At 45.9% G+C, this 144,179-nt stretch overlaps 1 protein-coding gene and 2 pseudogenes across 1 annotated transcript; 2 read left to right on the forward strand and 1 right to left on the reverse strand.

Annotated features, from left to right (window-relative positions):
• The first annotated feature begins 34,760 nt into the window (after positions 1 to 34,760).
• LOC140651435 (granzyme A-like) lies at positions 34,761 to 98,292 on the forward strand (annotated as a pseudogene).
• Positions 98,293 to 103,755: 5,463 nt separating this feature from the next.
• On the reverse strand, positions 103,756 to 126,149 carry LOC140651436 (cell division cycle protein 20 homolog B-like; annotated as a pseudogene).
• A 762-nt stretch (positions 126,150 to 126,911) lies between these two features.
• LOC140651437 (probable glutathione peroxidase 8) lies at positions 126,912 to 132,339 on the forward strand. The gene is made up of 4 exons (XM_072860910.1): positions 126,912 to 126,941; positions 128,313 to 128,480; positions 129,101 to 129,362; positions 132,050 to 132,339. The coding sequence occupies exons 1-4, from the start codon at positions 126,912 to 126,914 to the stop codon at positions 132,217 to 132,219; spliced, it is 630 nt and encodes a 209-aa protein (XP_072717011.1). The 3' UTR covers positions 132,220 to 132,339.
• Positions 132,340 to 144,179: the final 11,840 nt, after the last annotated feature.

A 144,179-nucleotide genomic window follows, 5' to 3' on the forward strand; every position in this document is an offset into this window, starting at 1 on the left:
TCAACAATTTTTAAAAGGTCTTTTTAGAAATAATTTTGAAGCAGAAAGAGTCCACATGAGATTAATCCAAGTTTCTGGTGAAAAAGCCCTTTCAGGAATAAGGAACATTGCTGAGATTGGCTCAGCAGGAAGCGATGTGCTGGCTCTGACTCTCCCAGGCTGCTCAGACACTGTGTGCCACCTCCATGGTCATGGTAGAGCCCTGCAACTGCCCCCTGAGAGAGCAGGTGAGCAGGAAAGAAATGTGTGATCACCTGCAGGAGTGTCTGGGGCTGTGAAGTCCGGAAAATTTCCATGTAATGCCCCAGGGACCTGACGTGATCTCCATCCTCCTTCAGACTTCTTCTTTACATCCACATAGTCCATGCAACATACTGCAAAGTGAGGACATGACTGCGAGCATTTACACTGCAGGAAATGTAGAGGACACAGATGGGCAAGAGGGGATGTGTACTTCGTGTGATTGGTGCTGCGTACCTCTCCTGGGAAGGTTGTTCCCCCACCCACTTGGTGCAGGGTAGGCTCTCCATCAATCAGATGTTCCTATGAAGAAGCCAACACCAATATCTATAGGTGATTTAGCCACATAGTGCTGGGCAAAAGGCTAACGTCTGTCTCCATTTGCATACAGCTCTGCGTATCTTGATGGTTTGTTAATAAAAAACAATAAAAGGAGCTCTGCCATGTGTATGTACTTTCATGTCTCAGGTAGCCTGAGTGTGACTGCCTAATCCCTGCCTGATTATTATTCGCTTGATATTCAATAATCTGAAAAAATAAAAAGTCCTATAGTTAGAGAGTGAGATAAGCCTGTTTAATTTCAGGCCATTATCTCCTGGTAATTGCTGGAAGAATTTCATTCCGTGCCAGTGCAATGGAAAAAAATAAGATTTTTTTCCCCATTTATAAAAAAAAGAAGAGTCTGCTTTTCTCCAAGGAGTTCAGGGCTTTCAGGCCATGCCTGGGAGCGAGAGCTGTGGTTGCTTTATAAAAATCACATTTCATTTCCAGCATGCATGAATGAAATTATAATTAAACCAAATGAACTCAGGGCCTTTGAAGACTAACAGAGCCACAGACAGTTATGTATACATGTGCTGCTTTTGGCTGGGATAGAGTTAATTTTCTTCATAGTATCTAGTATGACTCTATGTTTTGGATTTGTGCTGGAAACAGTGTTGATAGTACAGGGATGTTTTAGTTACTGCTGAGCAGTGCTTACACACAGTCAAGGCCTTTTCTGCTTCTCACCCTACCCCATCCGTGAGTAGGCTGGGGGTGCACAAGATGTTGGGAGGGAACACAGGCAGGACAGCTGACCCCAATTGACCAAAGGAATATTCCATTCCATATGTCGTCATGCTCAGCAATAAAATGGGGGGGGGTGAGGTTGTTCTGGGGGATGCTGCCTGGGGACTAGCTGGGCATTGGTTGGTTGGTGGTGAGCAATTGTTTTCATTTGCATCACTTTTCTTTCTTGGGATTTATTTAACTCTGTTATTATCCTTTTCATTACAAGTTATTATTACTAGTAGTATTTTATATTATTTCAATTAGTAAAATGTTTTTATGTCAACCCATTAGTTTTCTCACTTTTACCCTTCCAATTCTCTTCCGCCCATCCCACTGGAGGGGGTAGTGAGCAATCGGCTGTGTGGTGTAAACCACGACAATATAGTCACAAAGGTTGAGACAAGCAAGGGATGCATGAGGAAACAGCCACAGAAGCAGGCAGATGGAGAGAGATGAAAAGGGAGATTCACACTTCACAACGTGCACAAGGACACAACATGTGAATAAGCCTGGAGGGATCCCTGCTTCATACAAAGCCCTCAAGCCATGCATCTGGGGTGTGCATCTGCATCTCCCAGTCCTGCCATGCTGCTTCAGAAGTTCCAAGAGTGTGTGATGAAACATGGCAGCATTTTCCCTATTAGAAAGGATCCCTTCCAATCTATAACCTTGCATCTCCATCCTTCCCAATTGACGCAGGAGAAGAGTTAGAGATCGCTCAAACACATCTGATCTAGTAGTTAGTTTATTGAGTTCTAATCAGTAAATTAGGTATGTAAAATATTTAATAAGTACAGATGGATTGGCTGTCAATACTCTACTATGTACTACTCTTAAAGTTAGTATGGTATAAAAAGGTTATCATGTAAGATTACTATAGGTATCTTGAATATTACATGCATGCAAAAAATGTCATTTACCAACCCATTGATGTCTGGTGTCAGGTAAGGGGTGTCTCAGACTCGAGTGGTAATCTTGAGATCCGTCCCTAGTAAAGGGGAGGTCACCACACAGCCAGATGTTATGGCGGAAGTGTGTGACCACTGCTTGAGCTGATTAGGGGGCCAGTCACTCTGGGAAAGAAGAAGGGGGAAAGGTCCCAGTAAACTCTGCTGCTTCCCAGTCACCTGCTTGAAGGCAAAAGTGTTCAGCACTCCACTGAGGTTAATACTGAGCCTGGGACACAAAAGGCAACCAACCCCAGAGACCCCAACTGCCTGGCTGGGAATCTGGACCTGGGGTTGGGGAACAGGAGCTGTTCGACTGCTGGGTGTAAGATAAACCTTGAGACAACCTTTCACTTCTGCTGGATGCTGAGATTTAAGTCACGTCTTGTTAATGAGAGCTCTGGCAGGTGCTTAAGAGAGCTCCAGTGGTGGTGGGGCAGGAAAAGACTTGCGACTCTGGCTATCACTGTTCAGCTTCCCCTCCAAAACCTGTATTGTTTGGGATGGCCAAGATGCAAGCACAGAGCTGGGCCCTGGTCATTCTTTCAAACCCAGCTGTCCAGTGGTACATTAAAGAGCAGATAGGACCCCAGCACCCTGAGCAAAATTTGGAGACCTTGCTCCAATATCTCCCACATAGCAAAGGAGTGAGCCAGGCCCTTGCTCTCTGTGAGTCATATCTGCACAACACAGGGCCAGATTCTGTATCCCAGGAGGGTCAACGCTGGCTACCCTCTGTAACCCGATCCACCAGGGCCAGCAAGACTCTCTGAGGTCAATTTTCTTTAGCTTTAGGCTGCTTCGATTCATGGGCTACCTCCCAGGTCAGTTACTCAGTAGTTTATTCCAGTCATTTGTGGAAACCCATGCTTTGTTTCTAGGTACAAAGGGAAACAGAAAGAAGAAAAGAGAAAACTGAGCCTTCAAACAGTCCTACTACCTAAACCAAAATATCTTTAGAGTAGCCAGGCAAATGCCAGCACAATGGCATCCAAGTCCTGGTGCCGTGAGCAAGGTAATTTCCTAGATACCTGTGAAAAGCACCTGTGCTTGCTTGAATAACTTTTGAATCACTCATAATGAATCACAACACATTATAAATTGTTAAGGATTAATTTAGTCATAGATAATTATTGTCATTATGATTACAGGAATGGCTAAAAACCACTGTCATTGGACAAAGAGTGAGGTGCTGGGAGCGTACGGGACTCAAAACTTCTCCAAAAGATGCTGCCATGGGTGTGAGGTGGGTGGCAGAGCCCTGCCAGAGGTATGGAAGACCTCTACCAACTCCTCTCACAGAAGACTGAAGAAGCATCATGTCAGTATCAGAGAGTGGGCTGAGATGCATAGCACTGCTCAGTGTGGCAATAAGAGGCAGGCAGGGAGTGAGTGGAGATGACCTCTCCTTCTGCCTCCCAGTGCAGGAGATCAGGATGCCAGCAGTGACTTCTCTCTGTCCTTGCTGGGTTCTGCCCAGCAGCGGATCTCCAAGGCTGGTCAGCTCCAGTAGAGCAATGGGGGATTCCCTGGGGGAGGAAGGTAAGAAACCTTCTCCTTGGGATGCTGGAAGTGGTGTGGGAGGTCAGGATGCCAGCTGCTAGGGGCTTGAGAGCAGCGCACAGGCAAGAAGGCAGTCAAGCGGTCTGCATGCCCTGTCTGCTAAAATGAGGATGAGCTAGAAAGAAGACTTTTGTATATTCCAGCAAAACTCCACCCACACAAAGAGAGCTGCCCCGCTGGGACCCAGGAGTCTGAAACCTGGAGACCACACAGCACTGCAAATCAAATGCAAAATCTGCACTTTGGCACGAATAGCTTTGGGCCAATGGGAAATTAAGTGTGCGGCAGTTTTCTGGAATGTGCTACCAACATCCCAGGATAGAGCAGATTGTGTCTTTCATCAGGCCTCTTGGTGCTCTGCGGATCCCGTGTGCAGCAGACTGGCACCAACAGGGTCTAAATTTGCACAAGAATAATTTGAAAATCATTTAGTACTTGTTAAATTCTCTTGGCCCTAACAAAACCAATGCAGGAAAAGCAGGAAAAAAAATAAAGAAAAAAGGAAGAAGAAGCCAGAGACTGATTCTTACCTCATATCATTAAAAATTAAATTGCTGTGGTGCTAAAACATAAAGTAAGAAACAATCTTATTTTTTAACACCAGAAATAACGTAATAAACTACAAGATTGATTCTGAATATGGGCTTCTTTGTGGAGCCCTTGTGGGAATTGATTACAAAATTGAATGTCTCAGAGCTGATAACATTAATTTGGAATAAATCTTACTTTTAAATACTCCCTTTTTATGCTCATTAAAAAAATGATTGATTCCAATGAAAACTTCTTCTAAAAAGTGAGACAGTTTCAATTTGTCAAGGTAGTTTTTCAGCAGAACAGCAGTGAACTTCAGAGCTAATCTCACCCCTAGTTATGCATTTCCCATGGAGGAAAGATGCAAGGAAAAATATTTCTGATTTACAGCTCATAATGGGAAAGTAATGATTATAATAATCAGGACAAGAAGGAGGAGAGAGCATCAAGTGGATGGCAGCTCTCTCAACTGATGATGCCAAGGGAGGCAGTGATATAGAAAGCAAAGGTGGAGGACCGGCTCCCCCTCTTCCGTGCCATGGGGGACTGCTGAGGACACCTCTTTTGCTGCAAACTCCATGTTCTAGAGACTCCTCCTAGGAGTCCCGCCTGCTTTCCAGAGCTACACCTCCATCCCTACCAGCATCTCCTGCCTGGCCTGCAGTGGCAGCAGCCCCTCATAGCCTTCTGCACTCATGGATAGGAAACGGCTTTACGTTTTCATCCTCAGCTCAGTTATAGCCAGTTTAATCCCATCACACCACACCATGCCCTGGGAGATGTTTCAAATCCCGCTAGCCAGCCTGACGGTTCCCTGGGATTGATGTTGCCTAGTCCCACCAAGCTCAAAGCGCTGGGCTCGTCAAGGACAGGGCAGAGCAGCTGCTTCTCTTGGCTCCCTCCTCTCCCTCCATCCAGGCATAAAAGAGGAGTGTTTTGCTGTGCTCTTCTCCAGCACAGTCCCTATCGCTCCATGTCTCACATAGACATTCAGGTGCGAATATCATCCCAAAGATTTCAGGGGACCACATTTTGCTACTCAGTCACCCTGCTCTCTCCATGCAGCAGCAAGGATGTGGAGACCACGCTAATGGACAGGTATTTAGCCTTCCAAGTACAACATGCCTCATGCTACTTCCCAAAAGCACTGACTGTTATTGATCTCATGCCTGACATCTTCCCATTCCCAGTACTTGCTGGGCAAAGAGTTTAAACAGGGTTTAAAAGTTTCTAGGTTGACATCCCTAGTTTCTGAGTTGGCATCTCTAATAATGTACTTCAGCTAAAGTAAGACTTTTGGAATACAATAAAGCGCTAAAAATAAATACTCTTTAATAAAGTCTTTAAAAAATAATATAACCCTCAAATACAGACACCCCCACCACAGTCTGCCTCTCAGACTCAAGTGGGCTTAATTTGCTGAGCAGTGATAGGTTTCAGAAGGTCTTTGCCAGGACGCCACTGTTACCAGCATTACTGGGTTAGCACTCTCAGGGCTCCAAACCTTGCTCCATACATCACACACTGCCTAACCCAAGAGCACAGAGAGCCCGAGAGAAGAAAATGCAGCTTGATTTCCCATCTATCAACTCTCTGATGCCTCTCTTAAAGCTACAATTTGCCCTTTCCCACTAAACAGAAAAAACTGTGAATGTAATGGGTAACTTCTTTCCCCATCCAGCTGCTTGGGAGCTCGTAATGACATTGTGAATCATCTCTTTCTCTGCAAATTCTCCTTTCAAGATACATTAGGGCCATTCCTTTTTATGGGAAGGAGCATAGAGGGGAGCAGGGAATGATCAAAGACAACAATTATATCGTTACAAAGAGAAAAATTAACAATCAATTGCAGTGCCGCTGTAGAGCAGAGATAGACACATATTTCTGTATTTTATTTCTGATTAATGAGAGAAAGACCTGGCATCCCCTCTCCCCAGGCCTGAGAAAGTGGTCTGATTATGTCTCAACTAATCTGCAATTGTTCTCTCTGAAGATTATTTATCTCTTTTCTTCATGATTGCCTGCTCTGAGACCTTAATAAATTGGATCCAGCCAGCAGCAGTGCTTCCTAATTGCCCCCTGAAAGAATTTGAGTTTTTGTCAAGCTCTTACCGCATCCATTTTCTCTGCCTCTGTTACTTTTAAAGGTTTGTGTTTAAAACATCATTTTTCATCACTGTAGCATCAAGGTTGCTGGTAGTTATGTGTTTGCATGGGATTAAATCAGCAGCCTGGCCCAGCGTTGATGTTAGTTGTTCTGTCCTAGGTGCTCTCAGAGATGACCTTGGCAAATCATTTTTGTGGGGTCCTGTTATTATATGCTATGAAGAAAACCTTGCTCTTGTCCCCACCTGTCAGCAAAGAGTGAGATTTCCAGCAGCTTGGAAAAGCTCTAGGGTGAGGCACCTGTAGTCTAAACAAAGCTGCAGGATTAGTGTAAATCAATGGACTTTGGGGTGGTAAAGGAAGGCATCAACTGATGCAGAAGAGATGCTCAGAGCCAAACTCGTGGCACAGCTAAATGCTCTTTTCCAGCAGACTGTGGGTCCTGCTTCAGGGATGTCTGAGTGCGGACAGAGCCACTCCACCCACTCGGGTTTGCAGCCCTGCATTTTGAAGGAGGGTGCCTCTGGCTTCTTGGGAGTTGCTGTGCTCGTAACATCCCTGCAGGCTCTCCTAGGACGTGAGGCAAACTGAGAGCCAGTTCTGCAAGAGGATTCTCTTGCCACCACCTTGCAAGGTACTTTCCCTATCCAAACCCTGCTGAATACAAGCTGTCATACGGATATGCAGTGAGGCAGCCCTTCCCTCCCAGAGCCACTCTCTTACAGGGGAGGAGCAGGGAAATGGGTGATGTCTGTTTTTGTGAGCAACACAGAGGTGTCAACACACTTGTTTATTGCTCTGCAAGAGTAGATTAAAGATTTCTCGCCTGGTTCCCTTCAGATTCTCAAGGCAATCCTTCGTGTGTGTCTTTGTGAGTGTCTCTGTTAGTGCCTGCAAGCACACGAGGGTCTATCTTGCATTAATACAGTCAGATAAGGGGGACTTCTTGGGGAAAAATTCCCCAGTGTTTTTATTTTAATATGACAAACATTGTGTGCTTGAGTGGTAAATGACATGGTGTTATTTCTCCGACTTGCTTTATATTCTTGTCCTAATCTTCACTGTTATTTCAAGCTGTTGCTACAAACGCTCTCCCTCTACTCCCTTTTCTCTGCGACTCATCCTTCAGATGTTTAGTCTAGGTGTCTCTGTGGGGGCTGATGGGATCAGCTTCATAAACCTCTTATGCTTCCTAGGAGTAAGGCCATGGGAAGGAGTGTTACCAAAGGCCATGCTATCCCCAGGGCCATATACTATAGACTACTTTGTGATCTGACCATTTCCTCTTGATTGGAGTGATGAAAGCTACACCCCTAAAAACCTACATAAATATTTCATAATGAGAATAGAGAGCCGAATGCAATACCAGCAAACTGCAAACTGGGATGTGGGCGCTCTAAAGGTCACACTGAGCCAGAGAAAGCCTCAACTGAATTCAAAATATTTCCCCTCCTTATTGGCAGCAGCACATGCATTTACAGGTAGGCTCTAGATTTCACTCTTATTATACTGTTTCCCCTTTGCATGTGCCAGGGTCAGTCCCGAGCATGCACAAGGATGGCAGCTCTCCCTGTTTTTAGGTTGCCACAGCACAGTGTGGCTGGATGGAAAGAAAGTTGTACTTTCTCGGATCCGTGCAGCTAGACCTAGTAGCAGGATCCCAGCCGCCCTCATCGTCTCTAACATTGACCATGCTATCAATCACGTGGGGAAGCTGTTGTGGACATCCCCTTTTAGAAATTCAGCATTTACTACATAAAGTCCCCCCATGGCCCTGCTTGGATTAGGAGATGTCCTCCTATCGGCTCACTACAATATGCTGCATGGGTGCCAAAGCTATGCAGCCCCTTTGGGTACCTGTGTGATCCCATGGCTATGAAGAATATGTGGCTGCCTCCCACTTCCCAGCATTAAGAGGATAGACTTGGGCAGAGGGCACCTGATGGAAAAAGCATCCAGCTCTGACTTGAAATAAGCCATCTTTTTAGGGTTGAGACTGAAAACGTAAGACTGGGGCATGGTGCCACACCTGCCAGCTTATAGCTTTCTCCTCCTGGCTCTAAAAGACCTCGTACCAACCTCTATTAGGCATAGGCCCAGTTGGCTGGAGAGACACCCTGGTTTTGGCAATGCCCCCTACTCTAGGCACCAATGCTGCAGTTCCAGCTTGTAAGTGTTGAACTTGATCTGTCATCACAGGTTCCCTTTCTCATCCGTGCATAGAAATAAACTTCTTATGTCTTGAGATCAACCTCACCCTACAGCAGGGAGTTCAAGAAAGACATGCCCTCCATGCCTAGGAAAGGGAGGCGGGGTTGCCACGTCTGTCCTAAATGCCTCATTTTTCAGTGTCCGACTCTAGGGAGGTGGGACATTCCCCAGTATTGCTGACCCCTGGCCCCTCCTGGCTGCCTGGATGGCATGTGAAGACACTCCTGCTGTGATGCTGTTCTGGAGTTGCCCCTCTGACGGCCACCACTATGGCCAGCCAAGTGATTCAAATATTAAAAACTCTCATCAGCTTTCCACCAAAGGACAGTGATAGGCAGCAGGGAATCAATCCTCTGGGGAGAAGAGTTCTCAAATATTCACAGCTGCCCCAGGATATCTGTGAGCGGCTTATCCAGCCCAATGCGTTTGCCTCGGGGGGACTTTTGAGGACAAGCGTTGCTCAGGAGGGAGATGGTGTCTTGCACCAACTCCGTCCCGCTGCACGTCTCTGTTGGACAGGGTGATCTCCCCACAGATAGCAGAGGGATGGAGAACAGTTCGCCCCACAGCAGGTGGCAGTCATTACATGGAGCAAGTGCCTGAGAACACCGGGATTGTACAACCTCACTCACTAATGGGGAGGTCTGGCCTGAACACTGCAAAACATGTCATTTTTGCAGCTTCCATCCCTGCAAATACATGGAGTATAACACGGAAGATTATCTTGACAGCTCTCTGTCGTGGTTTATCCCCAGCCAGCAACTAAGCACCACACAGCCACTCGCTCACTCCCCCACAGTGGGATGGGGGAGAGAATCGGAAGAGTAAAAGGGAGAAAACTCATGGATTGAGATAAAGGTAGTTTAAAAGGTAAAGCAAAAGCTGCGCATGCAAGCAAAGCAAAACAAGGAATTCATTCACTCCTTCCCATCAGCAGGCAGGTGTTCAGCCATCTCCAGGAAAGCAGGGCTCTATCATGCGTAACGGTTACTTGGGAACACAAACGCCATCACTCCAAACGTCCCCCCCTTCCTTCTTCTTCCCCCAGCTTTATATGCTGAGCATGACGCCATATGGTATGGAATAGCCCTTTGGTCAGTTGCGGTCAGCTGTCCCAGCTCTGTCCCCTTCCAACTTCTTGTGCACCCCCAGCCTACTCGCTGGTGGGGTGGTGTGAGAAGCAGAAAAGGCCTTGACTCTGTGTAAGCACTGCTCAGCAATAATGAAAACATCCCTGAATTATCAACATAGTTTTCAGCACAAATCCAAAACATAAACCCACACTAGGTACTATGTAGAAAATTAACTCAATCCTAGCCAAAACCAGCACGCTCTGTTACCTTATTCTCTCACTACAGCTCATCCAGCAAGGATGGGGGTAGTAAAGCAATTTTAGGTGTCTGCGCATTTTTTATGGTTATATCTTATGATGTGTTAATTTGCCAAATCAAATATATGTCTCAGCACTTCCACCTTTACATCCTGCATGCCTGCAAAGTAAATAGTCATATTAATCATACTTTGCCATTCTCTTTTGGTGTGCCCAGCCTTGACGGCTTGTTGCGAGGGTGTGCTGCTACCACCGTGCAGCTGGAGAAGCTGAGGCACAGGGAAAACAGAGCAGCTCTCTCAGAGATGGGTGAGAAGTGAATGGTTTAGTTCATGTCCCCCAGCTCCCTGTCACCTACGGGGACGGAAAGTGGCCAAGGGCAGTGCGGAGAGGACCCACCAAGGACTTTAAGTTGGGTCTTTTCTTTCTGTGAGTGCTAGCTAGCGTAGCCCAGAATATGGTGGTGGAGGGAAAGTGGAAAAGGAACACTAGAGAAGTGAAAGGGAACAATGAGGGAAAAACCAACCCCCTGTATATCCAAACGGGAACTGCAAAGTAGGTAATTGTTCAGCTGCAAGCAGCTGAGGCTGAAGCCAAGTGGCAGCTGGGTATTGAGGAAAGTAGCTCTAATGGACTCTGTCCTGCTCCCGCCCCTTCCCTCCCCTCCAACCTGCCTGCTAAAATAATGTTTCCTTCCCTTGCAGCCCTGACTATGCCTGCTTTTCCTCTTTCTTAATCTTTGATGACTTCATTTACACCGGTTCCCTGTCTTTTGATGCCTGCCATCAGGTCTGAGCCTCTCTCTGCTGGAGCAGGCTGTGGTCCGTGGGCTCCAGCTTGCTAGAATATGTTATTAATAAAAATAATGTTATCCAGCAGCATTGCAAGCCAGGAAAAATAAAATTTGCTGTCAACTACTCCCATTAGTGGAGTTGTTCCTGGGCATTTGCAATGAGAGGAGCCATCCATGCTGATCTCAGTTGGCCGTATTCCTGGACAGACTTCCCAGTAAGAAATCAGTGTTGCCAACTGCAGCCCACGTGCTATGTGCTAGAAGGAGGCTAGGAGAGGTTTGGATGGTGTCACATACCTCATTCCCTCTGCTACAAAGGACCACGTCCATCCATGACCTTGGCCCCTCTGCAGACATCGTAGGTGCATCCATCCCTGGAGGCACCACGGTGGGTTGTCTGGTGGAGGAAGACTGCGCCAGGGTGCAGCTGGGAGGGGATATTTTTTTGCAGGACACCTCACACCTACTCCAGGATCCTGCCACGTATAATTGACTGTAAATCAGAAATCAGTCCTCTCAGTAGCATTGGTATGGAAAGTGCCAAAGCTGTGCTGCCAGGGAGTAGATCCAGGGTAGATTTGGCTGAGTGGGAGAGGATGTTATAATGAAAAAAGTGACCCTCTCTGCATGGGGGACCTAACTTGCTTGTCTTGAGGTCAAGAGACACAAAGTGTGCCAAGCATGAAGCTGATCTCCTCAGTTACAGCTGAAATGCCACAACACTAGCTCTCATTCAGGCATCCAAGGGCACTGGCTGCTTTCCAGACTCCCAGCTCTGGCCACACCAACACACTTTTGCAGCCTTTGGGGCGGTGTCTACGGATTTATGCTGAGGAGCCCCTGACCTGCTGCTTTTCTGAGACAATGCTTTAAGTTTCCATAATGAACACAGGTTGATGGATTACTACCAGTAAAATCTGCCAAAAAAACATTCTTCATATTGCAGAGGAGACCTAGCACGGTGAGTGTGGTGTTCCTCCTTGCTTCTGATGTCTGGGCCAAGAACTGAAACCACACAGCATGGCGTTTATGTTCTTTATTTGTCTTTTGATGCACAAACCTTCCCAGGGCTGGTAGCTCTGTGAGAGAGGTCATGTTTGTTCTAGGCGACCTATTGTGTCCTCCGTCTTGAATTACACCTTCTCTTGCCCTCTGGCCAGGGTGTTGGCAGCCCACCCTGTTCCCAGCATCTCTGCAGTGTCCCTGCCATGCACACGCTGGCAGCCCTGTCTGAGTCTGCTAAAGCTGTTCCCTGTGTAAAGGACAAGATATAACTGCAATAACCTGACAAATCACTTTTACCCTTACAGCATGGCTCAGTTCCCAGCTTCTTTCCTATTGTGTCCTTAGTCTCAAACAATTTGCATTAAGGTCATGGGTTGAGACCAGAAAGGATTGGAGGCTCCCACTTCTTCCAGTGGATTGTGGAAAAAATGGCTAAGGCAGGTGCAGTCTCCATTGGGTGCTTCACATTCACGGAAGGAGAGGAACCAGCCACCTGCACCACAATGGGAAGGAAATGCTGGAGATCTCCCTTTCACTGCATTCACTTGAAATTGCAGTCACTCACCAGTTCAGTCATGCAGCAGCTCTAGGAGGGAGTTTGGCATGCAAGGCAGGGTGGCACCCTGCAGCACCCTGTCCCGGGGATGCCCAGGAAATCAAAGCCAGTTTTATGTAAATGTGCTCCCTTGGAGTTTGCAGTGAGCTGAGGCCAGCTAAGTGCTGATGTGGCTCATGCAGAGACTGTCATCTGAATGAGTTGTGGGGAGCGGCGTGTGTGAAGATAGAAGGTGTCACAGGAATTAAAATGGCTGTCTCCAGTTTAATTGTGAGCCAAGGATGGAGGCATCCATCAGCAAGTCTCTCTTTAGAGTATAGATCCCCAACTGCACTGCATTTTCTGCTATAATGTGTACACATATCTTATTGCAACTGAAGGAATGGCCTCTAGTGCCCTTGAGGACACCCCCAAGGTCCCAAAACATCTGCACAGGTCTGACAGATGCAATAGAGGACCCAGCTGCTTGCACCCTTACGAAAGCCAGGTGGGATCTCCTGGACATCTCCCCCAGGGGCTGGACACCTCCACCAGGTATGTGAATTGCTCCCCCAAGGTCACAGAGTGGAAAAGCATCTGGAGTTTGTTCACATTTTCTCTTTTTAAAGAAAATGGGCATTTTCCTAAGAAATTGCATCCTAGATAATATTTTGAGGAATATCACCAGGAAAAAAAAGATGACTTTCATTTTAGGAACCTTTTCTTAATGCTCCAAACTTGCATGTACACTGACTGCAAAAACATCCTGACCAGTCCTACATTTTTATTTTTTTGCACACAAGAAAATTTGCATATGTTAGCATACGTATTTGATATATAATGTATAGATCCTCTGAAAAGTAATTAGTATTTTTTCAACCAGCTGCAATGATCACATGTTCCTAGGCGCCATGCTGGCATAATTAGTTTAAAATCTGTTTTACATGTTTTACTGCTGGTTTGAAGAACCGATCCAATGTTTCCTTCTAGCCTTAAGATTTCAGAATTTCTGTCAGTGCTCTAAAGCAACACTACCACGGCCAAAAGGTCAGTACAACATGGGAGGCTGCAAGGGCTGAGCCTGGGTGTTAAAGGTCACATCCAGAAAAACCATCAGAATTTCTGCTTACTCCTGAAATCAGGAAATTAGGGAGAGAGGAGTTTTGAAAGCACCAGTCCCTGACAGCACACCTGAAGAATGGGGCTATGGCTTAAATAATGCTGTTACTACTTGTTTTCAATTATCACAAAATGCAGATAAACCTGGAAAGCCAATCCTGACAGCAATACGTCATGGAAGAAATGGTTTCTTCTGAGGACACTTTGAAGGCTTTCTGAGGATAAAGAACAAGACTCGTGGATCTTGTTAAAGAAGCTGCAGTACAGCAGGAAAACTATGTATCGCTGGAGATACGAACTAGCTGCTTAAAACTTACTGCCAACATGCTCCTGCTGTAGTTGGGTGAAAGTGCTTCTTTATTCCCCCACCCTGGCTGGAATTTCTCACATGGGAATTAGAAAGAGGCAAAATTCAAGAATTAATTACATGTTTTCCAGTGCAGCAGCTGGAATATTTTTTAGCAGCAGATTTAAGATGCTTTAAATCTTCTGAGGAGCTTGGGTGAAGAGGAGTTATACCACAAGCAAGAAAGGCTAAGGTTGGCTTTCAAGTCCCTACTCAACAGGGAGTTTTGCTGATGCCCGGGAGGAAAGCATCTTAGGTTTGAGAGGGCCTAAGTTCCCCATCTATAAAAGGAGGTCAGTTGTACCTGTCCACCTTGCAGGGGCATTGCAGGGATAAGTACTCAAAAGCGCTGAGATGCTATAGCAATCACAGATATACTTGAATTAGATGGTTTCTTTTTTGCCAGGAGACAGTTGTTCGCCAGTTGGAAACTCACTACATTGAGAAGTTTTGTAGCAAAGCAAACTCAGCAATAACAGCAAATCACAACCCAATGTGTCTGGAGGTGAGGGATGCCATGCCGTGAGGAGCTCTAACAGCAGGAAGGAGCAAGTCTTAGTAGTCACGCTGGTGGATGAAGAGCAGCCCTGAAGGCCAAGGTGATGTTGTTATTTGCTCTTTGTAATGTGTTTGTTGGAAAGCAGGTTCTGGCTATGAGACAGCACAGGGACCTCAGATCTTCAACTATATGCCAAAGAGGAACAGTTTTGCTGGTTTCTCTCAACACATGTTTGAGCTAACTGCAAAATGTGAAGGATGATGAAGAGCAGCAAAGACGCCTGACAACAGAAGGCTAGGGAAAAGGCACTGCATGTTCAAGAGAGCCTTGAATACTCAAAAGCAAATGTTTGTTCCCTTCCAGTCAGGCATCATCAAGAAAATGTAGCTACTTTCATTGAAGGTGCAGAACCCAATATTGAGAATCTTAATTTAGAAAGGCTGAGTGGGGCAAAGAAATTCAGAAAAAAAAATTTTTCATTGGTACCAGCTGTGGGTAAAATACCAGTGCAGCCCTGGATTTAACACTGTTGCAAGCTTCAAAGCTATTGCTCTGTGCCTCCCACTCAGGGGAAGCAGTGTTTTTCGACATCGTCTGCTCAACACAGGAACAATTAATCTTAGTGTCCTGGTTTCGGCTGGGATGATAGAGTTAATTTTCTTCCTAGTAGCTGGTATAGTGCTGTGTTTTGGATTTGGTATGAGAATAACGTTGATAACACTGATATTTTAGTTGTTGCTAAGTAATGTTTACACTAGTCAAGGGCTTTTCAGCTTCCCATGCTCTGCCAGGCGCACAAGAAGCTGGGAGGGGGCACAGCCAGGATAGTTGATCCAAACTGACCAAAGGGCTATTCCATACCATATGACATCATGCCCAGTATATAAACTGGGGAGAGTTGACCGGGGGTAGCGATCGCTGCTCGGGGACTGGCTGGGCGTCGGTCGGCGGGTGGTGAGCAGTTGTATCACTTGTTTTTTTCTTGGGTTTTGTTCCTCTGTCACTCTCTTGTTGTTTTCCTTCTCATTACAATTTTTTGTTGTTCCAATTATTAAACTGTTCTTATCTCAACACACAAATTTTCTTACTTTTGCTCTTCCAATTCTCTCGCCCATCACACCGGTGGTGGAGGTGGTTGTGAGCGAGCGGCTGTGTGGTACTTAATTGCCGACGGGGGCTAAAACACAGCAATTAGTAAAAGTGTTACCGGTTTGCTGACAGGGCAGGCTGGCCATGAGTACATAGTGCACAGCAGCATGGCATTCAAAATGCCAGCCCAGCAATGCCAGCTCTCAGTCCTTGCTGTAGCCTGCCAACATGCCATGGCCAGCAGGCAAACCATAGCCAGGAAACACACCGTGGCCAGGACGCATGCTATGGCAAGGAAAAACGCCATGGCCAGGAGACAGCTGTATGCACGCCATATAACACCACATGAAGATAAGTCTTTTAGGCTCTCCAATTATATTCTCATTCTGCAACCTTCTTCCTCACTGGTCAGAAGACTCCTTTTTAGGCTGTGAGCGTTACTATGGTGTTCAGGGCAGCAGGGTCTTTTCCCAGCTCTATCAAAGCCCCTTGTACAGTAAAATGCTGAAATCACTGGATATCTGTGGGCATATAGCAAAACAAGTATTACAGCCCTCCTTTGTCCCCAGAGTAGATGCTCTGAGATGTCTAAGGGTTTTATGAGCCCAGCCTCAGACCACTTTTCCAACCAGTTGTGCAAGTTGGAGGCAGAACTGTCCTCACCGTGATGCCGTTGGTGAGCTCTGCTTGTGTCTGTGGTGGCGAGGAACCCAATACCCGTGTGATCCTCACACCTGCTCATTTCACACGCTTATAAGGGGTGCAGAAAGCAGCAACATGTTTTACAACTTCCCTCCAGGTGTTTCACTCCCTCTATCCCCTCCCACCTCTGGTGATACAATAAGAGACATTTCTGGAGCTGTGTTAAGATCTTCACCTCCCAGGTTGGGCAATAGATTTTTGGGTATTTCTTTTAATTTGTCTTTTCGGAGCTCTAGCAGCTGCTGGTCATTGCTGATTCTTCCTTCTGCTGGGTGCCGTGGCAGTAAGCTTGTTCTCTCCTAAGAGGAATTCGTTAGCTTAAATCCATCCCTGCAGAGGCCATGTAAAGCACAGACAGGCTTCCATGATTGCTTTGTTTTGCATTTATCCCACATACAGTTCTCCAGCTGCTCCATCTCCCAGTTTGATCAAATCTTTCTAGGGCTTCTCACAATCCTTCATATTTCTTCCCTCCTTTCATCAGATTCCTTCCTTCTTCCATTAACAAATAAAACCCTGTTTGATGCCACCTGGACAGATTTTACCTCCTGCTCTGTCCTCTTGCTTCTCCAAACCTTTAATAAATATTTTCAGTAACATCCCAAAGCCAGTCTCTTGAGTCCCTCCCATTTAAGCTCCCCTGCTCCAAGGAATATCCATTCACTCCAACCCTTTGTATACCATCGCTCGAGCAGTTTTTGACCCACAACAGGATGCTGCCCCTTACCCTGCAGATATTTATTTTCCTTAACAGTCTCCTGTGAAAGGACCCCATCAAAAAGCTTTTAGAAAAATCCAAGTAAATTATGTTCGGAAGTGTCCTTTTTCCCATTTGCTGTATTAAATTTTTCCCAGGTTTTGGGAGGCTGAGGAATCAGTGTTTTCTGGGTCTGACATTTTTGTGCTCTTCCCTGTGTGCTCTCTATTCAGACCTGAGCAGATTTCTGCAAGGCTGGGATGCTCTGATGGTCTCATCCAGTGCTGGATCCCTCAGGATCCTACCAAACCAAAGACCCAAAGAACCCCAGAACATGGTGCCATCTTAACACAAGGAGGGATTTTATAATAAGGGCAAAACTGTGGAGTCGAGATGATGCTTCCCACTTTCATTAGCCTGATATCCCCTATGCAAAGTGTACTGAGAAGAGAAAAATTATTCATTTTATATTTTCATATTTTGATTAATTCTCTATATCTTTCATTTGCTGTTTTTGTTTCCTTTTTAAGTGTCCGTTTATTTAGAAGCTTCTTTGTTATGTTCATGACTTTGTCATGGTATCTTTTAGGCAATCATAAATAGTCTTTTTCAAATAGAAAATAATCCTTTTTCAACATCACAGTTTTGAAAACAAGTATAAATTAAATTCAAGAAAAAGGGAAAAATGTATTATTATTTTGCAAACCAGCTGATCTTTACATTTGCCTACATGGGATGGGGTTGCAGCTAGAACTGAAAGAAGACATTATTATTTCTTGGTAAATAAGACATTGGCAAGATATTTATTTGAATATCACCTTTAAGTTTGTTGTTCAGCTTTTAGAAATATGTTAAAAACTGAATGAGTGAACAAAAGACCTGTAAAAATGATTGCAGGCCAAGAAAAAAACTCCTTGGAAATGAGTGTGAAGGAAGTTATTCTATTTAGCTTATCAGAGTGAAGGGTAAAAAGAAATGTGACCTGTAGGTATCTACACAGGAAGATGCTATTTGATATTACAGTGCTCTTTAATTGAGCAGAAAAAGTAAAATTGTGTCCAAAGGCTGGAAGCCGAAGCTGGCAAAAATAAAGTTGGAAATAAGGTGCAGATTTCTTTAATAGGCAGAGCAATTAACGAATAGAGCAATTTGCAAGAATGGAAAAGATTATCCATCACTCAAGGTCCTGAAGTCAAGACTGAATGGCTTTCTGAAGAGCACATCCGACGTCAGTGCCCAGTCACGAGCGCCGTGTGGGACTGCTGTAATTCCAAGGATCAGGTCCTGCAGGAGGTTAAAACCAATTGCCACAATTGCACTGTCTGACTTAAAATCCCTGAGTCTCCACGGCCCTTTCTCCACCATGCTTCTAAGACATGACTATTAACAGCAGCACGGAGGATGCCTCTTTTTAGATTGAAAATATATACAGAAGAAAAATAGACAAAATGTCCTTTTCCTTTGCAGATGGCCTTCGGGAACACAGAGGCAGTGCTGACCCCTGTAGCGCAGCCCGCCGGCCAAGGTGCCTTTCTCCACCACTCTTTTCTCAATTGCACATGTATGGAAACGCTGCCTGCGGCTGATCCCTCCCTGCCCGTCACTTCCCAGAGCTGAGCAGTGGATTCCCACATAACATATTCTCTCAATCCTGGCATCTCCCCAAATGAGCTATTTCCAAACAAGTCGCCTTGTGTGTTTCCCCTGGCAGGGCTTGCATTTGTGAATTCACATATTGGTCTGGCTGAGATACCTTAAGCAGCCACACATGGATACAAAATAGGGTGGAATTGGGCTACGTGAAGTGAAGGAAATCTCCTGGGTGATGGTAACCAGGTGAAGCTCTACTTTCCATGTTACCACTGGCCAGAGCGGGTGATCGCATGGTCCCTTTGCTGTTTCAAACAGAGACTTTTTAACTAGGAACATGCAGAGGCATTGCAGGAGATTCTGCTTAGCTACAATTGCATAATGAAGTCCTTTAAGGAGTAAATGTTTCTGTTTAGCTCAATAATAGAGCTTCATTAACAGCCTTTATAGCCCAAAAGTGGAAGAGTATCCCAATCAAAGGTTCCTGATGAAGAGAAAACAGCAAAGTAGGAAAATCAGAATTTACTACATACCAGCAATATCTGAGCCTGCAATGAAAAGAGATGTAGTTTCTTCCTTTTCTTACAAGAACATTTAGTGCTAATTTGCATAATAAAAATATAAGCACAAAGAGGCATAAACCCAGGGAGCTATCAGCATTCCCAGGGTTCAGTCCTCGCTGGGATGGAGCACATCCAGTTTATTTTATAGACTGGAGGAAGGTACGTGTGAGGGCCTGGATGGATGATGGATGCATCTGGCGTGTGGGGTCTGGGAGGGAGAGACAGACTGCAGCAAGGTGCTGCAAAGGGAAAAGATCCATCCCTGGCCATGCTCCGAGGATCCAACTGTTCACATTTTGTACTCTCTGCAGGACCAGCCTCATGCCTGAATACTCCCAGAGCTGAGCCTGATGTGGATGGCTCCCCAGCTACAGGTGCTTCAGGAAGAAACGCGCACACAGCTACCGAGCCACCCCTCCCTCTACATGCCTAATCCAAGGGGTGGAGGGACCACATGAGTGAGCCCAAATCCCCCAGTACTTCTCTTGTTGCAAGGCAAAGGGTCATGGACAGAGTCAGGGGACAAATACAGCCTTAGGACCTTGCCCTGCTGCACCCCAGAAGAAGCCTCCCCTCCACAGTGCTTGGTCTTGACCCTCTTTTCTTTACTGCTTGTGTCTGCTAGTGGATAAGGGTGGCTGGCAAAGCCTGCAAAGGGATCCTTGCAGACACAGTGGTCTGTGCAGCTTATCTTCTCCTGGCCTCTGGAGATATGCAGTCCCAGCTCTCTCCAAGGCACAGCATGATCCCTATGTCATGCCAGCCAATGCCAGGCAGTCCTGGGAAAGGAGATCTTTCTCTCACAGAAGTAAACAGAGTAAAAATAAAATATGTCCTACAGTGAAATGTTTCCATCAGAGTAGACTGTGGGACAAAATTTGCCATTGCAAAGGACCTCCTGGGCTGCTGCAGTCACTCATCCACAAGAACCAAAGCATCTAATCCCATTAAGAAAGTTATCTTTTCTGATGGACAAAAAAGCTTTCTTCCATCAAAAGTCTATTCTGAAGGAAATCTTTATACCAGAACTCTTTCTGTCTCACAAAGGGCCAGGGTGCAATCTAAGCCTTTGATGTTGTGTTTGGAGTATAATGAAAGGCATTCATTTGAATAGAATTACTGAAATGGCATGTCTATTTCTGCTATTAATAGAAAAGAGTCTTAAAACAATGAGCAGCAGAGATGGAGTCTATTGCAGTGAACAGGAAGAAAGGGAGAGCATTTTGCTTTGGTTGTATTACGGGATCGGCCTGAGGTCTCTAATGTGCTAGGCTCTGTACAGAGCAGAAAGACAAACCTTGCAGGAAGATATAAGAGAATATCTTGGGAGCTGGGCTCTGTCTGCAGATCTCTTACGACTCAAGAGCTCCAGTGCATTAAAAGCTGGCATAGAACAGATTCAAAACAAATCAGTGACGGATCTTTTTTTAGCTGGGGAACTCATTGCCAGAGGATTCTGTGGCTGCGAAAAGTTTACCTGGGTCCAAGGGGAGATTGAATGAGTTGATGAAAGAGAGATCCAATAAGGATCAAGCCAGTAAGTCTCTAATATTTGTAGCCTGGGAAGAGTGCAGGAGGGAGCATCATACCTACTTGCCATAATATTATGCCTTCCCTACGCATCCACTTTTATGAGGATGCTGAGATATCTGGGCTTTGATCGGACTTAATAATGTTGTTCTGATAGTCTTGAGTTCTTCTGATCCATCTATGTAAAGATGTATTTTTATTTTTATATCTGTGCAGCATTGCATAATAAAATGAACATCATAGAACTGGGTGGATTTTGCAGTGAAAATACCCAAACAACTCTTCCTTGTGGCTTCAATTTCTAATGAATTGTCTCTTTGTCTTTTTTGTTTGCTTCCTGGGAACAAGCTAGCAAAGTGGTTCAGTGATCACTGCCCATATGCTGGCATAACCCGGGAGCAGAGCTGGCGAAGTGGTATGAAGCGGCATGGGGCTTACCTACGCTGGTTTCCCAAGGAGATCACAATAGGACACATCTTGAGGAAAGCTGTCTGCGTGGCATGAAATGAGATACTTCCTCTGGGATCCAAGAGGAGACCAAGAGAGCCTGTGGGGAGAGACGGCAGAAATACATCTTTACCATAAGGTACAACACTGAGCCCAATGGAAGAGGAAAAGAAGTACCCTCAAGAAGAAAATACCTAGTGGTAGATGCTACAAATTTTACCTGTGTCCTCAATAGCTGTTTCCATGAGGGAAAGAGCACAGGGAGAGATGTGAGTTTATTCCCTGCTTTGCCAGAGGCTTTCTGCAGCTCCCTGACTGGGATAAACTCTTCCTCTATACCTGCTAGCTTCACCTGTGGAGCTGGTTCGATGGGCACAGCGTGACGCTAGTCCCAGACATAGCTTTGGTAAGAGGCTAAGGGCATCAATGGCAGCATGGAGCTTGGGGACAAACTGCAGGAGGACTCTGGAGAAAGCCCATTCACTCTGCGATGCCCTTCCCCAGTGTTTCCTCCTGTCCTCCACCATGCATGATGCAAGAAGATCTGCCTTTCACAGCTGCTAATAGGCCGTCATACAGCTTTGCTTGCTCCCCAAGGCACCAACGCCCTAGGTTAGCAATGTCCTCCCTCCATTCCTCTGTGGCTCTGGCTTGCGGTGCACACTGTTGGGGTTTGAAAAAATGCACACGTACAGGTATTGCCGGGCTTTGGCTGAAAGAAATCAAGAGTGGAAACAACCCAGGGAACAGCCAGAAAGGAGAGAAACTAGTAGTGGTTTGCAGAGCAGAGGCGCAAGCAACGGGAATGGGAGGCTAGCTAAAATTAAAGCTGCGAGATGGGGGGGACCAGGACTCAGCATTGCAGTTTCTGATCTTTGCTGGTCTGGTTTTAATTACATGGCAAAGCCTCCTGTAACATTCCCATCCCTCTCATTCATTGTGCTGGGGTTTTGTTCCTGTTAATCACCGCAGCCAAAGCCAGTGCAACGTTTTTCCTTCCCTAGCTTGGCAGAACAAGACTGAAGATTTGCATGTAGGCCATGATAGGAATGGGCAGCTTGGGAGACAGCGCTGTTGTGTGTTGCTGCCATTATGCTTGTGTACTGCAACGAGGAGTCTGCTCTGTACCTTTGCCACTGAGCTTTCTGCAGGAGCTGGCTGGGCTGGGTAGCCATCCCACCAGCCCTGCTGTGTGAGTTAATGCAGGCACTTGGGTCCCTACAGGAGGATGCTGGATCCATCTGTGGGCCAGAAATCAGCAGAATAGTGGCCAAAGTATAACATTTACTGCTTGGGGGAGACACTGCAGTAGCAGAACATTTTTCTTCTCCACTCTGCAGCTGTAACACAGCCCAGACCTCCTGCTTGAAAAACCATGAGCTGCTATCACTGCTGCATCACTACTACTTTTGCATGCTACTGCAGAGTGCTGCTAGCTAGATTATCTAGCAATGTGAGCAACTTAGGGCATGTCTGTATGTATTCAAGAGCATAAAACAAACTCCAGTGCAGCGTGCAGGACGATCAGCTGGGAAGCTGGAAGGGAAGCTGGAAGCAGGAGACCTGCCCTAGCTTGCCATGGCACAAAGCTGTTTAGCCTCGTGGTGCATCTCTTGCAATGATATAGCCTCCAGCTCCAGAATGAGCCATGCCAGCATGATCCCTGGGACTTGCTGTGTGCTCCATCCCCAAGGCACCCTGCATCCGGACCTACCCCTGGCATGCATTTTATTTAGTGTTGCATTTAATTCAGCCCTCAGCCGCCACGTTATCCCCTCTGTCTCACAAGGCTGTCTCTGAAGCAGGGCTCTGCGATGCTTTTTTTGGGGGACCTGCGGATCTGTGTGGGATGACATAAAACAGATGCAGAAGCTCACTGTACCTGAAGAACTTGAAGCTGTAAACATTCTCCTGCTTCCTTGGCCAGCTCGTTGGTTGCTAGGTTTTCGCACACACTTTTAGAGGCCTGGTCTCCCATAAAAACCAGCAGAGAGGACTGAAAACCAGTGCAAAGGCCGCTGAACCTTTTAATGGAGTCAAACTGAGCCCCTGCAGCTAAGGTAGACACAAAGATGGTACCAAAGATGCATTTAAAGGGTTACCTTTTTCCTCATGATTAGAGGGAGATGCAACAAGGAGAGATTTCTCCAGCCTTCCTTCTTTCCTCTTCTTACTCTTCCCTGAAACCCATCTTTGTAGAGGAAATGGCAAGACCTGCAGCAGGTGGGAGGAACGGAGCACATGACAAAAAGTCTGGGACAGGACCAGCAGCAGACCAAGGTCCATACTCTAACCCGGGTGCAGGTTCTTTAGAAGCTGGCAAGCCTGCTGGATGCTACTTGCTGCTGCACTGGTCTGGACGCAGCAGTGCTGGCATCTCTGGGTCAGCACCAGAGCAGCCCCGCAGCAGCCCCCACTCCAACTCTCCTGGGCATTCATCACCGCCTCGCTCCTGTCTGCCCTCTGGGAGATCTGTCCCGCGCATATGCAAATGATGAGATAAAGCCCCCAAAATGAAGAGGCTTTGAGCAGGTGTTGGATCTATTGATTCGTCTGCTGGTCTTTCAGTCTGCAGGGTTCACATCTTCAAGTTTAGCCATGAAATCACAAGGGCTATAAATAAAACAAACAAGCTCTGATTTTTCACAAGACTCATCACTAGCAGCTTTAAAAAAACAAAGTACCAAGTAGCACAAAAAGCCCAGGATGTACACCAAGGGAGTCAGGCTGCAGTCCACAAACATTTCTCTTATCAGCCGTACAGGTGAACACAGCTCTCACCATCTCCTCTGCCTCTAGCAGCTCTTTCTCCCCTCCCTGCACCATTTCCCAAAACACATTTGCACATCTGGTTATGAGGCCATATGATGAACTGCATAAGGGAGCTGATCTCGCTTAAATATAGGTGCACATGCATATTTCCAGATTTCCATACATATACCTATACAGGCAGCTTGCTGTCAGTTCCCTGACTGGGGTTGTCATGTCGCTTCAGAAAAAGGGGAAGCTTTCCCGTCATTTCCATGAACAACCACTGTGATCTGTCTAGCCTGCCCTTAAATCACTTAAGCAACAGGTCCTCTGACACTTTCCTATGGAGAGCGTTCGATAGCCAAACACAGCTCTCTCTGAGAGCACTCCTTCCTAATCTTCAGCATAAAATTCCTTTTCCCTCTGCTTTGCACAAGAGAACTGCGGTTACAATGGGTGTTTTATTTGCAGCAGCTCTTTCAGACAAACCTTCTTGGTGTTAAATACGGCAGTTGCTGTGCAAAAGCAGCTCATTGCAGGGGCACAGGCTGAAGAGGGGAAACCCAGGCCGGGCTTCCCGCAGTGCCAGGGGGGCTGCCGAGCAGTGCACGGCGGAGGAGCAACCTGACATCCCCAAGGACTATTGTGAAAAGAGAGGAGACAAATGAGTGCAAGGAGAAAAAGCTAAGCAGAATTATCTATGGCAAGGCTGGAAAGTTATGTTAATGGCAAGGAAGAGAGTTTTGTGCTGGGAGTCTAAAGGCGATGGGGGACCACCAAGAGGTGCTGAAGGTCAGCTAATTTAAGCTTCCTTTTCCATTGCTAAAAGTGTTACTAAGATACAGGTGTGGGTGAACATTTTTGCTGAGGATCCTGGGGTGCCATGTTCTTGTTCCTGCTGCTAGCTGCTTCCTTGTGTGCATTTTATCAGGCTCAGCCCCCAGACCAGATTGCTTTGACTCACCAAGGCACTGTGTGCCAGCTGCGCTGTGGTAACTCAGCTGGAGGTAATGGCTGACCCAGAACTGGCTGTTCGGCTGCAAGTGAGTGAGCTAAAAACCTCAGCCAAGAGCAAAACATCTGCTTTCTCCTACCCACTGGCACTGACAGTCCACACTGTGAAAGGTGTCCTGTCACAGAAGCGCTTATGCTAAAATTGCCTGTACTGCTCAGGGCGAGCAAAGTAGGGGTTAGTAAACTGTGAACTGTGCACGCCACTTTTTGGCATTTTACTTACATCTGAGACTCAATCTCCCTTCTGCAAAATGGGAGTTTGCAGTTGAACTTCCTTCTCCCCAGCCTTTGCAAGCTCAGTGCTATGTATGTGATACATATACAACCAGGGTTCCTGCATTTCGGTGGAGCAAATCTCCTGGTATTGGATGGGACGCAGCAGCGGGGCTTGGAGCTGCAGCTGAGTGAATTCTCCTTTGGCTAGTAAGGTGTGAGCACCACCAGCACACTATGAGGCATTTCTGTCAACAGGAATATTAACAGGATTTTCTGTCCTCCACCTGGTGCCCACTGCAATATCCCAGAGGCTTCTTGCTCTTCACCTTCCCTCTCTCCTGTCAAATGTGTTGAAACTGATCTTCATGCTCCAAAATGAAGAAAGGAGGCACAGCAGCCACCCGTGCACATCAGCACAGAGGCAGTGCTAGAGCAGAAGCCTGTCCCTGAGGAAACTGGGGAAGGAGAGCATGGTGTGCCTCAGCCTGGGGAGCTGATGTCCCCTGGGGGATGAAACTTGGCAGGGAACATACAAGGACAATTCAGCAAGGCAGTTGGTAAAATGTAATTTCATATCCCATGCAGGCAAGGGAAGAGAAAAAAGAGACTGAGAAGACTGAATTATTTGCTAGTTTGAATGCTTAATTTTTCATGTTGTCTGAAGCATTTGCATAATCTTTTGGGGGGAAAATTTGTTTTGGTTTTTTGCTTGGGTATTTTTTTTAAATGAAACCTTTCTTGCCTGTGCTACCTTGGCAGCCTCTGTTTGAGCACCAGCAAAACAGTGTTTACTGTCATCAGACAACACAAGCTCCTGGGAGCCTCGCAATGCATTTACAACCACAGTCTTGGAAGAGGGAGAAGCTGGGGACTGGGAGGTCACCACTCTGGCTGGAGCCACTGTCTCCATGGAGCAAATCCTGCCTGCCCCCAGCCCCGGATCCCAATGCAGTAGCCTGCATGCATCTGCAGTCTGCCTCATCCCTGCAGGGCCATCGTGGGTCCCTTTGGCTTTAAAGCACGTGGCTCTGGGTTCAGGCAAGAGATGGTGCCCAATATCGTGTGGGTGGAGGTGTGCTAGGCAGAGTCAAATCTTGCTGGTCTTTGGCTCATTCAGCATTTCTCCCCATCACAAAGTACTAAAGCCCAGAAACTGTGAGTGAAAGCTCTGCCAGCATGTTTCAACTAGTTATTGAGATGCCTTGCTAAGCCCCTTTGGCACATCGTCAGGCTGAGAAACACAAGCATCACTGAAAAAAATGGAGATATTTCATTTAGAAATTTTGCTGAAATCCAACATTCAGCATTCTCTGCAAGAAAATGTGATTAAACATTTCCTCTTTAGCTTGGAAACACTTGCCAAGTTTAATCTGAAAGTTCATTAACCTCTCTCCCCACATACATTTTCCAATGAATAAGCTATTTCTGTTCCCCCAGTGCAAAAAAACCAGATCTGTCGCTTGCTGTAACACCAGACCACTGCGCTCATGTTTAGGTACAGAGCCAGACTTGCTGTGAGCCTCTCCGTTCCCCTGCATATCCATAAGCATGCTGGAAATCCTTGGATGACAGGCTTTCAATCATGTCTTGGGGAAGGGAGAGGCAACTCCCAAACGGAAAATTGGGTTAAAGCATTAAAAAAAACCCAACCCAACCCAAAACATAATGAAATAATAAATGAGCAATCTTCTAGCTCACTGCCTTGAAGAACCAGGGGAAACATTCCTTGATGGCTATCACAGAACTATCCAAGTGCTTCAAGTCCTGATCTCCGCAACCTGCCACCTGATGGGGAATATTTATTCCGTGTTGATAGAAGTATGCTCCAGGTTTGGAGCTAATATTAATTATATAACAAACACATCTTTAGGCAGTGATTTGCATGTAGCCTTACATCAAAAAACTCAAGGTCCTATAAAATAGGAGCGGAGCTTTTTCCTGCTCTCTGATGCATATTGAATGAATCGAGGCACGATATTTGACTGCTGTGACCTTCGGGAAGGTCTGAGCGCATTTCCAGCCACTGCACACCCAAGCAGGTGACTGGCTTTGTGGATGCAGCTGGCACAGACCTGGCAGCCCATCCTGATGGGGCTTTTCAAATAGTTTGGAGAACCTCTTGCGAAGTACTAATGGGGGGGGTGCAAAGGCACGTGGTGTCACAACCTAGGAGGCTGCCTCCTTAAACCAGCATTATATTTACAGCTTTGTCATCTGCAAAGAGCAGCTGGTGCCTCATCATGCTGCATACTCTGCAGTGTGACTCTCTAACTTGCAGGCTGATTTATTGAGCGTGTCTTGCTTTTCTCAGTAAAAATTATAAATGGCACTAAAAAAAGAAAAAGAGAAGTGACTGAGTCTCTTCACTTTGGGCTCTGCCATCATAACTGACAGGTAAAAGGGCAGATGGGAAAATACCTGCTGAGCATGAAGGAAGATCTACTAAACAGAGATCTATCTCAATGCCCCATGAGTTTATCAATGCCTTGGTGATCGGAGTATGAAAATAACATATTGTCAGAGCCAGGTGCCAGCAGAGGAATAGCCCAGCTATACAGGGCCTCATAAAGAAACAAATTTGGTGTGTTTGGAGTGGCCCAGCCAAGGGATTTCTGATCCCAGAGCTGTCTCTTATTTTGCTTGTTCATTTCGTTACCCATGTTTGCCTTTGACTGCCGGAAGACAAGGAAACAGCACCGTGAAATCCTCTGGCTCAAGGGGATCAGCATGGAGATGTTCAGGAAATCTTATGATTTTCCCCCCATCCAATAAATAAATTCTGATTTATCAAAAACAAAACTTGCCTTGGGAAATGGTTGGGTTTGATGGATTTCCCAACTAAAAAAGTAATTGTTCCCAATACCTTTTGGAATTGTAAAACTAAGAGACTCTGATTTCTTTCAGTGCTCACTTAGAAATGCAACCCCAGGATAATAGAAATGTTTGACGCAAGAGCAGAGCAGTCTGCAATGACAGGAGTGAAATACTTCGATTGTGCCAAACCAGTCTTGAAGGATTATTATTCCTGTTCTAGCCCAATCTAGAATAGAGATTTTCTTTTTTTCTTTTTTCTTCTTTCCTTTTTTCTTTTTTTAATCTTAAAAATATTCACAGCATGGGAAAATAGCTCTGGGCCACGCTCCTGTGCTGCCAGAGTCCCATCATCTGTCTAGGGATTGCATGGATATGCTACCAGTAGGAAACCACTCTGGGGGAAAGGATCGAGATACAAAGGGTGTATAAAACCCATGGGTCATGTGCTCTTCCTTCAATGCAGCGTGCACAGCCTATGGGCAGCCTTTTGCAGTCTGTAGCAAGGTATGTCCAAGATCTGCTTCTCTGCTCCCAAACGTAGCTTAAGAAATCAGTCATCTTCTGCTTGGGTCTTGGTTGCAGGGGAAAACAACCAGCTGGACTGTGGGTTACTGATGGAAACCAAGTACTGTTTCTGTAGTCCCTTTGAGGGATGCTTTGCTATGTCCACCAGCAGTGACTTCTTCAAATCCTTCACCATCCCCATAAGTGAAGCTGCACATGGCGGGTCTTGCCTTGTAACTTGGCCCCATGCCTGAGGGATACATCTTAAATTTTAGCCAGCCTGGCATGTCCTGACAGTGCCAGCCCTCTGCAAAGCCTTTTTGCCATGATGGCCAGGGTGCATGCCACAGACCAGGGGTATCCCCAGCATGCTCCATGGACTGGCAGCTTCAATGCCTGCAGAGGTCTTCAAAAAGTTAACTTCCCTCCAGATACTCTCAGCAGCTCCCTGAGTGCAGTGACTTGAAACACGGGCCAGGAGTAATGCAACGCAGCAAAGACTGGAGCAAACCATATGCTTCTGCACAAGAATAACAGCATCATTAAAATCCTGAAACAAGAACTCAAAGGAGCATTTGAAGAGTACATAGCAGTGGGTCCTGAATACTATCAGCTTCTCTTCCCCTTGAATCCTTTGCATGGGCTAAACGTGAAAGCAAAATATATAATCAATCACAGCAATCCAGTTCCTTCCTCCTCAAGTGAATCTCCATGCATATGTTCACCTCAGCAGTGAGCTGTAGCTTATAACAGCAGGGAAACAGAGGGGAATAAACAGGTGAAACAACAGGGAGAGAAAGACTATGAGAGAAAGACAGACACCAGTCACTGCTTAAACTTTGCTTATTTAGAGCAGCAGCATACATAGGAAGATCTATAGCACTTACACCCAAATAAATCCTCCCCTGTACATAGGTGGCAGATTTCTCCCTCCATTATTTACAGCCACTTCTTAGTGAAAACTGTAAGCTGTAAAATGCCCATAGAGTGTTGGAGAGATTTATAGTCCTCCTGTATTTCACACACACACTGCCTTTATGTGCTGCCTTTGGGGAGACATGGCAAATGGACTCCAAGTTTTTTGACAAAGATGAAGAGTCATTTATTACTTGGTGCTTTGGAGAGAAGTATTTGTACTCAGCAGCCTACACAGGTGGCAAAGGTTAATTCTCTCCTGTCAATTCGTCTTTTTATGAGCAAGGGGAACGTGTTGGGGAGAAGAGTGAGGGAGGAGAGCCACTGAGCAGCACCAGTGACCCATTTCACCCTGCGCCCTCAACCGGTGCCAGAGGAGATGGAGGACTTTGCTCTGCCACTGGCCCATCACCCAACCAAGCTTGATCTAAGCTTTTTCTTGCACAGATCTTGGTCCTACAAGAGGGGGACTGAAGTCTCCACTTCTCTGCAGCAGATGAGATTTCCTGAAACCTGCTATTAGAGGAGACTTTTGGCTTGCAGTCCAAAATCATCCATGACACCTACCACCCTGAAATCCCAATCTGAAGTGCCTGACTCCCTCTGGCACAGTGGGGTATAGGAACATAAGGACTTTTGGGAAACTGGGCTTCAGAGTGTCTTAGCCTAGCTTGGGGACCCACAAATATCCTTGTCCTTCTCTGCTGGCAGTGCCAACGATATCGCTCCCTTGTCTCTAAAGGTGATCCCTGTGAGTGGGGTTGAGGCAGAGAGCCAGCATGGTGCCAGCAGGCTGCTAACACACTGCCTTCTCTGGATATAGACAAAGATCTTCAATCTCCATGGCTGCCGACAGAGTGCTTTCCAGCAGCACTAAATTCTTGCAAAAACTTGAACATGAAAACATAAAAATAAAACCACGGTGTAAATACACACAATAAAAATATAATACCAAATATATCACTTAAATAAAACCGCTGACCCAGTGGCTTAGATGTTAATGCATTGTCTGTAACAGCATGCCATTCCAGCTGAATATTATCTGGCTGCAGAGCCAGAGCCCAGCCTTGCTTCAGAGTTTTCTGATTTTACTACCCTGATTTTTGCAGTCAGTCTTCCTCTCCTGGGGTTTATTAGGTCTCCCCCTCTGCCACGATCAACTAAGACCTGTTTTCGATTTCTCCCCAGTGTTAATGCTGGGGTGGAGTAATCTCCAGAAGACTACTCAGAGGAGGAGAAGGAAGAGGAAAACTGAGCCCAGCACGATGGCAGGGTTTGATCAGCAGAGGGCTGTGTTAACAAGAGTCTTATGGATGTGAGAGGGATGAACAGTAGGTGGGGAAGGAAGGAACAGATGGTACCCAGCTACACGCAGCACAGCTCCCATGGTCTGCAGGATATGCAAAAGCTCCTGCTCACTGCACAAGCTGCCTTGTGCTTAACGACAGCACCAGTCACAGCCTCTGCAGAGCCATCTCAAACTGTTCCTGTATACGTGGCGAGGAGATCTTTCCTTCTCCAGCCCTTGCATGCTGCTAGAATGGAGCCAGCCAGAAGTCATTGACCCCTCTTTGATGGCAATCTGTAGAGGTGTTCCTGTGCAGATCTGATGTAAGAGTGGCAGCCTTGCACAGTTATTCAATGCCCAGGTGCAGGAGAAAGGCTGAGTGAAAGCCTGGCATCAAGCAAGACAGAAGGGGAAGCTCCAGCTGGGGGCAGTTTTGAACTGTGGTGCCTGGAGGCACCACGTTTGTCCCACACTGGAAGATGCAACAGTTACTCCAAAAGATTGAGGTCACTTTGGTAATGGAGAGCCCGGTGTGGTCCAGTACAGAATTTCAGTCTCATCTACTGTGGTCACTTCTGACTGCTGCCAGCCAAAGAGAAAGGGAAAAGGGTAATAAGGATGCCCTCTCTACTGGTTAGTCAAGTCCCTGCACTATGGTAGCAGTTGAGGGGCAGGAACTGCGGCAGGACACAAACTGAAGGACTTGACCGTGGAGGCTTTCACTGCAGACAATCTAAAAGTGCTGTTTCAATTACAGCTAAAGATTCCAGTCCCAGAGGGTGATGGCCCTGGGTGGCCCTGACCCAGCTCACATTTCTTGCTCAGCCAGCAATTGCCAGACAGACAGGTGGGGACAGCTTCTATCCAGAACCTGTAAATGCCCATCATGAGCAGCTCCAGCCACGCTCTGTCCTTGGATTTCAACAGGTGGAGTCATCTGGAGCAAAGCGATCCAAATTTTCCATTCCAGCAAGGTAATGGTGACCACTCTCTCTTCAAAGGATAACATCCCACCTGTGCACAGCTGCTTCATGCTGCAGAAGGCAGGTGGTCCCTCTTCTGTCTCCAGCTTAGCCAGCATTTATTTCCACACCCAACTTTCTTCCAAAATACATTTTTATTCTCCAACATAAACTCTAAGACAAGCATCAAGCAAAGATGTTGCTATGCTTTGTGGCTGGGCTACAGCTCCCTGGAGCTTCTCCCTTGGCCAGTTCCCCACTACTGGAAGGAGGACATGCCCTTCACTTCTCCAGCCTCCTACCGTTTTCCTGCCTTGGTACAGCAGTAGTGCTGGGCTGAGGCCCATGCTGAGCAGGTGGAGATATGCTTGCTGTCTTTAATCACGTGGCAGAGGATAAGAGCAAGGCTGCAGCTGAGGTGCTGGCAGCAGTGTGTCTTCTTCCGAGCTCTGTGAGCTTGGATGCCCAGCAGGACTGGCTAGTGGGGAGAGGAAGGCATTGGTTAGCTGAGACAAAGAAAATGTATTCTGAGTCAGGGGAGAAAGTGTCCCACTTGACGTACCAGAATGAGACAGGAAGCTAAGGAGGGGCTGAAGCAGCCAAGGAGGAAACTAAACATTACGTACAATCTTGATAGTCTGCCTTCTTTTTTTTTTTTGACAACATATTCATCATTGCAAGTTGGTATTTGCACTTCTTTTACCCTAGCTCTTGGCCTTATGTGACACAACCTACAAGAAGCTTCTCTCCCACATGATGACAGAATGTGCTTGAAGAGCTGTGCAAAACCCTTTCATTCTTCCAGGCACCTCAAAGTATCCAGTGATGCTGCTGCTTGGAAGCAAGGATATGATGGGGTCAGGAGGAGGAGAAATGTTTCCCAGTAATGAGTGGTGACTAAGAAAATTCCTCCAGTAAGTGGATCTTTCTACTCACTAGTGTCAGGGAGTAGGAGAGAGACCCCAACAGTCTCCCACTGAGGGCGTGATGCTTGCCTGCCTGCCCCTCTCACCCAGTCCTGGGTGAGAGCAGTGCTTCCTGCAGCAGCTCCTGGGATTGCGGCCCCAGTCCACAGCCCATGTGCTTCTTACAGCTGAGGAGGATTGAGATGACCATTCCCCCCTCTGCTCTCTCATGGTCCCTACTCCCATCAGAAGTCCCCAGAGGAGCACGGTGCTCTGCAGACGGCTCCAACTTGCCTTGCCATGTGTCATCTGCAGTGCCTTGCACTGGAAACACGCCCTAGTTTTAATTAAGGCTTTGAGGACCCAAGTCAGGCAGAAAGAAGAGAAAATGCTAAGAACAGCTAATTTCTTAAACTGCTCTCTGGCACCTTTTGAAACTTACCTCATGCAGCAAATTAAAAAAAAAACAAACCCCTTTCTTCTCAGTAATTTCAGTGAGCTGAGTGGCTCTGTACATCAATTAGTAGTGGGAAATGAGATTTTTGTCCATTGGGTAAGGACCACGGTGGAGGCACAAACCCACAGGTTGGCTTCTGAAATGGTTCACTCTCCAGAATGCCTTCAGCAAAGGCATGTGGGGCCATGCTGAGCTGCCCCTCTCAATTGTATAACACTTACAGACTTGTTACTCCTCTTTACCTTTTGTCTCAAGGCAGACTGTAAGTCTGGACACTCAGATGGAGATGGAGACTTGGAGCAAGCACTGTCCCTTGTTTTTCAGAAGGCTTGATCTCATCTGGGTAGTGCTTTAACAGCAAGTAATTAATACAAAATAAGACCAGGCACATGTAGGCACTACCCTTGTACCCTTGCACAACCTAAGTTATCTTTGCAGAGATGCTATGTGTTACGTTCCCCAGCTGCTTGCTAGCAACGCTCATGGCTACAGTGATGTCAGTTTGATCTAAGCTGCGATCATAGCATTTTTATGAATTTAGAGAGCAAGTGGGCTTTGAAGGCCTTGCAGAACCTAGGGATCTCTGTCACTACAGGTTTGCAAATGATAAATATATACCCTTTTTTGCTACAGTCAGAGATTTGAGTACCAGGCTCCTGCTGGCCAAACAAGCACTGTATTAAACTCCAGAAACCATTGGAGGACAGATGGATATTAATGAATACTGAATGGTTTATCCAAAGCAGGGCAGCCACCAGAACAGAAATGGCAATGGACACCAGCTGAAGACCCTATTTATTTCATGTGTACATGCATAGGATACAAGTGAATCAGAGGAGAGATGGATCTTGGGTCTCCCACCCTCAGGAGACTGCCCAAACATCAGAATGACTGTGAAGTATCTGAAAAGGTCTGCCATCCATTGGATCTTCCAGGCTATGCATCGTTACTGTGTGATTGCTCCTGGAGCAAGAAGGGGAACTATGCTATTTCTACTCAACAATATGAGCTTATTCCCTTCTTGTGCTGATGTTTACATGGTTTTCATTCTTGTCTCCTAGTTTTCTTTTTCCAGAAATACCTAGCAGTGTTGTACGTCTTGGAGGCCTTGGCCCAAGACAAGCACTCAGTTAAATATACAGTCCCAGCGTACTGATTTTACACTTCAGCTGGAACACCTTGGAGGAAAAAGTTCAGGGAGCCTGAAGGAGATCATGGACAGCATCACAGTCACACATTTTGGCCCATATCCAGTGGCTCTGCACTTAAAAGCTTTCAGCCAACTAAAACCTGCCTTGGAGCACCAGGAATTTCTGAATAATAATTCTTGAGAATGGTTAATGAAGCTTCTGGGTTTGATGTATTTCACCCACATTGTGTGTTCCTTCTCTTTCCACCCTCCCATCACTGCAGCAGAGTAGATGGGAAAAATGAGAAAATTACAAGTGGAAACTTCTACTTTCCCTCTGAAATTGTCTTGACTTTCGAGTCCCTCAAGGACTACACAAGTTTGTCACATGGCAGGCCCAACCAAATAAACAGTGACACCTTTCTAATTGCACAGGGCAGTGAAGGCTGCTTGGCGAGAGCAGGGAGGAGAGGATGGTGGGTTCCCAGGGGTCCCGTGCCCTGTTCCTTCCACCATTGCAGCAGAAGCAGAGGGAGCGGGGTGATAAGGTAGCATCAGAGACCCCAGAGGTGCAGAGGAGTTTCAAGCAGCAGCTGGGTTTCAAGCTCAATCACACACCTGGTGCTACATGGGGTTTGAAGGCTGTTGTGGTCATGGAGCCTCTTTGTGATAGCATAAGGCAAGAGAAAATCTGCGTGGCTGGGAAGACAGACTGCTCCTTCTGCAGGGCAATGTCAACGTAAGGGCCCCAGCTGGTGCCCCAGTTAGGTGCAGGCAGATTCACAGGCATTAGTCCCCAGGGTACAGCGAAGGAAAAGATGAAGCTGTCCGGATTTGGGTCATTGAATATTTCTTCTCATAGCCACATGAAGAGCACATTTCAAATGTCTTTACACTAACGCATGCAGCATGAGGAATAAACAAGAGGAGCTAGAAGTTTTGGCCCAGTCCCAGATCTACGACATCATTGGCATAAGCAAAACCTGGTGGGATGAGTCCTGTGACTGGTGTGCCGTGAAGGACGGTTATAGGCTCTTCAGGAGGGATAGGTAGGGCAGGTGGGGGGGGTGGCGCTGTATGTAAGGGAGGGGTTGGATTGTATGGCTCTTGCAGTTGGCAACAACACGGTTGAGAGCCTCTGGGTAAGGATGAAGGGAAAAGCAAATAAAGCAGATGTTGTTGTGGGAATCTACTATCGACCGCCCAGCCAGGACGACGACACCAAAGAATGATTCTACAAGGAATTAAGGGATATCTCTAGATCAGCTGCCCTTGTCCTCATGGGTGACTTTAACTTCCCAGACATCACCTGGGAATATCATACAGCGGATACAAACAGTTCCAGGAAATTCCTGAAGCACGTTGACGATAACTTCATGGTGCAAGTACTAAGGGAGCCGACTAGGAAAGGTGCCCTCCTAGATTTGTTGTTTGTAAACAGAGAGGGACTCGTGGGCAAAGTTGTGATTGGTGGCTGTCTTGGTCGCAGTGACCACAAAGTAGTTGAGTTTCAAATTGCTGGTGATAGGAGAAAAACTGCCAGCAAAATTTCGACCCTGAATATGGGGAGAGCAGACTTCGGGATGCTGAAGGAGCTAGTTAGTAAGTTCCCCTGGGAATCTGTTTTTGAAGGTATTGGGGTCCACGAATGCTGGTCACTTTTTAAGAGCCATCTCTTAAGAGTGCAGGAGCAGGCAATTCCAAAGTGTAGGAAGTGAAGCAAGCGGGGCAGAAGGCCAGCTTGGCTGAGCAGGGATCTTCTTCTAGAACTTAGGCAGAAAAGGAAAGTGTATGGGCATTGGAAGCAAGGACAGGCGACACGGGAGGACTACAGAGATGCTGTTCGCCACTGTAGGGAGAAAATTTGTGCGGCCAAAGCTCAATTAGAGTTCAAGGTGGCCAGCAGTGTGAAGGACAACAAAAAGGGCTTTAAGAAAATATTTTAAAATATTTTTATATTTTATCCTCCTTATAAAAAAATGAGGATCAGAGATAATATTGGTCCGTTACTTGATGAGGTCGGTCACCTCACAAATAGGGACGTAGACAAAGCAGAGACATTTAACGCCTTCTTCGCCTCTGTCTTTAACACCAATGATGGGCCCTGGGACCCCCAGAGCCCTGTGTTGGAAGACCTTGACTGGGGGTATGATAAACTCCCAGCCAACCCTGAAATTGTTTGAGACTTGCTGCTCCAGCTGGGTGTGCATAAATCTATGGGGCCCGATGGGATTCATCCCAGGGTACTGAAAGAGCTTGCTGATGTTATCGCGGGACCTCTCTCCATTATTTTTCAACGGTCTTGGGAGTCTGAAGAGGTCCCAGTTGACTGGAAGCTGGCAAATGTTGTCCCAATTTTCAAGAAGGGTAAGAAGGAAGCCCCTGGTAATTACAGGCCTGTCAGTCTCACTTCAGTGCCTGGTAAAATTATGGAGAAGGTTATTCTGGGAGTTACTGAAAAACACTTGAGAGACAACGCAGTCATTGGTCATAGACAGCACAGGCTTACGAGGGGAAAGTCCTGCTTAACTAACTTAATTTCCTTTTATGACAAGGTCACCCATCTAGTTGACCGAGGGAAGCCAGTAGATGTGGGGTTCTTTTTATTTTAGCAAAGCTTTTGATACTGTCTCTCACAGTATCCTTCTGGACAAAATGTCCAGCATACAGCTAGACAAGTCCATAATATGTTGGGTGAGCAATTGGCTGATGGGTCGGGCTCAAAGGGTTATAGTAAATGGGGTTACATCAGGCTGGCGGCCAGTCGCCAGTGGGGTTCCCCAGGGCTCAAATTTAGGGCCAGTGCTCCTTAATGTTTTTAGAAATGATCCGGACGCAGGAATCGAATGCACATTAAGTAAGTTTGCCGATGATAGTAAATTAGGAGGAGCTGTGGACTCCCTCGAGGGTAGAGAGGCCTTACAGAGAGATCTGGATAGACTAGAGAGCTGGGCAATCGCCAACCGTATGAAACTTAACAAGAGCAAGTGCCAGATTCTCCACCTGGGACGGGGTAATCCTGGTTATACGTACAAACTGGGGGAGGAGAGGCTGGAGAGCAGCCCTGCGGAAAGAGATCTGGGGGTTTGGGTTGATGGCAAGTTGAATATGAGTCAACAGTGTGCCCTGGCAGCCAAAAGGGCCAACCGGGTCCTGGGGTGCATCAAGGACAGCATAGCTAGCGGGTTGAGGGAGGCGATCATCCCACTCTACACTGCACTGGTGCAGCCCCACCTTGAGTACTGTGTGCAGTTTTGGGTGCCTCGATATAAGAAGGACATCAAACTATTAGAGCGTGTCCAGAGGAGGGTGACCAAGATGGTGAAAGGCCTCGAGGGCAAGATTTATGAGGAGCAGCTGAGGTCACTTGGCCTGTTCAGCTTAGAGAAGAGAAGGCTGAGGGGTGACCTCGTTGCAGTCTACAACTTCCTCAATGGGGGCAGTGGAGGGGGAGGTGCTGATCTCCTCTCTCTGGTGACCAGCGATAGGACATGAGGAAATGGAATGAAGCTGCATCAGGGGAAGTTCAGATTGGACATCAGGAAAAGGTTCTTCACTGAGAGGGTGGTCAGTTACTAGAACAGGCTCCCCAGGGAAGCGGTCACGGCACCAAGCCTGTCAGAGTTCAAGGAGTGTCTGGATGATGCTCTTAGTCATATGGTTTAGTTTTAGGTAGTCCTGTGAGGAGCAGGGAGTTGGACTCGATGATCCTTATGGGTCCCTTCCAACTTGAGATATTCTATGATTCTGTGATTCTCCCCCCAAGTTCTTGCTGGCAGGCAAGTCCCCCCTTTTACTCGTCCTTCTGGCCTTTCCCTGCAGACCTTTCATCACTCCTGCCCATTTCTGAAGTGTCTTTATGTTTCCCACAACTTTATGTTATCCAAGAAGTCACACAAGCACTGTCCCCAGGAGAAAGGTCTGATCCAGATGGGTCCTGTCTCCAGATGTGTTCTCTTGCACAAGACCTGTGTGCAAACAGCAGCACATTCAGCAAGCTCCCTTACAGAGTGCAATGGCAGGGTCAAGCCTAACCACACTCTGGGCCTTACCTTTGTTGTTAACTTAAATAATAGCAGCAAAAAAACACCTCAACCTTTCTCCTCCATCTTGGCTTCTTTCCAGAGTCCCAGTCCCTAGTGTCCACTGCTCCACCCTCCCACAGCATTTGAGCCCCTCCTGCAATTTTAAGTGAGGGTGCATTTAACCATAGTTTTAGCCAGCAAGAATACCTCTCAGGAGTTGCATTCAATGCACCTGATATCAAGCTGTCTCAGATTAAGAGAAGATGAGGCTGTGCTGCCAAAAAGGATGCTAGCTTCATGACTGAAAAGACATTTAACAAGCACAGAGAAGAGTAAAGGTTTCCTAATAGGGAGCGCAGCATAAGTTTCCTTCTATAACAGGCTCCTGCAGGTCTGGGAGTAAAACAGGAGCTGTTCTACAGAGGTCTTAACCACAGGTGTGGAAAATGCCTGGGGAGCAGCGGACTGTGATTTGAAATGACAGACAGCAGTATGGAGTAAATGCAGACACTGGAATAGCAAACACGAGAAAACCAAATACTCTACAGTATCTAGATAGGACAAAATAAGAGGAATGGAGATCTGGAGTTAAGGCTATAAAGAGGATATATGCTTAGTGGCTACGCCAGCAGTTGCAGAATGAAAAGGAATGAGATGCAGCATAAGATATTTAAACATGCTGTTTCAGCCAAGTAATTCTGGAAGAAAACTGTCACAACTCCCTTTACAGCACAGCCCTCTTGTGTGTAGCAGGTAGTTGTATCTGGTTTCTACTGAACTCAGTCCAGCAACATGTATTTGACTGGAGCATGTTACAGAAAATAATCCCTTGCTTTAAAGATGTGAAGAAATTACCATGTCCCAGAAGTTACCACATCCCTGAGATTTTGACTGAATGTCTGGTCACATTATCTGCTGCAAATCTGGGCCTTAAGTCTTACTGGAATTTTTCTGACATTAATTTCTAGCTGTTGACTCTTTTGTTCCTTTCTCCATGTGACTGAAGAGCCTTTCTCACCTTGTATTTTCTTCCTGGGAAGGTACTTACACACAGCAGTCAGTTAAATCTCAATCTTCTTTTTGATGAGCTAAACAGATCAAGGTTTTTCAATCTCTCATTGCAAGGTTGTTTTTCTTCCAGCTCCACAGTAATTTTTGTGACTCTTTCCTGCATCATCTCCACTTGTTCAACATTCAACATCTCATTTTCCTGCCCTCATCTTCCTCCCCAACAGTTTTGCTCATAATTCCCTTGAGATGTGGAAAATTAGTCTTTCTGAAGCATTGAGCATGTGTGTGTGTGTATGTGTCTTTGGAGGACCGTCCTCCAAAAGATTACATAAATGAAATCAAATTACAATTGCTAGTATCAAGCAATCACCAATTTCCAAAGCAGTGATCCTACTGATCACTTCATGCTTACTTATCTGTCCCTCTTACTGACACAGTGTTAGCACCAGTGCAATATGTCTGGATTTGGGAAAGACAGCATCTCTAATTTTAAACACTTGCCTAAAGCTTCCTTGGAGGAGCACGACATCTGGAAGGAAGCATCTAGCTGTGGAGGCATAGCTAGATTTGTACGGCCTGTTGTATGTGCATGTAGTGCACCTTCATGGGGAAAAATAGAGGGTCTCAGAGGGCTATGGCATGGGATTTGCTCCAACTTGATTTCCCTCAGTATCTCAGCATTTATCTCATGTTGCCTGCCTGGGCTCCTCTTCTAGACCCTTTTCCTCCAAACAGCCTGTGGTGGGTTAACCTTGGCTGGCTGTCAGGTGCCCACCAAGCCGCTCTATCACTCCCCCTCCTCAACTGGACAGGGGAGAGAAAATATACCGAAAGGCTCATGGGTCAAGATAAGGACAGGGAGATCACTCACCAATTACCATCACAGGCAAAACAGACTCAACTCGGGGAAAATAGTTTAATTTATTACCAATCAAGTCAGAGTAGGATAATGAGAAAATAAAAACAAATCTTAAAATAGCTTCCCCCTACCCCTCCCTTCTTCCTGGGCTCAACTTCACTCCTGATTTTTTCTACCTCCTCCCCTCATGCAGCGCAGGGGGACGGGGAATGGGGGTTGCAGTCAGTTCATCACACATTGTCTCTGCCACTCCTTCCTCCTCACACTCTTCCCCTGCTCCAGCATGGGGTCCCTCCCACGGGAGACAGTCCTCCACAAACTTCTCCAACGTGACTCCTCCCCCTGGGCTGCAGTTCCTCACAAACTGCTCCAGCATGGGTCCCTTCCACAGGCTGCAGTCCTTCAGGAACAGACTGCTCCAGCATGGGTCCCTCACGGGGTCACAAGTCCTGGCAGCAAACCTGCTCCAGCATGGGCTCCTCTCTCCATGGGTCCATAGGTCCTGCCTCCATGGGGTCACAGCCTCCTTTGGGCACATCCACCTGCTCCGGCGTTGGTTCTTCCATGGGCTGCAGGTGGATATTTGCTCCACCATTAACCTCCATGGCCTGCAGGGGGACAGCCTGCCTCACCATGGTCTTCACCACAGGCTGCAAGGGAATCTCTGCTCTGGCGCCTGGAGCACCTCCTCCCCGTCCTTCTTCACTGACCTTGGTGTCTGCAGAGTTGTTGCATATCCTCACTGTCTTCTGGCTGCTGTTGCACAGCAAGTTTTTTTTCCCTTCTTAAATATGTTATCACAGAGGCACTAGCACCATCACTTATTGGCTCAAATTTGGCCAGCAGCAGGTCTATCTTAGAGCTGGCTGGAACTTGCTCTATCGGACATGGAGGAAGCTTCTGGCATCTTCTCAAAGAAGCCACCGCTGTAGCCCCTGCTACCAAAACCTTGCCACATAAACCCAACCCACAGCCTGTCCCCAATTTTTCCCTTGACCTTGACAACAAAAAGGAAGCAGCTTTGCAGGGTCAGCCCTTGCTCTGCAAATTCCTCCTCTCGGCTCTGTCTAGGGAGTTGCACTGTTTAGTATCATCCCGGGATGTTATTAATGTGTATAATAATTAATAACATCCCAGGATGTTATTAATTATGTCTCCTTCCCTGTCATTAATAAAGATGTTAAACTAAACGAGCTCTAACATCGATCCCTGTGGCACCTTCTGGACACCTCCCTCCCCACGTGGTCCTTGTAGTTTATCATGGCTCTGTGTTTACACACCTTAAGCCAATTTTCTGTCAAGTGTCTCAGCTTGTATCCAATCCAATTAGAATTCATTTGCCATGTAAGATTTTGCAGGGCACTGTATCAAGTACTTTATTAAAGGTGGCCTCTGGACACTTGCATTTTTCTTCTCTTAATATAAATGGCTCCATCTGAAGAGATAACACACAGGTTGGAAAACACATTTAGAAGGGCCACATTTCATATACAGGCAGTAGTTATCAGTGTGGGTGTTTAAGTTCAGGGGTGTTAGGGAATGCTAATTAAAACTGCCCATGCTTCTTGCAGCCAGGAGTTTGATTCTGGTTACCTTTACCTGGTGTGAATGTTTTGTTTTGGTTTATTTTGTCCAAAATGCAACTGTTATTTTTTTAAGAACTTGCCACATCACACATCTGATAGGAGAAGTTTCCAAAGTGCTCAGCACAGGTGTATTTCCTGGAAAACCCCAATTTGCCAATTTTCCTGGAAAACCCCAATCACTTGCAAATTTGGACCAAATCTAGCAAAGAAGGGCATGGGAGGGGATGTCTGTCCAGGGTGGTGTTACATCCCGGCTGTTTTCAATGATGTGAAATGTTTGATTTCCAGGGCAGAGTACCAGTAGGGGGCAGTAGGAAAAAGCTGAGTGATGGACTTGCTGTACAGATGGGCTTCAGACATTGCTGCCTCTCCATGCCCTTCATCCGGGAGCAGGGAACCAGGTTCCTCCACCTGGAGACAGTCCTGGCTGTGAGGGCTGGCTCCCAGCCCACACCAAGCCTCTTTGCACTGCTGGGGGAGGCAGGCAGCTCTTGCAGCCTGCTGACCTGGGAGAGGGTCCCCAGATCTGGGTAATCTTCCCCCAGCCCTGCAGAGAACTGCCCTTTAGGGGATATGGGTAGCAGAGGGACTAGTACCAGGACAAACCTTCACGTGTTGCAGGCAGGGTCTGCACTCAATAAGCACCATGGCAGGTCAAACATTCCCTTTGCACTACTTCATCTTTTCCTCTTTCTTCTTCCAGTGAGGCTCTCCATTACAAAATGTACAAGTCAGGCAGAATGGCCGATCTCCCCTCATTCATGTGCATGCATGTATGTGCAATCATTTTTCTCCTCTGTCAAAAGGCAAAGCCAGCTTGTCAAGAAGCCTTTAATCTGAGCCCATGCCTCGTGCTCCCTTTCTGCTGTGCAGGACTCTGGAGGACGTGCTGGAACAAGCAATTCTGCTTTGCTAATGCCTCCTAATCTTCCGCTCTACCCTGAAAGTCTCCAGCAAACTCTCGCTGAGCTCTGGGTGTATACATCTTCATGGCTGCTCACCAGGGGCATCATTAGGAAAGGGCTCTTAAATGGCTTGACATTCATTACTTCCCAGAGGAATGGAGCTGCTGACAGATGTCTCCATTTGGAATATGAAATCTATTTGTTCAGATGCATAATGACCGATTTGTCTTCTCAGAGGAGCTGCTGCTGAGTCCTGGGACAGCTAGTTGCAGTGCTACAGGCCAGCAGCTGTGTGCTGAAACCGCAGTGGGGCCAGCCCTAAGTGACACTGATGAAAGGAGGGGGTTAAAAAATGGCCCGGGGGGGCAGAAGAAGGTGGGGAATTAACAGGCCTCGTCCAGGGATGGGGAAGGTCTGGAGAAAGAGAGAGAGCCCCAAGGCATCCACAAGAGACAGGGTGCTGGAGCCCACTGAAGCTGAGAGGGAACAAAAGGCAGCAGAGTGGGCCTGAAGGAGATGTTGGGTCATGGTGCTATTTCCCATAAGAAGCCTTGACCATGGACACATTTTCTAGTTTGCAAGCAGTACTTGAGCACTCATCTCGCACTGCACCAATCCTGACACCAAGCAGCAATGGGCACCGCTAGTTCCTTCTTTGCTGGTCAAAGCAACATGGAAAGCAAGGTGGAACAGAAAATCTGCACAGTGCACTGCCAGGGGCACAGTGCTGCGACATCTCAGGCTTCTGCAGGAGAGGTGGTGGAGGAGGCACCCCTGTCCCTCCCTATTTCATGCCACCCAATGCCTTGAGTAGCAGCAGTGCAATAAAGGAGATTCTGGGGGCAAGGAAAGGGCAGAGAGCCCTGCTGGGAAAGCAGAGAAAAGATATGGGACCCCAGAAGGGACAAAGGAGGAAGAGAAGGTCATTGTACTTGGGGTGATGTGTAGTCAAGAGTAAAAGGAGGACACGCAGAGGGAAGATGGGAGAAAAGCTTCACCTGAAAAAGGGGACTCCTTTCTGAGCCCTGGAGAAGCAAACTGGAAACAGGGCTCATTCTGCAAGTGACCTGCATGGAGCCAGCATCCCAACCGCCTTGTAGTGCCAGCGAGTGGAGCTGTTGAGGGCTTGCAGGCTCTGTTTCCTGAAGAACAAGGGCAGGAGACACCCAGGGCACTGAAAGCCTCCTCCCAGCCTTTGCCAAGGGGCCCAGCTACATCATTGCAGGACTTCCATCCCCTGCCACCCTCCTGCCTGAGCTGAATTGAAGCACTGACGTCTCCCACCAAGATGTGGGATTTTTCGCTCCAAGGGGAATCCTAACATTGCAGTGTCTGGCTGTTTTTCCCCAAAAGGTATCGAACAGTCACTGTTTTGAAATTTTCCACAGAGTGAAAATTAAACAAACAAACAAAATAAGAAACAACAGAAAATTTGGACTGAAGCAAAATGTTTTGATGCTGTGAGAAGGTCCAACGGAGTCGGACTTGTGTGGTGTAGGAAAATGCAGGCTGGGGGGATATGGGACTCTAATGCAAAATTACTCTCAGGCCTGTGCTCCCCTCTAACCCCGTGGCTTGGCATCAGCAGGTCAGAAAAGAAAAAGGCATCTAGGGACAGCGCCGTACCTGCTACTTCAATGCCAAAGCATCTGTACATGGTCTGCCTCCCACCTTCCACCACAGATGAATTCATTTTCAAAACAGAAAACAGCTGACGATGCCTGGGCTTGTCCCGCGATGATGAGAGGGCTTCCCAGGCACACAGACTGTGGCGAATGGTCCCCAGCCCTGCTGCCTGCTAAATGAGAAATATGTTAATTGAATCAGAAGAACAGGAGAAAAGAACCACTTCTCTGTTCTTCTCTCTTCTGTGCTCCATCAACAGACCAGTCCATTAACCTCAGGAGAGTGCAGACGAGGAGGTGGTAGGAGACCATGTGGAAGACTAACCCTGCACAGGTCCCTGGGGCTGAGCATCCCGGCTCCCAGTCCTCGCAGCGAGGAGCCGACCTTGTCCCATAGGGCATCTGTGAGATCGTCCTTCCATGCTGCAGGCTTGTTCAGAAGCTTTTTCACTGACTCAGGTGATAACGCTCCCAGCCCTCCCTGGCAAACTGTTCAGCAGTTTCTGTCATACACCTCCACTTCATTATGCTTAACAGATCTTCCTCTGCCTTCCCATTCATGTCCTTCAGATACCTATGTGCTGATGAAAGAGGAAGGAAGGAAGAAAAGAGCATCTTCTAGTTCCTACCTGTGCAGGTAGTTGCACAGTGAGAGCTGGAAGAGAGATGCTGATGAACCACAAGCCGTAGGAGCATGCAAAGCTAAGCAGGTGCCCAGACACCACGACGAAGGATGTGGGATGGACACTGAATTGGACAGGGATACTGAATGGTTGGGGGAATCCCTCACTCTGGGGCACTCATGTGCAGGGCAGTTCCTGAAGGTGAGCTACAAGTCAGACCCCTGTTTGTCCCACACTGCATCTAGAGGTCTTCACAGCAGAGCCCACCCCAGACCCACTGGCAGATAGCTGGTCAGCTTGAAGCCATGTGTCTCTCAGTCCTTCCTCACTTCTCTGAGCTGAGCTCACTTTACAGTCACTGATCACGTGAGGACATCTCCCAAGTGCAAATCTGGACAGACAAGCAACCAGAGATATATGTACTTGCAGTCACCTCAGTCTGCACCCAAGGCCCCCATGGCTCTGTTAATCACCTGGGCTTTCTTACGCTGTGCAATTTGCATGGTAATTATATTTAAAAAGAATAGCAATCAAGGAAATAGAATGTGTAATTTTGTTATCAAGGCATAATTATTCCTGAACAATTCCGTGATTACATTTTGCTGTGGTTGGAACTAATTGTCACCACCCTCTTTGGTGTGACATGCTCCCTCGCTCCTGCAGCTGCTCCAGCATCAGCCCCAGGGTGCCTCCAGCCTTTGGCTCCTGGACATCTCCAGCCACCAAGAGAGTTTAGACACCCAGACATGATACTTTGAGGCACCCGGACTTGCACCTAGCTGAGGAGGTCTGTGGAAATGAGTATGATGAGCATGTCCTTCCAGCCTCTTTGCTCCTCCACAAGGTCTCTGCCACATGTGGGGAGAGCTCAGAGCTGCATGGTGTGTCGGACACACTTGGGCAGAGCAGCAGGGGAGCCCGGGGAGGGGATGGCTCCCTCGAAAGCATCCCTGCAGGAGGGACGGAGCTAGGCACCGACGCATCTTGGTCCAGCTACAGGAGTACAGGAGACACAGCATCTCCCTGGGAACCCCAGCTGCCAAATCTTCAGGTCACCACCCCAGAGACGTGCTGTGGTGGGTTGACGCTGGCTGGAAGACAGGTACACACCAAAGCCACTCTATCAATCCCCTCCTCAGCAAGACAGGGGAGAGAAAATATTAGGAAAGGCTCATGGGTCAAGATAAGGACAGGGAGAGATCACTCAGCAATTACCATCACAGGCAAAACAGACTCGACTTGGGGAAAATAGTTTAATTTATTACCAATCAAATCAGAGTAGGGTAATGAGAAAATAAAAACTAAATCTTAAAACACCTTTCCCCCACCCCTCCCTTTTTCCCAGGCTCAACTTCACTCCTGATTTCTCTACCTCCTCCCCTCAAGCAGCGCAGGGGGATGGGGAATGGGGGTTGCAGTCAGTTCATCACACATTGTCTCTGCCACTCCTTCCTCCTCACACTCTTCCCCTGCTCCAGCATGGGGTCCCTCCCACGGGAGACAGTCCTCCATGAACTTCTCCAACGTGACTCCTCCCCCTGGGCTGCAGTTCCTCACAAACTGCTCCAGCGTGAGTCCCTTCCACAGGCTGCAGTCCTTCAGGAACAGACTGCTCCAGCATGGGTCCCCCACAGGGCCACAAGTCCTGCCAGCAAACCTGCTCCAGCACGGGCTCCTCTCTCCACAGGTTCACAGGTCCTGCCAGGAGCCTGCTCCAGTGTGGGCTTCCCACGGGGTCACAGCCTCCTTTGGGCACATCTACCTGCTCCAGCATGGGGTCCTCCACAGGCTGCAGGTGGATATCTGCTTCACCATTAACCTCCATGGGCTGCAGGGGGACAGCCTGCCTCACCATGGTCTTCACCACAGGCTGCAAGGGAATCTCTGCTCTGGCATCTGGAGCACCTCCTCCCCCTCCTTCTTCACTGACCTTGGTGTTTGCAGAGTTGTTCCTCTGACACGGCTGCAGTTGCACACGTTTTTCCCCCCTCTTAAATACGTTATCACAGAGACACTGTGACGCTGTGCTCCCCCTTCAACCTGACCTTTATCTCCAAAACACTGCTCAAGTGATAACCACCAGTGGTCTTCATAATGGATGCGTCTGGTCGTGATGGCTGCATCTGCCTGAAAGTGGATTCGGAAGACAGATAAGAACACAATAGCCAAGGGCAAATATGACTATGGGTCAATCATCTTACCCCCATAAATAGTGAGCAGCCCAAGAGCCCTTGGAGCTCTCCTGCACAGCAGCAGGCTGCACACCAGGATCTCCCCTTGAGTAGGCTCACCTCTCAATTTTACTCCTCAAGGTTGAGAGATTCCTTGCCGCACAGATCCTCGGTAAGTGACTAATGGCATGCTAAACTCTGAAATCTTAGCTAAGTGATATAAAGTATTGATTGTGCACATATAATCCTTTAGACATAACTGTTGACCAAGTCTGGGACTAGGATTGGATCCAGCCGCACCTAGACTCCTCTCTGAGAAGGAGTTTAGAAAGCAAGGGGGTGCTTTCTGGAGCTCATGTCAGGTCTCCCTGACAGTTTTGTCCTGTCCTCTATGCAGTAAATAATCAAGTGTACCTTGCCATCGAATCTTGTTAAACCACTGTCGCATTTACCATTGAACCTTGTTAACTCACTGTTTTATATCAATAAAGTATATTTTTGCTTCTCTCTTACGAGCGAAGTGCATCACTCCATCCGTGACAGGCACTACCACCGTCACTGATTGGCTTGGCCTCGGCCAGCAGCAGGTCCATCTTGGAGTCAGCTGGCACTGGCTTTAGCGGACATAGGGGAAGCTTCTAGCAGCTTCTCACAGAAGCCACCCCTGTAGCCCCCCCTCTACCAAAACCTTGTCACTCCAATACAGGTGCGTTACACTTCCTGCTATGCAAGGCCTGTCTGGCTAAAATGTGAGGTGCCTGCGCAGTTCTCCCTGTCAGGACTTTGTGTGTACACTGAGATTTCATCCACTTATGAGGGTCTGCCTGGTCCTACAGTCCCCTTGCACCAGCCAGCCTGGCTGTCACCCCTGCTCATGCATTTCCCCCGCAGCCAGCTCCAGGGAGAGTGTGTGAGGGATGGCAGAGCTGTGGTGCAGAGCAAAACCTCTGTCCTTCCCCTCTAGTGTAAGGAAAAAATAGGCACCCATCCAGATAAAAGCCAGCCCCCTCCTCCTCCATAGTCCAACACACAGGCTTCCTGCACAGCAGAGCGCTGTGCTCTCAAACTTCCCCATCCAGACCCTGGGAAACCAGGAAAATGCTGTCCCTGTTCTCCTCCGAGGCAGCAAGCTCCTCCGAGGCCAGCAAGCTGCCTGTGCTATGGGAAAAGGGTAGCCAAAGGGTAGCCAAAGGCCGATGCTGAGATCCCTTCCAGGCTGCAGCCTCTCTGGCTGCTGGTTCTCCCCTGCTGCCAGAGCCCTGACTGTGCTGTCAGGGATGGGGAGATGAAAACTCCCAAGACCAGACAGGCCATTGCTCAATTGCCATTTTGCTGCTGTGCAGCACCACTCCCACCCCAGCCATGGCCTGCAGGGACAGCAGCGGGTGAGCTGCTTGTGCTCCTCTTGGTGAAATGAGTGTGCCAGGTTTCAGCCAAGGAGCTGTTGCAGAATGGGTGTCTGCATGCATACACCCAGCTTCTGCTTGCTCCAGGTCATACATGCCACAAGGGGGAAGAGAAGAGTCAGTTTGTGAGGATCCAACTGCAGCTGGATCCTCACAAGCTGGGGAAGAGCTTAGCAATGACAGAGGCAGGTTCATCTTAGAGATTCCCAGGACGGTGTCTGCATGCTCCCCAGTGGGTTTCTGGGCACACACAGAGGACAGCCTGTTTTTCTCCAGCTCAGGGCATTAAATCCTGTTGCCATTCTGTGCTAGCTCATTGCTTGCAGTCCCAAGAAAGATGACAAAGGCCCCTGGAACTGGGATTTAACTTATCCTTTGAATACACAGAGACCTCATGTTCAGGGCTCTGAGTCCAGCTCATCTTCTCAGCTCAAAACTCTTGTAGCTGGTTCGAGGATCTCTCAGAAATCCCTTGATCTTCTGAAACCTAAAAAGGACAAAAAAGCAACTGCTCTGTGATGTATAGCTACTTTGCTACCCAAAATGTCCCTGAAAACATCAGGCAAGGAATTCACTGGAGGCAGTGTGCTTTGTAAATCAATGTTCAAGTGTTTGGTGGTGGCTAAATTGAATCATTCAAGAGGTTGGTAACAAAGGAAGAGGTGGGATAGGGCGGCAGGAAGGGTTGTGAGATGCTGCCTGGAAAGCACAAGAGTGAGAGGAAAGTGTTTCCAGGGAGAAAGTGTGGGAGGAGTGAGCTCAGGAGAGGCTGTGGTCCCCTGAACAGACAAAAGCTGGCAAAGTCTCAGGCCGGGAAAGTCATTCAGGAAACAGGCAGGTGAGATTTCCTTTCCTTCTTCCCCACCCATCCAAAATGCAGTTTGCAAATGCAGCTGAGTGCAAGTCTGCAGCCTGCAGACAGGCACTCCAAAGCAGATCCAAACCATATAGGCTCTAATGGGAACAGGTCCCATTGCAGCACTGAATCCACACCTGCACACAGGTCCACAGCAGACCGCACTCTCTGCCTGTTCTGGGACCCTTCAGATCCCACTTAGGAGACCCTCTACAAGCAAAGACCCTGCAGGGTCCTGTGCATTAGCAAAGGTCTGGATCGTGTTCATGCAGCCTGAAGGGATCAGGCATGGGAGGGATCATGGTGCTGGAGCCCAGAATCAGCAGATATCCTAACCCAGTCCCCCTAAGCATGTCTCTCATATGCAGCAGTGCACATAGAAAGAATTAGTGCTTGGTGGATGTCAACTCAACCTCAGCCCTACAATGTGTCCACACTACCATGGCTCCAGCCAGCTGCTTCAGTACAGAGGACGCAGCCTTAAAAAGAGCGGGGGGGCCATGCTGGGTAGGGCCAAGCACCCATTTCCCCAGTGTCCCAGAAAGCCTGTAAGATCAAGGCAAGTGTGTCATAATAAATCCTCCCAGCACCCTGCCCACCCCATTAGCTAGGAGCCATCCTGAGCCGCAGGTTGTTTCTGTGTATTTAGTTACAGACCCTGAAGACCTTTTTCTTCTGTGAATTTCTCTAGTCTCTCCTTAAACCCATGCAAACTTTTAGGATCCACACCATTGTGCAGCAACCGGTTCCACAGGTCTATCACACCTTGCGGAGGGAACCACCTCCTTTGGCTTGCTCTTAACACTTGCTATCAATCTCTTGTGTCCTCTGCTTCTCACATTGCTTCCTGCCACCTTCCCATGCCTTCTACCACATACTCTTCAGTCACCTCTTTTCTGGCCCTTAAGCAAGCGAAGTTATTTGGGCATTTATCAGGAGGGGACTGTTCCACACTTTTGATCATCCTTCGTGCTGTCCTGAGATGAAGGATCAGCGCTATGTGAGGTACTGAAAAGGTGAATAACAACAGATTTTCACACTGACTGCTCCTGACCTTGGAGCTGAGTTCAGCTGAAGCTCAGGAGAAGACCAGAGAGTGGCCAGCAGGGAAAGGAGTTGGCGATAGCTTCCAGATACCCTTCCAGTCAAAACCAGGACTTATTCATATGGTGGGGCTCCTTGGAGACAGAAAGGCTTGTTGAGGGGTGTGGGGGAAGGCAGAGAAGTATTTTGGCATTGCAATACCTCTGTAACTTCTTCCCTCTCTTCTGCTGGAGGACAGGAGACCCTGTGTCACCTCTATCTGATAGGGATGCTGGTTAACCCATCTGCTCCAACCCTGTCCTCTCTCGGTGGTTTTGGTTGGACTGTGGAGATCTGAGAATGGTTCAGACATGAAGGCAAGACCCAGGAGCCACCCTTTCATCAATGCCCTTCTAACCCCCTTGCTGAAGCAGAGCCGCTTTTTTAATCATCTCCGTGGATTAGCACCGGTTTACAAGCTCCACAAGGAAGCGTTTGGAATCACAAATTGCATTTGCACCACTTGGCCCCAGAGCATCGCTGGAGCTTGGTAGACAGATGTAAAAGGAAACCTTTAGAGACAACAAGGGGGATAACAAAGAGATTACCAGAACCAAGCCTGAAAATTAATAGATCAAATAAAAATTAATTAATAGACTAAATTCAATTAATAGACTAAATCCTCTTTGAAAATGTTGTCACCTCCATCACTGATCATCTTTGTACACTCCCACGAAGACAGACAGTTGGGCTTCTCCGACAACCTGGGTTAAGAAAGACCAGGCTGGAGCAGCAAGGGGGAAAGATCAGGGTTTTAAGGGTCTGAGTTATGCCTGCAAGGGGGGAAGGCAGGCTGGGGAGCCCAGGGTGGGCCTGGCAGCAGGTATGGGGCATCCTGAAGCAATTAAAAAGCTGATATCTTCCCTCTTCAATGAAAGCTATGATGCTAAATACATGGTGAGTATTAACAGCAGTTGTAGTCTTGCTGTTTGGCTTGTATCTGGATTAGATCTGTGTTAAGGATGGAATATGTCTGGCTAACTATTACTTTCCACAAATATTTGGCTTTTTAAAAAATCCCAAATGTGGAGTTTATCACATTCAGACCCAAATAAATTGCAGTGGATGTGAAGAGCAATAAAAAGTAACAGGAGAGCTAAACAAAGGGGCACTGGGGGTGGGCACTGCCAGCTGCGAAGGGGGAAACACGAGGTGCAACTGGGACATGGAGAGGCTGGGAGGGAGGGGACAGAGCCAGGAGCAGCCTTGCCTTGTCCTGGAGGTGTCACTGTCTCGCTTCAAGTCTCCACTTTCTCCATGACAGTCCCTGCTTTGCTACACAGCAAGCCCTGGGGAGGCTCTGGCTCCCCCTGGACCATGCAGTATTTTGGAGATGGAGCAGGAGAGAAATCCTGTCCTGGAAAAAAACAATTTTGTCTCACCGGCAGTAAGGGGAGTCCATAATCTCCAACTCAGGTGCAGACAGCTGAGCTGGAAACTTCTGAATTTGGACATGCAAATCCCATCCTCTTATCATCAGAGGAAAAGTGATCTGAACTGGCCCTGTAAGTGAAAACACTGATGGAGGAAGGCTTTAAGACTGCATTTAGTCATAAGAGTGTTGGCACAGGGAGTACCAGCCAAGCCCCCTCTTTCCCCTGAAAGAGTGTACTTTCACCCCTTAAATGGTTATTTACCTACTGCAAATGAGATTGTGATTTTGAGAGTTTGCAGACGTTTCCAGCTGCCTGGTTACCCTCTTTTCAGTGGCTGAAGGGTCCTTTTAGGATGCAAGGAACTCAAAACCGCTCTTAATGCAGGTGGGAGAAGTCTTTTTCCCAAGTAAAAGGCCCCCCATGTCATCCAGCGTGCAATAACAAAATGACCCCAGGCAGCGCGCGATGGGAAGGCACGGGTGCAGCTTCCTGCGCCCCATCTGTGAAGCAGCCCATGAGCAGCAAGGTTTCCGTGCCCACATCCCTCTCTTCTTGATCTACCTGTTGCAGCACACCCTCAAGGCAGCCAGCCCAAGGGCAGGTGATGTTATTTGCAGGACCATGTGAAGTGATTGTTTTAGATGGAGAGTTTACTGGCAAAAAAAATGTAGTTTTGAGACAACTGAAACTATTCATTAATTTGTGCCAAGGATGGCAAATTGTTTAATTGGGGGTGAGGGGAAAGCAAAAAAAAAAAACCAACCAAAATGAAAGTCACATTTGCAAGGCTCAGGTTTCCATTTCACAATTACACTTTGAAACCATTTGCCTAAATGTATTCATTGCCATTCTTAAACAACAAACAGAAAAAAGCCCACAATGAGGAAACAGAAAGTGGTATTTCTTTTAATGTAAAATGAATGAATGAGTAATCACAGAATCACAGAATCGTATAGGTTGGAAAAGACCTTTAAGATCATCGAGACCAACCATAAACCTAACACTACCAAGACAACAGTATAATTAATCATAAAAAGCAGGCCTATCTTGCCTTGGCTGTGCTCAGAGAAAGATAGTCGCTCACTATCTCTCATTTAATCATGACTTGCCAGCAGTGCATAAGAAAGGAGGCTGGAGATGAATGTGGTTTTAATGTCCATCCTTTCTTATGTCACCAGCACAGCAGATTGCCTTTGCTTTCATAAAACAGCCCCTGAAAAACAGGGGCTGGGTAGGAGGTCAGTGATGAGCGAGAGCTGTGACCTGTAGACTAGCGACAGGCTGTGAACAGTGCAGAGCATCCAAGGAGAGGAGGAGATGCTCAGATGAGCAGAGGAAGGAGGTGGTTTTTCCCTGCTAGAAGACCCTGGCATGTGTCGCTCTCCCCAAATTGCAGATGTGCTTTCAACCAACTGGTTTCCCAGCAGGAACCACTGCTCATCAAGATGTCACTGACCCAGCCAGCTCACACAGGTCCTAGGAGGTTGCATTTTCAGTGCACACCACTGAAGTCATCCCAGGAGCCCAGACCACCTTGGCTCCTCACCCTTCCCACCCAGGATAGGTTTCTGCTGTGATGCAGGTCAGTCCCATGACTGGTTTTCCTGCAGGAATTCACTCCAGCTCTTGCCCAGCTTCCTGGTGGGAACCCACCTTTCCCCTCCTCCATGAGACCAGCCTGCCTCCCCCAGCAGCTATTGCTGGGAGGAAATTCAGAGTTTGCTCCTCTGGAGAGTCCAGTGTTTCAAAACAGTCCTCGTTCCAAAACAGAACAAAACAAAGGCAGAGTTTTCCCTGTGAACTGGAATTTAATCATTTTGAGTCACTCAACTCAGCACAGTTGGATAAAATCAAAATGTTTTGTCCTGATTTTAATTACCCATTACTATTAAATTATTTTATAAACATCACAGTGTATTATGCACAAGCATTTTGATGTTTTGACAACTTCCTCCCTTTTTCTTTCTGTGAGAATGAAGTTTCCTGTGGTGGGTTGACCCTGGCTGGACACCAGGTGCCCACCAAAGCCGCTCTATCACTCCCCCTCCTCAGCTGGACAGGGGAGAGAAAATATGATGAAAGGCTCATGGGTTGAGATAAGGACAGGGAGATCACTCACCAATTACCATCACAGACAAAACAGACTCAACTTGGGGAAATTAATTTAACTTATTACCAATCAAAATCAGAATAGGGTAATGAGAAATATAACCAAATCTTAAAACACCTCCCCCCCCCAGCCCTCTCTTCTTCCCAGGCTCAACTTCACTCCTGATTTCTCTACCTCCTCTTCCCGAGCGGCAGAGGGGGATGGGGAATGGGGTTGCAGTCAGTTCATCACACATTGTCTCTGCTGCTCCTTCCTCTTCAGGGGGAGGACTCCTCACACTCTTCCCCTGCTCCAGCATGGGGTCCCTCCCACAGGAGACAGTCCTCACAAACTTCTCCAACATGAGTCCTTCCCACAGGCTACAGTTCTTCATGAACTGCTCCAGCATGAGTCCTTTCCATGGGGTGCAGTCCTTCAGGAACAGACTGCTCCAGCATTAACCTCCATGGGCTGCAAGGGGGACAGCCTGCTTCACCATGGTCTTCACCACAGGCTGCAAGGGAATCTCTGCTCTGGCGCTTGGAGCACCTCCTCCCCCTCCTTCTTCACTGACCTTGGTGTCTGCAGAGTTGTTGCTCTCACATAGTCTCACTCCTCTCTCCTCTGGCTGCTGTTGCGCAGCAGTTTTTCCCCCTTCTTAAATCTGTTATCACAGAGGTGCTACCACCGTCGCTGATTGGCTCGGCCTTGGCCAGCAGCAGGTCCATCTTGGAGCCGGCTGGCATTGGCTCTATGGGACATAGGGGAAGCTTCTAGCATCTTCTCACAGAAGCCACCCCTGTAGCCCCCCCTGCTACCAAAACCTTGCCATGCAAACCCAATACATTTCCTCACAATCCACACATTTTCACTAGCTGTTTTGCTTTCAACAGTTTCGCATTTTCAACAGAAAGAAAAAAAAAGGTGTCTGAAAACCAGCTGCACTTGCAAATGCTGTGGTAAGAGCTTCATTCATTCAAAATACAATAGCCATTGCACTGGCCATTGCAGTATGCGCTGGTTTTGGCTGGGATAGAGTTAATTTTCTTTATAGTAGCTAGTATGGGGCTATGTTTTGGATTTGTGCTGAAAACAGTGTTGATAATACCGAGATGTTTTAGGTGTTGCTAAGTAGTGCTTATACTAAATCAAGGACTTTTCAGCTTCCCATGCTCTGCATGGTGTACAAGAAGCTGGGAGGGGACACGGCTGGGACAGCTGACCCCAGCTGACCAAAGTGATATTCCATACCATATGACATCATGCTCAGCATATAAAGCTGAGGGAAGAAGAAGGAAGGGGGGCACGTTCAGAGTTATGGCGTTTTGTCTTCCCAAGTAACCATTATGTGTGATGGAGCCCTGCTTTCCTGGAGATGGCTGAACACCTGCCTGCCCATGGGAAATAGTGAATTAATTCCTTGCTTTGCTTTGCTTGCGTGCATGGCTTTTGCTTTCCCTATTAAACTGTCTTTATCTCAACCCACGAGTTTTCTCCCTTTTACTCTTCTGATTCTCTCCCCCATCCCACCGAGGGGGAGCGAGTGAGCGGCTGGGTGGGGCTTAGTTGCTGGCTGGAGTTAAACCACAACAGTCCTTTTTGGTGCCCAACATGGGGCTCGAAGGGTTTGAGATAATGACAGGTTTGATTGGAATGTGCCAGATAGAATTTATAGCTGTTATTCCTGTTTAGCTATTAATTGGCAGGCTCCTGTGCTTGCCATAGGGCTTGCTTGCCTTCCTGTATATCAGAGTCTAGTGCCCGTTAGCGGCTGCTTTTTGCTTTTGCTGGTTGCTGTACTGCTGTACTGCTGATCATCTTACTCTGCTGTGCCTGGGAACATCTTGATAACAGCAATGGCGATGTGCCTGGGCTGGCAGATGGCCAGGGCATTGCTGCTGTTTCTGTGCTGCTGTACTGGACAGGCTGGAACTCCAGTGTGAACTCGAGTCGAAGGGACTGTGACCTGTGGATGAGTCCATGTGGGAGCAGGACACCCCGAAGCATCTGTGCCCATAGATAAGCCCATGCCAGAGCAGGTATATCTTGAAACATCTGTGGCCATGGTTATGTCTGTGCCGCAGCAGGTATACCTCTGCAGGGATTGTGGCCCAAGGATAAATCCTTGGTGGAGAAGGTACACCTCAAAGCATCTGTGGCTGTGGATAAGTCCATGCTGCAGCAGGTACACCTTGAAGCATCAGTGGCTGTGCACGATGCCATGCTGGAGCACCTCAAAGCATGCGGCCATGGATAAACCCAGGACAGAGCAGGTACGCCTCTGGAGGAACTGCAGCCATGGGTAAGGCCATGTTGGAGCAGGTTTATTTCTGAAGGGACTGTGGCTGTGGGTAAGGCCATGTTGGAGCAGGTTTACTTCTGAAAGGACTGTGGCTGTGGGTAAGGCCATGTTGGAGCAGGTTTACTTCTGAAGGGACTGTGGCTGTGGGTAAGGCCACGCTGGAGCAGGTCTATCTCTGAAGGCATTGTAGGCCATGGAGAAGGCCACACTGGAAGAGGTGCACCTCAAAGCAACTGTGGCTGTGGATAAGTCTGTGCCACAGCAGGTATACCCCTGTGTAGACACAGTATCTACCAGGAGGTGACAATTCAGAGCGTGTCTCCATGAGAAGACCCTCGCCTGACTGAATCTTCATGCCTGTGTGGTTTCTACTTCTTGCTTGCACACTGCTCCCAGGTTGGAGGCAGAGTTGGTTCTTCAAGTCCCCTGAAGCCACAGATGCACTCGCTGGGCTGCAGCCGCGCGGGAGCTGCAGTACCCCTGTGCCATAGATGAGAAAGCACCCCACAGGCACCATCCTTCTGCCCCTGGCCACAAGCCCCGCAAAGAGACAGCAAGTTGGGAAACTGCACCACTCTCCATCCTCTTGGAGTGGCATGCAAGTGAGCTCCATCTGTTGTCCCAAAAATCGGGGTTAGTTTACCCAGTGTGCAAAATGCCAATATACACACAGAGCAGAGGTATTTTATTGCATGTTTGCGCAGATATGGGTGTCTGTCCCAAGACAGCACACCAAGCTTTCAATTTAACAGTTATTTATACACAAAGCATTAACATATTCAACCTCCTAATACATATGCAATGTTCTTGTATTAAATGATTGGTTAAAATCTATTTGCCTAGCATGTAAATTAGTACGCATGCTTAGTTGTTCTTCTTCAACATCATCATTTGAGTCGGTGGTATAATTGAGGTAGGTGGTCCGTGACTCTGTGGTCGCGATCTCCCCCTGCTGGAATTACCTTTCCCCTAGTTTCCTACCTTTTTGGCAGATCTAAGCCATTCTTCATGGTTTACTAACTAGACTAGTAATACATCAGTTACACTTCTGCTTTCGACAGCCACATCCTGCTTATTAGACAAAGGTACATTGTCTAAGTTCCTATGGAGATAGGGTAGATCTCTACAGTGGATTTCTATAGCAGCATCAATAATTATGTGACTTGTATACTTACATTTGATTATTACAACACATCTGCCCCGAACTGCACTGTGCGACACTCCCTTCTGCTGCAAGGAAATTCATTAAGCAGCAGCAGCATGGGGCCGAGGCTGTTGCGAGGATTAATTAGAAAATACTTGCAATGTGCTTCGGAGCTGGAAAGAGCTAAGTGTCACGATTTACATGGAAGAATTGCAGAAAATATGAGAGGGGCAGTGAGTGGGAGAAATAAATCACACTGTGGCTTTGATGGGGATGGGGAGCACAGGAGGTGGGTAAAGGTCACCCCACAGCACTATTGCTGACATTGACTGGGGGCAAGGGTGTCCATGCTGCTTGCACTGCCACGGTGAGTGGGCAGGTATCAACCCACCCTGTGGAGGCACCTTGGGGACCCGCTGGAAATGATGTGCTGGTTGTCCCGTACCCAGAGGTGATAGTCTCTGTTCTCTGTGGACTCCCTTTGCTCTGGGGAGAGATTGTAAAGGTGCTCTGCATCCTCTCTCCAACATGCTCAGGGCTACCCCAAGGCAGTACCCGCCCAGCACAGCCACATCCATCCACAGCATCCCCCATCGCAGCAGGGCTGACCATCCCGACCAGACATTTTTGGTTTCTTCACAGACCTCAAAGCCAGTGAGTGAAAAAGCAGGGACTGCAAAGCATCGTGTCCCCTCCTCTGGACAGAAACCCCTGCTCAGAGAGGGTCTGCTGTGTCCCACCAAGCTGGAGCTTGAGGAAAAGAAGACCTCTGCTCCCATCTACGGGAAACTGGGAGAAGTACGGTTGGGAGAGAGACCCCCCCCTCTCTGCCCCCACAGCCATTCGGGGTCACCCACCAGGAGCGTGTCCCATATGCCAGCAGGACACTGCCAGCCGTGCAGAGCTAAACGACAGCTCCTGTTTTGCCCATGTGGTGGGTTGACCCTGGCTGGATGCCAGGTGCACACCAAGCCACTCTATCACTCCCCCTCCTCAACTGGACAGGGGAGAGAAAATATAACGAAAGGCTCATGGGTTGAGATAAGGACAGGGAGAGATCACTCACCAATTACCATCACAGGTAAAACAGACTCAACTTGGGGAAATTAATTTAATTTATTATCAGAGTAGGGTAATGAGAAATAAAACCCAATCTTAAAACACCTTCCCCCCACCCCTCCCTTCTTCCTGGACTCAACTTCACTCCTGATTTCTCTGCCTCCTCCCTCCCTGAGCAGCGCAGGGGGACGGGGAATGGGGGTTGCAGTCAGTTCATCACACGTTGTCTCTGCTGCTCCTTCCTCCTCACACTTTTCCCCTGCTCCAGCATGGGGTCCCTCCCACAGGAGACAGTCCTCCACAAACTTCTCCAACGTGAGTCCTCCCCCTGGGCTGCAGTTCCTCACAAACTGCTCCAGCATGGGTCCCTTCCACAGGCTGCAGTCCTTCAGGAACAGACTGCTCCAGCGTGGGTCCCCCACGGGGTCACAAGTCCTGCCAGCAAACCTGCTCCAGTGTGGGCTCCTCTCTCCACAGGTTCACAGGTCCTGCCAGGAGCCTGCTCCAGTGCGGGCTTCCCACTGGGTCACAGCCTCTTTCGGGTGCATCCACCTGTTCCAGCGTGGGGTCCTCCACAGGCTGCAGGTGGATATCTGCTCCACCATTAACCTCCATGGGCTGCAAGGGGGACAGCCTGCCTCACCATGGTCTTCACCACAGGCTGCAAGGGAATCTCTGCTCTGGCGCTTGGAGCACCTCCTCCCCCTCCTTCTTCACTGACCTTGGTGTCTGCAGAGTTGTTGCTCTCACATAGTCTCACTCCTATCTCCTCTGGCTGCTGTTGCGCAGCAGTTTTTCCCCCTTCTTAAATCTGTTATCACAGAGGTGCTACCACTGTCGCTGATTGGCTCAGCTTTGGCCAGCAGCGGGTCCGTCTTGGAGCCAGCTGGCATTGGCTCTATTGGACATGGGGGAAGCTTCTAGCATCTTCTCACAGAAGCCACCCCTGTAGCCCCCCCTGCTACCAAAACTTTGCCACGGAAACCCAATACAGCGCAACACCACAGTACATCTGCACCAAGCCACCGAGCTGGGTTTGAGACGGGAGCCTGAGTGGGTCAAATGGGCAGAGGTTTTGCAGTGGCAGGGGGGTGCAATCAGAGTCAGCAAGAGCATTTCAGGAGCAGAGTAGAAGGGCTGAGCAGAAGCAGACACCACCTGGCCCCCACATCTGGCCACAGCTGGGCAGAAGTTTCCATCTAGAGCAGCCTGGAGGGCTACAAAGGATCCTGCTGACCTTATAAAACCATACACCAGGTCATAGCCACATGTAGGAGCCCTGCAAACACACAGAGCTCTGTGTGTCTCCCTCCAAACATGGCTATACACAAACACACACCCCTACAACAAATACTTTTCACACCCCTATGTGAAGGAGCACAGTCAAAACTTCACACAAAGAAAACCTATCCTCCCGTTTTTCTGCCTAGGGCATGTCTGGAAGTGGATCGCAAGCTCCTCAGATGCAGATGGCAAGTCACGATTACTTAACATGCTGTTAAAATATGCGAGGCTGGTCCCCAGCAGCCCGTGGCAGCAGGACAGCTGCTCAGGGACGTTTGTCGGGTCCTGCTGTTGGAAAATAAGTGAGGAACATGTAAAGAATAAAGTTCAAAGGGTCAACCACAAAGAAACAAAAGAAAACCCAAGAATATCCTGGTAAAACCGGATCTTCCAGCATGTGATATTTAACCATGGAGAAAATTAAGCCTTAAAAGGAAGAATGACCCTGAATTCATGACCTGAAAAGCATGGTTTTGGGGTCTACGACCACCAGCGACCACCAGAGGACCCTCACGTGAAAAACTGAGCATGCGTTAATGCTGAATCATCATTATGTAAGCTACTAATTAACATAGTCCCGCCTAGTAGTTTGAAAACCTATGCATATGGAAAGGTATACTGTATAAATGAACCTGGATCTGTGTAAACTGGTATGCACGTTAGGCGGAAGTGTCACCGAAATCGGGAATCAAATTCCTTAACACCAATGTAGCATTAAGAAGCAGGCATTCTTTATTATGGCGCCAGATGCACAGGGGATCGTTCCACCTAGCGTGCATACCGCAGGTTACATCAGCCACAGCTTATATTGTCCGATTACATACATATGCATCAAATTTCCCAGAATGATCATGCATATTCATTCTATTTCACAGAACTAATTATCATATTTGTATGGTCATTACGCATGTGTCCTTGAGCTCCGAGGGGCTTCTGTGGGGGTCTCTGGTGGTCCTTGGTGGTCATACAGGTGTGTCCTTTAGTTGACCCCTTCAACTTTGACCCTTTCAAATCTAATACTGTAAACCATACTTGTAATGTAATTTAGTAAGTAAAGTATAAGGATTGGCCACCACAGGGTGTAAATCTTTAAAATTGAGGGGTTTTAGAAAGAACACCTTTTCCTGTTGGCCAGTAGCTCCCACTATAGTCACAAAGTCTTTACTCACAGGTATCAATTCTTGATTTAAAACAGAGAAAGAAGCACCTGTGTCTACTAAGAATTCTACTTCTTTCTCTTTTCTCCCCAGTCCTCCTCTACTTTCAGAGAGCCTTCCCCTTCCTCGTCCTCTAAATCCTCCTCTATTCACCATTCCGCTCTGTTCCAAGGCTGCCTCCGTGCGGCGGGAGGTTAACACCACAATCCTTCTGCCACTCCGGGCGATTCCGCAAAGTAGAAAAAACATATCCGCATACATAACCTCATCCCATTTTCCTTCTCTCCGTAAGAACATTAACTGCAATATAGTATTGTAATTTAAAGACCCGTTAAAGGGCCACTTTTCACCATCTTCTAATTTGTACAGGGGACACCACTGATTACAATATTTGATTAGTGTTTTCTTATTCACACTCCCACCTGGTTGTCCCCCTATCTCTTTCCAATGTGCTAAGATACATCCTAGGGGGCTTTTCTTTACAATACCACCACTTTGCTGTCCCCCCATTCTTCCTTATTGATTCTGTACTTCCGTTATTCTCCCACAGATTATTTTAATAACCTCAACCTGTCGCGCTTTATCCTTCCACTCTGACCACGTTCCACAATTCTCACATTGGATATCTCATCCAAATACAACCCATAAATTTTGGTCACAAATAAAACAATTTACGAGGAAAAGCGGTTCACATTCATTTTCAGGATGAGACACACAGGTCTCCAGGTTTTCCACACTCACTTTGCAGTCACACCGTGTCTCAGTCACTCACCAGAGTTAACTCAGCTCATTCATGCTTAATTGCCGATTTCGCAGTGCCTAACGAATATATCCAAATTCAATACCAATAAACCAATATCCGAGTTCGGTGCCAGTAAACCCGTACCGCCAACAATACAAACTCATGCGGGTTTCACAAGTGTACCAATACCAAAAGGCACGTTATTGCAGAAGTCCAAGGCTTAACCCGTGCCTGTACCAACGTACTAAATACCAAATGTATACCCTCAGGCACTAGTAGCCTGGTATACGGCGCTCAGGGTAGGACGTCTCCTACGACTTACGAGAACCTTCCAAATGACCGGTCCCAAATTCCAAAACAGAAAAGATTTAAAGAATACCTTTTTTCCTTTAGATGGTCCTTGTCTGCTCCCGCAGTGATCCGACTGAGGCGAGGAGTCCCTCCAGGAAATCCCGGGGGTACCCTAGGGAGTCCTGTTCTCAGCGGGTCCTGCAGCCAAGCAGAGCGGGTCCCATCTGGGGTGCCACATTGTTGCCGTGAAAAGCCGAAATCAGGACTCAATAGTCGGGATGACTATTAAGCAGGTATTCTTTATTGCAGCGCTGGGCAGCACTAGGGATCGCTCCGCCAGGTTAGCACAACACATCAGTTCATATACAGAAAAATCATACATATTCATCAGATTTCCTGAAAAGGGCAGTCTTATGGTGATGAGTTCCCGCAATTCATTTACATAGTCCAAGCATGCGCAGTAAAATTAGGGTTAGGGTCTTTTCACCCTCCCAGTGGTCTTCCATAGTCTTCCTCACGTTGTCCACTAGTTGAACTTTGGGCTTCCTTTGTCCATATATAGTCATTGAATTAGCTCATCAGTCCTTCGGCCTCGGAATGTTACAAGGGGGTCGATTCAAACTAGTTCTTTGGTGCTTGTCTTCCGGCACAATCGTCCTGAGTTCCTGTTATCAGTGATTTAATTAGGAAGCCTAATGAGCTCGCTCAAGGCCTGTTTAGTCCTATCAGGTAAGAAGTCACAGGAAATGTCCCACCATCAACTCTGCTCAGCAGGTAACCAAAACTATCTTTGCAGGGGAAGAGAACAAAAGAGAACAAGGATGCAAGTGAAACTAAAAAAATGCAAGTCTATGTCTTAGTCAGGGATTGTCAGGGACTTAACCCTTTCAGGGGGAATATGAGAAAAGGGAGGTAGGGGCAAGTTCTCTCGTGAAGCGGGCACCATCTGTTCTGTTCTGGGCTCTGCATAAGACGGCATCAGGAAAGATACACGGCAGCAGCATAGTTCTGTTTGTTTCTACACGCTGTTCTGTTCTGTTCTGATTAACGAAGGGAGACGTCCCTTGTTCTGGTTTGTGTAGAAACGCTGGGTTTTTCGGTACCGATATGGGTGCTGCTGCTTCCCAGGAGGCACCCCTTTGCTCTCCTCTAGGAGGCATCCTGAAGAAATGGAATAAATTGGGGGGGGATCCCATGACTAAAAATAAGCTAAAACGATATTGTAATCAATGGTGGTCACAATATCAATTGGAAGATGGTGAAAAATGGCCTGAGAATGGATCCTTGAAATATAACACTATATTGCAATTAATGTTGTTTTGTCGGAGAACTGAAAAATGGGATTAAATACCTTATGTGGATATGATTTTTCATTCAGAAATGATTGGGATATTAGGAAGAAATGTGGTTTAGTGGATTCTAAACATCAGATTGGAATATATGAACTAAAAGAGAAAAAGGAAAATCTTGTTGTATTGAACTGAAACAATCCAGAAGGAATGTATAGCAACAGGCATCTGAGCGCTTTGGCTTGTGTGAGAGCTGATTTGTATCAGCTCCTGTCGCGTGCTGGAGAGCAAGTGCTTTGCCCTGTGAGCCCATTTGGCTGGGGCTGGTGGGACGGGGCAGGTATTATTGACTAGTCAGGGTTTATTGGCTCTGTACCCCCATGTCAGCCCCCTCTTCCCAGCCCAGCCAGGCAATTATCCTGGTAAAACCCAGCTAAGCCCAAAACGCTACTGGAAAAGCAGATAGATAAATAACACGCCTGTAGCCTGGGGCCCGCAGCCTGGGGCCCTGCACAGCTGAGGACCGAGGGGAAGTCACCAAGCTGGTGAAGAGCATGGTGATTATTCAGCATACAGCACCCAGAGGGTGAGGTGAGGGCTGGTGTCATGTGGGAGGGCACAGAGATGCTTTGGTCCCCACGTTGCTTTGAGGGCATGGCCAGGAGGGCCAGCACAGCACCACTGACAGGCGCTGGTAGCTGAAGATGCAAACTAGGATGCAACTAGGACTGCTGGAGCCCGGCCAGCCTCCTCAGTGGGCCCCAACCACGTAGCCAGGCAGCACCCTGGATGCCAGGCAGTGTTAGTAGAGGGCTCCCAGGGGATGCACTTACCTGCTTGGGTGTCCTCCCGGCCCCCCAAATTATCTGAGAGGGACCCTTCCCCTTGCAGGCCCCCAACCCTGGCTACCCCCTGGACAGGGCTGGTGAGATGGCATATGCAGGGTGCCACACATGACACAGATGTCTGGATGAGGGCAGGTTTGTTTGCCAGCCAGAGGCATGCTCGGGATGGCTGCGATAGCAGTGCCAGGATTCTGGCAAGGTGGAGGAGCAGTGGGGAGGACTCACCAAGGCCAGTATGGGGAGCAGGGCTGTACCTGGGGTGCTGGGACCCTGGAGCGGAGCTGCACGTGTGGGTGCCCTCCATGCAGGAGTGGGGAGACGGGCACAATTAAGGGAAGGGGAAATAAAGCCCTTTGGGGAGATGGTTCATCCGACCTATTTTATCCACTGCTGGTGGAGACAAATCATGCTCTAGGCTGCTCTTTTCCCAAGGTGGGCATTCAGTCTTGTACTGCCTTGCTGCCATGTTTTCTTGCCCACCCCACGCAGTTGCACTACAGGGTCAGGGTGGGCAGGGGCGCAGGACATCCTGCCCATCCTCCCTCCTTCTGCGGGGCCGGATCCTCAGGCACTGCCACAAGCCCCACGAAAAACCCTGCCCACACCAGTCCCACAGTCACATCCCTGACACTCATGCAGTCAGTGGTGTCATTTAAATATCCTGGGCAGGACAGATTCTGATTGCTTTTATTATCAAGATAATCTGCCCCTCTGATTTCAAGAGATCTCATGCAGGTTTGTCCTAATATCACCGAAAGAAGAGCTTAATCCATAGGCTGTATTGCCACCTGGGATACGCTCGGCATTCGTATATTCCTCCGGTGTACACACACCCGCCTAAATGCTAATGTCACCCAGAAGCTGGTATGCACAGCACATTGCAAAGAGGAAGGAGTCAGTGCAGAAAAGTCTGCCTCTTGCTTTCATCAGGCAGAGGATAATGAACTCTTTGTGCAGCCTCCCAGCGATTTTGCAGGTTTTTCTGCAACTGAGGAGCTGGTCATTCTCTGGTGGGAAAGGGTCAGCCCCAAAGCAGTTCCACTTCCATATATAAATAGTTGTTTTCTGTTTTATTGCTATTTGTCCTTGGGAACCTGAACACAGGTCTCAGGGGCAGTAGGAGAAAGGTGGTGTCTGCTGCCTGGGTTACCCTTTTCCCAAACGTTACCTCAGACTTACAGTGCATGTCTCAAAAATGAGCCACGTTGTTGGCCCAGAAGCCTCTTTTACAAGTCCCTTCACTTTTAAAAGGAATAAAGCAAAGGAAAAGCCCGGAGCATGAACGCTGAAGCCAGGCTCCCTGTCCAGAAGTCAGTCAAGGAGCCCATTTCTCGTCAGGTGTCTGGGTGAACCCAAAGAATGCAAGTGGGAATGGAGATACCCTGCAAAAAAGGAGGTGAGGATGGTTTGCTCTCCATGATAAGACATCCCCAAAATAAACCAGGTATGTCAAAGGATGGGATCCCATCAGGGCAAGGTCTAATGACCTGGGAGAAGGGTCTGAGGGACAGAAATAGCAAGAAGTGGGGGACATTGTCCCATAGACTTGAACTCAGAGGAGCCTGAGGTCCATTTTCAGAAGTGGGCTGAGTCCTTTAGAAACCAATGCCCTTTATTTTCTCCCCCTGAAAAACAGATGTTTTCACAGGAAGGAAATGTTGATTTCTGGCCCAATTTAGCATCTCTCAGTTCAAACACACTGTTGTTCTTCTCCAGTTCGTCTGCAGGTGCCCTCAGCTGCAGTGCCCAAACCTGGACACAGCTCAGACAAAGCAGAATTGCAGCTTTCCATGGCTCACATCCAACATCCAACATTAATGCATCCCAGGAGGTGAGCTGCCCTTTTTGCTAAACCATCACGCTATTGACTCATGCTAAGTTAGTGATCCATCTCAACCTCCTGATTCTTTCCTGCCATCCCACTCCCCTGTCTATGCATTCATACATTAATTTATCCCTCCCAAATGTGGCACCCTGTGCTCTCTGTACTAAATTTCACCTGGCTTATTCCAGACACTTGCTCCAACCCATCCCTGTCATTTCAAATTCTGAGGCTGTCCTCCAAAGTTCTTGCAGCGCCCTCATTAATACACAGCCCTGGACTTATTTAGCAGATGCTGATGTCAAAATGCATATGATTATTTCCAGTTAGCAAAGAAGTATATCTCTTTAGCCAGCAGGAATGGGTTTTTTTGGAAATGCCTTGAAAAAACCTTCAATTGCTATCGCTCGCACTGATAAAAATCCAGCATAATAACTATTGACTCTAGCACAGATACTTCAAATTTATTCTGGTAAATATCTGAGAGCAGTGTCATGCACTCAGTGGTCGGTCATAACATCAGTCTACGAAATGCCCACAATAGATGGAGTTATTTTATCCTTTCTCCCCAATGAGGGATAACTATTCTTTCTTTTTATTTTTCATTCCTGTCCAAGCTGTTTGCAGGAAAGCTCTCTGAAATGAAAAACAACAACAACGAAAAACCCCAGAATAATAAAAAAGAAAGAACCCAGAGCTCTGGAGATGTCACTTTGTAAATCGCAATCAGCTGCTACTCGGAAAAATGAGGCTGGTGAAAGAGCCAAGTTCAGTCTGGGTGCGCTTGATGAGATAACACATGCTCTAGGACATCTCTTGTTACATTGCAGCAGCTTTTAAACTTATTTCTTTTTTAATACAGAGGTGTTCATGGCAAACATGCCAGCAGTGCCCAAGCAATGACTCTCAGTGTTTGGTGCCCTGCCTTAAGTCTGCAGAAGAGAAGATTTTGCTGAAATGGTGATAGCCAAAGGCAGAGAGGAAGAGGGACCAGCTGAGGAGTGGTACGGGAGGGTTCGTGCTCTGGAGGACCCCAGCTCAGCACCAAGGTTTGCTGACACTGGCCCTCTTTTTTGCCAGTATTTGGGTGTTTGCTGAAGATGCAGCAGCTGCTCAGTTCAGGGGCTTCCTGAGCAAGATGTAATTCCCATGTAACTATGAACCTCTCTTTTCTGTAAAATTGTCCAGTCTTCCCTGCAGTCCGGATAAGCTCTTAGCATCTGTGACAAGGATGCTGAACATCCACTGCCTGTTGCAGGAAGGACTACTTGTTTACTTTGAAACCTGGCTCCACCTAGCTTCATCCAATGGACCCTATTCCTCATACCAGAAGAGACACCTTGCCCACCTGATTCATGTCTTGAATTTATGAGGAATTCCCTTACCCCCCCTCTCACCTCCTGTGAGTTTGCCCATCCTTGTTAGAAACCACAGGTAGGGATCAGTCCATCACACATCTCACAGGCTGTTGTTCCTGTAATTAGTGGCAGTAGAAAGGCTCTCACTGGGAACTGGGTTAATTAGCCAGATGAAGGAGAGGATTCAAGAAGCAGCAGGCAGCAGCCAATGAAACCAAGGGGAGTGCATGCCTTGGAGTATGGGGTTGTGTAAGGGAGGACAGAGCCTGGCTTGGCTGCCCAGGATGCCCAGGCACATGGTCAGCATTGGCTGGGGAGCAGGAGCGGGGACCCCCCTGTGCTACACAGTCCCCAGCTCATACCCTCTGCCTGCACAGCATCAGGGATAACTCAGTCCAGGGAGAGGTGGGTTGATTCGGCTGAGCAGCCCGTGGGGCACCAAGTGAAAAGGAGGACAGGGAAAATGGGAAAGGAAAATCCAGGTGGTGAAGCGTAGACACCATGACCAGAGCCACAGCAGGCAAAGGCCAGGGAAACTGGGTGAGGCTTTCCACCAAGCAGTGCCAAGTAACAACCTGGAGCACATCAGCCCACCCATCTTCACAGCACCAATCCAATGGGACCCAGCTGAGAGCTGGTCTGTGTGCTGGGCTAGCCAAGGAGCATTTATAGTCACCTGTGACTGGTACCCCCTGCTCCCAACCCCTGGAACCTGTCTGTCCCCTTAGTGTCAAGTGGACACACCTGTGCTTGAGTAAGGGATAGGGAGGCAGGAAGGCCAGGGCTGTAGCTTTTGCAAGATGCCAATGGTAAGCACCCTCCTCCCACCATGCCAAGTCCCTCCCAGTGTGGACAAACCCACCCTGGATCCCATTGCTCAGCCCCACACACCAGCCAGCTCCCCTCGCCACAGGGATATGAGTTTTTTGGGGCTGGAGAGGGATCTCTAATTCTGCAGGCTGGACTAGAGGGACGCCAGCAGAGCTGTCACTGCTTGCAAGGACAGGAGTTGCATCCCCACATGGCAGGTGCCCACACTCCTCTCTCACTTGCTGCACAGCCTTCCCTGGCTCGCTTGCCTCTTCTCCCTTTCTAACAGTGCCCAAGTGCAAGGGGGAGGGGGTCTCCCTCCAACATGCACCCCAGAGAGCTCTTTTCATTCTGCATTTAAAAGGGAAAGAAGAAAAGCCTGAGCGAAACTGTCTCACTCGTAATCTGCTGCACAAATGCCAGCTCTCAGCAATCAATAGCAAATGCTCCCGGAGAGCTGTTTTCATTTCATAATATTTATTGGGTTGCTTTATTGTCAGAATCATTACAGTTCAATGTACTGCATGGATTTTATGCCAGCTGTGCTTAGTTTGTCTTGTTTTTAGCACTCCACATGCCTTACATGGGGCCATGGTCACACCTGGGTTGGGACTGCTCCTCACACAGGGTCTTCTGTGCGACATGGGGCAAGTTACCACCTCTCTCTGTGTCTCTGTTCCTCCCAACCCCAGGATAAACCATGGCTTGTTGAGCTAGCTGTAGGCTCCCAGGACAGGGATGCTCTCTGCATGTACAGCATCTCTCATTTATGAGTCCTGATCTTGGTTGACCCACTGGATGTGAAGCAATCAAAGCAACAGAGCTGAAACATAAAGGAGCTGTGAAATGGTCACAGGGGAACTGTGGGGAAGGGAGTGATGGGAGAAGGTGGGAATGGGGGAGAAGGGATTACAAGCAGCAGCCGGGGTTAAACATAACCTCTCCTGTGGGCAAGAGTCCTGGAGAGAGGGGCTAGGATGGGAATCAGGCCAGACTAACCATTAAGTGGAGGAGCTGCTGCACTCCTTGTGATGCAGATGCTCTGCAGCTACTCACTGGTGCAAACTCAGGGCTTGACTGTGTGCTGATCACCAACATGTAGACATGACCCAACTGAAGCAGTAAGATGGAAAACATTCCCGGACCCCACTCCATCCCCACTCCTTCCTTGTTTCTCAAGGTTGCCTGGAGATTAGGAGGTGAAGAAGAGGAGACCAAAAGGCTCCCCTGCATCCCCAGCCCTCCCCCGGGAACAGCCAGGCATAGGAGCCAGCACAGGCTCAAATCCACAAGAGCCCTGCCCTCCCTGCAATGGGCAAGCTGGTCTGCTCCCCTTGCGGAGAGGGAGCCCGGCACGAGGAACATCCTCATCACACTTCATGAGCTTACACAGTAAGGAAAACCCTGCCACTAGAGGAGGAGAAGTGCCTCCTGGCCATGACAGCCCAGGAAAGGGGCCACATGCTTGCACACATCCAGTTAAGCCGCTAGCTAGGATTGGCAGCCTTAGGCAAAGCCTTGGCCAAGGCTGCCCCCAACTCCCAGGTGGCTGAGGACAGCTCAGTAGCTTTCCCTGGGGACAAAGTCTCTCCTGGGCATTGCATGAGGCTGGACCCAGCAGGGACTTTGGGAGGAACAGAGTGGGATGAAATTCCAGGGCTTTTCCTGAGGCAGGAGCTGGAAAGAGAAGCAGCCAACTGCAGCGGGACAACAGCATCCCTCCTGCAGCAGGTGTTTAATACTCACACTCTGCAATAACCCATAATTTGGGCTATAAAGGGAGCCCTGGAACTAACTCACAGACATTCAACAAACCCTTGGGGTGATCTGAGGTTTGTCAGGGCCAAGAGAAGAGCACAGTGAGGAATCACCACTGAGATGCCTCCCCAGTCCTGGGCACAGACACCCCAGCCCAGTGGCCAGGGGGTGGCAGGGACCCCAGGACACAGCATAGGGCAGCTCCCATCCCTGCTCTGGCCACCGCTGCCAATTGTTAACTTCATGATTGCACGCGTGTGTTGGGAGTTATTATGTGGTTCTCTTGTGTCTCACTTTTTTTTCAATTACTGCCTTTATGCTGCCTTCCCAACTGCCTGCTGAGCATAATTTGTTTTTAATGTATGGCTCTGGAAAATTTTTTTCTCTCTCTCCCTTTTTTTTTTTATTAAACAATTTTTTTTTTTCCAACTCACATTTATAATTAATTCCTAAAGTGATGGCATCTCAGCAGAGCAGGAGGGGCTGAATAAGGTGTCCTCAGGGAGGTAGATATGTAGCACCTACAATTAACCTTGTCTGCACACCCATCCCCAGAGACAAGTGGGACATCTAAGGATGAACTGCTCCAAGGATGCATTCAGCCCTACCATGGCAGAGATACCTACTGTGCCTGTATAAAGCAATTCAGCTTGCCTCTAGCCCAGGGCTGCCAAATCTCTACAGGCAGAGAGAGCTATCATAGCATCTCTGATGGGTTCCTCTAAATACAGCTCCACTTTTCCTTACCTGGCTTTTCCCTGGGGTTTTGAAGCCCAGCAGGGTCTGGAGGCTGGTCAACACCATCCTTTCCCAGGCTTACTGCTGCAGCAGGTGCCTGGCTCTATCCATAGGGTGGGAACATGCTCTGGAGAGGTCACTGATGGCTGGAGACATACAGGCTGCTCCCCTGACAACAGCACATCCTGGCACAAGGCAAAGCTTTGGATGCTGCTGGCTCTGCTGCAGAGACCCTGCAAGGCTGAGGACAGTTGCGCTGGCAGCAATGCCAGGGCTGTATCACCTCTCCGGGTGCACATGGGCTTCCCAAGCCAGCTCAGAGATCCCAAGGAGGCTGGGGAAAGGCAGCATGAGATGGGCTGGAAACACATTCTGGGGTTTGTAACAAACTCACTAATTGCTGGCAGCAGCTCAGTTCCTCCAGGGCAAGGGGGTATTTACAACCACTGTGTTTATACTCTTTTGCATTGGTGGGTGGTAATTACAGCCACTTCCCTGTCCTGGAGGGGCTGAGGTCTCATCTGGAAAACCACAGCTCTTCCTTGAGGAAGGCAGGTGATCTGGCATAGCATCCCACCATGGCCGCAGGGTGGGGGCTGCCACAAGATAGGAAGCCCCACACTCCCAAATCCCCAAGTGATGCTCACAGCTGGGCCACTACAGTGGAGCCCTTTGTGCCTCCAGCCCACCAGCTACACAAGCAGAGCTCAGGAGCATGAATACTGTGCTGGAGACTGCCTCTAATCCCTCTGCACCTCTGGTCCCTTGCATGTACCTCTGTCCTTGCCACAGGGGGCTGTAACAATAAAGATGTTCTACTCGCAGCCAGGAGAGCTGTTCAAGCACCAGCAGAGCCAGCAGCTGATTTATGCAGCTGCCATTTATACCATTCAAAGCCACTGCTGCACATGCTAGCCAGGACACAGCAGGACTATGCTGATCTCCCTCCTCATACTCACCAATACCCTTTATGCTTTTAAGAGGGTGCAATAGCCAGAGACCTCAAAAACACCCTCCCACCCCTTCCCAGAGGAGCAAGGGGAGGGTGTAGGCCAACTTCTCTTTAAAAAGCAAGCCACGGAGGGATACAGCTGCTCCTAATGACCCAATCCATCAAGGTAGCACTGGCCCCGTCACTTGCCTCCTAAAAGCTCCTGATTATCAATGATTATCAAAGCTGGCCATGTGCATTTTGGTCAGGCACAATCAAAGCTGAGTGCAGCTGAAAGAGCCATAAAAGCCTGTGCAGAGCAATTGGTATGGGGCCCTGGTTGGGGGTCAGGCTGGGAGCTGGCCAGCCAGCCAGCCAGCCAGCCAGCCAGCCAGCCAGCCAGCCAGCCATGGGTTGAGTTCCTGCCCTTGCCAGCCTGCAAACAAACAGCTTGCTTTGGAGCTGAATGTAAAAGAGGAGAAATGCCATGGATGTCTGTGAGGCTGCATTGACAAGAAACATAAAAAGGTCTTGGGAGATGGCCTAGGGCAGGGGGGCTCCTCTGGCACATTGGGATACGTGACCTGCAGGAGGGGATAAAATGCATCACAAGTTATGGGTCTGACCACGTCATGCATGCAAACAGGGGCAGTTGAGGCTCAGAAATAACCTTCTCATAACCCATCACCACACTGCAAGCAGCCCCCTTTTGCCTGGCCTGAACTCCAGTGTTTTGCTTCCAGTTGTTCTTTTTCTGGTGAAAATGTTTCATTTTTCAGTCAGATTTTGCTGGAGAAATGTGGGGCCAGCTTTCAATCTAAACTTGCTGGCGCTTTTCCTGAAGGCTAAAGCTGGTGCATGTGCGGGGAGATCCCCAGGGCAGTCACTGAGAAAATATCTTACACTCTTGATTGCAGTTGCTGCTAGGACAGTATGGGCTGGAAAACAGTCCATGGCCTGCTTTGGCAACTGAATTATTTGAGGCTAATGAGTTAATTTATTCCATGCTCAAAGCCTTGTCTGTAAAGCCAAGTTAATGCAAGGGATAAAATTCACTTGGAAAAGGATATATGTAGCCACTACTCAATAAAAGGTCTGGCAAGTAGTGTGGCAGAATGAGCATGAGGCTGTCTGGACATCTATTTAGTGGTATAAATGCAAACGCAAATAAGATCATAGTAATTAGCAATTCATAGAGATGAATATCAGGCAATTAAATAAGTGGTCTGAGGCATGCTGGTTGAAATGAGGTCCATGTGGTGATTGTGAATTGTGAGCTGGAGTCAGTGGCTGCCCAGGAGTTGGGTGTCTGGATGCAGTGATGAGACACACAGGCACGGCTGCTGCTTTGATGTGCAATTTCATATTCCTAGTTTTGTGCCCCCAGTTTTGTGTGTTAGGCTAGCCCCTCTTCTGCTGAGAGAAAGCTCAGGTTTGAAATGGAAACCTGCTCTGGTGTCAGTGTGGAGCCAAGACCGTGGGAGGAAAAAATGACAAAGATTTGCTTCTCCTTACAGAGGGCTCTTTGCATTTCAGGAGGTGTTTGGTGCAGCTCAAAGGTCTGATTTTCAGCATTTCATCTCATCTCATTAGAGCTTCCAGTTGTGCTAAAGACTGTCCTGTCATTTTGAGATTGCTCCGCATCTGCTGCAGTGCTGAGTCCAAGGAGGACACGGGCAGCACTGAAATGGGCAGGCAGAAGAGAAATGACAGCAGGATTTGAGCTTTTCATGCATTTCCACCACATGGACATGCGATGCCGTGTCGGATCAGAGTGCTGCAGCTCTGGCTCAGCCTCCCCTCTGCCCCATGCCAGGCTCTGGCCAAGCACCATCTTCCCTATGAGGGGGGATCGAGAAAGTTGCCCAAGGTCATGGAAGGAGCCAATGGGGAAGGTAATTCAGCAATATTAACACATCCTTCAATTAATGCATTGTGCATGTGTCTGGGAGGCTGCAAGTTCCCTCAAGTGAGGAAGGAGAGGGGTGTTAACAATGAGTTGGGGAGGCCAGCACATCATGCTCAGGGCTGTCACATCCCCTTCACGATTCCAAGCTCCCTGCCTTTGGGCTGAGCCTTGTCATGGGGACACAGAGTGCCTGCAGGGTTAGCGATGCCTGTAATTAGCAGTTAATGCATTTGACTCCCTGGGCTTGATTATTTCAGTGTGATTAACAGGACCTGTAGGATGCCACTGCAGACACAACATCACCTGCTCCCTGCCTGCTCTGAACTGTGGGTGCCAGAGCAGGGCAAAAGGGGCTGTCTCCTCTCTGCTGTGCATTTTGGGCACATGCTGCTTTGTGGAGGTCATTGTGCTGGGAGCGATCGCAGGCAGCCAGCGACCCCGTGCTCCTGCCCCCAGCCAAGCCCAGTGCTGCCCAGCTGGGCATGGGGCTAACTGCTTCTTTAAAACAGCTGATGAGAGCTTCTACCTCCTCCCAGCAATTGATTCCTGTGCTACGCTGTCCGTATCATTGGAAAACGTCCCTTAATGTCTTCCCCGCTGAGTGCTTGCTATTGTTTTTGTCCCGTGCCCAGTGGAGGTGAGCTCTGCCTATTCCAGTCCTCTTTGCAGCTCCCTTTTATGTGGCTGGAGGCCTTTCTCATTTCCCCTCTGCCTCCCCCTGCTCTGGATTAAGCTGTCTTTATTTTTGCAATCTTTTTTGCAAGTCTTGTGCAAGGCATGAGCTCCCAAAGGAACCTTCTGTGAGGTCCTGCTTGATGTGCAGAGCCGGAGTGGAAAATGTGGCAGGAGGGAGCTGAGGGGAAGATTTCCAGTGGGTGCCACATCTCCATCTCTGCAAGAGATGTTCCCAACATGCTGGTGCAGAGCAGAGGGGACCCCAGGACACCCGAGAGTGGTGTCTAACTTCTGGCATCCTTTCCTTTGCAGTAAAACGCTCGGAGCTCAGCCACTGATCCATAGCCATCCTGAAATGTTAGGACTGTCATTAACGTGATTAAAGGTATAATGAAATGAGATGAAATGCATAGACCTGGTCAGAATGCTGCACCAGGCATCTAGTGATATGTAAAGAGATTTAAGCCTCTTCTGAAAGAAGTAAATCTTTTTCTTTCTCTCCACATAGCTCTGGCCCCAGGAGGAAGTTGGAGCAGACTGAAATTTCAATCCTGTGTGCATTTACTTCCACTCAGAGCTTCCCAGAGCTGAGGAAACTGTGTCTAGTTGGATAATAGCTGCATTTTTCATGTTGGGTTCCTATTTTTATCCGTGGAGATGGGTTATCTCCTGTCTAAGGATATTAAAATCACAGCAGTACAATAATATCCCTGTGGGGGTCTCTAATGTACCCTGGCTGGCTCTCACCATTGCTCCTAGACCCATTTTGATGGTGAAGGCTTTAAGTGCGTTTGAACATGGACACCCATTCTCATCATTTGGCTCAAAGCTGCAGTCTCACTCCTGCATGGCACTTTGGACATCTCATGGGGAAATGTAGGTCAGTATTTTTCATCATGTTGTCCTGGAGGTTTGGGGGACATGTGGGCAGCTCATGGGGTCTGTAGGAGGGACCAAGGCAATGGTCAGTGGGCTTTAATGCACCAGAGGTCTGCATCTCTGCTGGAAAGTGTTGGAAAATGTGTAGAGGCCCCCAAAACAAATTGGTTTGAAATGTGTTTTTTCAGGCTGTGTGGGAAATAAATTACTTGATCTGGCCAGGCTGGCTAACAGCAGCAGCAAGACGTGAGCTGCAAGCTTAGAAAGAAAACCTTGGATGGGGCTTCCAGCAGATGTGGCTTTCCCAGGGGTATCCAGGCCCTGGCTGCCCCGCTGTCCCATCTCCTATGTCCAGCGTCTCCTACACATACTGGGATGCTGGAAATGGTGGAGCCGTGAAACCAGCACCAGCTGAAGAACAGCTGGATGTGGGCAGTGCCTGCAGCAGCTCAGAGCGTTTCCTCCCGCGGGGCGAAGAGGCTGTGGTGGGAAATGTGCCCTGCCCTGTTCATACCCACCAATGCGTTGTACCACCGCAGCCCTGGCTCGGCTGCCCAATACCCTATGTGAACACCCGTGGGCTTCAGCCAGGATGATTTGAAGTGAAATTTGGCTTCAGCCAAATGGACTGGCATGGATCGAGCTAGTCCCAGCAGTGGCACGGACAGGAGCTGGGCTCTGATTTGAGCTAATGAGACCTCCAGAGAGGCAGGCCTGATCATGGCAAGCTGGGATGTCCACCCGGTGTCCCCAGGCCACCCCAGAGGACACCTGGCTTGAGAGCCACCAATGCAGACCTGGCCTGTGAGGAGGGATAACAACCCACAACTCCACATTCCCCTTCTCCCCCCATGTGGGGCAGTTTGGGACAGACCCTCTCCAACACGTTACCATCAATTTTCCACTCCTTGAAATTGAGCTGGATGTTTCCAAAGCCCTCGGCTTAGCGGCACATCTCTGTCGCAAATGCTTTAATGATGCCCTGCTTCAGGGCTGACACTCTGAAAGTATATGGCTTGCAATCGGTTCCAGGTTTTGCAATCTGACAAGCTGCCATTACTAATTGCTGATTAATAAAGATTTGCATATGCAGTTTAAATCAGCTGGCTGCAGCTGCCGACAGGACCCAGACAGCTGACAAACCTCACTGATGCACCACAAAAACATCTTGGTTCCTCTGCTCAATCAGGTGAAATTATTTTAGATCACCCATTGGCAGGAGATATTTTAGAAGCACCACAGATGCCCATGAGACACTGTAAATAAATAATAAATTTTAAAAAAATTCTGATCCATGGAAATATTTGAGATTTCAGGAATGTTTCCTGTCTTGTACTGAGACAAAAATGTGAGATCTTTTATCTTCTTACAAGCTGATAGTTCCAGGGTGGAAGGAAAGCAACTGATGTAGATTGGTTTAATCATTTCAAGTAGTTTCATGCTAGTCTCAATTTATTTGTTTGTTTGTCTAAACTTACTCCAATTTTGAGATGGGCCCATTTGGATTCATCTGCAGCTCTCTGGTTTGAAAATACCTTGGCAGACAGTTTCACTTTAATAGTCATTGTTGCTTTTGTCCCAAAAAATTTCTGAGCTGGGAAGGTTTTTTTGTGACTGACTCTGTTCTGCAAATAGTTTTGGTTTTGCTGAAGCAGTGTTCTGGGCAAATACAATGTTTGAAACTCCAGATATGTGGCATGTAACTGTATCCCTGTCTGTGGATACAGGCATATTTTTATGTCTTTGCTCAATTGTGTTTATTTTAGGCAAGAAAGTGAGGATTTAATATCAACTAGTTGCACAAAACAAGCAGGGAAGTTTCTATTTTGACCCCTACAGCCTCCTGGTGCTGCTAAACATCCCACGCTCTCACTGCTGTGGCTCAGCCTTTCCCCTGGCTCACAGTTGTGGTCTGGGAGGTGCTGGAGCCCCTGATTACCTCCAAAGGGCTCAGTAGGAGCCCATTTTCACAGATGCAGTCCAGCACCCTAGTCACATCACCCAGCCTGTGTGCAGGCACAGCCAGCATGGGACTCCTGGAGAATGAGCTCCTTGGCCAGTCAAAAAACCCCAGCAAAACAGATGGAAAAAAAGGGGGCTGCACTTGATACAGAGCAGTGCCTAAGCAAACCTGTCTGGAGACTCCTGTTCTTCACCCTGCTTGGGTGCATGGGTGGGAGATGGCCTGTGGCTACAGAAAAACATGTGTGTACGTTGGGTCCACCTCAGGGGTCCCATCTGGGGTGTTCATGCTATCACGCTGGGTCTGTCTGAGTTTATTTGGCTCTGGTTGTCCCTTGCCTGACAGTTTTGTGAAGCCCAAGCCTAAATCCAACTTGATTCCTGGGCCAGCCATGCTTTTTGGGAGCTCTGATTTTTACATTGTTAAGCAGGGAAAACCCAGAGCTGACATGCACTTAAAAATGTGCTTTTGCCTGGATTGCTGCAGGGAAACCAGCAACCAGCCCAGGGAGCTGGTTGCTCTGGAGAAGGAGCTCAGCAACCAGTGTAAGCCATGCCTGGGCTGGGTGAGCAGCACACAGGGAGAAGCTCAAGGGATTTACTTCTCCCATGATTTCAAAATCATGACATTTAGAAAATGTAGCAGAGAACTGAGGCTGGGGTATGTTCCACAACCTCCTTACCAGGTTTGATGAGTTTGGGGCTTGTTGGCTGCTCAGTTTTGCTCCTGTGCTACAGGACTAAATTAGCTAAAGCTACCCAAAAACAGGCCTGGCTGCTGATGGGGAGAGACATTGGCTTGACAAGCAGCTGCTGGGCAAAAAAGCCTCAGAGCTGGGTGTAGAGTGCTTCAAGACTTTTACAGTGCTGAGACAGAAATTCATCTGGATACCAACCTTCCTGCAAAGGTCGCTGCAAAGCTGGAGAAGGGGGAGGAGGACCGTAGTGCACAGACAAAAGACAGGGTGAGGTTTGGTCTCATTGGGCCACCCCAGTCTGCAGTCAGTCCTGGGGGCAAACACAGCCCCCAGAGCTATGTGCGGTGCTGCTCTGCGCTCTTCCTCCTCTGCGACACCCTGCAGGCAGCTGCATTTCTGTGATGCCCGACCTGATGCCTCTAGCCCGCATGGCCAAGAGGCAAATGCTCCTCCAGACAAAAGAAAAGCCTTATTTCAGCTCTACCCTGCTCCATTTCTAGCCTACAAAGTTAAAAAAAGTGCCTTTTTGGGGGGGGACTTTTCTGACTGACTCCAGTTGCCTCCTTCGCTTGGCTGCAGCCAGCAGCAGGCTTAGAAATACCAGGTTTAATTAAAACAATCTTTTATGTTCCGATGCAAGCCTTATTTCCTCTACCTGGTGAGAAATGTCTCTTGCTTCAATCAGCAATTGAAGTCTGAGATTGCTGCGCTGAGCAGAATGGCTGCTGCTTTCTGTTAATTAAAGCTCAGCTCGGGGCACTGCAGCCTGGCCAGCCGGAGAGTGGCTCCCAAAGTTTGTGTCTGGCCTCACAGGAGCAGCAAAGGGACATGGGCACTAATGGGATGCAGGAGGAAACCTGCTGGGTGCCATCCCGCTCTGGCAATTTCCAAAACAAACCGTATCTATTTTTTTTGGTTGTTTTTTTCTCTGATAAGAGTGCTTTTGCAACTGTTTGGAGAGCCTGTGGGAAAGAGATTACCTCCTCCAACTGCACACACTGAGTTGGTGTTATAAAGAGTTTTCCTCTTCGATTACATCTCCATTCCCACCAGGACTTCTCCCCGCCTGATTTCTGCTTGCCTGCTGGATGCCAAAGACTTTTCCTCCCCACTGTAATGCCTGGCAGGTGCTTCTTCCCCAGACGGGCCATGGGGTTTCTATGATGGACACAGCACTGTCCCCAGGTGTCGAGGAGCAATATTTGGGGGAGCAGAGCATTTCCCAGTGTTTGGTGTGAGGAGAGGGAAGGAAGAGTTTCTCCTGGCTGGCAGATGACTCTGCCAGGCCAGCTCTAAACAGAAGTTAAGGCTGAAAAGATGGGATCACTAAAAACAGATTTACAATAGTGGAATAAAGTTACTGAAAGACAAGCACAACACTATGCATTATCAAGACTCTGCTTAACAATAAAGATCCCCCCTCACTGCATCAGCACCTCATTTAGCTTCTTTCTTCATCTCACATTAAGCTGTAATCTCTCTCTATTCATGTAAGACCCAGTTTCTTTCTATGAAATGACTCTTTTTCTTCACCAGTCTCCAGCAGGGGAAGGTGAAAGTGGAAAGAGTTCTTTCGTCTGTGCTGTCCCAGGTGAAAATGTCCTTGTCCTACTCTGTTGCCCAGGCATTTGCCAGCCCATGAAATGACAGAAGGGTTAACCCTGCTCTTCCTGAAGGTCTCTTGCACCCACTTGTACCAGATACCCTCACCAAGGGGTCCCTGGCTCCAGCTTGCTGCCCTGTCACAGCCCCCTGAAGACACCCTTCATTAACATTTCTGATCAAGTGGTGGGGACAACCAAGGGCTTTAAAACCTAAAGGGCTGCTACTAACAGGCACACGGACCTTTAGCTGAGGAGAGGCAGGGATGCTCGTACAGTCAAACCAGAGGGTATCTCTCTCCAAGTGGTGGGCACCTGGATGGGCACTCCCTGACACCTCTGGCATTTGGGGAAGAATTGCACAGGACTGGGGAGAAACTCTTCCAGTTTTACTAAGCAGTTTGGTGGGGTGGTAGATTTGCCACCTTGGTGGTCAATCCAGCCCCAAAGATGCTCACGCCAAGCAGCTGTGAGTATTGGCATGAGCGAGGCATTGGTGCCCCATTTGTCTTTTGGCAAAGGCACAGCTTTCTGCCTCAGGATCTCAGGGTTTCATTTCCAGCTTCCAGCCCCAGACCAGGGACTGTGCAGGTGAGAGGTCAGAGATGAGCCAGCATCCTGCCCCAGGGCACGCCAAGTAAGTAACCTGTGCCCAGGTGGTGAGGAGAGGCAGAGTTGCAGCCGGTGCCGGCCATAGGGATAGTGGCCAGGCAGCCTTGTGGAGCGCTCCAGCATCGCCCTGAGACCAGAGTTATCTCTACTGACAGCCTTGTCTATTCTTACTGTGGGCATTCAGGCCATGCAAACTGCAGGAGAAGGGGCGAGGAACTGGTTTCCGGAAATGTTTACTGCAGGGCTGTCGCTCTGCTCCAGTGCAAGCAGAGAGCAGTTTTTCCAGCAGCCAACAGCCCTGCCAGCAGGTTTGAATCAGCTGGCATTTCCCGTAACTGAGGAGCCAACTGGATCCCACACTACCCTCCCACCAGCTTTTCATGACCACTCACCTCTTCCCTCCCAGCCATGGGCTTGGCAGTTTCACTGCTGTCTGCTCCATCCCCCAGTGCCCCACAGGGGTGGCCCTGCAAAGCCGCTGTAACATGAACTCTCTGCTTTGTCCTGCAAGGCACTGAGCTGCAATAAGCCCCCAAGCAATGCCATCCCACCCTGCTGCTCTCAGAGGAGGCAAGATGACTGAGGTTTTGGATGCTGCGGCATGGCCCCAGGGGAGCACAGTGGAATGGCTGGACCCAAGACGCAGACTCAGGGAAGGGAGTCTAATAATGTGGCTTGGGAAGCCAATGGGATGGTCTGTCCGTTGTAGCAGCCACTTGCATCACTGACTTTTGCTTCTGGGGTGGAAAGATCTTCTCCCGTCACTGGAGCACAGCACAGAGTGAAGGGAGGGCTCAAAGCCATTAGCAGCGGTCATTAGCAGCCGGCCCCAAGCAAGGTGCCTTCACCCACAGGATCTTGCAGTGTGGAGATGCTGAGAAGCTGCCTGCCATGCCTTGCTCCAGGGATGAAATGATTCCCAGATTTTGGATGGGAGAGGAGGTTTGCAGATCACCAAGGACAGTGGTGCTGCCTCCACAGTTCTGGGCACGATCTGCTTGCAAGGTCATTTCACCTCCTGAAACCCCTGCTCTTGTGGGACCCTGGATGGGGCAGGACATCCTGTATTTGTCTCCCCTACTCTCTCCCACAAATATGTGGAAATTTTCAAGGCTTCTGGTCTTTGTCCCTGAAGAAGTTAGACTCATTCAGGCTGGGTTTGGGAAGAGCAGGCAGGAGCAGTGCTTTGCAGCTGCAGAGAGGGAAAGAGTTTCAACAACGCACTTTGCTGTGTACACAGGAAGGCAAGGAGCACACAGCAGCCCTGTTACCACCACCCAGGTGATCTGTCACTCCTTGAGCCTCCATAACTCACCTTTGGGCTGAAGTTGTTTCCTGACCATTTTCTAACAAGCTTGGCTACACCATTAACTCCTCATCTCTTCTTGCTATGGTAGCCCTTAGCTTTCTGAACCCATCAGAGTCCATGTACATCTCCATGAAACATGGGGTAACTCAGGGTACCTCCATGCTCCTCCATCTCTTCAAGGGTTAGCAGAAGCTTTTCCCTAGAAAAAAAACAGAGCTTTCTAAAGCAGAACTTTTCCTACTAGATTTTTCCAAGCACAGCCCTGCAGGCAGCACATGCATCCCATTCCCTGCAGCACCAAAGTGGCTTTGCACTGCAGACCCTGCAGGGAACCTCAAGCCAGCACTTTGCTAGCAAACTTGGTCTGTGTTAGGGAGATACTCACCCCAACCTCTACGGCTGCTCCACAATAACTGAGCAACCTAGTACAAAGCCAGCTCAGACATATCTGCAAGAGAGGCAATTGCAGAGACACCCTCCAATCCCAAATACACCTGGGAGGTCTGTGCTTGCCCCTACATTTGTTAGAAAGTCCTTGAAGGGCTTCTCTATCCCTAAATATTCCTCAGAAGTCCCCTTGCCAAGCACAGACCAGATCTACCCTGCTTAGTGAGCTATTGCTGTTGTCAGAGCTGACACCGCTCAAGATTTACTCCATCCTGCGTGGAAGGAAAGTCCAAACCCTCACATCTGAGTTAATGAAACAGTCTGAGGAGACAATAGTTCCTGGCACTGCAAGAGCTTGCACTAGTGAGCTGGGGTTACAGAGAGCTCTGATCAATAAATATGTTGTCACGGCTTTTTGCAGCATCCATCACTTGTTAGGAAATGCATTTAGGCTAATACCTGCAGAGGGCATAAACCAGCCATAGGAATTAAAACCTGCCACATGCCAAATGGTAATGCACAGTTTCATGATCACAGGATCTGATAAATAAGCAAAACTGTGAAATTAATAAATACACTCTGGCATCAACATCTGCAACCCAACCTGGCCACATTTAGAGTCTCGAGATTAACCTGCAAGGTGCTCCGCTGGGCTCATCTGTTTGAAGTACGTAGGCAGCAAAGGCAGCAGCCTGCAGCCCTTTCCCAGGAGATCCCAAAGGACTTTCAGACCCAGTGTTTCTTGTCACCTCAAACACTGGCATAGATAGGAACCTAGCAGGCTTCATGTGCAGGGAAAGCTGCAGCAAAGGTCAAGGAAATGAACTCTTCTCCATGGCCATGCTGGGCAAAGCAAAACAGGGAGGGACTGAAACTACAGCAAAGAAAATTTAGGCTGGACACCAGAAAAAGGGGGAGCGAAGGATCATTCCTGACTGCCAGGGGTGAGGAGTGAGGGGGATTTTAGGAAGAGGTTAGATGCAAGGCAGGCTAAGGAGAGCTGATCCTGGGCTCGGAGGCTCCAGAGAGCCCCTCCAACCCCTCCGCCTCCCTATCAGGTTCATCCTATGCTTCTACTACCACCACCAGCACAGCCCAGGCCTCTTGCTGTGTTGCCTCAGAGCAGGTAGGACCAGGCAGGAAGGGAGCTAGCACCGAGTGAGAAATAACCCTGTAAGAGAGCTGGATGAGAGGAGAGAGCTGCTGCTGAGAGCATTGCTCCTGTCATGCTCCAGCACCTATCCAGGGTGTGGCTCAGCACAGAGAAGGGAGGATAAGCAGCATGAAATTAAGAAAGAGAAATTTTCAGGTCCATAGCAAGAAAAAAACTTCCTGACAAGAAGATTTATGAGACTGTGGAGAAGTTTCTCCCAAGGAAAGCCTGGGACATTTGAAACTAGATTAAACAGTGAATCCGGAGATGCAGATGGGGAATACATTTGTGCTGCAGGAGAGTTGGACTAGAGGGTGCCGAGTGAGGCACTGCCCATTGCTAATTTATTCCTGATCTGTTGTGTTATCTATTCATGCTCTCCTACCACATCCATCATCTGACTCTCTCTGGTCCTTGCAAACATGGAAGGGGGCCTCCGTGGCCAGCATGAATCGGGGATCATTAAACACCCCTCTCTGCTGGCTTCAAGACCAGCTAAATCTCCTTGGCAGCTTCAGGCAGCTCAAGCACAGCTCTGCGCTTCCTGTGTCAAAGCGCAGAAAGTGCTGCTAACCCCCGTGAGACAGCCAGCAGCGCTTCAGGCAAAGCTATTATGGCACGTGCAAAGAGACGAGACAGAGGGCAGCTGCAATTTGGACAATCCCCATGTCCCGAGACCATAGTCAGTAAAGGGACGTAAAGATGAATGGCTACAGCAGCACTCAGACTTCACACGGGCAAGAAGAAAAGGGCCATGCACCCTTTGGGATTGGACACCTGTTCCTCAACACCATGCTGAAGTCACCACCTCACTTCAGGCACTGGATAGACACCGGCGGATGTCACTGACTGCGATCTGGACCACCTCCTTCTCCTGGGACTCCCCATGTCAGGTCCTGTCCTGCAGCTGCCCTGGGCACAGCCTGGGGCTGGACATGGCCAGCACATAGATCAGAGACCTCTGCTGAGTATGCCTCAACTCTGTGGACCCAAGCTAGCAGCTCACGCCAAGGTCTCTGCGGCCAGCCTCTGCTTCAAATTCGGTCAGGAAGACCCATGCACAAGAGATGGAAGGGAGGAATTCAAGCCCACAAGAGCTCAGATGCTTGAGCCAAGCTCTTTATGCAGGGAAAGTGTAATAGCACAGGTTCAGCAGGTCAGGCTCTCTAATGCTTGTGCTGCTGCAGATAACAGCTCACTGCTAGAGAGCTGAGACCCTGGGGGAGCTCATGAGGTGATTCAGGGGAGCAGAAGGTCTCAGGTTTAGCTTTGCTGCCCACCCAAGTGCTGAAGCTATTCCCTGAGCAGCAGCCCAGGCCCAGCCGCAGTCCTGTCCCACATCCTTCACGTCCCCCTGCTTGGACACTGCTAGTCATATCACGGCACAGCAAGTCCATTCATGGAGCTGATCTAGCTGAAATGAACCTGGCATGCCTCATGCCCCCCAAAATATGTTTTTTCAGCCAGATCAGTGCCATTAGTTGGCTCACCATGCAGTCACAAGAGCACTGGCAATGGGGTGGGATTGCGTTTGGCAGGAGGGCAGTACATGACAACCCTCACTCAATTTGTGCTGCTGTGCCATTGCTTCCTACAGCCAGCATTGACATGGTCTTTCAACGAATATGTGCCCCCTCACTGCCCCTGCAGGACACTCTGTCGATAAAGATGTCTTTATGAAGGAACACAAACCTGCTTTTCCTAGAGCCCATGAAAGTGTTTATTAGGGTAGAAAATTTTGGAAGAAATATCTTGAACCCCACCCACAACATATGCCTTTGAGCTGGGCTCTGTTAGCCAGACTCACTGTTACTCTTTGGCCACTTGCTTGTCTTCCTTCAGGGAGAGCATGCCTCGTTTTGCAAACATTCCCCCCCCTTTGCAATGTCACCTCCAATTCTCACAGCAGCTTCTCCCTGATTTGATTATATCACAAGCAGTTTGCCCTCTGATTAGCCCTCCAGTTACCTGCTGCAATCCCCAGGACAATCCTGTTGCAGAGTTGTGGGTGGTTAACAGCTCTCCAGCCTGACCTCCATCAGTACGCCAGTCTGCTCCATAACCATCCCTACCCAGCTTGGGGGGACAGAGGGGGCAGAAACATGCCTTGTCAAGGGACAATGTCATCAGGACAACAGCCACACTCAGATTTCCAGGTGAGATTTGCCTTTTCCCATCCGGCTCCTCCTAAAATTGATTTTTGACTCCTGGGAGTGTTGGGCTACTCTAAGGAGCAGGATCTCCACCTCTTGGCCTCCTCAGCATCACTCACCTCTGGGAGAGCTGCAAAGGCTGTAACTCCTGTGCATGGCTCTCTGCCAAGTCCCCTTCCAGACTGTGCCACCTACATGGAATAATTTTTGGAAGCCTCTTCTGATACGGTGTAATAAGGCAGCGATATGTAAGAGGGAGCTCTCAATCCTAGCTCCTGTGTCATGATAGGTGAGGAATTAGGAAAAATTATAACCCAGCACAGATTCAAATGAGAAAATTGCCCCCTGTCTCTCCAGGACCCTCATCACTGCAAACGCAGGAGCGTTGCCTCCGCTCCCAGCCTGAGCATGTAACAGCAGAAGGGAGGTGGGTCTGCAAACACCCTTGCCCGGTGCGGCCCCAAGGCACATATACTTGCCACACACTATAAGCTCGGGATTGAGTGCGTGCATGCCAAAAGCATGTGGCGTGGCCATCCCTGACGTGCAGCAACAGGACGGGAAGGGGCAGCCCCAACTCCCCGCGCAGCCTGTGGTGCACAAGAGGGCAGCAGAGCATCCTGCTGATACGACCTCCATCGTGCCTGCACCTTGAGAGAGATGCTGCCCAGGTACACACGCATGGTGGTGTGCACGTCCCTCTCACAATACAACCCCAGCATCCCAGCAGTGAAGGAATGAACAAATCTAGTGATATTAACGTGTCTTGCGCAAATGCAGAACAGATGTTCCAGCAAGAACCCAAAAAAATACATAATTAAGAAATAGATAGAGGAATTCTGTTCCTTTTTACTTTGTTTTTTTCCCTGGAAAGTGCTGTCATGAGCCTGAAGGCCGTGCCAGTGGCTCCCTGCAATGTCTCAGCATGGGACAGGTGAAAAATCCAGGATGCACCAACCCCCTTTTGGGATGAGCTATCCAAAAGCCAGACTTTTTTTTGACATCTGCTGCAAGGGAAGTCAACCCAAAGAAAGAAGGAGCTCTTCTGTTTCACCATCTTGCAATAATTCAGGATAATCGAGGGGAAAAAAACCCACAAAACAACCCCCAAACCCGAAGGAGCGGGGGAAGAGAGAGCAACTCGCAAGAAGAAAAAGAATCAACCATTCCTAAACACGGTGTGGCGGAGCAGCCAAACCAAACAGTAATGATTCATTGACCTGTCTTCACCCTTTGTTTTTCCTATAATGAGCAAAGAAACCACAGAAATGTGGAGCTGAGGTCTCTCTCCGCTCCCAAGGAACAGGGAGGAAGACATACAAGCCGCCACTGCCCTTTGGCGGGTTTCATCATGGCCCAGCTCCTGCGTGTTCGATCTAGCCCCACCGCCAGCCTCCTTGCTCATCTCACCTCATCTCAATTCATCCATCATTCTCGCTGCCTTGCTGGCCTGGGCTTGCTTTCCCCTGCAGACTGCACTGAGGTGGAAACAGGTACCACAGCCAGGTCTCTGCTCCTGCCTTTGGCGGAGCCAACTGGACAACAAATATATCTGCTCCCAAGCCAGCTCTGCTTGCAGCTCAGCCTGCTGTCACTAAAGCCAGCGGTGGAGCCATCTCTGTGCCAGGCTTGAGTGACACTGGCTTGGGAGCAGATGCACACCCCATTTGGACATCCCAGATGCACATGGACCACTGGGCAGCACCCTCCATCTGAAAGCCAAAGAGACATGGCTGGGGCCCCGGAGAGGAAGGGGGCTGAAGACCACAGCTCAGCTGGCTTGTTGAATATGACAGACACCCTGAAAACCATGGACGGACTTGTACTCTGCAAACAGCTGCAAAAGCTCACAATGCTTCTTGCCCCATCCCAAAGGTTCAGGAGCCCTTGTGCTTCCTGTCTGCAGCAGAGCCAGGGAAGGGATTGCACTTCTGCTTCCTGAGCTGCACCGCGCAGAGCCCGCTGGGTCGAGCTGAGCAGCTTGAAGAGGTGGCAGAGCACACCCTGAAAAGTAGGGCTGATTCCCCTGTCAACCCTCCTCAGCAGTGCTGAAAGACAACAGCCTCTAACGAGGGACAGTGGAGAGAAACAGCATCTTCATCCTCACCTCCTGGACCCCAGCACAGCCTTGTGTCCCCAGCCAAGCTCCCCCAGCCAGTTCGGTGGCCACCTACAGCCCAGGGCTTTCAGGAGAGGGGTGTCCCTAAAGACTTTGTGATGTTGCCTTCCCCATTTCACCACTATGTGACAGAGCTGGCAGGGCCCGTCCATCGCATCCCTGCACTGTAGCCTGCAGAGGAAGGACAATTCAGCATCCGTTAAGATGTCTCTGAATCCAGGCTCACTCACTAATTCGCTATGGGACTTGGGGGGCTCAGACCCCCCTTTAAAGCCATCAGTTGTTTCTCTCTGCCCCCCAGGGAGGTTGGTAGCCCCCCAGGGCTTCCCAGCAGGTGAGCAGCTCAGAGCCAAGTCAAAACCCAGGAGGTCCCAAGTCAGACATTCAGTCCAGGGATGGGAAGGTCTGTTTCCCAACACGGTTTAACACAAAGGGTGCATCTGAAGTCCACTAAATCCCATCAGGGAGAATCACAGCAACAGGGCAGCAGAGAGATCCTCTCCAAAAGAGAGCTGGGGCACAGAGACATTGTGGGGGATATGACTATTATTTGAGTGTGTTATCAAGGTAGGTTTAATCTAAGCCTCCATCCTTGCTCTAAATATCTGCATCACTTCCCACATAGCAGCAGAGAGCTGACCTTGCTACCTGTTCATTCAGCAGCCCGGGCCAGGCGTTGCATGGGTCTCGTGAGGACCGATCCTGACAACTGGCTAATGATGTCCTCTCTTGTTCAAAGCAGCACTCCAGTCACTGCGGCCCTTTGGGGATATGAAAAAAATTCAATCATCAGATCCAGCAGCTCAATAACACTTTACCTTGGACTTCTGCAGATGAGCGGCAGGGACCAGAGGGAGCAGTAAGAGATACAGGAGAGCTGAAATGGAGTATTCCTCCCAGTTATATTTCATTTTCACGCTGTCTCTGCAGCTTCTCATTTGAGCCCGGAAGAAAAGAGACAAATCATAAAGACAAGCTGCTTTGCAAGAGTTTCCATTCCCATTTTGTGGTCCCTGGGGTTCTTCCCACACTGCCACCAAGCCTCCTAGCGAACAGCTCGACATTCGCAGAGGTTGCTCACCTCCTCCAAGTGGAAATACAACTGTTTGTTCAACTTCTCAGGGGACTGGTTATCTTGTTAGATTTGTAAGAGCATTTAACAGGTTGCTTAGCCGTGTGCCCTTGAAATATCTCAGGCAGCATCTTCCAAAAGTACCATCAGCATCACGCTGGGCTCAACCTAATTATCTCCATCTCCCAGCAGGACAATTGGCTCGGTCCAGCAGAGTGCTGACCCAGCGACATGGCTGCCTCCATGGGCACATCTGCGTCTGCCTGTGTCGTGGTTTAGCTTCAGTCGGCAACTAAGCACCACACAGCTGCTCGCTGACCCTCCCCCACCCCGGTGGGATGGGTGAGAGAATTGGAAGAGCAAAAGTAAGAAAAATCGTGGGTTGAGATAAGAATAGTTTAATAATTGGGGAAAAGAGGAAAAAATATATAATTATAATAATAATAATAATAAATTGTAATGAAAAGGAAAACAACAAAAGAGACAGAGAAGAACAAAACCCAGGGGAAAAAAAAAAAGTGATGCAACCGCTCACCACCCACCGACTGACGCCCAGCCAGTCCCCAAGCAGCGATCGCTACCCGCCAGCCAGCTCCCCCCCAGTTTATATACTGGGCATGACGCCATATGGTATGGAATAGCCCTTTGGCCAGTTTGGATCAACTATCTTGGCTGTGCCCCCTCCCAGTTTCTTGTGCACCTGGCAGAGCATGGGAAGCTGAAAAGCCCTTGACCAGTGTAAACATTACTTAGCAACAACTAAAACATCAGTGTGTTATCAATATTATTCTCATACTAAAATCCAAAACACAGCACTATACCAGACACTAGGAAGAAAATTTACTCTATCCCAGCTGAAACCAGGACAGTATCCACCCCTTATTCTATACCATTTACGTCATGCCCAGGTCCCATACTTTCCAATACATGCCAATTAATCACCACCACTTTTCACAAAATCACAGAATCACAGAATTGTATAGGTTGGAAAAGACCTTTAAGATCATCGAGTCCAACCATAAACCTAACACTACCAAGACCACCACTATACCATGTCCCTAAGCACCACGTCTACACGTCTTTTAAATACCTCCAGGGATGGGGACTCAACCACTTCCCTGGGCAGCCTGTTCCAATGCTTGATAACCCTTTCAGTGAAGTAAAATTTCCTAATATCCAGTCTAAACCTCCCCTGGCACAACTTGAGGCCATTTCCTCTCATCCTAACACTTGTTACCTGGGAGAAGAGACCCACCCCCACCTCTCTACAACCTCCTTTCAGGTAGTTGTAGAGAGCGATAAGGTCTCCCCTCAGCCTCCTTTTCTCCAGGCTAAACAACCCCAGTTCCCTCAGCCGCTCCTCATAAGACTTCTGCTCTAGACCCTTCACCAGCTTCGTTGCCCTTCTCTGGACACGCTCCAGCACCTCAATGTCCCTCTTGTAGTGAGGGGCCCAAAACCAAACACAGTATTCGAGGTGCGGCCTCACCAGGGCCGAGTACAGGGGCACGATCACTTCCCTAGTCCTGCTGGCCATGCTATTTTTGATACAAGCCAGGATGCCATTGGCTTTCTTGGCCTCCTGGGCACACTGCTGGCTCATATTCAGGCGGCTGTCAACCAACACCCCCAGGTCCTTTTCCGCCAGACAGCTTTCCAGCCACTCTTCCCCAAGCCTGTAGCGTTGCATGGGGTTGCTGTGGCCCAAGTGCAGGACCCAGCACTTAGCCTTGTTGAACCCCATACAATTGGCCTCGGCCCATCGATCCAGCCTGTCCAGGTCCCTCAGTAGAGCCTTCCTACCCTCAAGCAGATCAACACTCCCACACAACTTGGTGTCGTCTGCAAACGTACTGAGGGTGCACTTGATACCCTCATCCAGATAATTGATAAAGATATTAAACAGGACTGGCCCCAACACAGAGCCCTGGGGAACACCACTTGTGACCGGCCGCCAACTAGAGTAAACTCCATTCACCACCACTCTTTGGGCCCAGCCAGCCAGCCAGTTCTTTACCCAGCGAAGAGTACACCTGTCCACGCCATGAGCAGCCAGCTTCTCCAGGAGAATGCTGTGGGAAACACTGTCAAAGGCTTTACTAAAGTCTAGATAGACAACATCCACAGCCTTTCCTTCATCCACTAGGCGGGTCACCTTGTCATAGAAGGAGATCAGGTTGGTCAAGCAGGACCTGCCTTTCCTGAACCCATGCTGGCTGGGCTTGATCCCTTGGTTATCCTCTACATGCCGTGTGATGGCACTCAGGATGATCTGCTCCATCAGCTTCCCCAGCACTGAGGTCAGGCTGACAGGCCTGTAGTTCCCCGGGTCCTCCTTCCGGCCCTTCTTGTAGATGGGTGTCACATTTGCTAATCTCCAGTCAACTGGGACCTCCCCAGTTAGCCAGGACTGCTGGTAAATGATGGAAAGGGGCTTGGTGAGCACTTCTGCCAGTTCCTTCAGTACTCTCGGGTGGATCTCATCAGGCCCCATAGACTTGTGAGTGTCTAAGTGGTGTAGCAGATCACTAACCATTTCCCCCTGGATTATGGGGGCTCCATTCTGGTCCCCGTCCCTATCTTCCAACTCAGGGGGCTGGGTACCCAGAGAACAATAGGCCCTACTATTAAAGACTGAGGCGAAGAAGGCATTAAGTACCTCAGCCTTTTCCTCATCCTTTGTCACTGTGTTCCCTCCCCCATCTACTAGGGGCTGGAGATTCTCCTTAGCTCTCCTTTGGCTGCTAATGTATTTGAAGTATTTTTTGTTGTCTTTTACAGCAGCAGCCAGATTGAGCTCTAGCTCAGCTTTGGCCCTTCTAATTTTCTCCCTGCACAGCCTTGCTACACCTTTGTAGTCCTCCTGAGTTGCCTGCCCTTTCTTCCAGAGGTCATAGACTCTCCTCTTTTTCCTGAGGTCGAGCCAGAGCTCTCTATGCAGCCAGACCGGTCTTCTTCCCCTCCAGCTCGTCTTTCGACACCTGGGGACAGCCTGCTCTTGTGCCTTTAGGACTTCCTCCTTAAAGAATGTCCAGCCTTCCTGGACTCCTTTGCCCTTTAGGGCTGCCTCCCAGGGGACTCTGTCGACCAGGCTCCTAAACAGGCCAAAGTCTGCCCTCTGGAAGTCTAAGGTGGCAGTTTTGTTGACCCCACTCCTCGCTTCTCCAAGTATCAAAAACTCTATCATTTCGTGATCACTCTGCCCAAGATGGCCTCCAACCATCACATTGCTCACAAGTCCTTCTCTGTTCGTGAACAAGAGGTCCAGCGGGGCCCCTTCCCTAGTTGGCTCACTCACCAGCTGTGTCAGGAAGTTATCTGCCACACACTCCAGGAACCTCCTAGACTGTTTCCTCTCTGCTGTATTGTATTTCCAGCAGACATCCAGTAGGTTGAAGTCCCCCACAAGAACAACGGCTAGCGATTGTGAGACTTCTCCCAGCTGCTTATAGAATAGTTCGTCTGTCTCCTCATCCTGGTTGGGTGGTCTGTAACAGACTCCCACCACAATATCTGCCTTGTTGGCCTTCCCCCTGATTCTTACCCATAGACACTCCACCCTATCGTCACCATCATTAAGCTCTAAACTATCCAGACACTCCCTAACATACAGGGCTACCCCACCACCTCTCCTGCCTCGCCTATCCCTCCTGAAGAGTTTATAGCCATCCATCGCCACACTCCAGTTGTGCGAGTCATCCCACCATCTTTCCGTGATGGCAACCATATCATAGTTTTCCTGATGTACAATGGCTTCCAACTCCTCCTGCTTGTTGCCCATGCTGCGCGCATTGGTGTAGAGGCACTTCAGCTGGGCTGTCATCTGTGTCTCCTTCATAGAAGAACACCCCTTGTGTGCTTTGAGGGGTTTCACTGGTGTTTCCCTCTTGGCTCCTATTGCCTCAGTATCCCCTAGCTCAACTCTGTACAACTTCAACTGTGCCCCAGTGTACCCCACACATCTCAGAGACACAGGCTGAGTGCCCTCACTGGCACCCGCTCCCTCTAACCGTGGCACGTCGTCCCTCAGCTTCTCTCGGGCAAGCCTGATATTAACCCCCTCCCCCTTCGAGTCTAGTTTAAAGCTCTGTCGATGAGCCCTGCAAGCTCCTGAGCAAAGATTCTCTTTCCCCTTTGAGAAAGATGAATCCCATCAGACGCCAGCAAACCTGGTGCTGTGTAGGCCATCCCGTTATCAAAAAAACCAAAACCGTGGCGATGACACCAGCCATGGAGCCATGAGTTGATAGATTGGGTGCCTCTGTTCCTTCTAGTGTCACTGCCCACAACTGGAAGGAGAGAGGAGAAAATAACCTGTGCTCCAGAGTCCCTTACTAGCCGTCCCAAGGCCCTGAAGTCTCTTTTGATTGCCCTAGGACTTTGCGTTGCAGCTTCATCGCCCCCCACATGGAAGAGCAGTAGAGGGTAATAGTCCGAGGGCCATACCAGGCTAGGGAGTATCCTAGTGATATCCTTCACCCGGGCCCCAGGGAGGCAGCAGACTTCCCTAAGAGGAGAGTCCATCCGGCATATTGGACCCTCGGTTCCTCTCAGAAGGGAGTCACCCACAACTATAACCCGTCTTCTCTTCCTTGTGGAGGCGGTGTTAATACAAGAGGTACGTTCTTCTGACCTGGGCGACACCTCTGGTATAGATAGACTGTCATCCCCATCCTCCATTGCCTGGCCTTCCACCTCCAGGGCCTCATACCTCTTGTACAGAGGCACCTGGGGAGGCGAGGTGGGCAGGGAGGGCCTTCGCCTGCCACCACGAGCATGGACTTGCCTCCATTCACTCTCCTCCTTTGAGCTGTTGCCTTCAGCCCAGTGGGGCAGGGATACAGGATCCCCTTGATCGTGGGTTCTTACTGGTGGCTGCTGCTGCTCCTGTTCCTGTCTCAGGGGAGGCAGAGCATGGCACCACCAGTCTATCTCTTTCTCAGCCTCCCTGATGCTCCTTAACCTTTCTAACTCCTCCTGTAGCTCTGCCACCACGCAGAGCAAATCATCCTCACACAGCTGTCCTCATGGCTGCCATCTGTGAACAGTGAGAGGCCCAGGCACTCCCTGCAGCCTGAGACCTGGGTGGCTGCATGTTTTTGTGGGAGCTCTGTCTGGGTAGCCACATCCACTCTGGCGAGCACAGAGGGCATCGCTTTCTGCCGAGTGAATACCATAGCTTAGTTTCTTCTGAAAGGATGGGGACTACCGAATGACCTCACTTTTCACAGTTCCTCCTGAGATAGTAGGGTGACTTCGCCTTCCCTACACGACCTGCCTGCGCAAACTGCCGCGCCAACTGCCGCGCCACGGCCTTCCGACGCGCCACGCCCTGTTTGCCGGTCCTGGTCGCCGCGCTCCCTGGGGGCTGCTCTTGTACGGGAAGGGAATTGCTGCCGTCACTCTTGTCCCCGCCCACGCTGAGTCAGAGCCGGGCCCTCGTCAGGAGCTCCCTCCTTCCTGCTCAGGGGCCGGGGCGTGGCTGTGGTAGCCCTCTCTCTCCGTGCCCTTTTTTTTTTTTTTCCTCCCTTCCCTGCGCGGTTTTGCCGCGGTTTAGGCGATCCAGCAACGGTCCCCCGACGTGGTCCTCTGTCTCAGAGCTCCTCGCCTCGGAGGCTTCGCTGAAATGGCCTGAAATTTTCCTGTCTTTTGATATAGACACACAGATACCATTCCCTTGGTCTATGGGCCATCCCTCTAAAATGTCCATGACTTTGGGCTCCATCTGTCATAACAGTCCTTCAGGGCAGGAGAGATGGTGTGTGGTGTTGGATTGTTGCATGCTGAAGCCACTTCTGGTTCCATCACTGCTGCACTTTGCTTGCTTTCATCAAAGTTCATTCTTCATTAATCTGGGTGATTCTCACTGAAATACCGTTGATATGGCATATAGCAACCATAAAAGTGATGACATAAAGTATTATATGGCAATTAACATCATACCATTTAGTTCATTGGCTATTCTCACCCAAAATCAAATCCCCTTGAGGTACACAGCAGACTTCCCCATCCTCCCGCATCACTCACCAAGTGCACCCAGGTCCTTGAGCACAAACAATCCCACAAATGGGTTTACCTTTGCCTGAGGCAGGAGTAACCCAGACTGTCTTCCCCAGCATGTTTTTTATGCGTACTACAGGGGCTTTATCCCCTTCTAAAGTACGTAAAAGTTTTGATTGGGCAGGGCCAGCTCGACTAACAGATCCCCTAGTGTTGACTAACCAGGTGGCCTTTGCTAAATGTGTATCCCAATGTCTGAATGTCCCACCACCCATTGCTCTCAGTGTAGTCTTTAACAGTCCATTGTATGGTTTGATTTCCCCGGAGGCTGGTGCATGACAGGGGATGCGATATACCCACTCAATGCCATGCTCTTTGGCCCAGGTGTCTATGAGGTTGTTTCAGAAATGAGTCCCGTTGTCTGACTCAATTCTTTCTGGGGTGCCATGTCGCCATAGGACTTGCTTTTCAAGGCCCAGGATAGTGTTCCGGGCGGTGGCATAAGGCACGGGATATGTTTCCAGCCATCCGGTGGTTGCTTCCACCATTGTAAGCACATGGCACTTGCCTTGGCGGGTTTGTGGGAGTGTGATAGAATCAATCTGCCAGGCCTCCCCATATTAATATGTCAGCCATCGCCCTCCATACCACAGAGGCTTTAACCGCTTGGCTTGCTTGATTGCAGCACATGTTTCACATTCATGGATAACCTGTGAAGTAGTGTCCATGGTCCAGTCCACCTCTCGATCACGAGCCCATCTATATGTTGCATCTCTTCCTTGATGGCCTGAGGTGTCATGGGCCCACTGAGCTATAAATAATTCACCCTTATGCTGCCAGTCCAGATCCACCTGAGCCACTTCAATCTGAGCAGCCTGATCCACCTGCTGGTTGTTTTGATGTTCCTCAGTGGCCTGACTCTTGGGTACGTGAGCATCTACGTGACATACTTTTACAACCAGGTTCTCTACCCGGGCAGCAATATCTTGCCACAATGCTGCATCCCAGATGGGTTTGCCTCTGCGCTGCCAGTTGCTCTGCTTCCATTGCTGTAACCACCCCCACAGGGCATTTGCCACCATCCATGAATCAGTATAGAGATAGAGCACTGGCCATTTTTCTCGTTCAGCAATGTCTAAAGTGAGCTGGATGGCCTTCACTTCTGCAAATTGGCTCGATTCCCCTTCTCCTTCAGCAGTTTCTGCAACTTGTCGTATAGGACTCCATACAGCAGCCTTCCACCTCTGATGCTTTCCCATAAGACGACAGGACCCATCAGTGAACAGGGCATATTGCTTCTCATTTTCTGGTAGTTGATTGTACAGTGGGGCCTCTTCAGCACGTGTCACCTCCTCCTCTGGTGATATTCCGAAATCTTTGCCTTCTGGCCAGTCCATGATCACTTCCAAGATTCCTGGGCAACTAGGGTTTCCTATCCAAGCCCCTTGTGTGATGAGTGCAACCCACTTACTCCACGTAGCATCAGTTGCATGATGTGTAGAGGGGACCCTCCCTTTGAACATCCAGCCCAGCACCAGTAGTCGGGGTGCCAGGAGGAGCTGTGCTTCAGTACCAACCACTTCCGAAGCAGCTCAAACCCCTTCATTTGCTGCCAATATCTCTTTTTCAGTTGGAGTATAGCGGGCCTCGGATCCTCTGTATCCCCGACTCCAAAACCCTAGGGGTCGACCTCGATTCTCCCCTGGTGCTTTCTGCCAGAGGCTCCAGGTAGGGCCATTCTCCCCGGCTGCGGTGTAGAGCACATTTTTTACATCTTGCCCTGCCCGGACTGGCCCAAGGGCTACTGCATGCACTATCTCCCGTTTAATTTGTTCAAAGGCTTGTCGTTGCTCAGGGCCCCATTTGAAATCGTTCTTCTTCCGGGTCACTTGGTAGAGAGGGCTTACGATCAGACTGTAATTTGGAATATGCATTCTCCAAAAACCCACAATGCCTAAGAAAGCTTGTGTTTCCTTTTTGCTAGTTGCTGGAGACATGGCTGTTATTTTGTTGATCACATCCATTGGGATCTGATGACGTCCATCTTGCCATTTTATTCCTAAAAACTGGATCTCCCGTGCAGGCCCCTTGACCTTACTTTGTTTTATGGCAAAACCGGCTTTCAGGAGGATCTGCACTATTTTCTTCCCTTTCTCAAAAACTTCTTCTGCTCTATTGCCCAACACGATGATGTCATCAATATATTGCAGATGTTCTGGAGCTTCACCCTGTTCCAGTGCCATCTGGATCAGTCCATGGCAAATGGTAGGGCTGTGTTTCCACCCCTGGGGCAATCAATTCCAGGTGTACTGGACGCCCCTCCAAGTGAAAGCAAACTGTGGCCTGCACTCTGCTGCCAAAGGGATTGAGAAGAACGCATTAGCGATATCAACTGTGGCATACCATTTGTCTGCTTTTGACTCCAGTTCACATTGAAGTTCCAGCATGCCCGGCACGGCAGCACTCAGGGGCGGCGTGACTTCATTCAGGCCACGATAGTCTCCTGTTAGTCTCCACTCTCCATTAGACTTTCACACTGGCCATATGGGACTGTTAAAAGGTGAACGAGTCTTACTGATCACTCCTTGGCTCTCCAGTCGATGAATCGGCTTATGGATGGGAATCAGAGAGTCTCGGTTGGTGCAACATTGCCTCCAGTGCACTGTTGTGGTAGCAACTGGCACCTGTTGTTCTTTGACCCTCAGCACAGAAAGCAAGAGAAAGAGAAAAACAGGTTTTTGAGATTGCAAAACAAATTCACTACCCATGCTACTGTTCCAATTGTAAGGAAAATGACATTATGCTGCTGCAGGTATAGACTTACTTACACATCACTTATGGAATATGCATCTCCTATGATGTACCAGTTTCTTCCTTCTTGTGAGGGAGGTGAGCCAAGGGAGTTTCTGGTGACCTTTTTTCTGGGGTGATATAGTCTGGTCTGCTAATCCAGCAGACTGGGGAATTGGGGATGCACTGGGAACTAAGGCAATCAACAATTCCTGTAATGCATGCCAATGCTAGAAGTAGAAAAATTCTGGAGCTTGACCAAGATATTTCAATTTCTGGCTTTTCAATGAAATAATAAAGATTGTTCACAGAAAGAAGCATATTTCACACATAAAAATAATTTGGTTAAAAACCCTAATGTTCTATCTGAAAAGCAGATTAATTCAATCTAATTTAAAATTTAATTAGATCTAATTAAAAATTTCTGACTTCTCTGATTCTCAATTTTGCCAGCTTCAGTGATTACTGTTATTTTGTCCTCCCAATGGTCTGAGAGCCAGAGAAGTGAATAGGGTCTTTTTTAGAGCTAATATTTCAGCAGAAGCTGAATGGGTTTTCATGAGACAAAGGATACTAATTTTCATCGTTCTTACATTGTTTACATAAATCCTGTCACAAAGAACTGAGGAATCTCAAACAGAGGTTGCAGTAATCCCTCATTACCATAATGGAAAAAATCCAATGGTTAACATGCAGAGGCCTCTGTTAGACTCTGCCCCATAATAACTATTTTCCATATCTTCTACCGCTTGAGAAAAAAGCAAGACTTAATAAAGCTGTGCAACTCATTCCCCTGCCTACCTCAGATGATGATCTCAAACCAGGAACCACTTGTACAGTAGCAGGATGGGGTCAAACTCACAATCATCCGAGAAAGCTTTCTGATACCCTGAGGGAGGTCAACATCACTGTCGTCAGTAGGCAAATCTGCAATGATAACAATCATTATAAAAACAACCCTGTTATAACAGACAACATGATATGCACAGAGGCTAAGAATGGAGGAAAGGACACATGATTTGTAAGTATATTTACTGGCTATATCCACATAGATTATATTAAAAATAAAATATAAAGTACTAGCTTCTACAGACTTATAATTTCTGCCTATCTTCAGTTCAATTAAGAATTTTATTTAAAATGAGTGAATTTACTAAGGCTTATTCTTCTAAGCCTTAAAATCAAAACTTCTGATTGATAAATTCACCTTCACAGATTTTGGATATTGTGGTTTTATCCAGGCGTGGCAGATAGCTATTCTCTTCTTCAATAAAATGATTTTTAATAGAAAAATCTCCACAAAATAGCTTATGTTTTATGAGCCCATTCTCAAGCAGCTAAATTCAATGGAAAAACTTCTCTGATGTCAGAGGGCTTTGAAACAGGTTTTGCTGATAAAAAGCATTTTGACTGGGCACCAAGTCAAATGCACAACTGTGTAAGAACTACCACATTTTAAAAGATTTAAATATTGAATTAACAAAGTTACAAAAAAGGTACCAATATCTAGAGACTTTCTGCCTTTCAAGAGGAAAGTTTCCAGCTGTTTCTTTTCATATTCAAAAAGACTAACTATTCCTTAGCACTGCTAGATTCATTCCCCATAACTCACACTGAAAGATCAGATTGAAGTCTTTTTTTCTTTTTTGCTAATGAAAACCTGACCTTCTAAGGAGAAGAGAAAAAAAAAACCAAGAAAACCACAATAGCACTGTCTACATTTTTATTTCCTCCATGCAACTGGTGCATGAATTTTATGTAAGAGGAGCATTTTTTAGCTTTTGCAAATTTGAATGACAATTTTTCCCCCTTTTTTCCAGGGGGATTCAGGCGGACCTTTAAGATACAATAATGTGATGAGGCATCACTGCTTTCAGGAAGCCAAACAAGTGTGGTACTGTTGATGGCCCTGGTGTCTACACTCGACTCACAAAGCAATACCTGCAGTGGATAAGGAAAACCATAGGGGGAGCCTAATAGATTGGGTTTTGACCAAGTGATTTCCTACTTTGTACTTGTGTAACAATATCTAGTTTTGAAATACACTTTTAAAAATAGCTTCATTATACTTTTAAAAGAGGTATTCCCATGCTGAATTTTAGCAGCTTGATGTCCTTATAGATGAAATTACATATGTCTGTTTTCAGGACAGATGTGATCTTAACAGGGCCAGAACACAGCACTCTGCTACAACAGCATTTGTAGCTTACACTGTCAGCCATGGAGTCATTAGATGGGTATTTGTGACTCGGGCTTCCAACATTATTGCATTGCACATTCAGACTGAGCTCTACCTGGATGAGTATTTCTGACCAAGAAACTAATCCAGCTAGCTGTTTGTGTCCTCACTGCATGCCTAGTATATAATGCACTCTTCTATATCTGGACTTCTGCAAATAACCCTGAAAGTTAATGAGATGCTAGGTACGACTCCAGACACCTGAAAAACTTGGCAGTTTCTCTGCAGCAGAGCTCCTGATTTTACAGTTGTAGGGGACTGCTAAGCTTCAGAAAATTAAGTTTCAGCAACTGCATTTGATTGTGGGTGCAAGCAACTGCAAGAAGTTTGCATTTCCTAACTGTCATGTATTTGAAACCTCTAGATTTCATCCCTTTACATACTTTGCATTTAATAAAGAAATGGTAATAAAATCTACTGCTTGAAGCTGTCAATTTATGTGGAACACCCCGTCTGTTGCAGTACAGATATTCTGTGTACATAATGTTTTGGATGTGCAATGTTTGCAGAATGGACCAGGATCGGCAACATTATGTTAAAAAATCAGCTGAAAAACCATCCTCCACAGAAATGACAAACAGCAAACAGACCTATTGTGAAAAATGCTTCTGCCCACCTCTGTATTAAAAGTCTTGTGCATTTTCAACGCCATGAACACCTCAAAAAGGGTTTGGTTTTATTTTGTGTTGCTTTGGGGTTTTTTTTACTTGGAAGTGGGCATTAGCTAACAGAAAGCAAAGGATATTCAAAGGGTGGAGAAATCTTGTATTGATTTTAATTAAAAAATGATTGCTCGGTTCATCATTAGCAATTAAACATCACTTATAAACACAACATGGGAAAGTACAGGCTAAAACTTTTTTACACAATTGTCTCCACCTGATCTCGTTGAGAAGAAACAGTAGTTTTGTCATAGAGGAATAATGAAGGGTGAAGGAGGGAGAGGGTCTAAACTACAGGGATCTTTACTGAAAGTTTTGATGCTGAACATCATTTTTTATGTTTTCTGTCCATTACAAACATTACACAGTCAGAACTTTTAACATTCCTTATTCTTATTCCTAAAAATTAGTTATGCATGTTTGTTCTGACTCTCGGGCTGAACACACGAACAAGCACACAAATGCAGACACAGAGGTACACACAAATACAGAAGCAAAGCAGGAGCAGAGAGAAGGATTCCCAGCCAAGTAAGACTGCATCAGTGAAACAGAGGAGAATTTGGCCCACTGACTGGTACTGACACCCAAAGCAGTGACTTTGATTCTGTCTTTAAACACAGAGGAAATAAGTAAGACGAATCCAGACTTTTTCTATTCTATTTGTCATGCAAACTACCAAACCCTTGCTTAGGAAAGAATTGATTCTAAAAACCTTCAGAAAACAAAAAAATCCTTATCAATCTAGTGAAAAATCTGTAGCTGATCTTCAAGACAACAGATCATCCAGGGCTATTTCACTCTCCCATACATTAGTCTTACTTCATTACTTTCCTCTTTGCCCATTTTTTCACTGTATTCCTTTCATCCTGCTATAGCATTTTCTTCATCTTACTGCTTCATCTTTGGTCTGCTTCTTCCCCTTGCCTGGAAGTCACAGGCAGCATCCTTGTCAGTGGAAAATCCTGCTCAAAGCCTATAATTCTTTTTTTCTCCATTTTTCAGACAGTAGTTCTGATCCAAGTGTTGCAGAACCTTAGAGACCAGGAAGGAGAGGTTCTGACCAAGGAGAAGTTTACAATGCATGAAGAAATGTGCAAGACAAAATGTGCAGCCTTCCTCCTCTATCTTGAAATTTAGGATCTACCCCAAAATACTATAAAACTTTTTTTTTATTTTACATGAGTGTTATTTAGTGAATTGTGCAAAATGAGCCAGTGGAACTGGACTTACATGGTAAACAAAACATTCAAGCCTCTGTCACCACTGCCAGTAGTGGAAACCTGTGGAAAAAAGCAGAAGCAAGAGCAAGGAGATAGAACTGAGTTTTCATCTAAGCTGTGACTTTCTCTGATCAAGAGGCCTGAACCCATTCCCAATACAGCTCCATCACTATGGGATGGAGCCCATGCAAGTTTATGTACTAGCTAAGAAAAATGTTATGATCATACAATGACATTTTGACATCTAGAATGTAACAATTTCTACTCACTGTGGGCTTATGAGATACCTGGGGGAAATGAACAGGTATAAAATGCATTACACAAACTAATACAACATTTATCTAAGTAACATCAAGTCAGATTGTATAGTGGCAGGAGAACAGGATAGTGTGTGCTAGAAACGATTCAGTACATTTATGTGGAGAAACAAAAGAATTCCCTAGTCTGAGTTTCCTTAATCTATTTCATTGCATTACAGCCAGGCAACATCTTTGTCATATTGGTATACCTGGGAAGACACATGCCCTGTATGGGCAATGAAGTTTTTCCTCTTGTAAAAATTATTTTTGTCCTGACATTTTGGATTCCATATGTGTTGTACAGTGCTCCACCTTGAACAGGACTGTGGGGATGATGGCCTGGGTTTAGGCAACTTAAATTTTACTTAATCCTCTGTGCCACCTCTGGAGACTCAGCCTTTATTGCATACAGACCTCAGGTGCAGAACAAGCTGACCTCTTAGAAATGGGTTCTGATTTCTGTCTCAGTCTGGGCCTGAACAGTATACCAGGCATATAACAAGCAATGAGCTAAAAATATGCCATATTCTACAAGGAGGAAGTCAGGATTTCATATTTTGCCCAAGACTTCGTATGGTAAGACCTCTGCACAGGCAGAATGAGGCAGCTATGCAAGAACAATGATCTACTTTCAGCAACTGCACACTCTATACCTGCAAGTATTCAGCAACATTACCTGCAAAAGATTAGTGAAGCAGAATCATGCTGCCTACTCAAGTCCTCAAATTCCTATTACAGAAAGATAGATATTCGCCATGTGAAAGAAACTGACAGTAAAGGAGCCTATCTAGAAAAGAAGCACATCCAGAAAAGGCACTTCAGTATATGTTTAATTTCACTCCAGATTAAATACCAGACTGTGACTAAACACATGCTTAAATGCTTTCTCAGACATGGTCACAGAATAGAGCTACAGGTCACACATACAAGATTCTCTCATATTTATGGGCTGTTGGCTAGTTCTACTGAAATCAGTGACTTCTCCCACTTTTAGATATTATGTTATAATACTTCTGGGGGCAATACAGCTTGACCACTCGATAATGAACAAGCATAATTAACTAAGAAATGAGAACTTCTCAGTCTGAAATAAATGTATTTTCTTATTTTAACAGTTGAGCATCCAACAAAATATGCTTAGCTTCAGTATTGACCATCTCCTTCCCCACCACAGCCCCCCATCCTGTATTATACATCTTTTCCTTTATTTGGCAAACCAATAGCATTTAGGTACCGTCAAAGGAAAGAGAGAGAATTTCTGGGGGAATCCCAAAAATATATGAGTAAAGAGACTAATTCCACTGCTTTTTTCCCATTCAAAAGAGAAAAAATGTTTTTTAACATTTTAAAAAACTTCTGAATTATTTAAAATACTATTTTGAATATTTAAATCAAATTCTAAGTGTTTGATAAAATCTGTTTCAACAAACATGTTCATGTTAGAAGACAGGCACAGTATAAGTTATTTCCCATTCTTAGACATCAGCTTCTTGGTAGTCATTTCTAAATTGATAATCAATGTTCCCATTTTCTAACCTGTTTTGAAGACCATACGAGATGGCCACAGAAACCAGCAGTTTAGTAGCAGATTTATTGTAAATTAACATCTTATAAGGTAAAAAAGATGAGTGGTCTCAACCTTCCAGACCTAAAGTTAATGACCATGTGATTTATGAACAGCAGAAGATGAGGTTTTAAAAATGATGAGAACTAAAGACATGACAGTTTCACATTCATTTCCAGAGATACTTGTGCCCCTGTTAACATTGCCTCTCTCTTTTCATGCATTTGATGAATTTGATAATTTTCCATGGGCTGACAACTGCTCTACTCCCCTAATCTACCATTCTCCTCCAGCTACAGGAAATATTCTAAATATATTTCCATTCTAAATATATTTCCAACAGGGAAAAAAAATCCAGACAATATGAGTTTCTGAGCTCACAGGGCTTTTAATATACAAATGCAAGAGTGAATCCTTACCCCCTGCCTCTCTTTATTCCTAATAATGAAAGCAAAGCTCTAAAGATGTCTGTGGATAAAACACGTTTTGAATAGCACTAGTGAGTTGCATCTGAATAGCATCTGAAGACCAATTCTGACATCCTTAGTTAGGTGTTGACAGTGTACAGGTCTTATGCAGGCAAAATCCTGTTAAAGTCCAAGAGGTTTGGTCCTTGTGAGCACTAAATAAAATTCTTGAGGGTGACAGCTGCCAGGTTTGCTGACACCCAGAATTAAACTGGTACCCTTAAGGGATGAATGAACTAACGGTTTTGTTTGATCCAAACAGCATGCTTCTTTGACTATGTCCATCTGGCTTATTAACCAGTTGATTACATAATTATGCATAATAATAGAATTATTATGCAATTATTTATATTTTCAAACATCTGTCAAACGCAGTAGGTGGGTTTAAGGAAACAATTCAAAATACAATAAAGACAGTTTTCTATTTAAGCTAGTTATCATTACCACTATGAAAACAATAAAGAATTCCCAATAAATCATTTATATTTAGATAGAGTTATATATTTAACCTAGATCTCTAGAAATATTTAGACAGATTCTGTACCATGATCTATGTGATATATAGAACAATACAGTCCCCTGGACTGGTCTCTGCTGATCCTAGCCTTTGAATGATTCAAGGCAATTTACATTAATTGGCATGTGGTTTCCAATGGGGAGGCTAAGATGATGTAAAATTACTTACAAGAATCATAGCTAAAAGCAGGGCCTAAGACTTTATGCTGGCACTTGACACAGGATGGATTCCATCCATGCTTGCTAGTTTAATGAAAATAAATATGATGTTATTCTTCAGAGTCAGAACATTTTTCCTCTAGGGTAAGAAAGACAAGCTACTAACATTTCACATGATGGACTAATGGTGAAAATTGCTTTCTCTTGAAAAAATTGTACTATCTTTTGCCATGTTTCCATTGGAAGGAACACACATATTTTGAATTATTGAATGGGCTAAATACATTTAATCATTTGGTTTCAAGGAAAAGAAGTCACAAGAATGAGCTCAAATAACCATTAGAAAAAGCCTTGCTGTTGTGCTTGCTCTCCCCAGACTTATGGCTTTTCCACAGACAAGCTATCCCATCAGCCACAACAGAAAAGAGCCTGCTCTGATCTGGGCTCAGGGCTATATGCATGACTCTCCCTTTGTGGCCTGTAAAATAAAATACGTACAAAAAATGCAAAGAGACATCACAATTCTACACTGATTATGCCAGTCACTTTCACCACCCCCACCCACAGCATGGCTTGTTCTACTTTTACTGTAGCAGCTCAACATGCTGCATAGCATGTGTGAAGCTAGCCTTATCTATAGAGTATTTTCACATTAAGAAAGAGCTGAAGGCAATATTTTCTTATTAGGGACCAGGCTTTAACTACCAGGACTGCACCACATTGAGAAGACATTTCTGTCAAAGGAAAACATTAAACCTGAACTCTTGATTCTCCATTGCATTTACAACATCAATCTCATCTGTGTTTGGCAATGTGTCTGACTGCTGAGCTTTCCCATCTGGCTGCACACACCTTGCAGACAGTTTGCAGCTGATCCAACAATCATGAGATAGTATCTCCAGCTGCTCAGTTATTACTGTTAAGGAGATCTTTTAACAGTGGTCCCACTGAAAAATTTATTGGAATTTTATATTGAGTTTGTCCGCAGTTGTAGTAAACTTTGGGAGCTAGACACTGAAGGCCAGAAGCTACCCCAGTCTAGCAGCACAAAGAACGTACAAAACTCATTAACCTCATTATACAAGTATCTCCCTCAGTAGAAGCAACTGATTTTGAACTGAAGGCAGAAAGAGTCTGGTATTAAATTGAGACTGTTGAGATGTGTATTTACCTCACTGCTCTGCCATAGACCTCCTGTATCATCTAGCACAATGTCAACGCTAAGCAAACCCATGAGGTTTTTAGGCACACAGGGTCATGAGAAATTAGAAGCCTTTTTACTCTAAGTTACTGGACATTAGCTTCTCTGGTTGGATGAGTTACTGACAATCATATAGCTGAGCTAGTCACCCAAGGAGGAAAAAAGAAACTTCTGAGACATAGTGTATCTCATCTAAAACAGACCAGATGAACCACATCCTAAAAGGAAGTGTGAAGGTATGAAAGAAGGCTTGGGTGACCAACTTGAATGAACATAGGTGACCTATGTCCTCCCATCCTCTGTACCTGAGTTCTTCATGAACACAATGGGGATAGCTCAAAATATGGGGATAGCTCTAGCTCAAAATATATTATGAGGATAAACATGTGAGGAACTGTAAAGCCCTCAGAAACTGTGGTACTTATCACAGTGGTACCTGATGAAGATCCATAGGACTGTTGTAAGATGGACAGTCTGCCCTAACTTTGCGAAGCTGCTACAATGGCTCTTTGGAGCCACTGTGACTAAAACCAAATATCTGCTGTCCTGGTGCTAACCTGTGTCCCACCTAAACTTTTTGACTAGAATTTTGACAACACCACTAAATTATTCCAGCAGAGATTAATTTTCAGGCTTTGCTCCTTCTCAAGTTATTGAAGAGTACACAATCTTTGTCAATATTTAAGACTATGAGTTTACAACTCAGCGAATTCTTTACACTGTCTCTGTTCAGTGTCTGTAATGACTTTGAAGGAAGAGTTGGAGATGTAGTCTTTGGAGGCATCCAAAACTATCCACAACACTGACTGAAATTTTATTAATAGTTTCAGTCAAAAAGAAGTGAAGGGGGATAGGGAGAAATCAGAAAAGTTGGAATTATTCATTTCCATATTTTCTGAGTAGAGAAGGCTGGGGTTTTATTTCATTGTTTCAAGATCACATTCAGATACTTTTCAAAGCAATTACATATTCTGTTTGTTTATGTGTTTTCTTTCATCTACAACTTTTCTAAGGGGAGGGCACTTACATCCAAAATGAATCCTTTTTTTCTAGTAAATTACTCCAATAGTTCTATCAGAAGTATCTCAAAAATTGACTCAGTGCTATAAAAAGGTTACTATCTTTCAGTTGTTATTCTGTTCTGAATATGCTCAGTAATAGGCAACCTCAATTACTAAAGTACTCAACAGTAGCTGACAGTGCTTCATTGTTAGCTGAGGTCTTCAGCATTTTGCAGGAGGATTAAACAATTGCCATAGTTTAACCCCAGCCGGCAACTAAGCACCACACAGTCGCTCGCTCACTCCCCCACAGTGGGATGGGGGAGAGAATAGGAAGGGTAAAAGTGAGAAAACTCGTGGGTTGAGATAAACACAGTTTAATAGGGAAAGCAAAAGCCACGCATGCAAGCAAAGCAAAACAAGGAATTCATTCACTACTTCCCATCAGCAGGCAGGTGTTCAGCCATCTCCAGGAAAGCAGGGCTCCATCATGCATAATGGTTACTTGGGAAGACAAACGCCATCACTCCAAACGTCCTCCCCTTCCTTCTTCTTCCCCCAGCTTTATATGCTGAGCATGACGTCATATGGTATGGAATATCCCTTTCGTCAGTTTGGGTCAGCTGTCCCAGCTTTGTCCCCTCCCAACTTCTTGTGCACCCCCAGCCTACTCACTGGTGGGGCGGTGTGAGAAGCAGAAAAGGCCTTGACTCTGTGTAAGCACTGCTCAGCAGTAACTAAAACATCCCTGTATTATCAACACTGTTTTCAGCACAAATCCAAAACATAGCCCCATACTAGCTACTGTGAAGAAAATTAACTCTATCCAGCCAAAACCAAGCACAACAATGAGATTCAGTTACGATTTATCTGTTCATTTCTTTGGGTATAAATCTCATGTGGTTAAGGGTGTCTGAGGCTGATTTAGAACCATCTCACAATCGTCCATCACAGTATTTTTTTCTGAACATATTTTGATACATTGACAATTTCTTCCAACATTCAATTGCTTATGGTAAGGTATTAAGAGTCTTCATAAGCAGAAATATATCGACGTAACAATTACCTGGTCTTTTTGTTCATGAAAATTAGTTTGTCTTGCAGATAAGTAAACTGAACAGGAAACAGGATGATAAGTAACCCTCCAGCTTCACCAAATTACCAGTGCATTTGACTTATATGGTAAATGTTTTACACCATACGCTATTCTCAAATGTAAGAGTAAATTTAGGTTTCATTTCAAATAGTATATTCAAGACTTATAAAGATTTGAGAAACCTCAAGCTACAGTAGTTAAGACTAATAATCATGTCACTTTCCAGATCATTTCTCAGAACATCACAGGACATTACCTTAAGAGCTATACAGAGTAGGGATAAGGAAGGAAAAGCAGCACAGACAAGCAGAGTTACACAAGGATAATGTGTAACCAGATCCACATATGTCTCTGCTGCCCTCTCTCTTCCTTCCATCTTTGTTTTGACTCTCCTGTGCTTTCCTCTTACAGGCTAGTGTTGAAGCCAAGTCCCTGGTTCCAGCCAAGTCCCTGGTTCCAGCGACAGCATCCCAGCATAGCTGGGATTTAATAAATCAGGAATTTAATAAATGTCCTCAAATGTAGCAATAGGGTACAAAAAGTATTTGTAAATATCAGCTGTCAGGTTAAAAATCCAAAGCTTCTTTGACCATATCTTTTCAGCGAGTGTGAAAAAACAACCATACTTGTGAAAATGCAGCAAGTGCACAAATAATTTGTTTTTTCCTTTAATTTCAGATATTGGATCACTTCAGTTAACACTGAAACAAGTAAAACTTAATGGATAGGAGTGACAGCAAGCACCAGAAACAAGAAGGCTTAATAGCAAGGAACAATTTTTATGTTTAGTGTAGCACTGCAGCTCTATGGACCAATACAGAGCTGCAAGGAAACTCCACTTCCTCTAGCTGTCAGCACGGTACAAGGGAAACATGCTGCACTGTAGTGCTTCACAGCCAAAATCATTCATTAAAACCCAGACAGCTCTAAATAACACATGGAGATTTATTTCAAACATCATTTGGAAGTTGGTTCACTATTCTTGCATGATGAGCTACAAAATTGAAGACCCACATCTAGTTTGTGTTATCTAGAAGGCCATCAGCCTAGAATATATTGGAAGCAACCTGACATTAGCACACTCAGTCCAGGCCTAGTAAGCCTTAGGGAGAAGTGGAAATCCACGTCCTGCACCTGGAATGGCCTTAGAAATGATAGGAGAGAATCCCATCATTAAAACCAAGGAATTTTACAGAAGCAACTTATCTTAATAAGTCAACCTTTACAATCCCATGCATCAGGATTGTGTGCATGAACGCATGCATGTAGGCAGAGGGAGGATGTGTAGGTGACTGCTCTTTTAACTTTATTTTACTTAAATGCATAAGGTATGCATTTGCAAAAACACACTGATTAGACTGATAGTTAACTGAAATAGTTAAAACTATTATTAACTGCAATACTTGCCATAGAGTTCTGATGAATTGATAAGCATTGGATACTTCCATATTTTAATCGGATTTCCAGGAAGGCCTTGTCCAGTCATCAGTTTGCTGGTTTTGGGTAACCAGAGCAAGGAACAAATCTACTGCAATTTAAAATTTTGCTTTAGTTTTCAGAAAGGGTCAACATACACCATTCACTAGATTTGAAATGTTATCTACAATGTTTAAACAAGCTACTGAGAAAAAGCCCCAGCAGAATTTTTACTTATTTAGAAGAATCATTTAATTCCTTACAATGCTTCGAAGTACAGTTGCCTTATTGTCCTATCTGAACGTGATAACAGCCTATCAGTATAAAACCAAAGCCCTTCAAACACATCCTCAGCTAAGTTGTCATAGCTCCAGGAAAATCAACGGCTATGCTGCTTTACTCCAGCTGAAAATCTATTCCTCTATCTCCTAATATTCAAACTCCAGAGACTGATGTTTGCCCTCTGACTCTTACACCTCTCCTCACCCCAGCACTCTGGGAATTTTCCCTCCCCCTCAACATTCTCTCCACATCAAGAGTTTTGGCCAAAACTATCATTGCCAATAAGGAAAAGATGATGAGAAGCGACTGGCTGCGAGAACACCTCCTCTTCAATCACTTCTGTGTGGAGACAGAAGTGGTGAATGAGAAACAACAAACTGCTGAGTCCAATCACACACTGCAGTGCTGAATGTAGCACAATCACATATTCAGAGAAAATCCTGCTGTTCCTCTACATGCAGAACCACCCTCAAAGTCAGTGGGAGTTTGACAAATTAGCACAGCTATACAAGAAGAGCATAGCCTAAGTATACAGACATTTCATCATTTTACCTGATAATCTGTAGCTGCACTTTGGATTATTTTCTCACAATTTATGTCCCAGACATGCAAAATCCCATCTTTCGTTCCACCCCCTGTAGCAAGGACTTTGGACTGCCAAGGACACCAGTTCATAGCCTAAAAAAAAGAAAATAGATGCCAGAACAGACTAGGAGGTTAGCTGGAAAAACAGAGTAGATTTTGCTTAAAAGCCTAGTTCGAAAAAAAGAACTGCAACAAGCACCCAGAATGCATCTTTTGCTTTTTTTTTCCACCCTACACCATGCTCTTCCTCCATACACACAGAGAAATGTAGGATCCCAAAACTCCAAATGCTGCTTCCTTTGCCATTGCTTCACAGCACCCACGCGGTCCCACATATGCTTGTAAAACTCCAGCTTCTCTGCTTACCCTTCACAGGCCACAGATTCACACCTCAGTACCAGAAGAACCCAGCAGAATACAGTCTGACTTACTGCCTAAGCCAAGCCATCACAGAAGCCTAAGAAATGTGACTTACAGGGCTTACAAGAGACCTGGTATCTTCAGAGATATTTCCAGGATATGCCTAAGGCCCAGACTCTACCTGAAGAAAAGCCACTAAGAACTGAATTCCACCTATTTCAATAACCTCCTCTGACCCTTTAACATCAGTGCTTCAGGCCAGCCTCAGACTTTTCTGGGAGGATAAACAGCTTATAAATGCTGGACTCCCCCTGCCTCTTATTGCTGATATCTGTCCTCTCTCCCACACAGGCTGGGACTTCATAAAGATGAAGAATCTAAGTTGTCTCATTTCCAGTTTCTTACTTCAGATCCTTTGCTACCAGCAATGACGTGAAAATATGGGCAGGAGGGCAAAAGAAACCTCATATTTAAAATCATTTCAGCAGAGAGAATTTTCCAAAACTCCAAAAATAGAAATATCTTGTTTGTTAACTTGTAAGTATTGTGCCACCGAAGTTTTCTGTGCAAGACAGAGAGATAGGGAAGACTAAATTTTATTTCTATTTGGCATTATATTTATTACTAATCCAGTAAAATTTCCTAATCAGTCAAAGCTCTAGCAAACTTATCTGTGACTTGGAATACTGCATGAGAACTGGTCTTAAAATTAAGTGCATCACAGTCAGGGGAGAAGAAACTAATAGATATTAGTGAGATAATTTGAAAAATTCCATGACTGTCCACATCAAAAACATGATTTCACAAGAACAAATATAGAAAAGCAGACATTCCTTCTCCATATACCTTAACTGCTGAGGAATGAGATGTGGTTTTCAGTGGCTGTGACCGCAATTTCACACCAGGCTCACTAGGCCAGATATTCAATATACCATCACTAGACCCACTTGCCAGCAACTGGTTGGTTAGTGACCATTTCAGGCTGAAAATGCTTTGTTTGTTTTGGCAAAGAGTCCCAACATGGTGCTGAGCAACCCAAACATCATGGTGATAAATAGATCCTAGTCACGAACCACTGTAGATGAGAAAAGACAGCATGGGTTTAATGTTAAAGAAGACAAGCTACATCATCACACTGATGTTTCTTCAGTGGTTTCAGAAGCAAACCACATCGGAATGAAACATGCCTGCAGAACAACAGTATTTCAGTAAAAGGAAACACAAACCAGAGTATCAAAAGCACACCCTGACTGTAGAGCTGGCTGACAACAGAAAGGAGCCAAGCAGCTGCTCAGTTCAAGCCAGGCAGAATACCTGTTCTCCATCACAGTTTTCATTTCCCTGAAGATATACTGCAGTGTATGCCACCAATCTGCACCTTGTTCAACTGTTGGCCATTTAATGTAAACTCTTTCCTGTTCTTCAAGAAAAGTAGTTTTGCAACATGAATTTTGCCAAGGCCAGATATGACTCCATGCCCAACAAAGAGGCAGTGTAAAAGTACATTGCTCTGGGAAAGGGCTTACTAGTGAATAACAGTGTGTTCTTTGGTTCTGTCCCTCCCCTTGTCCCCCTTTCTCCCTCCCACTTCCAGGCTGAAAGAAAATCTGCACAGCTTGACACTGTTGCACCAATTGCCTGTTAGGAAATGGATGCATGGTTCTACAGCAAGTATCATCAGTCTACCAAAGGAAGGAAGAAATACCCTGCCTGGAAGCACAGCTACTGTTACAGCTTAGCTCCTGGATATAGGTTTTACACATCAATAGCAGAGTTCAACTGAAAATACTGAAAATACCTTGCAGTGTATTTTCTTTTCCTGCCTTTCTAAGGATATTACCTACATTAAACCTATGACAAAACAGAAGAGCTTCCTGCTGGAAATTCACGCTTCCAACTATTCTGATGACACTGAAAAAATCAGCACGTTCAATACCAACTTTCTGGGTATCTGAGAAACAGATATCTGACATTACTACAATAGATTCATTTAAGGTAATAATGACTGGAGACTTTCCCATACGGGCTCTTAGAGATTTTTCATATGCAAGTTGAGTGATTTGGAAGCTCTAAAAATGCACACGCAACTGACTGATTGCAAGAAACATCATTCTATTGTGCTTGTATTACAGACTTGCCAAGCTCTTGAAGTTCACAAAAGCATGAAAGATTCCAACCAAGCAGTGCACCAGTGAATATTAAGCACATCTTTATGGAAAACACCTATGAAGATACACAGGAATGTGTGTAATCGGTAGCCCTTGTCCTTATGGGAGATTTCAACTTCCCAGATACCCACTGGGAATATCATACTACTGTGACAAGCAGGTCTTGGAAGTTCTTGAAGTTTGTAGGAGATAACTTCTTGTCACAAGTACTCAGTGAGCCAACTAGGAAAGATGCCCTCCTAGACTTGTTGTTTGTGAATAGAGAAGGACTCGTGGGGGATGTGATGGTAGGTGGCTGTCTTGGCCACAGTGATCATGAAACGGTTGAGTTTAAAATTTTCAGTGTAATAAGAAAAAAGGACAGCAAAGTTTCTACCCTGGATTTCAAGAGAGCAAACTTTAAGCTATTCAGGGAGCTACTTAGCAGTGTCCCCTGGGAATCTGCTTTTGAGGGCTTAACAGTACATGAGTGCTGGTCAGCTTTTAAGAACCACCTTTTAAAAGCACAGGAGCAGGCCATCCCATTGTGTTGAAAGTCAAGAAAGCAGGGCAGAAGACCAGCTTGGCTGAACAGGGAACTCCTCGTGGAGCTCAAGAGGAGGAAAAAGAAATTGTATGATCTCTCGAAGCAAGGTCAGGCTTTGCAGGAAGATTACAGAGCCGTGGTTTGTTTATGCAGGGAGAAGACACGAAAGGCCAAAGCTGAACTAGAGCTGAAACTGGCCAGTGCTGTCTCAGGCAACAAGAAGGGCTTTTTTAAGTACGTTAATAGCAAGAGGAGGTCTAAAGAAAACATTGGACCGATGCTTGTTGAAGATGGTCACCTGACAAATAGGGATGAAGAAAAAGCAGAGGCATTCAATGCTTTTTTGCCTCAGTCTTTAATATTAATGATAGACCTTGGGCTGCCCGGTCCCCTGAGTCAGAGGACCACGAGTGTGGGAACAGTGACTTTCCATTTGTGGACACTGAATTTGTAAGGGACCAGCTGTATCAGCTGAACATTCACAAGTCCATGGGGCCTGATGGGATTCATCCCAGAGTACTGAAGGAGCTAGTGGATGTTACAGCAGCACCCCTCTCAATCACCTACCAAAGGCCTTGGGAGCCTCGGGAGGTCCCTGCTGACTGGAAGCTAGCCAGCATTATTCCAATCTACAAGAAGGGCGTGAGGGAAGACCCAGGAAACTACAGACTTGTTAGTCTAACCTCAGGACCTGGAAAAATTATGGAGAAGATCATACTGGGTGCTATCGAAAGGCATTTAAAGGACAATGCAATCATCAGGCACAGTCAACACGGGTTCACAAAGGGAAAGTCCTGCCTAACTAATTTGATATCCTTCTACAATAAGGTCACCCACCTAGTGGATGAAGGGAAAGCTGTGGATGTAGTTTTTCCAGATTTTAGGAAGGCTTTTGATACTGTCCCTCACAGCATCCTTCTGGACAAGTTGTCCAGCTGTGGGATGAGCAGGTATACAGTGCGCTGGGTGAAGAACTGGCTGAACAGCAGGGCTCAGAGGGTTGTAGTGAATGGGGCTACATCTGGGTGGTGACCAGTCACCAGCGGTGTTCCTCAGGGCTCAATTCTAGGGCCAGTTCTGTTCAATATTTTTATCAATGATCTGGATGCAGGAGTTGAATGTACCCTTAGCAAGTCTGCTGATAATACCAAACTGGGAGGTGCTGTTGACTCTCTCAAGGGACAAGAGGCCTTGCAGAGGGATCTGGATAGATTGGAGCATTGGGCAAAATATAGGATGAAATTTAACAAGAACAAATGCCGGATTCTGCACCTGGGACGGAGTAACACCAGGCACAAGTATAAACTGGGAGAGGAGTGGCTGGAGAGCAGCCCTGCAGAAAGGCATCTGGGGGTGCTGGTTGACAGCAGGCTCAATAGGAGTCAGCAGTGTGCCCTGGCAGCCAAGAGGGCAAACCGCATCCTGGGATGCATCAAACACAGCATAACCAGCCAGTCAAGAGAGGTGATTATCCCGCTGTATTCAGCATTGGTGCGGTTTCACCTTGAGTACTGTGTGCAGTTCTGGGCCCCACAATTTAAGAAGGATGTGAAGGTCCTTGAATGTGTCCAGAGGAGGGCAACAAAGCTGGTGAAAGGGCTGGAAGGCATGTCCTATGAGGAGCGGCTGAGGGCTCTAGGTTTATCTAGCTTGGGGAAAAGGAGGCTGAGGGGCGACCTCATTGCTCTCTACAGCTTCCTGAGGAGGGGAAGTGGAGAGGGAGGTGCTGATCTCTTCTCCCTGGTATCCAGTGACAGGACACGTGGGAATGGTTCAAAGCTGCATCAGGGGAGGTTAAGACTGGACATTAGGAAGCATTTATTTACCAAGAGGGTGGTCAAACACTGGAACAGGCTTCCTAGAGAGGTGGTTGATGCCCCAAGCCTGTCAGTGTTTTAAGAGGCATTTGGACAATGCCCTTAATAACATGCTTTAACTTTTGGTCAGCTCTGAATTGGTCAGGCAGTTGGACTAGATGATCATTGTAGGTCCCTTCCAACTGAAATAATAGTCTATTCTATTATAATATGCAAAGGCATCATCATTTGCCTCCTGAAGATTTATATAGATTTTTTCCTACTAAATAATAAGCAGAAAATCCAACCAACAGAAACAGAATTGAATTGCCTGTGTTGGCCATATTAAGGTTTTCAATAATTCTAGTGGTATGAGTGGGAAGGAACTGGGCTCCTGAGAAACTTGGTTGAAAGGAAATTTTTTTGCTTGGCATAATAAGAAATCAGAATTATTTGCTTCTGCCATAGAAGATGTTTTGCTATTCTGTTTTGCTAAAGACAAAGAGAAGCCAATAAAAATTTGTGATGGGTTAATTTATGGTACTGAAATCAGTAGTATCAATTGTCCATAGCAAAGCTTACTGTAAAAATACTGCTCTTATTTTAGTAACAATGTATTGTTACTAAGGCTCCACGTCTTTTTTTCTGCTTATACACATATTATAACATTAGGGCAGAGTTGAAATTAACTGGGTAGTTTCAAACCTAGCAAGAGAAATAAATGTTATCTCAACGTAATCTGTCAACAATAACCACAGTTCACAGGTTCATGCTGAATTTTATAATCAGTTTCTACTCAGAGAGATCTGTAAGTTTCTGTTGTTTTCACTCCTTTGGCCAAGCTGAAATGCAAATTGAAACTAATGTTTACTGTAATAAGGTTATGACACCTGGCATTGGCAGGATGTTCTAGCTGCATCTTCGTAACTTAATCCACACAGCATACCTTCTCCAGCAACAGTGTTTTATTAACTGGTTGTTCAGCTGGTATCTTTGTACTTCACCTAGCAGACTGTTGCGTTAAGAGTTACTGTCGTGTAGGAGTCTGAGGAGTGGCTGGGGGGGGGAACCCTCCCGTTGAGTCACGAGGTTCAGACAGGACCCCCTTGCTTTCTAAACTCCTTCTCAGAGAAGAGTCTAGGTGCGGCTAAGTCCAGTCCTAGTCTCATACTTGGTCAACGGTTATTTTCTAAGGACTGTATATGCAGCCATTCATCAGAGTAAAGGCGACAGCGTTAATTTAAACGCGCTGCACCCCCAGTCTAGTCGTGTTGCATGAACTATCACGGCCACATTAATAAAGAGTGCAGTTTATTAGAGCAACAGATACACAGATTCTTTGGATTACCGGTGATAAATTTACTGTCTGCAAAGCACGTGCAAATACCAAGAGTATGAGTGACACTGTCGGCTATAAATGCGTTAAAGATGATAAAGCAACTCTAGAGAGATTTCTAAGTTTCCCGGGGAGGCACTTGGAATAACCAAGTGTTCGACTCTTACCCAAAGGCGTCCCAATGGGGGGGAAGAGAGGCTCAGCCCGTCGACTGATCCCAGAGGTCAGAGTGGTACGCGATGGTGTCTTCCCTAACATTCGCTTTCTCTTAAGCCATTTTATGCTATCTTTCACCTTTCGGGTGGAGCTTGAGGGACTCTAGTCATACATCTTTGTTTAGGATTGGTGTAAAGTTTTCTCGCTTCACTTTTAAAGGTATAGGCTAGGAAAAAGTCAAAGCGCAAGCTCAGTGAGGGGTGGTCGCACCTTGGAGGTGGGTAGCTTTTGGGATGGAGGTGTGTTTTGGTATTATAATGATGTTATAATGAGCAAAGTTCATCAAAGGACAGCATTTTGTCAGAAACATGACAGACTGTTGGCCCAGGATAGCAAATGTGCAGCTTACTGGTCACACACAATACCTTTGAGTTCCCATTTAATTGCAGAGCCTGGCCGCGGCATCTCCACACCGCTCCACCCACCGAACAGTACCTTCTTAGAGTCAGTACACCAAGCTCCCCTGGCGTCACTGACGTCTAAGGTTACAGGCCTAGGGAACTTCCATGGAATGGCCTTGCATGTCAGCCGCGTTCCACCCAGGAATCTTCTTCAATGCTGTACCTTACCTAAAAGTGTGAATATAAGTTTAATTTCTAAGTCACCTCCAGCTATTATCCCACACAGACCTAATACAATCAAAAGCCACAGTATCTTGTGAAATCAAAATAAAACTACCTCTAGTGTTCTTATCCAGAGATACTAGTTTCATTTTGAGTTTAACAATAAAGTTAGTCCACCCTTGCTATTATTTCTGTGTTTAAGTAAAACAGAAGAAGTTGGTATACAACATTTAATACCAACCCAGGACACTCTCATGTCAAGGGAAATCCTCAGCTGTTCATTTAGAGCAGCTTAAAAGTAATTTTGCATGACCCCTGAAGCACAGAAGATTGTTACCATAGGCCAAGGTCTGACATCATAATTTGGTAACTAAAATTACTTTGAAGAACAGCTGAATCTGTCAGTCAGTTGTTTGACTACAGTCCTGGTTGTTGCAGCCAGAAATAAGTATTAAGAAATCACTTCCAAAGACTTCTGCTAATGCTGTTATTCTTGGGACACACCTTGTGCACAACCAGTGTAAATCATCCAGGTAGAAATCCAGCCTCAGCCTGCAGACAAAGAAACCTTTGTCCTGTTCATAGATATATATCTAATGAATGCTTGCAAGGACATGTTGAAAAAAATCTCTGCAGGGACAATTTCTAACACTTGCACATAAAGAATTGTTAGATCTTATGAAGTGTTAAAACATATTTACTGCTATAAACCAGAGATCCATGTGTATTCATGTGTAATTTGTGCATGCTTAATTTTTGCCTGTACATCAAAGATGTAGGTGAGAATTTAGTTCAGAAGGTATCTATCATCTAAACCATAAACAATGTCACTGATGTCTCCCAAAACAAGAGATTTTAAAGTCTGCTCAATAAAGTTGCTGCTGTGTTGACTGGCTGCTAGATATCCAAAGCTAATAGCTGAAATGTCCTTAACTTAATTAAGCAGGGGTAAGTATATTGGTTTGATTTGAAAGTTTTATTGAGACAACTGCATGAGAGTTAGATAGTATTGATTCTAGGGTTTGATCAGTTATCTCTACATCCTGGGACAGGCAGTTTTCAGAGATGCATCCTTATAAGAAAAATGACATCACGCATAAGTCTTGCAGAGTTTCGATTTGATCTGAAGGGGACACACCTTCACCATCTTTCTTGAAACATATTCACAACCTCTGCAAAAACCTCCACACAGAAGAAATTAATTTACAGTAATAATTGTGCAAGCCAGTAATATGAAGTCTCACTTCTGGCTCCAATGGTATGGAAGGCTTCATGGTGGTAACAGCTCTAAACTCATTCTGGGTCCCCTCTCAGCATCCTGTATTTGAAGACTCATCACACACAATTCAGTAATGCAAAACACCACCAGTTTTTCTCAGGTCTAAGCCTTTCACATTCTCACCATATTTGTCTCTCTATAGTCCAGAGGAGGCCAGAAGGGTCAATTTATCCTGGGTAGGCCCAAAACACTAAACACTAAAGTAGGTAAAAGCCACCTTTTACCACCTCTTTCAAATCTCCATGTATTTAGTCAGCTAGAACAAAGAATAGGGTCCACTATATTTTGTTTAAATTGTATCACACCTCAATGCAGAACGCATTTTGTTTTGTCTTTTTCGCCTTAGTTTTGTGTCAAAAGTTGTTAGTAGCAGAATGTTTCATATGTGCTCTCCATCTCAAAAACCCCTCAATACAGCAATTAACTTTTTTGCTTTCTGGTGTTGATTTCCCACCAAAAGGTCTCCCCCATCAATACCTAACCACAGGAAAATGTTTTTAAAGCACACGCACTTTGATCACAGCAGGCTAAGCTTGTGACAACACATAAGCAAGAAACAAAAGCAACAGTAAAATACAAGTATGAGCAAGCAGAAGAGTCAGCCTTTGTGGTCATTGTCTACATTATGCTACAAAAACTAAACATCATAGAAAAAAGCGAGATCATTAGCACTATGAATCATTTAATGCTAGATTTTTATGTGTAAGAGATTATCTTGCTGTAATGTGCAGAGCAGAAAGCTGGAGATTCACATTTCTGCGCTTTTCTCTGTTTTGACTTTCTTTTTGAATTATTCTCCAGAGTTATTTAGAATGAAGTTCAAAAGCTTCAGGTGCAGAACACATTACTTATCTCTACAACTAACCTTCTCTGTTCAAAAAAATTCAACATTGACAAAGTTTTTGTATTCTGTAACTTAAATACACACATAAACATCCTATATGGAAGTCACATCTATGAGAAATTGTGGAGAACTTATTTCACACAGTCCTTCCCTACTTTGTCCTCAATCTTCTCCCCTAATCCAAAATGAATTTCTGCCAGACAACAAATGTTTCCCCTCTCAGCTGTGGTACCCCTTCTCTCTCCAAATAAAGACTGAAGATGAGCAAGAAGCAGGCCACAGTGATTTTCTTCTGTATCTAAAATTTAGTGGAGTTAAACAATCAAGCAGGCTTGCAGGAACGACATTCTCAGACCTGCCCAATGGGATATGTAACACTGCATTCTAACCCTAAAAAGGTCTAATATCACTGAAATAAGATTTTTCTGTACAGAAAAATCTGTATTTCTAATATCTAGATGTTGGGATTTTTTAAAAAAACTTTACCAAACCTTCCTGAACCCAGTCAAGTAAGATAATTCAGGAAACTAATGCACTTTAATTATAATAGTTGGATGAATGGCAACACTTTTGAAACATTCTGAAAATGGTTTTCTTCTTTAACATTGGTAGCTGGTATTGAGCAGTGAGATATAAAGGATGAAATCATCTCTAACTCATTTCAGGTTTCTCTTCTCTCATGAGTAATTCATTTACCCCAAATTCATACTGATCACGCTTTCAGCTCTATTCATGTACTTCATAGACACATGAATGTGCATAACAGGCTTTTTAATTAGTGGAAATTAAGCTTCATTACACCATTTTGTGTTATTTTTCCTGGGTACTAGCAGATTATCACTGACTTTTGATAGGAGTTCGGCTCTCACATGCCTGTGTCAGTTCTCAAAATGAGACTCAGGAAGTGGTAAGTAGTCAGTACACAAGACCACCTGATCAACAAGTAGGTGGGTGGAATAAAACCCAGTATTCCTGATACCTGTATTCATTTGCCATCAAGAAAAAAACCACTGTGACTAATCCCTATACTGTTGCTACTGACTGCTCTGAAATGAGTCTTATTTGCATGGAGAAGAGCAACAAAGGAATATATAAGTCTATCACATAGTCCCGTGACAGATACATTTGACTCCTAGCCGTACTTTGTTTTCTTGGGGTGAACTTGCAAGCTGGAAAGCCCCTGGCTCACGTACAAGGGAGTGAAGGTGTTTTGAAAAATATTTCAAAAGGTGGTTTCGAAACCCAAAGGTACAAGATAACCAAAAGTACAGAACAAGGTATCAGAGCTAAAACAAGACATCTGTCTTGTCTATACTATTGACTAGCAGCCAACTACTTCACTCTATAAACATAGACAGCCCATGGAAAGCTTTGAGCTCTCCTTGCTGAAGCAGCAGGCTGCACAGCAGTGATCTCCTCTTGAGCAGGGACACCTCTCAAGGTTACTCCTCAAGGTTGAGAGATTCGTTACCTAAGGTTGAGAGATCCCTTACCCGCAACAGATCCTTGGTAAGTGACTGATAGCATGCTGAATTAATACTATGAAGCACTGCTAATCTATGTAGCTACTCAAATATTATAAACATTGTATGGATAATTCCATTAGACATGAACTGTTGACCAAGTCTGAGACTAAGATTGGATCCAGCCACACCTAGGCTCCAAAAGGAGTTTAGAAAGCAAGGGAGCCCACTCTGAACCTTGTGACTGAACAGGAGGGTCCTCTTTACTTTTCACACCTCCAGTCCCTGTATGAGCTGTTCTAGCTCAATTTTTCTTTGTATGTTTCCACCATGCAGTAGTTAATAAGGTGAACCTTGCCATTGAACTTTGTCAAATTCCATCAAACTTTGTCAAATCATTGTTTTACCTCAATAAAACACATTGCTGCTTCTCTCTTTTGAGTGAGGTGCATTCCGCTCTTCCATGACAAGTCCCCAACTTCTTCTACAGGAGCTGAACTCCAGATTCATAAAGAGGCTGTTTCTCACTGTTTTTACATGAGCATGAATCAGGCCCTGACTGGCAAGAACCCGTCGTACACAGAAATAGCCAGATCACCAAAACAAATCATCTGTCCAAGACAGAACACAACAAAATATTGGTCTGATATTTAACGAACTGCCTCATACCCAAATAACTCTGGGAATATCTGTATTATTTCACAGGTTAGCTCCTCACATCCCACTTGGCTTCCAATCCCCTGATCATTCACACTCCCTTATGCTCATTCATTCCTAGGATATCTTTTGGAGTGAACCAACCAACTCCCCCGCAGATGAAACCAGAGGCAGTGCTAGGGACAGTTTGCTCCAGCTATGTTTCCCTACAGATAGGAGCAACAAGACCCCACCATCTCTGCATGTCTTGCACTCTCATGTACCCAACAGTCCATATGATACATATCCTGTGCCCATTCTGCAGCACAACCCTACATTATTTGTAGAGTTCTGAAACTGAAAAGCCAAAAGGAAATTAATGTTTTAGGGCCACCAGTGTGTCTGATGAGGCCCAAAGGAGAGCCAGGTAAAATACTAGGCATTAGCCACACTGGAAGAGGTGGAATACTATCTCTTCACAGGTGGTGGGAACTCTAGAAGTAGCCCTGAGCAACATAGATCTCAGCCACTTTGTATTATTCTGTAACACTTGCTGGAACACGTGTCTTTTCCAGTGTAGATGCAGCCTGCTGTACCTTACTGTTCAGCGTGCATGAGGATTTTTGCTATATTGGAACATACCTTTCCAGATCCAATTGGTATTTTCACAGACTTTCATGTCTCCACTTTCTGCAATGCTATATCCAACCTCTTGAACCACTGGAAGCCAAGAAGGACATTTCTGCTAATACATTGGAGTTAAAACATGAGTGAATTAAGAAATCTGTTGAAAAACGTATTTAAGCATCATGGATAACAACTTCCATCAAAGGGCTCAACACTTTTTACATAAAAGCTTCAAAACAGCTTGTCTCTTAGATGGGAGCTCAGTAACAAATACAGAATACCAGGTCCAAATCATGTGCCACCATCTTTCCTTCCATAAAACACCAATTCACTGCTAATGATCACACAAACCTTAACAAAGCTGTTTGAACAAGGCCATCTTACCAGCGGAAGAGGTCCTAGGCCCTGTATGTCCGTAAGTACTACCACAGGTCACCTGCCAAACCTTAGTGCCCTTTTGTCCTCTTTTGAATTGGCATTTGGGCTAGTATTACCAGCATACAATGCCATGTTTTCTGCATGCAGACAATAAGTCTGATGCCTCAGGCTTGCTCTACGAGAGAAGATCAGGTTTGTGGTGCAGCACTGTTGTTGAAAGGAGGATTTTCCAGACTATGTTGCTTATTTAGAAAGGAAAGTGATTGCCCCAAGGACCAGGTTTCCCAGAATGATGTAAAAGCATGGTCTTTTTGCAACATCCAAAGACCTTCAAGAGTACAATTATTAGACGATATCAACCAACAAGACTGTTAGCCCAGCTGTCCTGATACTACCTCCTTTTATTAGAAGTTGAGCTTGGTACCCTCACAGAAACTTCTCAGTAATATTAATTAAGGTTTATAAACCAGTATAGGCAAGGACATTGAGTATGCATCTGTGAAGCATCCTTACTCAACAGTTATGGTCAAAAAAGTAATCAATCACGTGAAAACAGCTATCGGCATCTTCAGTACTGACCTTGCAACTGGTGCAATCAAGGAAAGGAGAGCACAAGAAAAAGCGTAGTCACTGACTAAAAGTTTACAAATTAATATATGAACAGTCACAATGAGATAGCACTAAAGTAGGGAGGTGTTTTTGAGTGTAATGTTATAGTAATAACTTTTACTAATACAGACAAGTATCACCATGCTTCACATGAGAAGTCAATTTTCAAGAAGTTAGTGAACAGAAACAGGTGGGCAGCTGGTGCCTAGTTTTATTTAAGATGACCAAAAAGCAATGGATAAAGCCAAAAAAAAGAAAAAAACTGGTGTGTCGGTGTCCACTAGCAAAAATGAAGGGATAAAGCGTACAGCAATAAAAAACAGCACCTAAATGGGAAGTGATCTGAAGTCTTTGTTTCACATGTTAGACAGATTCCACATGTTCTTTCATCCTTGGCCAAGAATCTGACCTTCTATTGTCATGACAAAAAAATTTATTCTCAGAAAGCTACTTTTTGGCAAATTTTTCATAGCACCTTATTCTGTCTACGTGACAAAATGAACAGCTGCATCCTGCACAAATGGAGAAATTATCTTCTTCATACATAGTGGTTATTAAAGCAAGTGGAAAACTGAGTCATTCATGCTTTTCATACGTATTTTTTATAATATACGTTTTCCCTCAGAGGTAACAAATGCATCTTGAGGGCTTCATTAGCTTGGTTTTGATTTTAGTTTGCAGGATGATAGCTTGAAGGAAGGGGAGAGAAGCTGAATCAAGTAAATGACAAAGCAATTGCTCCTGACATTTCTCTAGCAGAGATTTCCTAAATGGACCTCTTCTTGTTACTGTTCTCCATGTCAATAAGGTAGTATCCGCATAACAGATTCCAGGCCAAAGATAAGGTAACAGAATACATCAGGAAAGCAAATAGCCTACCTGTGCATTTGAAAATTGCATTACTCACCTGTTTCTTTCCCATTTCAGCTCTCCTGTTATTCCTCCCTTCCAAGCCTGCTGCAGCATGACTGCTAGGTAGTCACAACAGTTTTCATGATGGAGAGTTTCTTAGGCACCTGAGGTGTCACTGAAAAGAAGAATTTTAATGGAAACGATTCCTTTAAAAAAAACATACACAGGAATATTTGTCAAGTACTTTTCAGAATAGCACTGATTTTGTAGTAGCAGTACTCTAAAAGCAGATCTGACACACTAAGTACAATACAAATACAAATTTGAGATAGTCACCCTGCTTTCCCTTTATTGTCAGTGGAGAGAAAGAGACATTTCTACAGCACTATTAATCTTATCCTAAAAAGAGATGTCTAAAAAAGGTCAGACTGATCAATCCCTTTATAAAGAGTCCGTATTTACTACCACAGCTCAGATCCAGCCTTAGATTTATTGACTGGTTACACAGGATCCTACCCCATAGGAAATCAATATCTGATTTCCCAGAACCATACAGGCTTTCATCACTGCTGGTGGAGACAGCATGCAGGACTTTCTGTTCTAGAAACTGAAGTAGGGAAGACTTCACCTTGTTTTAGAACCTGAATTTCCTAGAGCTGAGCATGCAGCTGCGGTATTCTGCTTAGCAGAAGACAGAATTGCACTTTGTGCCCAACAGCCATGGCATTGTAGGAACACATTCTGAACACTAAACAGCATATTTTATTTGCTGTCTAAAGATTTCAATTATTAATCAAGAAATGAGCCTTATTTAGTTCCCTAGATCTTCCAGGAAGCTCTTATTGTACATGCAGCATGTAAACCCTTCCCCATTTTCCCCTAGCACTGCTGGAAGTAGGAGTCAGTGAGTTCAAAGGCTCATTTAGCCTTTCCTCAGCTCCCTCTGTTTTTGATGAAGAGAAACAGCCTCCTCTGCAGTCAGTTCTCCAGACCAAGTCAGAGTACTGAAAGTTTGATCTGTGCTCTGAACGGCCCTCAGATAAGTCTCTCCCTAAGGTGAGTTGAGGGTGAGTGTCCCTTGGTGTGACGGTGTGCTTCCCCTGCCCTCGACCTTTATCTCCTGCAACCCTGCTTAGGTGATAACCACCAGTGGTGATTGTAATAGATGCATCTGGTCACGATGGCTGCATCAGCTCAAAGTGGATTCAGGAGACAGATAACAACACAATAGCCTAGGGCTATTGTGCAATGCACCCACCGAAGAAACTAAAATCTGTGGTCGGCATGCAAATATGACTATGGGTCAATCATCTTATCCCCCATAAATAGCGAGCAGCCCAAGAGCCCTTTGAGCTCTCCTGCACGGCAGCGGCTGCACGCCAGGATCTCCCCTTGAGCAGGGACGCCTCTCAAGGTTACTCCTCGAGGTTGAGAGATTCCTTGCCGCAACAGATCCTTGGTAAGTGACTAATAGCATGCTAAACTTTGAAATCTTAGCTAAGTGATATAAAGGATTGATTGCGCACATATAATCCTTTAGACATAAACGGTTTACCAAGTCTGGGACTAGGACTGGATCTAGCCGCACCTAGACTCCTCTCTGAGAAGGAGTTTAGAAAGCAAGGGGATCTTTTTCCGAACCTCATGACTCAACGGGAGGGTCTCCCTGACAGTTTTGTCTGACCCTCTGACTATGCAGTAAATAATCAAGTGTACCTCGCCATCGAATCTTGTTAAAACACTGTCACACTGAACTTTGTTAACTCCCTATTCTGTATCAATAAACTATATTTTTACTTCTCTCCTGCAAGTGAAGTGCACCCTCACTCCATCCGCGACACTTGGCCACTGCCCCTTTGTCAATACCTGAAACCTTACACATTGGAGGGGAGACAATAACACAGGGCAAGCTTCTCCTTCAGTGAGTCATCTCTGAGCGTACACTACACCACATCCAGGCATGCAGACTGGTCCAAGTTCTGCAGTTATGGCCAGGTCTGCAGTAGCTGTGTGTAAGGCAAAGGAGAAGCAGAAGGAAGGGAAGGAGAGAGGTCTGCATGAATTCTCCTACTGTCCTGTCAGTTATAGTTAACTATTCCAGATATGAAGGTGCAGCAACAAACCCTGTGCACTGTTACCAGCCTAGTGCAACTTAAACCCAGTCCAATACAGCCCCCATCATAGAGGCAAAAAGGTTGGTCTGCAACAGGCATTACTTGGTTGGAGATGAGACTTTCTTTTCTCTCTTTTCTTCTCCCCCATCCCTTGATGTCAGCTGTCTGTATGACCTGCTGTCCTAGACTGTCTGCACACTGGTAACAGGAACCTTGAGCCCAGCTTTCCCCTTGACAGCAGTGTAATCCTGCTGAGAGGAAGCTGGCCCTGCGCTTGCTCTGCCTGTGAAGGTCTGCACAGACTGCTGCTGCTGCACACTGCCATAGCCAGAGCCCTTGTCTACCAGGACAGAGGGGAACACCAACTCACACTTTACACTAATTCCCTGCTCCGGGTTATTTCAGAAGTCCCTGCATGAGGCCATCCTCTATATGAAAGTGTTCCTTTGCATCCTCTTGTCTGACCTGGAGTCTTCCCAGGTGTGCTGATGAGCTGGAGCCCCCCGAAGGCACAAAGATCGGTCATGCAGCAGGCCCTGTGCGGCTCCTCTGCGCCGCCTCTCGCGTGCAGCTGCTGCCATCTTGTGACAATAGGGCTGCTTGCCTCCAGCTTCCCTTTGATGGAGCTCTTAAACCTGTAGTACGTGGTCCTTCCTGAGTCTGGGACCTGCACAAGTGAAGGGAGACAAAACACCAAAATTAGTCATGACTTAATATCGTTCTGTCCCTTCACGCTGTTTCAAGATTTCCTCTGCCACACCGCGTGGGCTCAGTCCACCTCAGAGCAGTAGGCCATGGAAATGGATGTTGGGCTGAGGGTGGCTCCAGCAGTCAGTCACCTGGGTGGAGAAGAGGGGGGGGGAGAACAAAACAAACAAACAAACAAAAAAAACAGAAAGAAACAAATGTTCCCGGTCAGGTAAGTACCCCTGAATCGACTGGCAATGACATCAGGTGAAGGCAATAGACAGAAACATAAATTAAAGAAGGCAAAATTTCAGGTAAAACTTGGGAAGCCTGAAGATCAACTAAGACAAGGACATAACAAGCGGCATCACTGGTCCCTATCACTGTAGCAATCAAAAGTGAAAACGCATTTCTTGCCAAGGTCACACAGAAAGCCTGCAGCAGAGAAGAAAACTAGATTTGTGTCACTCATGGACTAGGCTATGGCACTGGCCTTTGAAAGACTCAAGGTGTTTTCGAACATTTAGTGTAGGATCCTGGGTTTGGTCTTTCCTGAGAGATGGGCATTCAGGCAAACCCACATGCTGGCTGTTTGGAACCAGGCTGGTTTTTCCAGTCTTCACCCAAAGAAGGACTTAACTCACTTCCGATTTCTAAATCTTCTCACCACCATTGTGGTTTGCTCATGTTATTATTTTTAATGTTATCTTACACTTTTTAATATATTAAGGCATACTAAATAAAGATTAAATGACAGATTTACATTTCTTACTTTGATTCATTCATAGAGCAATTTGTCAGAAAAACACAAAACATGAGTGTATCAAAATTTGAAATGTAAGATCCTAGATAATATTGAACACAAGATTTTGCTTTTCTAACAGTTTTAAAGCAATGTTTTAGGGAAAACAGTGAAAGTAACATCAGTAAGGAAGCACAGCAAGTATAATAGGCTTCTGGATCATTATTAGGTACTGTAGTAAATGTTTATAATATATTAAGTCTTGTAAATTTTTTTTATTTCTGAAATAATATTAGATGCAAATTACAAGCTAGTGAGATATAACTTAGACAGTAGGATATTGCATGGATTTTCTGAAATCAAACACATTCAAACTTGCTTTTAAAGTCAGCATTAGTCACCTGTGTTTGCTTTTTCAGTACAGCTTTGTTCGTTTCAGCACACAAGTCTGTGCCTTTTCTGTCCCCACCACTGAAACACCACATTCATAGGCCTCACTGCCAGGCAGAGATCAAGCCTCACATGTCCTAAGATCACAGGAAACACCCATACAAATACTGAAATTTCATGGTGTTTCCCAAGCATCTCTCTTATGTAGAACTGTGTGAAACTCTCTACATAGTCTTGTTAAACAAAATGAACATGGACTTTAGCTATTCAGAGAACATTATAGAAATGGTTGAACATACCACTATGATATTGTTCAAATCAAGGGTAGTTGAGGTGATATTGAATTCACTGAAAAGCAACAGACCCCCAGATTCCAGGTTTCACCTTCAGAAAGTCCTGTTCCATTTTCATCCTTTAAAATGTAGCCTCTAAGCGCAGAAAAAAAGCAGAGTGAAGAGAAAAATGACCGAGACAGAAATCACTCTTCAATAGTGGTTTGGACTAGAAGGAAAAGAATGTTAGCAGAGACTGACAAGCAATGTGGGCTGAAAGACAAGTGGTAGCTTAGAAAAGCCCAAGAACAGAAATGTAAGGAGGAGAAAACAAAACCCTGAAAGCTGAGAGGAAGAGAGAGAATAGCAAATGGACAGAAAGAAAGAAGAGCTGAACAAGGGAAGACATGAAGAAAGACAGATAAAATTTTGATTTTCCATAACTGAGTTGTCACCACTACATGTTGATGTGCCTTCAGAAACCAAGAGCAACAGGCAAACATCTTTAAAATAGAAAACAATAAAATTAAGACAGAGAAGACACCAGACTCGTGTGGCTCTAAAGTTCAGAATTTCTTTCACAGTTGCCTCAGCAAAACATCACTGGAGCTGCCTGGCTTAGATCTGAGATTCTCAGCTAACTCATTCTTCTCTCGTGCAGACCTTCTATCTTCTCATCTCAGCATAGCTAGCTGCCAATTAGCCAGTAGCAATAAAAAAAAAGCAACCCATTTTCCATCATCAGTCCCATCCCCCACGCCCCCAATTACAAAAAAATATTTTATTTTCTTCTCTTATGCCAGCCTATAAACAAGGATGTTTTCTCTGCCCCATGTGCTGTAAAAGAGTTTTTACAAGCAAAGCTGCCTGTGATCCCACAGTAGCTGATGAGAGGCAGGACAGAGGCTGTAAACAGGGTGGTTTCAGCCATACTGCCCTCCTTCTACCTAAACAGCTGGCCCCCAAACTGCTTCTTCAGGTCTGTCTGATAGCATAGGTGCCTGCTGCTGAACAACTCTGCCAGGGACACCTGAGGGGCCCAGGGGATGTGCTAGAGCTGCACTACAGACCCACAAAAGGGGCCCCAGCAGCTTTCAAGACACTGTGCAAACACTGGAGTATCCCACACAGGTCAGTTAAACAGAGCAATCAGCATCCTTAGGTGATGGGAACACACTTTTCATTCGTTTCTTTTTTTTCCCAGCCAGAGAGATTTCTGTACTTTACCAAGCGCTCTGAAGCCCAGCAGAGGCACTGTGAAATGAAACAGCCACTTTTGCAACAGGGACAAAACAAGCAGCTTGTTCTTTTCAGTCTGAGCTGTAAGTTTCATATTTCAGCTCCTCCTTTACATTCCAAGCCTGCCCAGGCTCCTCTCCAAAGTTTTCAAAAATTGAGCCTCTCACAACTACTTATCCTCTGAAATACTCAGTGCCCAAAGCCAGGGTCTTTGTTGTCTTTCTGTCGATGGTTTTGTGTACTGCCATTCTTTGCCTGCTGCAACTCAGATTTTTTTAAACTTAAAATCAAAGATTTTTATTCTTTTGAAGTCAAGGATTCACAAGGAAGGATTGTTTCCTTGGAGAAGTACAGAGGGAAAGTTACAACTTCATTATATCTTTGTCTTGAATCTTTACATCTCTTTTTCAAGAGATGTTCATTTGTAGGTAAACAAAAAGGTTGGTTATGGGAATTTACAAGCAGAGATTTGTGCTAAATTCCCGTTCTTCAAACAGTAAACTGGAGAGAAATATATTTTATCTATGCCTGCTCCAGGAATTAGTTATTTGAGCTAATAAATCAAGAAAAATGTTCTTTCATATTCTTTATTATAAATCAATATAGTCTAAAAATGGGATTTGTGCATTTTAAGCTTAGTTAAGAATGGTAGCATCTTATGTTGAATTCTGGAAGCTGATCTAATAAATATCATTTTAAGTGCCTGCCCTAAATATCTGCTTTTTTACATGCTTATATTTAAACAAAGCTGTAAGTTTAGGTTTATCCATTTATTGGATTTTTAAAACAGAATGTCTGAAAGTAAATATCTTCAGCTGCTCTCATTCTTATCTGTTTAATGAAATTATGATCAGGTAGATTAAATTTAGCCTTCAGGCAGGCACGATTGTGGTAGTGGGATATGCCATTTTAAGACTGAATTGTAATCTCTATGCCATCTCTAGTTATTTTTCTTACTATTCTATCTTTATTTCTCTGAAGGCGACTTTGGCTGTAAATGTGGCCAGTTACTGCCAACACACAGACAAAAATTACATCGCACTGCAAGAACTACACAGAGAGTTTGGTCCCTCCCACTTCACTGTGCTGGCTTTTCCCTGCAACCAGTTCGGAGAATCAGAGCCTAGTTCAAGCTGGGAAATAGAATCTTTTGCCAAAAGAAACTATAGAGTAACCTTCCCCATTTTCCAAAAAATCAAGATCCTAGGATCAGAAGCAGAGCCTGCCTTTAAATTTCTAATAGGTAACTATTTTCTTTTATATATCGAGCTGCCTGTAACCATGGTATTCTCCCTAAATTCCAGTCTTGAGTTTGTTTGTTAGGCCTAATCTGAGCAAACATCGTAGTTTTCATAGTCTATGGAGAGAAACAGGCACTCTTAGCACACAATTAATCTTGTTTCAATGTGGATATCAAAAATATGGTCAGAAGAGTAGTACCCTGAAAGAATCCGTTTCTCCCCGCTGATTATAAAAACAGCCTACTGTCACCAGCCCAGCTAGAAACGTCCATTTTGTGAACATATAAACTTGAGTGCAAAGATTCCCACCTACAAAATCCCAGTTCAAATTATGTGACTTCTGTTGAAAAGCAACTTTTCTTATGGACAAAAATGTAACTATGGGTGTCTTAAAATTACTGGAAGATTTTACATAAACACATGCTAATGAGAAGATTCCTTTTTTAGCAGAGTCATATGTCTACCTTTATGTAAACTGTGTTTTAAAGCAGGATTATATATACCGTAGTTATATATAATCACCAATTTGCATTAGTCTCGTGAACTTCAGGGCCTGGCCTGCAAAACCCACTCACGCAAATACTCCTGTTACAGTAAGCATTTACAGACTTAGAGCCTCATACTCTCACAAGCAAAATGAAACTCTCTTCAGTTGACCAAAGAGCTCACATACTTTAAGCCAACTTAAAAAGCCTCCCTGAATTTTCCCGAGCTTTGGCCAGGTCTTTGACCCATACTAAACACTGATATATGAAAGAAAGGATAATTAGAACATAACCCTTCTCTATCACATCATTTTAACTAGAAAATAAGGTAGGACGAGGCCCAAACCTGTATTCCATCTCCCTGCCCCAAGACAGGATCACAGTTACCCAAACCAGTACTACATGTGTTTCTCCGGACTATTACAATAGTCATATGAGAGATTCTAAAACCTCCCAGTCTAGTCCAGTTTTTCCACAGCTCCTCTTGTCAGAAAGCCATTTCAACATCTAAATGAAATCTTTCTTACACCACTTAAGTCTGTTGCTTCTTGCTATATCCTCTGTGATACCTCTTATGTACTTGAAAATTCTTATCATTTAGGAGTCATTTAAGTGGTCACCATTGTCACTGTAACTGTGTTTCTTCCTACCTCCCCTTAGGCATGTCACCAAAAACCTCAGGTAAAACCTCATTGCTCTGAGTTGCCCTAATGTCCAGAAATGCACTCTGGAGGTGCCTCTCAGTTCATTATAGAGGAGACATGGGCACATAGGTACCAGCTGGGTGGGATGAATCTAGATTCTAACTCCCAGTGCAATCAGTATCAGACATTAATACCTATACAGAAACAGAACTGCCTTATTCACTCAGTCGGTTCTTATTTGACATGCTGTTCACCCACAAGAAAAAGAAAGATTCTCTGGTACTTAAATATATCCTCTGGATATATTTAATAATATCCTCTAATATATGAATATCCTCTTAATATATTAAATATACCCTGGATATATTTAATAATATCCTCTGGACCTTAAATAAGATCTGTCTTTTCCTGCATTCCTCTGCTTCACATGAAATTACTGTGCATCTTCAATTAAAGAAGCACCTGTTTTCTTCATGTCTTGACTATCAGAAGGTTGAACATCTTCATGCTACATCCCCTCCTGCCTGTGACTGCTAGCTACCATTTGCCCAGCACTGTCAGATACTCTAATGCAAAAAGAATCCACTGGCAACATAAACATGGTGCCAGGGCCTTTACACAACTGCTTCTTGTTGCTTTCATAGCAGTAAGGCATTTTGCTGGGTTTGTAGCCTCATCTTTCCTAAAATAGTGTCCAGCTTCCTATGTGTACTTTGTATACGTTATTCATATGCATTAATGAACACTGGAAGAACAGAGATGGGGTTACATTACTTCGAGACTGATCCTAGATACAACAACTCAGCAAAGATATAATTACTAGCTGGGCCAGAGCCTCCATGACATGAGCTTTACCATACCCATTTGCTTGCCATGGTGTCCTCTTACAGTCATGACATTACAAATGTAGTCCAATGGCAAAATTCAACCCATTGCTTCCAAGAATCAGTGTAGGGCTGAGCACTGTTCCCCACTAGGCACCTGTTCCCCAGTCAAATCTCCTAGAGTTTTCTTCTAATTCTTCTCTCAAAAAGAGATTTCCCTCAAAACCTGTGAGACTCTCCAAGGACAAAGCCAGAGTCAAGAAACTGCTTCTGCCTCCTCTAGGAGCCACATAGTTTCCCGATAGCCCCTTGATCCCAGAAATTATCTCTGCCAGGTATTCATGACAGCAAAGATACCAGTAAGGTTTTGCCTCATGGGATGAAAGGAGCTGAATTAAGCCACTACCACCAGTATGACTTCCTGCTCCCATTTCACTTCCCCTAAACCAACATAAAACTGGGGATTCCTCAATGAGTGTGCAGCCCCCATATCCTCCTCCCTAGGAAGCAGAGCATAGTAAAAGTAGGAACTCTTAAATAGTTTCACAAGAAGGGGAGAACATCATTCACTTCCCACTTTTCAGATCATTAACACCAACCAGTAAATCCATGCCCAGACTACTAGCAAAGAACAAGGTGGGATTACTTCAACATAAATAGTTGAAGAATCACTGCAGGATAATGAAACAATTACAAGTGTAAGTCACACTAAAATGATCTGATGCCATTCTTACAGATTCTTCAAAGAGCGAGCCTCGATGGAATTTCTGGAAGTACCTTGTCAGCCCCGAGGGTAAAGTTGTGAAATTCTGGAGACCTGAAGAGCATATAGAAAGTATCAAGCCAGAAGTAGCATCATTAATCAGGCAGGTTATCGTGGGAAAAAAAAAAAGAGAAGACCTTTGAAAAAGACATTCACGCTGTGAATCCATTCAACAGCATGGGTGCACAACCTTACTACATTCCTGGGAAATGCTGCTAGAAGCTAAACCATCAGGTGATTTTACTTCTCTTTGGTGTTAGTATTTTCAGCTACACTATGTCCATTAACATTGGATTGGCTCCTGCGACAACCTTGAGAACCACTCAGGTTACTGAGAATGGCAAGGCACTCAGTACCTTGCAGGAATGGACCTTCAATTTGCATAAAGTTTCTGAATGTTTCTTTAAATCGCTGACAATAGCTAATTACAATTGTCACCAGCAGGAAGATAGCTAAAAAGGATTGGTTGATAAATTAGTATTTGCACAGAAGAGTTTTGTTTCCCATCTACCAGTAACAAATAGATTTTGATATTCCATTAGCACATAATTGCCCTGACTGAAAGACATGGGGCCCAGAGGCATCATACCAGGGTTTTGAGAGACAAATGCAACTGAAGATACCAGCTTTGCAATATCTTCTTGAGGAAGATTACTGAATTGCAAAGCTGTCAACTTAGTTGTAAAAAAAAGTATATAGAAAATAAGATTATTATTAAAAGAAAAAAATTGCAAAAATGTTTTCTTGCCTGCTTTGTGTGTATTTTGATTCATTTTACATTTCACCTTTACAGCAACACCTTTAACCTCTTTAGCCTTCCTCCATACATTTGCACCACGGTACAGTACCTCAGCTGTGAGCTCATCTCCTGCTGGATTGCTAGTCTTCTGACCTGGGTGAAGACAGGGCCTGTGTGAATATACATGGTTGCTTACAGTAGGATTCAAGGGGAAACAAAAATCAACAGCCTGGCACTCTTAACAGACATCTTTCTGAGACAGTCCAAGACAATGTTCCCCAGCCATCTACCTCACATCTCTGGAATAAATCAACAGTCTTCAAGTAGAGGTAGAAGAAGGGGATGAAGGTTCATGCTTCAAGCCCCACTCTTCTTACCTTGCAATCTCCCTAGTCCAGCATGTAACTGCAAACCCATTTCCAGTTCTGTTCCACTGTTCTATTTCAAACTGCCAAGTGTTTTGATTTATCTGTTTGATGAAGGGAGACAGTACATTGAAATAAGGAACCTCATTCCAGCTGTCCAAGTCTTAAAGGAGAGCTGACAGAACAGAAAGGAGAGAAACCAGTGTCTCAGAAGAGTTTTCTATATGAAAAAGGACTGGTAGCATTAGTGCTGTTCTGTAAGACTAACAGTGACTGAAAATAACCGAAATGCTTCAAAGCATTTTCCAAGAAAGATGGCCACTTAACTGTCTTTAAAAGGTGAGAAATTAAAAAGCAATTAAAAAATAAGCATTTTTTCATTAACCTACAGAATTCATTGAGAATTTCACAGAAAACCCCTGAGGAATAAGGACATAAAAAGATTTAAAAAGAAAAGATTGAGTAATGATACTGATGTGGAGGATTAAACAAAGTCACCCTCAGTAATGACAACCATCATTTTAGAAGGGAAGTCAAACCTTATGTATGACAATTTTAGTCACTCTCTAACTTTTAGAGATCAGTTAAGCCCTATGTAAGGGTCCAGTTAGTCCAAATGTGCCTACTGCTGAGGTTTTAGACCAACCTCTGAGTTGTTTGCCATTAGCGAGGAAGATTCCACATCTGATCCATTAAGACAGTTCCTGTTCTTATGTTGAGGTCCTGTGTTTTACTCCAGACTCCTCATGCACGTACAGTTCCAGCCTTGGGAACATTTTAGTATAATCTTGGCAGTGAGGGATTCTGAACATGTACTAACAACTGCCACCAGATAAAAGCCAGAACACACCAGGTGATTTTTGCCACATATCACATATCCCTGCTGCTTTGATGGAGCAGGAAGGGAACTCAGATATGGATCCTCTCCCCTTGCTGGGAGCAGTCTAGATTCCACAGAACTAAGTCACAGGACACAATGTTTTTCCCATAAATGGTGGATGATATCTTTACTTGAAAATGTACATGACTAAAACATGCATGTTCATTCATGTGCACTGCTATACCTCCCTGCTTTTTGTATCACTGAATAAAAAAGGGTAGGTATAAAGAAGTGTTGGGTGCAGTTAGTAGAACACCTGAAAAAAATAAATATCTATTTTAGTCCTGGTATTGCCTGATAGTTACTCAGCATATGGGAAATTTCACTCAAGTTCTTTAAATACCCTATGAAAGATAACAGTGCAGTATCATTTTCTAGTTTGGAAGGGATCAGGAAGGAAGGGAGTGTGCACACCTTGCTTATGATTCACTCACTAAAGCTCATATTCTGCTTTTCACAGGATACACTGTAATCTTAAATAACTCAATGCCAGCATTAAGATCAAATATCTTTCCTGGTATTCAGAAATAGCATGGGATATTAGCAAATGAGTGGACAGAATTATTTAACTCACCGCTTCCTGAATTACTTTTACTTCAGATTCCTGGAAAAAGAAGGTTTTGCCTGAGAAAACAGTCGTTTAATTTCTTATTTCACCATTTGGTCACAATCCACTATAGCCATCTTCTATAGAAATGTGAATATAGATACCATTCAGTCCTGAATCTAAACAGGGTTTAAGTTTTTCAAAGTTTACTGTTTAATTAACATTCCTCCAAAAACTCACTATATTTGTATTAATTATTCTTCATGAGACATACCAGCTCTTCCAATGTAATATTTAGGGCAGATAATTGATAAACTAATCACTTCTTTCCTAAAACCAAGTTACCAGTTATCCAGGGTAAAAATAAAGCATTTTAACTGTCAAATTTACACAGACTTGGAATGGTGAATAAATAAAATGAAAATTAGAACACTGTTATATAAGCACACATTTATCTATGGTCAAAAGCCAACACAGTAATATGAATACATGTTTGTATAAATATCCACTTATAGTTTATATAGGATATAGCATATAAAAAAATATACTAAACTAAAAATGCTATAAACAGATTAAAACCTATTTATTGGATTCTTAAATAATCCCACCAATTTAAGATAAAACTGCCCTCTTAAGAAGGTTAACAGAGTTCAGTCCATGAGTGTTAAAGTTTCTTCAACTCCATTTGAGCATAACCTATTGCATCCTTCATCCTAATGTTTCCTTCATTCCTATCTAATGCTTCCCTCACTCCTTAGGACTGACATATCCTCATTATATACAACAGATACCATTTAACTGTCAGCTCCTCTTTCCAAAAAATTGCCTGGGAGTGCAAATATTCTAAATCCATTTCAGTCACCATTTGGACATGCCCCTGTTAATTCAAGTATTATCAGAAAATACTTGTTTGGTGAGCCCACATATAAATGCTCCAATAAATATTTAGTGGTATAAGAGAAACATTTTCACATAGGGCCCAAACCTGAAAATTTTACTTAAGTAATACATAATTTAATAATTTCTTTAGAAACCAGTTGGATTAGCTATGTAAGTGTGTCAAATACAGTTACAGTTATTTTTATACCCTACATTCAGTCAGTTTGCATAACCTAGCACAGCTCCTTTCAGTCAGGGGAACTAGGCAGGAATTGGGCCCCATACTAGCTAAGGATCTGATGAGATATTTATAACAGTCTTGTCTCAACAGTGATGTGCTAATGTGGCAGTGTAGTCAGTTGCTGGTGTACGAAGAGCAGCTAACTAACAATACACTGCCTAATCACCACACACAACACTAGGATCACCCTAATTCTGCAGGCCTTCACAAACATCACTGCTATTTCTCTTCCTAGGACACCTTCACTTAGAGGGTTTGCAAGGCACATATAGCAGCACCCAGACAAAGCAAGTAATAACAAATAGTTTATTTTGCATTCTGTAAAGAGGAAGTGCCAGGATGAGGATAAAGTTAACAGTCTGTTGCCTGTCACAGTATGTTTGTTAGAAGCTTGCAGTGTAATATGAATAAAAAGGATCAACATGCTTCCAGCCTTTATTCTTCTGAGGCATAACATTATGTCCTATTCAAGTTGTGTCTCCTGGTTGGTGAGATTATGTGCAGTTGTTTTAATGTATTGCTGTTCACAAATTAAGTTATTCTGAGAAGCAAGGGGAGGAAAAAAACTCTAAAGCTGACTTCTCTTTTTTTATAGAATGGAAAGGTAATTATTTTTCAGATATAGCATTCAGGCAGTTAGTGAAAGTGATTTTAAGCCTTTCCAGCTTCTAATTACTCAGTTAAAAAACAAAACAAAAAAAAACCACACAAAAAAAAAAGACAACCCCAAACTTGCATTTGCCAAATATCATTCTACAAAATTTAAAAATCAAACTTTAAAACTCATGTGAAGTTTTTAACTATGCTTCTTTTGCTTTAAGAAAACTTCCAGAGAGCTTAAAAGTGTTTGAAATGTTTGAATTATTTTCAAATATATTTAAAAAATACTGTTTCAAGTATTTATAAACTTTCTGTTACCTGGGTATCTAAAAGCAGATGAAACCCAGAGTCTAAATCAACCAAAAATTCTCACAATTCTTTGGATAATGGTGGATAACGAGAATACAAGATACCACTATAATACCAAAAGTGAGCCTGACAGTCAAAGAAAGTAATAATCAAGTGCACCCAAAAGATTCCTTATACAAAAGTAGTAGTTCTCCAGTTTGATGATCAAGGTATGTGGAAAAGGATAGCAACTGCATGTTAGCTAATGTCAGAATTTCAACCAGCTAATATGCATCTGTGTGTGATGGGATGGCAGTGTACCACCTGCATTCCTGGAAATTAGATCCCTAGCACTTTCCAAAGTAACCGCCTTTGAACAGTGATGAGCTGGCCCTGCAGCAGGTGACAGTGCAGTAGCGACTGCTACATTCAGATACAGCAGCCAGCTAGCAGTACGCTGCCTACCAGACACAGAGTCCATGCAGACTGAGATGTCTCATGAAATAATATGTGCCTGGAGACATCTCTTATTTTCTACCTAATTCAGCATTGCTCACCTCTTTTGAGATTCATGTTTCATATATGTGTATATATACATATATATATATATGTTCAAGCAGTAATTACTGTCATGAAATAAATGGCACAGGTAAGTTTCTAAATCAGTAAGACCCAAATTAAAGTAACGGTATAAAACCTATGTGGAGTATGACTAGAATCAGATACCAGACTGTCAAAAAGGAACTGGATAGTGTTGCAAACAGTTTCTTGCCTTAGTTGTACAAGCACCAGTATAGTATGTTATCTCCACAAGTTAATTAGTATCATACACACTTACTTCAGTCCTTTTCTTCCTTGGGCATCCATTTATGGTTATTGTTGGAGCCCAGACCTCGGTCTAGATGAGCCCAGAGTCTAACTCAGTATAGTCAATTTTAGGTTATTTTGAAATTAGAATTATCATTGGTTACTCCATAGTGAAACTTAACTTTAGGTGATGAGCCATGCTGTACCTCTGTTTACAGCCATGCAATGGAGGATGCGTAAAGAACCCAAGATTCAAGCTCATGGATGGAGGTAAAATTTTACCTACAACATCCATTTCGATGGAAGGTCCTTTGAAGTCATGCTGGAAAGCAGCCACCAAGTTAAACGCTTTGTATAAAAGTGAATGAATACCAAATTTTAAGCCATCTCTTTGCTTCTTAAAAGCAGGTCTTAAATCACTCAAAATAAATCTCAACTCAATACAAAACAAAACACTAAAACATTTACTTGCCTGAGTGCTGCTGTTAGCAGCCACAGAAAAGCATTGCCTAATTGACTTCTGCTTGTTCTACAGCAAGAGGAGGCCACCTCTGAGTTTGCCATGATGCTTTTGAATGAAACAATATGGAGTGCAGCTAGCAGCTGTTCACACATCAGAGACAACAGCCAGCTAACACGCACTGCCAGACTGTTACATTCTCTTGAGTTTTGGCCATTATCTCCCCCTCACCCCCCGACAGAATTTTCTTCTCCTAGAGTCCAGTCATTGCTCACTTTAACAACATGGCTTTTCCCATGGAGTCACTTACATAAAATATTTTATGTTGGAGCAATATTCTCAGTGTACTGGTGGCTACATTTCTATACTGTCATTGTATCTAAGGCCACACTGCTTACCTCCTGCTTCAGCATTTTCAGTATGGTCACTTCCTTTTACACCTTCACCTCCCACTCCATCAGTTTGCATATTTCAGTCTCACCAGGTTTTGTGATCTTTGTCAACTCCTTAAGGCACAAGCCGCCTGTATTTTGCCTCTTGCTTACTGTCAAGCATATTGTTGGTGATTAATAGGTTTTTCACCTGTGTTCCTATTGTATACACAAGTTCTTCATTGTCCCTTTTATCTTTACCGCCCTCTAAATATGGAGAAGTCAGCTTGCAGTGCTAATAAATAGACAACTCCGTAAATCCATACAATCCCTTCAATCAGGTCAAGTAACTTTTGCTTTTAAACAGCAAGCAGTCCCTCTAGTGCCAAAGGAGAGAAGCCCACAGGTGTTTTTGATTCCTCTCAACAGATGTCACTTTACCATAACTTGTGTTTTTCTGACATTTCAGATCCTACAGTTAAGAAAGCGTGATAAGGATTAATAGGAAAGGAAAAAAATAATATAATTTGTTTTTTCAAAATCACTTATTTTCAACAGTTTCCTCCTCTTCCTCCCCCAAAAATATAAAAAGGGGAACTCTTTAGTGCAACACATACAGAGGAGTGTGCATGTCTGTGCCTGCCCTTACCTTAGCCACTTTCTGTAGGCTTTGCTCTCTGCTCCGCTTAAAGTCTTTTCCAAGTGTTCTCATCACTTTCTCCTTGAAAGAAATACAGAGGCACAACACCTAATAACTGCATGGCTCCCACTGGAGCAACAATTTCTTCACCCTAAATCACCTGCCACCAAGTCTAGCTGCTTGCAAGGCTTCACTGTAAGCCACAGCCTTCAGTCCAAGGCAGAGCAGCTGAACCAGGCCAGGAAGGTGTCTGCCAGGACAGCTCCTCAGCCATGACCATCCCCATAGCACCAACAGCCCCCACAGCCACGAGTTGAGGGCAAACCCAAACACAATTACCCATAGCAAATCTTCATCCTGCTCTTCCTCCAGGCAGGTTTTTCTAGTTTCCACTCCATCTCCACCAGGGCTGACTGAACCCACCGCCTGAGGCAAGGTGACCTGACCTCTAGGGGGGTCCCTGCAGGTGAGACGGCCCATAAAGGGGTAAACTGATAGGCAGGGCAAGTATGGGAAAGATAGCCTGCACGCACAACAACCTATAGGGAAGGCAACTTAAAGACCAGGCAGCCCTCGACAATGCCGGCTGCCGGGGAGGTTGTGCCAGCCCCGCCGCCACACACCCCCACGCCACTCCCCAGCGGCCGGCGGCGCTCTAATTTAAAGCAGCCCGCAGGCGCAGCCGGTGAGGTGGGAATTCGCGGGCTGCGCTGCGGTCCGGTCCGGCCCGGCCCGCCAGCAGGACACAGCGCGCCTGGGCTGCGCGGCGGCGCCAAGGAGTGGCGGCGCCAAGGAGTGGCGGCGGCTGGCGGCAAAGGAGCGCGGCGCAGCGGGTCCCACAGCCCCTGCGGGGAAGGAGGAGAGGTGGAGGAGGGCTGCGGCGGCGGCCGGTGCCAAACGGCCCTGGTTCGTCCCCGGGGACGGGCAGGCCGCGAGGCCATCACCCCGTTTGGCCGCCATCCTGCCCCCGCCGGGGCCAGTGGGTCGTCAGGACTGTGCAGTGTCCGGCTGCCCGCATGGCTGTGCCACACTCTCGGGGTACCACTGCCTCATCCCCTTCCCGGGCCAAGGAGCGAGGGAGGCTTCAGCCCACTCCATACCTAAAAACCTTCACATCGGTTTGTTTCTCACTGAGGTTTTTTGCCCGCTGTGAGGAGTCGGGCACAACCACACAGCAGTGGCCTTGGAGCAAGGTCTGGGGGAGCAACACCTTGCTGAGGCGTTCGGGCCTGGCTATCTGAAACTGAGAGCTGGAGCAGGGGCAGAGACCTAACGTATGGCACCTTGTGGTGGCCTGTCCTCTTGAGCTAAGACCCCCCAAAACTAAAACAGCAAAACCTAAACACCACCATGAACAACCAGACTCATAGAAATAACCTGCAATCATTTGCTTTAACGTGATAGGCAAAGGCAGAAGTTGTAGGAGAAAGTGTGAAGAATCATTTTATCCCAGCAGATGAGTTGCTTATGCACTTGTTTTATGGAGCGCAGATGACAGGATTGTACATGCCCTTAGGCACTCACTTCACCTGAGAAAACTTGAGCATAGATTTGGTAGGAAAGAAGTCAAATGTTTTTGTTGGAAGATAGGGTTTAGTTAAGTCCAAAGAGATAGGAGGGGAAAAGAAGAGTTACCACTTCATATACCTTCTATATTTTTTTCAAAATAAGTTCAGAACAGTCCCTTTTCAGCCCTTGTAATAGTTTCAAAATTTGGAGTGACGCCCCTTGGGTTTTCAACCAACAGGAGCTGAGAGTCACACAGCATGTAAAAGAGCCCATTTTTCCTCTTTCTAGCTTTTGGCTCTTAGAATCAACATTAAAAGTGTTATTTTCTAAGAGTAAGAAACAGCGTGCCACTTTTAAAAATGGTCTCAAAGTTTTCTTAACTTTCTTATGGGTTCACTTTTTCCCCCCAGGAAAACAGGAGAGATTTTTCTAAATTTCCCATTGGAAAAGTATTATTTGACAAAAAAAATTATCCTGCAAAAATATTCTCATGTAAAGTCCCATTTCCCACTCAATTCTATTTCTATAGCTGCATACATCACATCTGCAAAAGGACATCATGTAAGCAAGATGATGGAGGAGAATATTTTTATTGATGCCAGCGTTATAGGCAATACTTAAACATCAGATGATAGAGCTGGTTTGCCAAATCAAAGTAAAACTATTTCAAAAGTGCCATTTTATTATCTCACTATGTATTGGTAAGGACGCAGCTAAGCACACCCAGGATATGAAGTGGCTGAGTCACTCAACATCATTTTAATGCTTTCTATAAAACAAACACAAGGCATTGCTAGAGTACCATCACAAAGGATTGTTTGCAATGCTTCAGATGTTTGTTTAACTGAATATGAACTCTTCCTACAAGAGTAACGTTAAGCAAACGGCCAACTAGCGTTACCCTGCCTAACAGCAGCTGCTGGCATGTGCTGCAAAGCCAGCTCACTTTAATACTCAATGAATCAGCAACACTCAAGCAAAGTGTATTGAACTGTTACCTATCAGACCGGTGTTTGGGCCTCTTTCATTGCTTTTGCTCACACTGAAAAGTTTCTTTCAGATGAGCAAACCTGTAACCATGCAATTTTACATGAGACTAATTTGTTTGATAGTGGGAGGAAAGGGGTCACAATCTGAGAGCTATATGGTTGTAAACTGGAATAAAAGCCAGAAGTCTTTCAAAGTCAACAGGCTTTTATATGAGTGAATTAGAATTAGGATTAATTAAACTTCAGTGGAGAAAATATGCAGCACCCTTAATCCAAAATAATTATTATTCAAAAGTTGTCCAACAGCAAATTCATTAAAAATATTTTTGCAAGAATATAACAAAATAAAGCATGCTAATTATATATATATTCACCTGTCTCAAAGTCAAGTAAAATATGTACCCAAATTTTATAAAAACTGTATATTATCTATTTGCTAGTAGCCTTAAAATAACTAGGATCCTGAGATTAAGTCAGTGGTAAATAAAATCGAGAAATAAGCAGAAGTGCCATGGGGAAGTCTGAATTGCTTTGTGTTTGTTAAGAAGGATGCATTGGATTGTTATAACATCAAGGATATCTTTAAAACTCACTTCTTCACTTGAAGTGCCTGGTATTTTGGAAATTATGTGATAGGTAAAAGCTCTGTTGTCACTTAGAAATTGTAACTTAATTTTAAACAAAGGAGTTTTGTTTTAGAAAAGCTGTTCACGGCTGAGCGTATCACTTCGGAAATGCTTCCAGCATCTCACTAATGTTTCTTCAAAGTGAAATTAAAAAGGTCATCTTGGTTAAGTGTCTTCATTTCTCTCTCACTGCAGACTCATTTTAGGCTCCACATTATGGAACCTATGCAGCCAATTGCTCAGTTATTTCACTTACGTACTAGAAACGCAGGTGAATTTTTATAGCTCACTGTAAAAATATTCCCAAACCAGTATGTAGAAACCGTGTAGTTTGTCCCCGCTGGCAGCAGATGGTGCTGATATGTTGTGCTTGGTACATCCTTGAAAGCCAGGATGCAGGTTCTCAATCCCATAGTAACTTTTTTTTTCTCATCCATTATCCTTGAGGTCTTTTCATTTTAATTTGTCATTGTCGTGGTTTAACCCCAGCCGGCAACTAAACACCACACAGCCGCTCGCTCACTACCTCCCAGTGGGATGGGGGAGAGAATCAGAAGAGTAAAAGTGAGAAAATTTGTGGGTTGAGATAAAGATAGTTTAATAAGTAAAGCAAAAGCCGCGCACGCAAGCAAAGCAAAACAAGGAATTCATTCACTCCTTCCCATGGGCAGGCAGGTGTTCAGCCACCTCCAGGAAAGCAGGGCTCCATCACGCGTAACGGTTACTTGGGAAGACAAATGCCATAACTCTGAATGTCCCCCCCTTCCTTCTTCTTCCCCAGCTTTATATACTGAGCATGACGTCATATGGTATGGAATAGCCCTTTGGTCAGTTTGGATCAACTATCATCTTGGCTGTGTTCCCTCCCAACTTCTTCTGCACCTGGCAGAGCATGGGAAGCTGAAAAGTCCTTGACTAGCGCAGCAACAACTAAAACGTCTCTGTATTATCAACACTGTTTTCAGCACAAATCCAAAACATAGCCCCATACCAGCCACTATAAAGAAAATTAACTCTATCCCAGCCAAAACCAGCACAGTCATAATAGGCACACTTCAGAATTTATCAAGATAAAATACCAGTTTATAGTTTGAAGGTGAGATTTGGGCATCAATAGCAAGCCTCATTATCAGAGAATTAAGCACTGACTGAAATAACACATTTCAGGAAAAGTTGGATTCATCACATACAGACTGCTGAACAAGCACCACTAATACTTGTAGGGCCCAGGTATCTCAGGACATGATAATGAGGGTGTCCCTTGCCAAATGATTGCTGACAAGAGGTGATCCTAGCTTACACCAAGTTCTGGCAAACTGAAAGATCACAAGAGCTGGTCATAGAAAATTGTCTTAAAGCAATAGATCACAGGTTGTCTCCATTTCAGTGAAAGAGAGAGGTAAACAAAACTACTCTTTAGATAAGTTTCTAGATTACCAACAGGAAACTTTTGCTTAAACCAAAGGCCTTGTTAGAGAAACTTTCCTGACTAAGGAGCACAGACCTGAACATCGAGGGCATACCGGACTGAATAGTTTTCCAGAGAGGATGTAGGCACTGTCTGTGATACCCAGTTGGACAAACTAAGAAAGGTATAACAAATTATGTTAAGAAAAAAATTACCCTTTTGGAAATATGAGGGATCTGAATAAGATCTACCACAGTTTTGAGCTGCTATTTGAAATAAGTGGGAAAAAATTGTTGAACACATGTTGGTGAAAATTTGTTTCCATTTTGCAGTTGCAAAGTGATGAGAGGTTTCTGGGAACTGAGGCTTCTAACCTCCTGCCAGAGAGAAAATGATGTCCCAGCTTTGTTAGACACTCACAGAGCAGAGGTCTTGAGGTATGGAAACATCTTAATTTTTCTTCCTGTATTTATTTACTGCTCTCTAGCTTTTCAGCCAGTATCCCAGAAGGATCCTAATCTTGTTGCCTGCTCAGTCATATCAGTACTGAGATGCTTCTGAGTGAGTTAGAGGAACGGTTCACACAGTGGTACAGGGCAAACCATGGGGCCTCTCTAAGTGACTGACAATAGTAGTAGATAGTGGTTTCCATTTGTGAAAGGCAGCTTTGACCCTCAAGTGTTTCTCACTGTAATGGTAAGAAAAGGGTGGGGAAGGAAGGAATCGGGAAAGGGAAGGGACTGACCTCAGTTCA

Source organism: Ciconia boyciana, chromosome 4, assembly GCF_034638445.1.
Source record: "Ciconia boyciana chromosome 4, ASM3463844v1, whole genome shotgun sequence".
NCBI classification, from domain to species: domain Eukaryota; kingdom Metazoa; phylum Chordata; class Aves; order Ciconiiformes; family Ciconiidae; genus Ciconia; species Ciconia boyciana.

Excerpts from the sequence above, each read along its gene's own strand:
- LOC140651437 (XM_072860910.1), top strand. The coding sequence starts at position 126,912 with ATGATATTGTTCAAATCAAGGGTAGTTGAG. Across the intron at positions 128,481-129,100 it reads TGGAGAAGTACAGAGGGAAA|GCGACTTTGGCTGTAAATGT; the intron begins GTTACAACTTCA and ends ATTTCTCTGAAG. Across the intron at positions 129,363-132,049 it reads TGCCTTTAAATTTCTAATAG|ATTCTTCAAAGAGCGAGCCT; the intron begins GTAACTATTTTC and ends CCATTCTTACAG.